Source organism: Mirounga angustirostris, unplaced genomic scaffold (genome assembly GCF_029215605.1).
Source record: "Mirounga angustirostris isolate CCGP_5_RB_7025 unplaced genomic scaffold, mMirAng1.0.hap1 SCAF_9, whole genome shotgun sequence".
NCBI classification, from domain to species: domain Eukaryota; kingdom Metazoa; phylum Chordata; class Mammalia; order Carnivora; family Phocidae; genus Mirounga; species Mirounga angustirostris.
In genome coordinates, this window is record NW_026991717.1 from 4,316,228 (window position 1) to 4,438,123 (window position 121,896).

Below are 121,896 nucleotides of genomic sequence, written 5' to 3' on the forward strand. Positions count from 1 at the left end.
GCCCAGACAAGAATTAAAATACAGCAGCCTAAAATTAACAAGCCAGGAAACGACAGATGTTGGCGGGGATGCAGAGAAAGGGGAACCCTCCTACACTGTTGGTGGGAATGCAAGCTGGTGCAGCCACTCTGGAAAACAGTATGGAGGTTCCTTAAAAAGTTGAAAATAGAGCTACCATATGATCCAGCAACTGCACTACTGGGTATTTACCCCAAAGATACAAATGTAGGGATCCGAAGGGGTACGTGCACCCTGATGTTTATAGCAGCAATGTCCACAATAGCCAAACTGTGGAAAGAGCCAAGATGTCCATCGACAGATGAATGGATAAAGAAGAGGTGGTATATGTATACAATGGAATATTATGCAGCCATCAAAAGGAATGCGATCTTGCCATTTGCAACGACGTGGATGGAACTGGAGGGTATTATGTTGAGCGAAATAAGTCAAACAGAGAAAGGCATGTATCATATGACCTCACTGATATGAGGAATTCTTAATCTCAGGAAACAAACTGAGGGTTGCTGGGTAGGGGGTGGGTGGGAGGGATGGGGTGACTGGGCGATAGACACTGGGGAGGGTATGTGCTCTGGTAAGCGCTGTGAATTGTGCAAGACTGTTGAATCTCAGATCTGTACCTCTGAAACGAATAATGCAATATATGTTAAGAAAAAAAAAGAAGAAGATAGCAGGAGGGAAAGAATGAAGGGGGGGAATCGGAGGGGGAGACGAACCATGAGAGACGATGGACTCTGAAAAACAAACTGAGGGTTCTAGAGGGGATGGGCGTGGGAGGATGGGTTAGCTTGGTGATGGGTATTGAGGAGGGCACGTTCTGCATGGAGCACTGGGTGTTATGCACAAACAATGAATCATGGAACACTACATCTAAACCTAATGATGTAATGTATGGTGTAATATATGGTGATTAACATAACAATTAAAAAATACAGCAGCCTTCCACTCACTTTTTCTGACCTGGGCAAATGTCAACATGTTTCCCTGCCCTAATTTTATCTTCTGCAAAATGGGAATAATAATTCTCGCTACTTCTCTGCCTCATAAGGTTATTGTGAGAATTAATTATTGCGTATATAAAGTGCTTTATGCTCAAGTGAGGAAAGATGTTATGCAGATGCTAATGATAATTAGTTATTATATGTTAAATATTTAAGTGGCGTGAAAACACGTCAGGTTATATGAGGCATCGGTTTAGAGAATTTTCTTTTTTAAAGATTTATTTATGTATTTATTTTGGAGAGAGAGAGAGAGCATGCGTGTGCATGCACCACTGAGGGGAGGGGCAAAGGGAGAGAGAATCTCAAGCATACTCCCTGCTGAGCAGGGAGCCCAGTGTGGGGCTTGATCTCTAGACCCTGAGATCGTGACCTGAGCCAAAGTCAGAGGCTCAACCAACTGAGCCACCCAGGTGCCCCGAGGCATCGGTTTAGATTCACATCTGTACTCCTGTGACTTTTAATTACAAAGAATAGTTTTAATCAGAGATTTCAAGATCCTAATCCAGTTCCACCCCTCAGTGTCATTCTCCCACATGAGGAGTCCTTTGTGTAGGGGGCTTTTTCCAGGACAGGGTAGGAAGCAAGCCAGCTAGTTAGTTTGTTTGCTACCCGAGTTTTACTATTTACCGTAGAAGCCAGTTGGTGTCATTGAAGAAATCACAGAAGGAAAGAAGAGCAATTTGGGGGAAGAAAAAGCTATGAATTGGGCTTAGTGGGTTGGCACTAAAGTCTCTTCCCATTCTAAAATCCATGATTGTGATATGAAAGATTTTACTCTCCTCTTCCTAATGTTTGTTATGTAAATAATGGCAAGTCTATGTTTTCTTTTTTTTTTAAAGATTTTATTTATTTATTTGAGAGAGAGAGAGAGCATGAGAGGGGGGAGGGTCAGAGGGAGAAGGAGACTCCCTGCCAAGCAGGGAGCCCGATGCGGGACTCGATCCTGGGACTCCAGGATCATGACCTGAGCCGAAGGCAGTCGCTTAGCCAACTGAGCCACCCAAGCGCCCAAGTCTATGTTTTCTAAGTGGAGGTGATTTGGATTCAAGTTGTGCTGTATCTGCCTGATTCTGCTCCATTTGGCAGGGCCCACTCAAGGCACCGTGATGGCTCTTGTCTTTAGTGTCCTTCCTTCACTTTTTGTGGCTGCTTTCTCTGCATGCTCCGATGGCCAGCTCTCATAATCTACTTCCAATGTCTTGCTCCCATCCCCCTCTTCATTAAATATGCCTGTTTCTCTTAGAGGGGACCTCGGAAACGTGCAGAGAGGCCAAGAGACTTGTCCAGAATTTACTCTCAACCACTCCTTCCTCCATGCCACCATATTCTGTCCTCCAGGTAATTTTCCAGAATCTCTTTCACTGAGGTCATCATCACAGTTTAAATGTTATAAGCATTTTATAAGCACTTGGAAGTGGCATGAGTAAGTCAGGATCCTTATCTGAGGGTGAACTTCTGCTAACTGCCCCATTTTAAGAAGGTCTCAATCCAGGCTCTTGGCAAGCTTCCTGTCTTTGATGACAAAGTGGTCTGTTCTGCCCTTGTGTGAAGTGCCTTATCTACCGATCTTTCAAAAGAAAGGTACAAAAGGCCCCCTCTTAACAGGGGGGCTTTATGTGATCAAGTGTCTTCAACCTAAGTGAGTGTAACATAGGAAATAGAGGACCAGGTGAGGAGTCAAGACCCTTGAGTTAAAATCTTGCTCCCTGTGCCTTACTGTTGCAGGAGGTCATAGAGAGGGTGAGACCACCAGTTGACGCTTGAGGTGGACCGGAGCAATCAGGCTCCTCACCTCTCCCTCAGCCTTGTAGTGTTCGTCCTGCCCACCATTCCCACAGCCAGAGTTGTTTTCAAGGATGCAGCCTTGAGAGAGAAGGTGTTGAGACCTAATCCAGTGGAGGCCTCTAGTAAACGTCTAAGAGTCTGGCAGGCAGTGTGGAAATCTACTTGTCTTGTGACTGCCCAAGACAAGCCTCAAATGTAAGTTCCCTTGTTTATTAAGGCCGCCACCCACCGATCTGGAGTGGCCCGCCCCTTTCGTACATCTCTCCCTGTCTTCAGTGTCGGGGGGCAGTTTGCAAACCAGCAGTCGTCCTGCAAGTCACCGCATCCCTGGGCCTTACCTTCCTCACCTTGCTCCCTGTTTCACAGATAGAGTTGAGGCTTCGGGTTCAATTCCCTCGACTTCCCAATCCCAGACCTACAGTGTGCCCGCGTCCCGCCCCTTCCCCCCATTTGTCTTCCAGGGTCTTGGGGCTGCTGTGTCTTGGGTCAGTGCGCACCCTGCTATTCTGGTCTGTGCTCCTGCAGTCATTCCTTCTGTCTCCTCTGTTTTCAGCTCCTCCCACCCCCACACCCCCACCACGCAAACTGGCTCAAGTTTCTCAGTCTCAGACAAGACTGATACGCTGCCCTCAGTCCTGTGTCCTCCTCTGAACACCTCGGGTCTGCTTTCCCCACACAGGGAGCCCCTCACAAAGAGCCATGCACCACTGCACTGACCCCTCTTCTGCCCCCAGACAGGCTGCCGAAATCACTCCAGCAGACTTCGCCAGGACAGCGTTGACCTGGGGCCAGATGCAACGACTGGGTGTCTAAGGCCTTCAGCTTCTTTTTTATCTGTGCAGCATTTTTTTTTTTTTAAGATTTTATTTATTTATCTGAGAGAGAGAATGGGAGACAGAGAGCATGAGAGGGGGAGGATCAGAGGGAGAAGCAGACTCCCCGCCGAGCAGGGAGCCCGATGCGGGACTCGATCCCGGGACTCCAGGATCATGACCTGAGCCGAAGGCAGTCGCTCAACCGACTGAGCCACCCAGGCGCCCCGTATCTGTGCAGCATTTGACACTGTCCTCTCCTTGCTCCCTTACACCTTGCTGTCCCCTAGTTTCCAAGTTTCTCGTGATCCTCCTTGGCCCCAGGTCACTGTCACGTCTCTACCTTGATCGCCTTGGCCGACTCCTCAGTCCCCTGCTCGTCCCTAAATGTTGGTGTCCCATGACCCCATCTGTACTCTCCTAGTGTCACCTCTGTGCTCTCAGTTTCTCCTGTGGCTCCAGCTCCCAGCCCTGTGCTGATGACTCAGCGGTGGATATCTCCAGCAGCCTTCATATCTGAGCTCTAGACTCATAAATACTGCCCACTAGAAATTTCTCTCTGCAGGTCTGGCCAACATCTCCAGCCCATGTCCACGGGTGAGTTCATCTTCCTTTCTGGACCCGTTCTGTCTTCGTTTTCAGGGAATGTGTCCTCCCAGTTACCCACACCAGAAGCTGGCACTCATCCTGGACCTCTCCCCCTCTCTTATCCCACACACCCAGTCCCTCCCCGTGTCCTGTGGACCTCAACTCCTGACCATCTCTTCAAACAGAGAGCCTACTCTTTTTTTTTTTTTTTAAGGTTTTATTTATTTGACAGAGAGAGACACAGCGAGAGAGGGAACACAAGCAGGGGAAGTGGGAGAGGGAGAAGCAGACCTCCCGTGGAGCTGGGAGCCCGATGCGGGGCTCGATCCCAGGACCCTGGGATCATGACCTGAGCCGAAGGCAGGCGCTTAACGACTGAGCCACCCAGGTGCCCCCAGAGAGCCTACTCTTTCCTGCTGCCATAGTTCGACCCTCATCCCTTCTCATGCAGACCAGGTGACGGCCTCTAACTGGTCCCTGTACCTCGCTTTGCTCCCCTCCAGACACTTCTCCACCCTGCTAATAGGTGCCCCTGTCCTATCCAGCTTCATCTGTCACTCTCCCCAAGTGAACTAAATGCACAGCCATCGCAAACCATTCCAAGTTCCTGCAAGACTCTGTGTTGTGGGGGCGCCTGGGTGGCTCAGTCGTTAAGCGTCTGCTTTCGGCTCGGGTCGTGATCCCGGGGTCCTGGGATCGAGCCCCGCATCGGGCTCCCTGCTCGGCGGGAAGCCTGCTTCTCCCTCTCCCACTCCCCCTGCTTGTGTTCCCTCTCTCGCTGTATCTCTTTCTGTCAAATAAATAAAATCTTAAAAAAAAAAAAAAAAGACTGTGTTGTGTTGTATACATGCTGTTCCTTCTGTTTGCGATGCCCCTCCCACTCTGGTCTACTTGGTAAACCTTAGCCTATTATGTCACCTTCGGTGGCCTTCAGTGACACCCCCTCTCTGTCCTCTGTCCTCTCCAAGGAGAACCGATGATTCCTTCCTGTATATCTTTAACATATATAGCCACATCTGCCTAAATTACGGATTCCTTGAGGGCAAAGCTGTATCTCACATCTTTGGCAGTTAGCATAGAGTCTGGTGACCTGATACATAGCTGGTGCTCAGGAAATGCTCACTGATCCGGCACCTACCTTCCTCTCCTATTTTATATTTGAGTAATCTTTCCCCATGTACTTTCTCCCCAACCATGTAGAAAGACTCTGCCCCCCTCCTGTGCACAGCATATGTGTCCCCTGGACGCCCCTTTACCTGGGCACCCACGTCGCCTTGTGACAGCTCTCTGTGGTCCCTGCTGGAGCCCCGGGACCCCATGTGCTGACTGTGCCCTCCCTAGGCACCTGAGCACCGGGGCCAACACTCCAGGCAGGGAAGCGTTTGTGAGTCTACAAATGAAGGAGTTAGGCTTGCTGATTTCTGAGTCCTCCAACTCCAAAACTATGATTCAAGGTTCTGAAAACTGTGTCATAATCTGCAAGTTTTCTCCCAGCAGATGGTCAAAACAGTTGAAACACCGATCCAAACAGTTGGCAGCTACAAAGGTAAACAGTGAAGACAGTGAGTCAGAACGAAGGTGAATCCTCCAACGGGATGGAGAGCACTGGCAAAACATGTCTCCACGTGGTCACAGGCGGCCCTTTGCACCCGGTGGTGGGTTCCATATGTTCCCTCCGGTGATCCGTGGGCCTCGAGAGCTTCTCAGAAAGGTGTTTGACAGCTTTCCTCTGACTAAACCCCACTGGCTAGGAATGAGCTGAAAGCACATTATTTCTCTGCAGCAGAAATTACTTTTTCTTTTCCTTTAGCATTTTGCTTTAATTTGCTCATTTTTGTAAACTCCAACACAAAGTTTAGTAATTAATATTTCATTTCTGTTCAGATAGAACTCAGAGAAAACCCTAATCTAAAGACTTTTTGGGGCTTGTGACCTTGCTTATTTTTTCCCCCTCCATAAGCATGTATCCATATCCAGCATATTTCCAGGCTGAATGTTGGGGGGAATGGACAGGAGTGAGAAAATGTGGAACACAAATCTTAAATCTAAGCAAAGAGTCAAGCAGATGATCGTCATGATGTAGCGCATGCATTACATAGAACGGCACAAGGTGACCCCGTTGAGTGCAGGGAAAGGTGATTCCAGCGAGGTACCTAAGTGTAGACAGACTCGAGGCTGAGGAAAAACTCAGAGCAAAGTGAACTTAAGCAGAAGGAATTTAGGGCAGGTGGTGCATTCACACACATACACGCGTGTGCACACCCCAAGTACAGATTGCCAGAAGTAAGCCCCTGTGAGGGATCTGGGTTTGCGGTGTGGTGGACGGACACTGGCCACTCTTTGTGGAATACTCTTCGGAGAAAGATTCCAAGACTGCTGCGCTTCAGGCCGACTCAGCCAGCTCCCTACTGCTCTCTCTCCCCAGACACCCCCCCACCCCGACCTGCTGCATAACATGCCCCCTGTCCTCTTTGGAATGTGAGCTGTGACCTCCGCTGACACGGGGCAGTGCATGTCTCTCCTTGACTTCGGCATGTCCGCCTCCCTCCGGGCAGGTGAGAGCCTGCCCCCTCCCACAGGTGGGTGGAGAGCTTTTGCTGCCAAGGGATCCTTAGCATTTTTAGGTGGTGCAAGCCAGCCTGGGCAACTTTAGCCAAGAATGAGGCTCGGTTTCCTTATTTCTAAAATGAGATGATCATGATTACTATTTTCCACTGCCGAGATTAGGATTATAAGGCTTACGAAATGTTGGTTGGTCACCCCTGTCTCCTTGCTCACCGTTTTCCAAACCAACGCACAACACTCTGACTTGGCCGGTCTGAGCAGGGGGAGGTTCTGATGCAAACCTTTTGCAGTAAGTAGCCCTGTGAAAACAGTCACGTCCAAACACCACCAGTGCTGTCTGCTGGGCTCTGACTGTACGCCAGGCTGGGCAATGCTTTACAGCCGCATTCTCTCCTTTGCGCTCGTAACAACCACCTCGGTCCGTGTCTGTCTTGGACAAATAGGGCTTGCAGATGAGGGGTAACTTGCCCAGGGTTACACAGGCAAGCAGAAGTGAGATCTGAATCTACTCTCACCAGAGAACCTAAAGAACAACACATCCGAGCTGGAGGTTTGAGAACTAGGCTAGTCAGGGTTGCCCTCTGTGGCTGAGAAGTGAGAACGCGGATGTTCGTGGCGTCGGGGAGGTAGACGAGCCGGGACGTGGAGTCTGCCAGGTTTCGAGGCAGCTGCGACTCAGTCCATGGTTACTTTGACTTTGGTTGTCTCTGAAGCAGGGGAAAGGCGACACCAGGGACGTGAATGGGACAAGGAGCGCGGGGGACTCTCTGACGCCTGCCACTTCTGGATCCCAGGCAGGCGTGCGCACGCTAGTGTGTCTAGAGCGAGCCCACGCGAAGTGAGATGCCCGCCAGGTCCGAAGTGTATGGAACTGTGTGTGCTGCTTGTCCTGAGTAACGACGTGGACCTCCACGGAGAGCCATCAGTCGGCCGCTCAGAAGGCCACGTCACCTGGGCCTGAGAGCCACATCCTAGGCCTTGACCGTCCTGTCGTGTGTGCTAGAAGGCGCAGCAGCCTCCCTTTCCCTGCACGTACGCGGCCAGGCCTAACAATTATCCATTTGTGTCCACTTGTGTCCACCGGGGTGCTTTCCGTGGGCGGGCCTGGCCACGGCCTGTGGCAGACACCCAAGCACGGAGTCGCGTTCTGCTCTAGAAACTGAAGAATGCAGTTTGTATCCTTACCCAGAGGGCCACCCCATCCTCAGGCAGAGGGGCAAGAGTTTATGGACGGCTGCAGCCAAAATTGTGTCCAAAAAAGAGGCTCTGATGGAGACAGAGAACTAATCAGTGATTGCCGGGGTTTGGGTGGGAGAGAAGGACAGACTACAAATGACAGTGCGGAGTCGCGGAAGCCGGATAGTGGTGATGGCTGCACGACTCCGTAACTTTGCTACAAATCTCGAACCATACGTGGACAACGGTGCATTTTGTGCTGTGTAAATTATACGAGAGAGAGAGAGAGGGAGGGAGGGAGGGAGGGAGAGAGAAGAGCAGCACTGGATCTGCTTGAATAGATGGAAGCACTTTGGTGAAACCCCAGCGTAGCAGACACAGACCATAGAAGAGAAGATTTGGGCCTAGAAAGTGTTAAGAGCAGGAGCAAATCATTAGAATCTTAGTGTCCAGCATCCAACCTTGAGTAGTCTGCCTCCTTGGAAAGATGACACTTGTAATATATTTTTTTAAAGATTTATTTATTTTAGGGGGATGCCTGGGTGGCTCAGTGGGTTGAGCGTCTGCCTTCGGCTCAGGTCATGATCCCAGGGTCCTGGGATCGAGCCCCACATCGGGCTCCCTGCTCAGCGGGAAGCCTGCTTCTCCCTCTGCCTGCCGCTCCCCCTGCTTGTGTGTTCTCTCTCTCTCTGTCGAATAAATAAAATATTTTATTTATTTATTTTATTTTTTAAAAGATTTTATTTATTTATTTGACAGAGAGAGACACAGCGAGAGAGGGAACACAAGCAGGGGGAGTGGGAGAGGGAGAAGCAGGCTCCCCACAGAGCAGGGAGCCTGATGCGGGGCTCGATCCCAGGACCCCGGGATCATGACCTGAGCTGAAGGCAGATGCTTAATGACTGAGCCACCCAGGCGACCCTAAATAAAATCTTTTTAAAAAAAGATTTATTTATTTTAGAGAGAGAGCGGGAGAGCGTGCGAGTAGGGGAGGGAAAGGAAGAGGGAGAGTCTCAAGCAGGCTCCCCGCTGAGCGCAGAGCCCACCTCGGGGCTCAATCCCACAACCCTGAGATCATGACCTGAGCCAAGACAAGAGTCAGAGGCTTAACTGACTGAGCCGCCCAGGCGTCCCAACCATCATAATATTAATAATGCTTCTGACAGAAGGCATAGTTTCTTGCTTCCAGGAATCCTTTAAAATCTGTTTGAGTTTTTAAAAGAATTCTCCATGGTAAGAGTTGTTGCATCTGAAGAGAAATGTCAGGGTGAGACATTCTCAGTGCCACAATCACTAAAATTTGAAAAGGGTGTCAAAGCAAAAAAAAAAAAAAAAAAAAAAATTATACCCTTAGTGGCTCTTCCTCCGCATCAGCATTTGTCCATCTCCCTGTATGTGTGTGTGTCTGTCTCCCTCCATCCCCTGCTTTTGACCACCACCTGTTCCCCCACCTGGTGCCCATCTGAGAGAAGAACCAGAGTCTCCAGGGTTAGGAAGAAGCACCATGAACTAGCGCACGCCAGGGAGCTGGGCGGCAGGAAGGGGCACGTGAGCCTCCTCTAACCCCCCAGATGATCTTAATTACCTGCACCTGTGGTGCGATCCAGAGCCCAGGCCTCCACTGAAAACATCCAGAAATCAGAGTTGCTTGCTCTTGGCTTGTGTAACCACGCTGGCATATCGGTGTCTCCGTAAACCAGATGTCAGTTTATTAATTTACAATGAGAAATACACCTTCTTTCTGATGGACTACTTCCTTCCCGTCGATGACTTAGGGTGCCTCTTTCCTGGCGTCCGAGCATCTGGCAGCTGCTAGGGGCCACGGACCATGGCTTTCCACCTCTGCGTCCTTGGAACACAGACGGTGCTCGGTAAATATTGGCCAAACTGAGCTGAAATTTTGCTAGGGATAAGAGTTGTTTATCTTTCGCCATTTTTGGTCAAACAGGAGCTAGAGATGTTTTCCTCAATGTGTTTTCTGAGTCAAACGCTGTTTCTAACCCACAAGGATCCATGCAAACACTGTATGGCAAGATTTACCAAGTTGGCCATTGGTCTGGATTTTCTCCCCCGACACGGCTGACTTCATTATAAAGCAAACTCCTCCCAGAGGATTTACCTAGCAAGAGAGCAGTCTACTTCACTCTGTGTTCTCTCTTGTCCTTTATGTTTGAAATGAATGCTGTAAAAGATACAGGTAATAATAGCACACACAGCTATGGGCCGTCCGCTGCCCATCCCTGAACTAGATTCTTGAGTAGAACAACGGCGTCGTCATTTACCGAGTTGTATGGGAAGCAGGGATCGGAACTGAAGACATAAAAAGGCTTATGAGTCAGTGGAGTCCAATTTAGCCTTGGTAGTAGTGTGAGGCCTATTATTAGGTCCATTTTCAGGGAAACTCTATTGTTAGGGAAGGAAGAGTCCTGTCCCTTTGTCAGAGCCCTGGTGATGAAGTCCCTGGTGGTAGGGAGCTCTTTTTCAGGCCCTCAGTCTTCCCCTTCTACCCTCCTCTTCCCTCTCCAATCCCCTGCTGATCCAGACACCTGTAAAGGTGCCCAACCCCCCCTGACAAACTCTGGCCACCTCCCAGGTCAGGCAGGAAGGGTTCTGGGGTGGGGTTGTTGAGGAGGTCTTGCCCAGAGCTCTCGGCAGCTTCGACACTTACTCTCCCTGGGGTCTCCATGCCCGGGGCTCTACCCCTGACCTCTTCTCATCCTCCACGCTCTTCACGGGAACTGCGTCTGTTCCTGTGGCTTCCACCACCCCCAGATGCTGGAGCTTCTGCAGCTCAGCCATGGTGTTGGGCCGACCCGTGTGCTGTCCACGAATGCTCTTCCCTCCGTCCTGCGGCCTGCTCCGTCCAGCCCGACAAACACGTGTCGCAGGGTCCTAGTCTATTGAAATAAATGCTCCTCTGCTTAATTTGCAGGACTTTTCTTATAATTTTACTATCCAGTAACTGTTGGAATCCCTGAAGTCTTAGCCATCTGCTACTCTCCTCTTCCTAGCCCTGCATCCTCCCTGAGATTATTCATTAATAGTTTCTGTTTCACAGAGATAATGTTCATAGATACATATTTGGTTCCAACTGTCTTACCTGTCTTATTTGGTGTATGAATTTAGATGTTTCTCTATCTCCTTAAAATAAACATCTGTTGTGGCTTCGGTTCCTGGATCTCTAAGATGCAGGAGTGAACACAGATAATTTAGTAGGTTACAGTGTATCCATGTAATGCAGTTTTTTAAAAAGACTTAAGTCATTTATTATTTGAGAGAGAGAGAGTGTGTGTGCATGAGAGCAGGCTGGGGGGGATGGAGAGGGAGAATCTCAAGCAGCCTCCATGCCTGACAGGCTCGATCCCATGACCCTGAGATCATGACCTGAGCCGAAATCAAGAGTCGAACACTTAACTGACTGAGCCACCCAGGGGCCCCTCAATGCAATGTAGTTTTAAGCAGCTATTAAAAATGCTTACAAACAACTTTGGGTAAATCCTGTCTCTCTATGCACTTGTAAATTTCCCCGAGAATTCCTTTCTTTCCTTTTTTTTTTTTTTTTTTTTTTTTTTTTTTTTAATTTTTTTATTCTTATGTTAATCCCCTTACATTACAACATTAGTTTTAGATGAAGTGTTCCATGATTCATTGTTTGTGCACAACACCCAGTGCTCCATGCAGAATGTGCCCTCCTAAATACCCACCACCAGGCTAACCCATCCTCCCACCCCCCTCCCCTCTAGAACCCTGTTTGTTTTTCAGAGTCCATCGTCTCTCATGGTTCGTCTACCCCTCCGATTTCCCCCGCTTCATTCTTCCCCTCCCGCTACCTTCTTCTTCTTCTTCTTTTTTTTTTTTTTTCTTAACATATATTGCATTATTTGTTTCAGAGGTACAGATCTGAGATTCAACAGTCTTGCACAATTCACAGCGCTTACCAGAGCACATACACTCCCCAGTGTCTATCACCCAGTCCCCCCATCCCTCCCACCCCACCCCCCACTCCAACAACACTCAGTTTGTTTCCTGCGATTAAGAATTCCTCATATCAGTGAGATCATATGATACATGTCTTTCTCTGTTTGACTTATTTCACTCAACATAATACCCTCCAGTTCCATCCACGTCGTTGCAAATGGCAAGATCTCATTCCTTTTGATGGCTGCATAATATTCCATTGTATATATATACCACATCTTCTTTATCCATTCATCTGTCGATGGACATCTTGGCTCTTTCCACAGTTTGGCTATTGTGGACATTGCTGCTATAAACATCGGGGTGCACGTAGCCCTTCGGATCCCTACTTTTGTATCTTTGGGGTAAATACCCAGTAGTGCAATTGCTGGATCATATGGTAGCTCTATTTTCAACTTTTTGAGGAACCTCCATACAGTTTTCCAGAGTGGCTGCACCAGCTTGCATTCCCACCAACAGTGTAGGAGGGTTCCCCTTTCTCCGCATCCCCGCCAACATCTGTCGTTTCCTGACTTGTTAATTTTAGCCATTCTGACTGGTGTGAGGTGATATCTCATTGAGGTTTTGATTTGGATTTCCCTGATGCCGAGCGATATTGAGCACTTTTTCATGTGTCTGTTGGCCATTTGGATGTCTTCTTTGGAAAAGTGTCTGTTCATGTCTTCTGCCCATTTCTTAATTGGATTCTTTGTTCTTTGGGTGTTGAGTTTGATGAGTTCTTTATAGATTTTGGATACTAGCCCTTTATCTGATATGTCATTTGCAAATATCTTCTCCCATTCTGTCGGTTGTCTTTTGGTTTTGTTAACTGTTTCCTTTGCTTTGCAAAAGCTTCTTATCTTGATGAAGTCCCAATAGTTCATTTTTGCCCTTGCTTCCCTTGCCTTTGGCGATGTTTCTAGGAAGAAGTTGCTTCGGCTGAGGTCAAAGAGGTTGTTGCCTGTGTTCTCCTTTAGGATTTTGATGGACTCCTGTCTCACATTGAGGTCTTTCAACCATTTGGAGTCTATTTTTGTGTGTGGTGTAAGGAAGTGGTCCAGTTTCATTCTTCTGCATGTGTCTATCCAATTTTCCCAACACCATTTGTTGAAGAGACTGTCTTTGTTCCATTGGACATTCTTTCCTGCTTTGTCGAAGATTAGTTGACCATAGAGTTGAGGGTCCATTTCTGGGCTCTCTATTCTGTTCCATTGATCGATGTGTCTGTTTTTGTGCCAGTACCATGCTGTCTTGATGATGACAGCTTTGTAATAGAGCTTGAAGTCCGGAATTGTGATGCCACCGGCTTTGCTTTTCTTTTTCAATATTCCTCTGGCTATGCGGGGTCTTTTCTGGTTCCATACAAATTTTAGGATTATTTGTTCCATTTCTTTGAAAAAAGTGGATGGTATTTTGATGGGGATTGCATTGAATGTGTAGATTGCTCTAGGTAGCATTGACATCTTCACAATATTTGTTCTTCCAATCCATGAGCATGGAACGTTTTTCCATTTCTTTGTGTCTTCCTCAATTTCTTTCATGAGTATTTTATAGTTTTCTGAGTACAGATCCTTTGTCTCTTTGGTTAGATTTATTCCTAGGTATCTTATGGTTTTGGGTGCAATTGTAAATGGGATCGACTCCTTAATTTCTCTTTCTTCTGTCTTGTTGTTGGTGTATAGGAATGCCACTGACTTCTGTGCATTGATTTTATATCCTGCCACTTTACTGAATTCCTGTATGAGTTCTAGCAGTTTTGGGGTGGAGTCTTTTGGGTTTTCCACATAAAGTATCATATCATCTGCAAAGAGTGAGAGTTTGACTTCTTCTTTGCCAATTTGGATGCCTTTGATTTCTTTTTGTTGTCTGATTGCTGTGGCTAGGACTTCCAATACTATGTTGAATAGCAGTGGTGATAGTGGACATCCCTGCCGCGTTCCTGACCTTAGGGGGAAAGCTCTCAGTTTTTCCCCATTGAGAATAATATTTGCTGTAGGTTTTTCATAGATGGCTTTTATGATATTGAGGTATGTACCCTCTATCCCTATACTCTGAAGAGTTTTGATCAAGAAAGGATGCTGTACTTTGTCAAAAGCTTTTTCGGCATCTATCGAGAGGATCATATGATTCTTGTTCTTTCCTTTGTTAATGTACTGTATCACATTGATTGATTTGCGGATGTTGAACCAACCTTGCAGCCCAGGGATAAATCCCACTTGGTCATGGTGAATAATCCTTTTAATGTACTGTTGGATCCTATTGGCTAGTATTTTGGTGAGAATTTTTGCATCCATGTTCATCAGGGATATTGGTCTGTAATTCTCCTTTTTGATGGGGTCTTTGTCTGGTTTGGGGATCAAGGTAATGCTGGCCTCATAAAATGAGTTTGGAAGTTTTCCTTCCGTTTCAATTTTTTGGAACAGTTTCAGAAGAATAGGTATTAATTCTTCTTGAAATGTTTGGTAGAATTCCCCTGGGAAGCCATCTGGCCCTGGGCTTTTGTTTTTTGGGAGATTTTTGATGACTGCTTCAATTTCCTTAGTGGTTATAGGTCTGTTCAGGTTTTCTATTTCCTCCTGGTTCAGTTTTGGTAGTTGATACATCTCTAGGAATGCATCCATCTCTTCCAGGTTATCTAATTTGCTGGCATAGAGTTGCTCATAATATGTTCTTATAATTGTTTGTATTTCTTTGGTGTTGGTTGTGATCTCTCCTCTTTCATTCATGATTTTGTTGATTTGGGTCATTTCTCTTCTCTTTTTGATAAGTCTGGCCAGGGGTTTATCAATCTTGTTAATTCTTTCAAAGAACCAGCTCCTAGTTTCGTTGATCTGTTCTACTGTTCTTTTAGTTTCTATTTCATTGATTTCTGCTCTGATCTTTATGATTTCTCTTCTCCTGCTGGGTTTAGGCTTTATTTGCTGTTCTTTCTCCAGCTCCTTTAGGTGTAGGGTTAGGTTGTGTACTTGAGACCTTTCTTGTTTCTTGAGAAAGGCTTGTATTGCTATATACTTTCCTCTTAGGACTGCCTTTGCTGCATCCCAAAGATTTTGAACAGTTGTGTTTTCATTTTCATTAGTTTCCATGTATTTTTTTAATTCTTCTTTAATTTCCTGGTTGACCCATTCATTCTTCAGTAGGATGCTCTTTAGCCTCCATGTATTTGAGTTCTTTCCGACTTTCCTCTTGGGATTGAGTTCTAGTTTCAAAGCATTGTGGTCTGAAAATAGGCAGGGAATGATCCCAATCTTTTGGTACCGGTTGAGACCTGATTTATGACCTAGGATGTGGTCGATTCTGGAGAATGTTCCATGGGCAGTAGAGAAGAATGTGTATTCCGTTGCTTTGGGGTGGAATGTTCTGAATATGTCTGTGAAGTCCATTTGGTCCAGTGTGTCATTTAAAGTCTTTATTTCCTTGTTGATCTTTTGCTTAGATGATCTGTCCATTTCAGTGAGGGGGATGTTAAAGTCCCCCACTATTATTGTATTGTTGTTGATGTGTTTCTTTGCTTTTGTTATTAATTGCCTTATATAATTGGCTGCTCCCATGTTAGGGGCATAGATATTTACAATTGTTAGATCTTCTTGTTGGATAGATCCTTTAAGTATGATATAGTGTCCTTCCTCATCTCTTATTACAGTCTTTGGTTTAAAATCTAATTTGTCTGATATAAGGATTGCCACCCCAGCTTTCTTTTGGTGTCCATTAGCATGGTAAATGATTTTCCACCCCCTCACTTTCAATCTGGGGGTGTCTTTGGGTCTAAAATGAGTCTCTTGCAGACAGCATATCGATGGATCTTGTTTTTTAATCCAGTCTGTTAGCCTGTGTCTTTTGATTGGGGCATTTAGCCCATTTACATTCAAGGTAACTATTGAAAGATAGGAATTTAGTGCCATTGTATTGCCTGTAAGGTGACTGTTACCATATATTGTCTGTGTTCCTTTCTGGTCTATGTTGCTTTTAGGGTCTCTCTTTGCTTAGAGGACCCCTTTCAAGATTTCCTGTAGGGCTGGTTTTGTGTTTGCAAATTCCTTTAGTTTTTTTTTGTCCTGGAAACTTTTTATCTCTCCTTCAATTTTCAATGACAGCCTAGCTGGATAGAGTATTCTTGGCTGCATATTTTTCTCATTTAGTGCTCTGAATATATCCTGCCAGTCCTTTCTGGCCTGCCAGGTCTCTGTGGATAGGTCTGTTGCCAATCTAATGTTTCTACCATTGTAGGTTACATATCTCTTCTCCCGAGCTGCTTTCAGGATTTTCTCTTTGTCTGTGAGACTTGTAAGTTTTACTATTAGATGTCGGGGAGTTGACCTATTTTTATTGATTTTGAGAGGGGTTCTCTGTGCTTCCTGGATTTTCATGCCTGTTTCTTTCCCCAAATTAGGGAAGTTCTCTGCTATAATTTGCTCCATTATACCTTCTGCCCCCCTCTCTCTTTCTTCTTCTTCTGGGATCCCAATTATTCTAATGTTGTTTCGTCTTATGGTATCACTTATCTCTCGAATTCTGCCCTCATGATCCAGTAGTTGTTTATCTCTCTTTTTCTCAGCTTCTTTATTTTCCAGCATTTCATCTTCTATATTACTGATTCTCTCTTCTGCCTCATTTATTCTAGCAGTTAGTGCCCCCATTTTTGATTGCACCTCATTAATAGCCTTTTTGATTTCTACTTGGTTGGATTTTAGCTCTTTTACTTCTCCAGAAAGAGTTTCTCTAATAACTTCCATATTTTTTTCAAGCCCAGCTAGTATCTTTAAAGTGATGATTCTGAACTCTAGATCTGACATCGTACTAATGTCCGTATTGAGTAGGTCCCTGGCAGTCGGTACTGCCTCTTGTTCTTTTTGTTGAGGTGATTTTTTCCGTCTCGTCATTTTGTGCAGAGGAGAATAGATTAATGAGAGAACAAAATGCTAGCAGAGTAACCACGTCCCCAGAAAATATACTCTAAACAAATCAGAAAAGACCTGAAGCAGTGGGATAAGAAGGGGAAAGAGAGAAAAAAAAAAAAAAAAGAAAAAGATAAAGATAAAAACAACAACAAACAAAAGAACAACAACAAAAGAAAAACCAGAATGTGATCAAATATGATCTATATGGTATATAGATCAGTGCCACACACTAGATTTGGGGTGTGTTTTGGTCTTTTAGAAGAAAGTGTCTCCCAAAATTTTAAAGAAAGAAAAACTTATATATGTACAAAAATAAGGGTTGATATGATGAAGGGATGGAAAATGACTGTAAAAATGGAAATTATAAAAAATTTTATAAAAGGAATTGATAAGAAGTTGTTTGAAAAAAGAAAGAGGATTTAAAAAAAGAAAAAAGAAAAAGAAAAAAAAAGGGAGAGGATGTGATCAGGCAGGGGAATAGAGAACACCATATACTAGAGATTTAGGGTATATTTTAATCTGTTAGAAGAAACTATCTCAAAATTTTAAAGAGAGAACAACTTATATATATAAGCCAAAAATATGGGTAACTACTATGAAGGGATAGAATATGACTCTAAAAATGAAAAATAAAAATGTTTTTTTTTAAAAAAGGGATTGATAAGATGTTGTTTGAAAAAGGGAAAAAGAAAAATTCAAAAAGAAATAAAAAGACAAAAAGACAGTTAAAAAAAAAATTAACTTTAAAAGACTAAGGAATCATGGTAAAAAAGCCGTGAATTCTATGTGCAGTAGTCCCTTAGCGCTGGAGTTCTGCCATTCTCATTGATCGGTAAACTTGGTCTTGGCTGGCTGTTCTCGCTGATCTTCTGGGGAGGGGCCTGTTGCCGTGGTTTCCAAATGTCTCTGCCGGAGGCGGAATTGCCCGCCCTTGCCCCCTCCCGGCTAAGTAACTGCTCGGGTTTGCTCTCCGGGGCTTTTGTTCCCTGCGAGCTTTCCGTACAGCTTTGGAGGCGGAGAGTGAAAATGGCGGCCTCCCAATCTCCGCCCCGGAGGAGCCGAGAACTCGGGCCCGCTCCTCAGTGAGCCCCCAGAGAAAAGCCGTCAGCCACTCCCGTCTTCCCGGTCTCCGGCCGCTCTCCGTGCTCACCCGGCCTGTGACCGCGCGCCTCTATCTCCAGCACCCGACCCCGGGTGGAGTCTCCAAACCCAGCAGATCCCTGCGGTGCGCTCCCGCGCAGCTCCGCCTGGGGGAGGAAGGTGAGTCTCCCCGGATCTGCCGCTTGTGGGGTCCCTGCTGGAGGAGCAGGGGCCCGACTGGGCCGCGGATCACGGTCTATGGCCACCCCGAGCTGAGAGCCCGCGCCTGGGCTCCGTCTCTGCAGCCGGCTTCCCTGCTCCAATACCTGGGAGCTCTGCCACACTCAGGCACCCCTGGTCTTTCTGTGACCCCGAGGGTCCTGAGACCACACTGTCCCGGAGGGTTCCACCGCCCGCTTAGCCACCAGAGTGACGTCCCTCGGCGGAGCAGACTTTTAAAAGTTCCGATTTTGTGCTCCGCGGCTCTATCACTTGCCAGAAGCGGCCGACGGAGGCCCCTCCCCCGCCGTCTATCCTCCCGAATATCGCCTCGGATTCACTTCTCCGCACGTCCTACCTTCCAGAAAGTGGTCGCTTTTCTGCTGAGACAGTTGTTGCTCTTCTTTTCTTCGATCTCCTGTTGAGTTTGTAGGTGTTCAGAATGGTTTGATCCCTATCCAGCTGAATTCCTGAGAGGAGACGAAATCCAGGTCTCCTACTCCTCCGCCATCTTGCTCCGCCCCCCGAATTCCTTTCTTTCCTAATCAGGAAAGAAGGAAGGACACAGGTGACATGATCGCTTACGTTGTAGAGGAGAAGGTGGAAGGTGCAACCCCTGGCAGGTCCCTGGAGATTCCCCAGAACCCTCCAGATTAGCTGTCTTCTCCCTTCCAAGTTCCTGGCTGTGAAGATAGATGAGATGATGAGTGGCCTTGAAGCAGAAGCCTCTAGTTTGTCTCTATTTCCCTTTTCTCAAAAGAAAGTACTTTTTAGACTCGGAGCTGCTCGGGAAAGGACCTCATTTTATTAATTTCCGTAACCGAAAACACTTATCACAGGGTATGAATTCCAGCCTGGCATCACGGAATACTAGGCAGGTGGGAAAAGGAGTTCTTTTTGTTCTGTCATTGAATGAACCCCAAGGTAAGTTAAGTGGGGAAAGGCCAACTGCAAAGCAGTGTGTATAGGATGGTACCATTCGCGCAAGCCAGGGGGAAGGGAAGTTTTAATCTCTGGAAGGGTGGGTAAGAAACAGGATGCCTCTGGAAAGGGAACTGTGTGCTGGGGGCAGAGAGGTCGGAGGGAAGCTTTGCGCTGCAAACCCTTCACTACTTTTTCAATTTTAAACCCTGTTGAATGTTTTAGTAATAAAAAAGAAATAAATTTAAATTTAAAAATACACACCAAATTTATTTAAAATATGCAGAATAGGTAAATCTGTAGAAACAGAAAGCAGATTAGTGGTAGCCAGGGGCTAAGAGTAAGAGGGAATGGGGAGTGACTGCTGAACGGGGTACGGGGTGTCCTTTTGGGATGAGAGAAATATCCTGAAGCCAGATGGTGGTGATGGTCGCACGACATTGTGAATGTACAAAATGCCACTGAGTTGTGCACTTTGTCTTTTATTGAGGTATAATTGACATAATGCTCACTTGAAAATGGTTAAGACGGTGAATTTCATGTTATGTGAATTCTGCCATAATTATACATATATAATTTTACATATTATATGTAATTATATTTTTGAATGAGTGAATGAATGAATAAAATTACAGACTTACATTAGATGGCCTCTTTATGTAATGAGATGTCCCTGCTTTGTAGTTTTTTTTTTTATTTATTAAAAATTTTTTTTTAACTAATCACCCATTGTAGGGCTCAAACTCATGGCCCCAAGATCAGGAGTCTCAAGCTCTACCAACTGAGCCAGCCAGGTGCCCCTGCTTTGTAGAGGTTTTAATGGGAGATTCCAAGCACACACAAAAGTAGGACAGTATAGTGGGCCCCACTTACTTACCCCCCCCCGTTTCAACAATTAGCAATTTGTGGCCAATCCAACTCCATTGATACACTGACCGTCTTCTTCTCTACACCTCCTAGATTATTTTGAAGCAAATTATAGCTATTGCAGTGTGGATCTCTGATAAGGACTCTTTTTAAAAAACTTATTTACAATGCATTATCATCTCTAAAAAATTAGGTTGTTCCTTAATATCATCAAAGGGCAGTGTTTAAATTTCAAAATTAAATTTGCCTCGCAGATATCCTTTTTAGAGTTGATTCATTGCTTTGTGGTTTTAAAGAGACCAAACGGCCTTCCCCAGAACTGACCTGGTAAGTTCATTCTCAGCTACAATGAGATCTTAAAGAAGTTAAAGTTTCTTCATCTGAGAATGACTGAAATCGGGCAGGTTGCTCTTAAAGTTCCATTCCTGCTCGGATATTTTCTGGAGGGTTTCTGAGGAACCCCCTTGCCTTCTGTGACCCCCGTCGCTGTGTGGTGATGAATGTCAGTCCTGAAATGCCAGTGAGCTGACTGAAATCCTAATTTGAGAGGCTCCACTTCAGCGCTGGAACTCACCAACAAGAGCGTCTCCGTTCTCCCTCTTGGTTATTGGAATAGCAGCCATGCTTCCTTGTCCGAGGGGGGCGCGTTCCAAGCCCCCCAGCGGATGCCTGGATCCACAGAGAGTACCCACCCCATGCAGACGATGTGTTTTCCTGCACATGCACACCTAGGATCATGCACACCTATGTATAAGTTAAACACAGCAGGAGGTGAAAACATGATAACTCGTCCTAAAATAGAACAATTATAACAATGCACTGTAACAAAAGTTATGTCAATGTGGCCTCTCTGTCAAAATACCTTATTGTGATATTTCTTCTTCTTCTCGTGAGGATGTGAGATGATGAGAAAGCGCCTACAGGAGGAGAGGACATGAGGTGGGGGACGAGCGCATGTGTCTGCGACATCGCATTAGGCTGCTGGTGACCTGGGGATGCGTCAGGACCAGGATCATCTGCTTGCAGACCTCGGCTTGACTGCAGGTAAGCAAAACCCCAGAAAGTGAATAGTGGGTGCGTGGGTGGGGGGGGACTACTGTATCTTAACTTCTCCCCATCTTTGCTGAATGTAGTTCTGGATGACCGTCTTCCTCCCTCTGGGGACTCCTCCGCAGCACTCACCTCGCCACATCGCCCAGACTGCCCTCATCAGTCGTCAGCCACCTAAGACAGGGGCGATGGGCACTCGAGTCATCGCAAGTTACAACTGAGGCCGTCTAAAAAGAAATTTGGAGGTTTGACTCTTTCCTTTTCTTACCTCTACTCTCCCTCCTTCTTTTTTGTGTTTATAACGCATTGGTGGGCCCACGTAAGTACATATTTCTATGTGACTCATCTCAAGGTTGACTTGATTCTTTTCTGTTCCTCTTTCTGCACGTTTTAGTGACATTTCCCTTCATCCCGCACCTCCGCATTGCCGCCCAGATGCTCTGAGTTTTAGCATGACGGCCGTCTCCGGTTAATTCTTATCCCCTTCCTTCACCCCTCAATTGTACTCTCCTCCCAATGTGCTGTGCCTTGCAGAGTGACCACTGGCTTATCTGCAGGATCGTCAAGCCCAGAAGTGGGCAAGAGGACCCCCTCCTTCAGGAGACCATGCCTCTGTGGCAGGACAGAACTAGCTTAGATGCCAATGCTGCCCATTCTACAGATGACAAACTTGAGGCCTACGGAGGTTAGAGAACACGCCTGAGCCTAATAAGGGGAGGGGGGGGTGGGGAGGGGGCCAGGTCAGAATCCAGACAGCCTGCTCACCTAACTACCGTGCTCTGTTGCTTAACCCTAAGGAGTGATTTTTGTGGTTACAGAGGAGGGCACATGAGAGGGAGTTGGTTTTCACCCGAGAGCAAGCACAGTAGCAACTGCTTATTTCTTATAAGTCAGGTTGGCTCTGGGTGATAGTATCCTTTGTTTCAGCATTTCCCAAAACATGTCCCCTCTGGAAAACTTAAGGTTTTGTTGTCAATAAGTTGATTTAATTTAGAAGAGATAGTATATTGCTTTCACTTGGAGTTTCCTTTCTATACGGACACAGGTTCTAAAGAGAGAGAGAGAGACCAGTAAAGAAACCTATTTCAGTTTCGTCCAGACCTATGGAGGATGGAAACTTTCCCAGCTGCATAACACCTATTGACATCCCACGGAAACACTGCTTTATGTAAACTCTCTGGAGTGAAGATCAACACGGAGCTGTTTCAGAAGTTTTGTTGTCCTTTCTCTAATTTGTTTTCATGAAAACAAAGCCTTCGTGGCTTTATTAAAAGGAAGACACTTCTGAATTTCTAACCTGTTTTGCCATAACCCGCTCTGACCCATTGTACCCTGGAGTGGTTGTTGGGGAGGGGGGGTCCCGTTTCTGCAGCACTCATAGGCCCGGGGGCCCCTGCTAGAGCAACCTGAACGTGAGTCAGCCCCCCTCCCGGGCTTCGGGCTTCCTTTGGCTGGCTTGCATCAGAAGGGCCCCCAGGTGAAATTTCAGCTGTGATGATATGGTTGGTGTCCAGTGTCTCTCTCTGTAAACACTGACCTCAGGATTTGGTAGATATAAGCTTCCAGACTTATTTCCATGTAATGACCCAGCTGCCTCTAAAGGTAGAGCATGATGTCACCCGTTATCTGTAGTCATTCCCTAATTAATACCTGGCCATGACTACCTGGCTCTTTTGTTCTAAATTAGGACTATATCTCATTGTCATCCCTCAACTATGGGGAACCAAGCCAGGGGGATGGGCTGCCAGAGCTTGGGATCATCCAAGGCCTTCGGCACAGAGGAAGAAAGGAGAGGCAATATATGGGCCCTGCGTTCAGGGTGTTGGAAGAGGAAGGGCCAAGTGTGCAGAGACAGCAGGCCCAAGGGAGTCTTGGGGCCCAGGAGGCCGGGGAGGGCTTGGGAAAGCAGCTCACTGGTCTGAGTAGCTCTTGGGAGCATAAAGTGAGTCTGGCTGGGAGCCTTTATCTTCACAGCCCCAGGTGGTTAGGTTGGCCCCACCTTGCTGGTGGAACATTCTAGTTCATTATTTCCCAAATTTGTCTTTCATAAGAATCACTGCAGGTACTTATTAAATATGCAGATTCCCATACCCCACCCCCAGGATGTACTGATTCGATCTGTTTAATGAATGTTCTGAGAGATCTGTGTGATGAGGCAAGTTTGGGGAAATATTTCTCTAGTTGTTCAACGGATCCTACTCAGGAGTAATGGGCTTGGTCCATGACTCCAAGTGATTTTGTTTGCCGTCGGTTCATCTTTTGGCCACAAGGGTCTCACATTCTCTCAGAAGAGAGGACAGGGCCTCCTCGTCCTCCTCATCCTCATCTTCTTCGGGGGTCTTGGACACCCAGCCCCTCTGGCCGGGGCCAGCGCATGGCCTGATGTCAGGCCCCATCTAGAATAAGTTTCTAGATTTTCTCCCTCTCTGGGGGTCAGTCTTCCCCCGCTTGCTTTAGTAAGAAGTAATTTTGGAAGATGTGGTTTGATGAGCTCTTGGTGCCTGTTTGCTGTCTTTTATATTAAACCTCTTGTCTGCGTTAGTTAGCCAAGAGTATTTATAGAGCACATATTATGTGTAGAACAGGGAATAAAAACTAAATTAAGCATGTCCCTACCCTCTGGGCATTGAAAAACTGTTTGGATTTCGAATAATGAAAAAGTTCTGGAGACGGATAGTGGTGATAGTTTCTCGTGACACTGTGAATGTGCTTAATTTCACTGAAACTGTACACTTAGAAATGATTAAAATGGTAAATTTTATGTGACATATATTTTGCCACAATTAGGAAAAAAAAAAAAAAAACCAACTTGCTCAGGAGACGATATACCCAAGAAACAACCGGAGAGGACGTTTCCAAAGTGATAAACCAGCAAAGTAAAGAAGCACGTGAATTTAAAGGGATACTTCAGTAAAGAAAACCACTCAGGCAGCTTTTGTGTTGGTTTTGAAGGAGGTTAGGAATCCCGAGACTGGGGAACAGTTGCAAGTGAAAGAGTTCGCGCAGAATAGAAATGGAATTTCTAAAGGGGAGGCTCTGTCGCGGAGGCAGCCCGCATACCACCCACCAGCCTGGGTCCGGGAAGTGTTTGCTGGGCAATGAAAGGGAACGATGATGGGGAAGTCTCCTCTGCCGGATGGCCTCTTGCTTCAACGGAGTAGAGAGGTATTGTCTTGATTTGAAGGGATTTTCTTATATCTGGCATTACAACGCTGACATTAGGGGAAGGAAACTCTGGAACCCCCCCCCCCCGGGGGGGCAAGCTGTTGGAGAGATGGTTAGAGATTTCCAGAAAAGCTGTACTCCTTTCTGGACCAACTGCGGGATCGTGCATCTCTGCCCTGCACAGCGTGGGAAAGAGCTGGAGGTGGGTCTCGGAGTGGAAGCCAACTCATACTGGAGCCCAGCACAGGCAAGGGCTTTGTGGAACTCAGAGCCCAAACCCACTGGGCAGCCATGGGAAACAGGAGGCTTTCAGGAAAGGTGTTACTTACCACGAGGACCCCAGATTTGCAGGGGGGCCCTCACTGAGGACGACTGGTGGATGAGCTAAGCTTTATGGGAGGCGGAGATGCTAGGAACTAGAGCCACTGCGGCCTCGCAGATGGCGCTGGGGAAGGGACGAGCAGTGGGGCTGTGTGTCTGACCGGCTCCCCAGGCCAGCCGAGCCATCTGTGGCTGGTGTGGCACGTAGTAGGTGTTTGGTGACTGTTTGCTACATTGAAATGAATTGAAAACCCCCTCGTTTCTATTTTGTAGGATTTGCTTTTTGTTTGTTTTCGTTTAGTTCTTCCTTTTTCTAGTAAAGAGTTGCTTCTGGTTTTTTTAAATTTAAGGGGTTTGATGCAGCTAAATTAAGCTGAAGGGGGTTGATCCGCATCTAGAACAGGGGCCCCCTGGGTGCCGAGGGCCACTCTTCCGTCCTCCAGGCTCCCCTCCCTCCCTTGGTGATTCAGCCTATGCCTTCCCCAGCCCCACCTCTGCTCCATCAGCCTATGTGTGCTCCTCTTAGAGTCCTGTCTTGGGGATGGCCCTGAGTCCCCCTTCCACACTTCATACCTGCCGTCTCGGACTGCCCACTGAACATCTCCTCTTGCTCGTCCCTCGGTATCCTGCATCTCAGCAGGTCCAAAATTGCACCCACCACCTCTCCTCTCTGTTCTGTGGTTGCCCGCCTCCCTCCGGGCTTCCCTGTACCCCGGAGAGGCATCACCATCTACAGGGTGTCTCCAGCTAGAAACCTTCTTAACTCATCCTCAGTGCTGTTGAGCCCGCCTCAGACGTGGCTCTGGAGTCCCGCCTCAACCTGTGTGAATCTGCCCCATCCGAGCTGTTCTAGATGCGCAAACAGGCGCCTCTCTGTTCCGGGACTGCTGCCCTCCGAGACAGCGAGCAGGCTTTAGGATTAATTCCTTCTGCCCTGTGCTCAGAGGAGGCCCTGCACTTCCTTGGCCCCACAGTTTTTCTTGGGTTTCTTAGTTCCCCTCTGGAGCCCTAAGTCTCAAGAAAGCCCAGCCAATGAGCTAGGATATGTCCTTTTCCTCCCTCCCAGTTCCAGAACTCCTGGGTCTCTGCGTGTACCGCTCTTTGGGCATCACGAGGCTTAGACAGTGGTTCGCACCCCTGGCTGCACAGTGGGATCGCTTGGGGAGTTTATGGGATGACGGAGGCCTGGGCACCACCCAGGCCAATTAAGTCATCCTCTCTGGAGGTAGGGCGCCGGCGTTGGCATTTTGTCAAGGCTCTCTAGGTGATTTCAATCTTCAGCCAAGGTTGAGAACCGCTGGTTTACAGCATGTCTTTCCACTCTTTCTGTCTTGGGGGGGGTCTCAGAACTGTGCATTCTCCAGCTCCCCAGACTGGGTCTTTCAAGTTCTTCTCCAGGAATAGCTTAACTTGGAATGATTCTATCATATCTTTGACTTTCATCTATCAATTCATCCATCTACTCTGTGCGTGGCACTGGGAAACAAATATAACTGTGTGTTCATGAAGGGCATCTATTATCTTTGGCTGATCCCCCACATCTGTTTACTTTGATTGTCCCAACCCTTGATTTTCCTCTGGGTTGTCTGCTCCAGTCCTGACCCCACTCCACGGTCCTCTGTGAGAAGCTGCCTCCGCACCTCACTCGGGGCTGCCTGTGACCCCGACTAAGCCCATCAGGGATGGGCTCAGGGACGGGCCCAAGCCCCCAGGCACTCCAGTCAGACACCGTGCAGCTCAATTGTAGGACTACGGTTTGAATCATTAGGGAATTTACTCTTTTCTTGCTACATGTGAATGTGGGACCAGTGCTGGGAAGAAAGCCTATCTAAGAACAGAGCCCAGCAAGGAAGACCAAGGGAGGGACCCTGCCCTCAAAGATCACTGTCTTATGGGGAGACTCACCTGCTGAATCATCCCAAAGGCGCAATAAAGGTGATAGGGTGCTAGCTCAGGGCAGCGCAACAGCAGAACCCAGACAGCCCCGGGGTGCCCGCAGTTGGCTGGGCTGCTCATCTGCTCATTTCCAGTTTTGCCTGTCATAGCTGACCTCTGCTGGGAGACAGCCAGGGAGGTCCGGCCTCTCCTCGAGCTTGTTGGACTGCTGGATGACTGGACTCCTCCGCCCAGAAGCTGTAGCTTTCCAGTGCCACAAGAACTCCCTGGTCCCCCCTCTTATTTCAGGCTCCCATCCCTTACTGGAGGCTGATCAAGACGCCTCTTCTCCCTTCCCAGCCTTGGCTGAAACCTGTCCTAACAAAATTCTGCCCTCTCTAGGCCATTCTCCCTCTGGCTGCCAGAGGATCTAAGATGCAAATCTGATCATGCTTCAAAACTTGTACTCACTCCCTGTGGCCCTCAGAATCAAGCCCAAACTCCTTCATGTGTCCCCAGGATGGTTCGGTGCAGTCCCACCTTACCTCTCATGCCTGGCCACTTCCTACCACACCTTACTGAGCCAACCACGTGCACATTGCTATCGTTCCCCGTGTGAGGCACGCCCTGGTGCTGGTCTATTCGCAGGAATCCGCTTTCTCGCCCATCCATCCTTCACGATCCAGCTGGGATGTCCCCCTTTTGAAGGCTCAGCCAGGCAAAGTCAGGATCTCATGGAACTTTGTTCGTGCCTCAGTTACACTTTGCGTATTAGGTTGTTTGGAAAAGGTGCTCAGTTAAGGTTAAATGAATTAATGAATGCTTTCAGAATCGCCACAGCAGCAGAGGACAGACAGACTTAGGAGAGCCCTCTGGTGTCATCTTAAAGAGCCGGTCCCTCATCTTCTCGGACCCTCGGGTGTCCTGCAGAGGAATCTTGACACCACGGAGAGTTTGGGACATAGGTTTGCAAAGCGTTCCCAGGCGGGAAGTGTGTGAGCAGTTTCGTACATTCTCCGAATCCTCAAGCCGACTCTACTAAATTGTAATATGCTGGCTATATAAATAGCATTAGATCAGTATTCATTCAGTTACAATAAAGAATGAAAATTTCACCCTGGTTCCACCATGAAAGCCAGTAATAATGACGGTACTTATAATGTATTAAGAAGGTACTGCTCCAGGGACTGAGCTAAGCATTTTCCATGTATTATCTCATTTAAGCTTTCGAAAGACTTTCTTGGGAGGACCACAGGGAGCAAGCTAACGGTCCAGTGAGGTCTTCCTGCCTTGCAGGTGAGTGAACAGAGAGGTTGGAAAGCTTGCTCACTGTCATCGAGATGGTCCACGGCACAGCCAGCGCGAGGCCCAGCTCTGTCTGACTCTGGTGTTGGTGCTTTTCCCCCATATTCCTTCTGCTGTCCCGTGAGCCAGACTTTTCATGTTCTGTACGTCCAGGCCTTGGCCACACACACTAATAGTTCTTACCTAACCAGAGTCCCGACACAGTGAGAATGGAAACCTAGATTGCTGTCCGGACTAAACTTCATATCAAAACACACCCTCGGTCCCTTACCTGGTCCTGTGGAGTCTACCCCCAGATACATGTCTGATCAGTAATCCACCTTCCTTCAGCTCCGCCCTTATCTTTTGTCTGGGCTTCAGCTGAGCTTCTTAACCAGTCTCCATGTCTTTACTCCTGCCCCCTTCTTAACCTCTCCTCCCGATAACCAGACTGATCTTTGAAAAAGGTAAATGATCTCCCCCCCACCCCACCCCACCAGTGCACTTGGACAAATCCCAGATCCTGAGCCAGGCCTCAGGCCCCTGGATCCCTCTCCCACCTCGTTTTGTGCCTCATGAAACTTACCACATTCGAACCATCCTGACTTTCCATCTCCTCCGAACTTCCCACCTCTGCCCCAGCTCAGGCCTCGTCATCCCCTCCGCCCGGGAGGGACCTCTGGCTCCACACCATCCCCAGTCGGCCCCTCTTCAGAGGCCGTTCCTGCCCACCCTTCTCGAATTAGAACTCTTCTATTCACACAGATCACAGTTTATATATTGTGTGATTATTTGACTCATATTTTTCACCCAATTTTATAATTCTGGGATGGAAGGATTGTGTCTCTTTGGCTGAGCACTTTATCCCTCATGCCCAGCACAACATCAGACAGCCAGTAGGTGATCAATATTTGCTGAAAGAATAAGTATTCTTCTATGTTACTATATGGTCTTCACAGATACCATCTAGTAGCTGCATAGCACCTGATAGTTCTCCGTTTAATTAAGGGCTTTCATGAAACATTTGTTGCCTTTGTCAAGAACTGACCTTGTAGGGTCAGAAGAAAAAATGTTTTTGTTTTTTTTTTTTAAGATTTATTTATTTATTTGACAGAGAGAGACATAGCAAGAGAGGGAACACAAGCAGCGGGAGTGGGAGAGGGAGAAGCAGGCTCCCCGCTGAGCAGGGAGCCCGATGCGGGGCTCGATCCCAGGACCCTGGGATATGACCTGAGCCAAAGGCAGACGCTTAACGACTGAGCCACCCAGGCGCCCCCTTCTTCTTTTTATTTAAAGATTTTATTTATTTGACAGAGACACAGCGAGAGAGGGAACACAAGCAGGGAGAGTGGGAGAGGGAGAAGCAGGCTTCCCGCAGAGCAGGGAGCCGGATGCGGGGCTTGATCCCAGGACCCTGGGATATGACCTGAGCCGAAGGCAGACACTTAACGACTGAGCCACCCAGGCGCCCCAGAAAAAATGTTTAAAGTCCCTGGATCAACAGTATCAAAAATCTGAACCCACTAATAATAACACCATCCATGTACACGGTAAGCCTAATCTTGCTGTTGAGAGAAAAATATATATAGATTACAGGTTTCAGAATCAATGGAGTGGGTTTTGGGCAGTACTGCTTTTAAAAATAGAACAGAAGGGGCAACGTTAAATGCTTTGCGGGTGAGAGCACAAGAATTGTTCTGTATAACTTTCATATATATATATATATAAAACTTTTGTTTCCATTTTATAAGATGGGTATCCATGGAGAATGTTGAAGCGGGCCTGGGTTGCGGTGTCAGATGTATTTCTCACTGTGAGTTGCATGGAAAAGCATGGAGACAGGTGGCTGGCTTTGGAAGTCTTGCACCCATGTCAAGCCCCCGGTATCACCAGATAGAGTACCAGCTCAGAGCCCCGCACATGCACCTTCCCGCCGTGGCCAATGGCGAGAGGGCGTGCAGGATTTGGCATACAGGAGACCCCCAGGGCTGCTTTCTTTTTCAATAAACTTTTTATTTTGGACCAATTTTCAATTTACAGAGAATTTACCTAGAGCTCTTGCACACCCCTCACCGGGGTCCCCCTACCATCACAGGACGTGCGGCCCAGGGAACCCTCGCTAGTGCGTTGCTAGTCACTGAACTCCAGACTTTCTTCGGATCTCACCAGGTTTCCTTCCTTCTCTTCCAGGACCGAGTCCAGGATCTTGGATGCATTCAGTCATCGCGTCTCCTGGGTCTCCTCCGGTCTGTGACGGTTTCTTGGTCTTTCCTTCTTTTTCGTGACCTTGACAGAGGAGTCCTAGTTAGGTATTTTGTAGAATGTTCCTGAATGTGGATTTGTCTCGTGTGTTTCTCATGATTCGACGGGGGTTATGGGTTTAGGGGAAAAAAAACGTCACGCAGGTGAAGTGCACGTCTTGTCACACCCTATCAGAGGGCACAAGATATCAACATGGCTCATCACTGGTGATGTCAAACTTGATCACTTGGTCAAGATAGGGTCTGCTGGGTTCCTCCCCTGTGAAGTTACCATTTTTCCCTGTCTGTACTCTGTTCTTTCGAGGCAAATCACTAAGACACTAAGACCTACTCTCAAGAGAGTGGGGGGTGGGGCGTGTCACACTCTACCTCCTGGAGTGCGGAGTATCTACACATCTCATTTGGAAATCTTCTGTAGGGAAGATTTGCCTCTTCTCCACTTACTTAATTTATTATTTTAAAGATTTTATTTATTTATTTGAAAGAGAGAGAGCACAGAAGGAGAGGGAGAGGGAGAAGCAGACTCCTCGCTGAGCAGGGAGCCTGACTTGGGGCTCAATCCCAGGACCCCGGAATCATGACCTGAGCTGAAGGCAGATGCTTACCCAACTGAGCCACCCTGGTGCCCCCTTAATAATTTATTTAAGTATGGGCTGATGTATATTTGTTTCTTATTTTGCATCATAATCCTAATCAGTGTCATTTCTCTTAATGCTCAAAGTGTTCCAGCTTTGGCCATTGGGAGCTCTTTCAGTGGCTCCTGTGTCCCCATCCTTGTGTTTTTTTCTAGCACTTTCCTTAGCCAAGGCAGCTGCGGGGGTGCGGGGTTCGCAGGCCATGCAGAGGAGGGGGTTCACGGGAAGCTCGGTTCCTCAGCTCTCTGCACCTGCAGCTCTCTGGTGAGCCCCCCAGCGTTGACTGATCTGCCCTGGTCAGAGTGCAAAACGTTCCTCGGCTGATTGTCCGTTCCTGGCGATCCAGTTCTGGAAGGCTCTCCTACCCACACAGAATGGCAGGAATTCCAAGTGCCTGAGTTTGTGCCAGTCAAGGTCTGACTTCCCAGAATTCTGGGGGTATCTCTGCCCCACCCGCTTCCAACTCTGGATCTAGCCAAACATCCCCTTTGACCTTCCCGAGGCTGATGTTTCAGAGTTGGCTTTCGCCGCACCTGCTCTCGCTGGAGCACGTCCAGTAGGTGCCCTTGCTTCCTGGAGGAGAATGTAACCCCACCCTCTCTGTCAGGTTTCTCCTCCCCGAGGCTCACGCCTCTGCCTGGGGCTGGACCCTGTGCTCTCCCCACCTCCATCTTTGGTCTGGTGCCCCCCACTGGCCCCTGTTGCTCGGCCTACAAGGATCCTCGAGTCTCCTGTCCCTGCGCCAGCCTCCGGCCAGCACAGCATCTCTCTCCCCTCCCCTCAGGCCTCTTGAAAGAGGACACTCGGCCCATCCTTTTCCTTGACAACTGGGCCACACAGAGCAAGTCGCTGGGAGATCTTTCACACAAAAGGGGTGACGACTGGTTTTGATGCAGTGGGAGGCACGGAGAGGGACGTTGAGTGGCCCCACTCTCAGGCAGATCCCATTGTGACGAAGGCTGCCGCAGGCTCTGGCTTGTCTGGGAAGGCTCCCGAGATGCAGCACCCCATCTGGGCCTGGAGTTGGGGTTGAAGGAGAGGAGGGAAGCCACTCCCCACAGGTCCTCCAAAGTTGGTGCAAACGAGGGGCATCTGTTTCCAAATCTTGTCTGGTCCATGCTTTTCCTTTTTACCCTCACCCTGTAGGGAGGGCCTTTGTCCAGGGGGACAGCCACTTTAACCATGGAACGTCAAGCCTTCCGTGGGCTCACACCTCCAGCACCGCCCTGCTTCCCACATTCAGTGATTCACGAGTTCCTTCTGTTTCCCCTCACTGCATCCTCCCAAGGTAAGTGGGTGTGCCCTTCCCATCAGTGGAACAAAAAGATATTCTTGTTCACAATTTGGGAGATGGCTCAGCCTGCTGCATCATAAATCTGTGTTCTGATACCCCCACTCCAGCTGAGCTGGCCTCTGTCATTATTCCCCAACGCTGACTTCTGCCTTCGACACTGCTGAGGACAGCCCTCACCCCCACCCCTAGTCTTTGGAACCCAGCTGGTGATAGTTATGTCTCCTCCAGGACCAAATACCAGTCCTGGCTCTGAACAGACTCACTTGTGCTTACAGACCCTGGCGAATTTTGTGTGTGTGTGGCCTGGCCTATGCTAATTCATTCATTCAACAGGTATTTATGGAGGACTTTCAGGCACAGCTTTAGGCACTGGAGATACAATGATGAACAGAAAGACATGGCTTCACAGAGTTTCCAAATGTGCCTGGGAGACAGATATTAAACTAGTAATTTCACAAATTTATACTGCAAATAATAAGTGCAATATGGGAGTATGGGAGTTCACAGTTTGTCTAGGGCATTAATAAAGGTTCCACAAGGAAGTGACAGTTTAACTGAGATATGAAGAATGAGTAGGAATTGACTAGGGGTGACACAGACAGGAGAGGAGAAAATCTTCCCAGAGGGAGAGAGTAGCATGTGCAAAGGTCCTGGGGCTGAAAGGGGCATGGTCAGTTAGCTAAGGGCAGGAAGAGGAGAAGGAGAAAGAAAAAGCTGGAGAGGGCAGTGGAGGCGCCATGGGGTAGGGGCTTGAGACATGTTTAGTATCTTGGTCTTTATCCTAAGGACAGTGAGAAGGAAGCCACTGAAGGATTTTAAGAAGAGTGACATGATCAGATTTGTAACTGAGAAAATTACTGACCACAGTGTGAAGTACAGGGGATGGGTGCCCCCTGAGAAGACCTTGGTGGTTAGCCGGTAAACTTGTGGTCCCAGAAGAGATGAGGGTAGGTTTGAGATGGTGGCCCTACTTCATATGCTTGTTCCTTTACTTTTTTTTTTTTTTTTTAAGCTGTCCTGAAATGGCAGGTTTATGTGGGCAGTGTGTTCTCAGCAGAAGATGATCTGGTGGGAGGCCCTCAGGGGCAGAAGGTTAGCTTAGTCTTAGTGCCAGCCTTTGGTAGGGAATCAGAACATGATGTGTGGACAGGGGACTCAGGGACTGCTCTTCTTTAAGTTCCTCTTTTTGCCATCTCAATTTCCCTTGCTCTAAGAATAAAAGCAAGCTTAATTAAGCCTCCTTAAAAGCTCTTACGCTAATTGGGAGCCCAGCCCCATCTTTACCCCGGGAAGAGCCCAGAACACCTGCTGCAGGTGCAGGATCCTTCCCGGAATTTCATGGCGGCGGCTGCCCTGAGCCACCAAGCCCGGCAATGGACAAGAAATGACGGTGGGCTTCAAGGAGGGGCACGACCGTGCCCATCTCAGAGTCCGGAGACCTGAGCTCCGGGCTGCAAACGTGACCTCGGGCAGCTCCCTTCCCCCGCGGGGGCCTCAGTTCCCTCCTCCGCAATCGAAGGGTGGCCCCAAAGTCCCTCCAGCTGCGAGCGCGACTCTCGGCCCAGCAGGCGGGATGCTCGCCCGGAGGCACTGCGCCGAGGCCCCCGGCGGCCTGGGGGGGCGGTGCGCACCCACGCCGCCCGCCGCGGGAAGGGGGCCCCGAGGTTACGTAAGGAGCCGGCGCGGGGAGCGGGGCGGGGCCGGAGCGCGGCCGGCCCCGCCCCCGCCGGCCCCGCCCCCGCCGGCCCCGCCCCCGCCGGCCCCGCCCCCGCCGGCCCCGCCCCCGCCGGCCCCGCCCCCGCCGGCCCCGCCCCCGCCGGCCCCGCCCCCGCCCGCCCGCGCCTGGCGGCGGCGGCGGCAGCACCACCAGCAGCGGCCGCCGCGCAGCCCCGCGGAATGGAGCGGCGCCGGGGCTGAGCCGGGCGCGCACGGGCCGCCGCATGTGCCGCGCGGGGAGCGGCTGCGGAGCGCGCGGGGAGCGAGCGCCACAGGGCCCGTCGGAGCGGCCGCCGGAGCAGCGCCGGAGATGGGGTGAGTGAGCCGGCGCCCGCCGGCGGGGCCGCGACGCGTCCCGGGCTCGGAGCCCCCGGGGGGCCGGCGCCCTCGGCCCCTCGCTGCCTCTCCCCGCACCGGCGGCCGGGGGCCGGGGGCCGGAGGCGAGCGCGCGGCCGGCGGCTGCAGCCCGGGGGCCGCCGAGCCCGCGCCCTCCGCCCCGGCGCGCGCCCTCCCCCGCTCCCCGGCAGGGCCAGCCCGGCCTGGGGCCCCGCGCCGTGGCCCTCCGCCTCCGAGCCGGGCCGGGCGCGCGGCAGCCGCGGGGACGGCGGTCCCGGGCGCGATCAGCTCCCGGGCCTGTGTCCGTGAGTGTGAGAAGCGGTTTGTCGTCCTCCACGACTGGGTTTATCACCAGCAGAATGGAAACAGAAGTTTTCCCGTAAAGGAACAGACGAAATAATCGTGACCCCCCCCTTCCCCCCCCCCCCCCCCCCGGCCCGAGGTAGCAATAGTGGACTTTGACTGCTTTGAGACGGAGGAGGGTGATGAAGCCTGGAAGGAGCCGGGCTGAGGCTCCAGTCTTGGATACAACGGAGTAAGATGCTCGGGGGAAAAGTTGAACTACTCTGTCCAAGTGACTAATGCTTGCGAGTGTAGAAAGTAATTTAAAAAGCAGGATTGATTTCTCCTTGGCGTCTCTGTGAGCAGTAGGCGCCGTGAGTCAGTGAGCCGCTGTGCTAACACGATTAACTCCTTACATCTGCTCACCCGGGAGCACATGGTGAGGTGCGTCCTCCTTATTCCGGGAACAGTTATTATGCCCATTTTACGGATGAGGAAACTGGTGCCTTAAGTGGTTCGGTGACTGTCCCCAGGTTGGGCAGCTGATGAGTGTTTGTAGAAGGACATTTCGTGCATCCGCGGAGGGGAAGCCACAGCCTGACAGCGACCACGGGGGTGTGGGGGTGTGGGTCAGCGAACCAGAGTTCCTGAATCTCTGTGTCCCCTGCTGTTGTGCTTAGCGCCCTTCAAACAGCCCTTCTTATGACCCTAAGACTTCTGCTGGCTGGGTTTAGAGATGGCGCTTTTCTGTATGGGGTTGGGGAGGAGTGGAAAGGGGCGACACTGTCCTGGTGGCCTGATCAGCTCCCACTGGTCAGCGGCTCTATGGCACCTCACTCCAGGTAAGTTTCTGGAGTCCTCTTACCCAGTGAACGTTATCTGTGGGGTCTGCAAGGTGTTGGGAGGAACCAGAGGCAGGAGGAGAGGAATTTCAGTGAAGGGAAGTGGGAGGGCTCCAGAACTCCATGAACAGGACAGAGGGGAGAGAAAGGGGCCAAGAGAATTGCTCAAGACATCGGTGCCAATCCAGATTCCACACATGGAGAAGCTGGGGGTGATTATGCCAGAGGGGCACTGGTGGGGAAGCAGGTTTTCTGTAACATTTCCAGTGATCTCTTGGTAGACTATGAAAGGGCTGCTCTTTGTGCAGCGGGAATCTTTGAGGTTCTCAGATTTCATACTTTAAAAAAAAAAAGATGTACAGTGGGGAAAAGGAGTTGGCAAATGTAGGTCTCAAGATGGAAGATAAAAGGGATCTGGTAATTTTAACTCTCTCTGTCCCTCCCCCCCTCAGGCAGCACGCACAAAACCGACTCAACACACTTGCGTGATCAGAAACAAATATTGAAACTCTGGTTGAGATCAAATAGTTCTGTGGAAATGAAAATGTTTACTCATGAAAGCTTAAAGAAAATGTCAGGAGGTAATTTTTGTTTGTGGAGCAACAGGGAGGAGTATCTTGGGGATCGTGTTGAAGTGGAACATGGCTTTCCTGGACTTTGCACATCATTCAGTACATGTCTTAACTCACTTCTTGCAGGTGAGGGCTGGTTTGTAACTCCTGCCTACTTCTGTCAGTTTCGATCTATCCACTTCTTCTGTAATGTATGTGAGCCTGCAAACCATGGCTGTAAATTGAGATGGAGCTAAGGCTGGATAAGCAGTTCAGACAGAGGAGGGTGGAGGGAGCCATTTTCACCGAAAATAGAACCAATGTCATCCTTTCCGAGAGTTGAGTAGGATGGGGTGGGGGTGGGGGGGACAAAAGGGCAGTCAGTAGAGAACCTCCCTGTGGTCCTATGGCCCTGCTACGGCTCGACTGTGCAGATGTGACCAAGAATTATGGGGGGAAAAAAATCTGAGTTTACTTCTTCCTCACTTAAGATGCTTTTCCTCTTTCAGACATTTACTGTTTCTGCTTCTCTTCTGTGAAGTGTTTTGCATTTAAGTGTGTGGTTTCCCCAGTAAGTTTGTGTTTTCTCTGTCCGAGGCCTCTGTTTCCTACCTTCTCTCCTCAGCCCTGTCTCCTTTCCCCGCGCACACATCTTCACTGACAAGTGAAGCCAGGAGCTGCAGACCAAGGAAAGCCTCATGTCCCTGCCGCCTGCAGTCCTGCGGGCGGCTGCCCTGGTGGCTTCCTTGCCACCTGTCTCAGCGGCTGGCCAGGCCCTTCTCTGGTCCCCCACCCAGGACTGTCCATCCCGTCCCCTCTCGCCTCGTCAGGCCACCTCCCTCCAGGGTCTATCTTATCCGTATACACGCAGGCTTTGGTTCAGTGCTGTCCAGTAGACCTTTTCACACTGATGGCAGTGTGCTGTGTCTGCGTGGCCCAGGACAGCTGCCCCCAGCTGCATGTGTCTAGTGTGACCGAGGACCTGAATTTTTAATTTAATTGAAATTGAAATAGCCACATGTGGGCAGTGGCTGCCATATTGGAGAGCGTAGCTTTCGCTTCTGTCATCTTCTCTCTCTTGCTTCTTTGCTCCCCTTCACCTGAAAACATCTCAGAAGATATGTCCCAAACCCAGTCTCTCCATTGGCTTTCTTCTCCTACCAGTCCTTACCCTCCACGCTCTGCAGACCCACCCCAACTGCGGGGTCCCTGGTAACCAGAGTGCTGCCAGATCTCTGTCCTTGTGTTAGCCCCTTGGCCGTGTTCCTCACCAGTGGCCACACCCTCCTCCCTGGAACAACTCCCTCCCCCCCCATGCTCCCACCGCCCTCCAGCTTCTGGCCACCACACACAGAAAACCGAAACCCCTGGTTTTCTGCTCCCCTTCCTGATGGTTCCTCTTCAGTCTCCCCACTCTTGCTCCTCTGACCTCTGGATGATGGGGCTACGTAGGGACTGGACCAGCTTCCTTTGTGCCCTCAACACTCTCTTCCTATAATGTTATCCACCCCCCGACCCCATCCCTGCTGGTGACTCCCATGTTTTTATTTCCAACACAGCCCTTCTGGGGGCATCCAACTCTAGTCCCTGAATGGAGCTCTTGATACCCCTTCCAGCTCTCTCCTTCCTTCATCTTAGCCATCCCAGTCCGTGGCCCCACCGTCCACCCACTTGCCAAGAGTGGTCCTTGCTTCTCTCCCTCGCCCTCCACATCCACGCTATCAGTGGGTCTCATGGTTCCACCTCCAGAATATTATCTGGTGTCCACCTGTCCTCACGATCATAGCTCCCACTCTGGTCCTGGCCACCGCCGCCTCCTTCCTGGACCAACGTCCTAACAGGTCCCCCAGCTTCCACCCTGGGTATCCAGTCCGTTCTCCACACAGGAGCCCAGGTGACTGGCTTTTAAAATCGCAGATCAGATCACATCACCCTCTTCCTTGAACACCCTTCAGCCACAGGGGGCTGGCCTGTGCCTCATCCCCAGCTTCCCTGTCACTCTGGCCATCCCTCACTGCCTTCTGCTAACGCGAGCCTCATTTCTGTTCTTGCTCTGCCTGGGGATCTTTGAACTTGCTCTTCCCTCTGCTTGGGGTGCTCTTGCAGATACTCTGCAGATACCTTCATCCTTCTCATGCTTCCAATTCCGACATCAGGGTCACCTGCAGAATCTTTCCTGAGCACCGCCATGGCTTGCTAACATAGCCACGCCTTTCTGTCTGCACGTGCTCACCACGGCGCACCGGTCATCTGGGCTTTGTTTACCTATTTATAATCTGTCTTCGCCAGTAGCATCCCCCCAAGGTTAGAGCCTTAGCTTTTTCACCAGCGTCTCTCAACACCTGTCAGAGTGACCGGCACCTAGTAGGCCCCCAGGATTTTTTGATTGAGTCAATGCTTGACTGTGGTGGGTGGCCTTGCTTGGATGCTGACCTAGAAGTTGTGATAATTTTTGGATTACCTTTTATATGGCTTGCTTAATTGAGGGATGCAAGGGCCAAGAGAGAAAGAAGTCACATTTGGATGCAATTTTCTTTTAATGCTAAAGCGAGCCATTTAGCTTTTATTATGACTTGGGTTAATTTTCGGGCTGTCAGCTGTCATCCGAGCATTGGGGTTATAAATTATCTTTTTACCCGCCCGCCAAAGGTAACAGAGAAGCCGGCTTGCCTGCTGTTGTGACTTTTAGCCGATTTTGCCAGTGTTTACAAACAAGATCTGCTGTGGTTCTGTTTGGCTTCAGTTTACACTCATTTATTTTGTCCAGCCAAAGATTACGTTGCAGTGTGAGGCGGGCACGATCGTGGTTATCTGACACCTTGGGCCTTCTTTCGGTAATCTATACTGGATAGCTTTCTGGTGCTGTTCATTCCTTCCCCTCGAAGTTTCCATTCCTCCTGCAAGGTATGGGCTTTGCTCTGGGGTTCGTGTTGACTAAAACAGATGTTGTCTCTCACATACATTGAGGGAACGTGTCTTTCTTGGTCCTGTGCTGGGTTTTTGAAACTTCACTTCCTAAGGTTTGTTCTGTCTGTTCATCTGTAAGGCATTTGGAGGGTCACTTGGGGGTGCGGGATGAGCACACCTACTAGGTCATTCCTGCCCTTATGGAGTTTGTATTTTCAAAGCGGAGATAAGCCACATAGAGAAGTACCAGCTTTGTGTGTGAGTTCAAACAAAATGTTGTCATCCAAAGGGGGTCAGAGACAGTGCCAGCCTATTTGGGGCACGTAGGACAGATGCCCCAGTATGCTATAGGGAGCGCCAGGAGGGTGTTAGCATTAAGGATCACCCTCATTATGTAGGCAGCCCTTAGTGTTCACCTTCTGCGAGGGAGTTGGAAAAAAACAGTGTTTGGAATGTGGGGAGGGGCACTAATAGGTATGTATGGCATGAATGAATGAATGAATAGAAATGAGTGAATACTCTTTGGGTTGACTTTTACTTTGGGGAGGTGCCATCATTCTTGTTGGAAACAGCCCTGAAACCCCTTACCCTTGAGGGTTTGACGATCGAGTCAAGGGCACATTGACTGCTCCCACACAGTCCCTTGAAGGAGGACTCAGAGCTGAGCAGGTGGTTTGTTTTTGTCAGGCGGACGTTGTGATGTGTGTAAAATCATTAACTTTCTTTTCTGTAGTGGCTTCTGGGGAACTTAGAGTTAAATGTGTGGTCACGCGTAGCAAATTTTCAGACCTCATCCATCACCTTTATTCCTTGCTCCATCTTACGTGCCTGCCCTTGTTTGCCTTCACTCTTGCTCATCTACCACTTCTTTTTTTTTCTTTTTAACAAAATGAAAATAGCTTTGCTTTTTTCTAATTATAAAAATGCTACATGTTCATACTAAAACATAATAGCATAAAGAAGGAAGTGAAAATTACTTGTCATCCCACGTCTCAGGGATGACCTCCGTCAGCAATCAGATGTCTGTCTTTGCATCTCTGTGTCTAGATGTAGGTCTACCTGGAACAAATGTATTTTTAACAAAATGGAATCACATCCTACATCTGTTTTGTAACATAAGTTTTGCGACTTAAAATACCTTGAGTGGACATCTTTTCATGCCAGTAACTCTAAATATACGTCAGCCTTTAAATCCACACCTACTTCTAAGTTGTCGTTTTGCTACATTTTATACATCTTTGTAAACTTGTTTGAATGCTCTCTAGAACAAGGCAGGGTTTTTTGAAAAAAAAGACATTTTGACAATTCCTTAAAGCAATCGGTTGCTCTAAATGAATTACCAGGGGAAAGAAACGGTAGAGAAAGCAGCATCACAATTAACATTGGGTAATTTGCGGCGACTGTGTAATTTTGGGTGAGTCACTGCTCCTTAGTGAATCTTGGTAAGAACATCAAGGATTCATCGTTGTTGCTAAGGGTGGTTGGTGGACTGGGACCCAGCTGCTCAAATTGTTTCTGCTTGTTTGGAAATATCAGGGCAGAGTGATTCTTCTTTCAGACCTGGACGAGAAGGTTCTCTGCAAGCAGAAAGAGGCCGTGCCCACTCCTGAGCGCCTCTTCTGCTTCAAAGCCCTTTGACTGCTGGGTACCACAGCCCCTCCTTCGGAGAATTCCCTTGGCAGTGGGGTTGGCAGGGACATACATATGGGAAGGACATTACATTCCCTGCTTTCGTTGTCAGGCAATTAAAACACACACACACACACACACACACACAGACAAAACCTGGATAAATCCTGTGATGTGTCACCCTAGCCAGCATAGGCATCTAAAACCTTTGGAAAAAGACTTCTTCCCTTTGGTCCATGGAGTGGGGATAGGAAGCACTGGAAAAGAAAAACTTTACTCCACCTTTCTCAGAAAAGCAGTGAACACAAAACTCCTATGACACTGTATGTCGATTAGGCTTCGATAATTTTTTTTAACAATATTAAAAAAAACCAAACAAACGTGAACAGCAGTCCAAAAACAGATTTACAATAGAGAAAAAGCATTTTTCAGAATATTAGAAATCTCAGGCGCCAAGTCCTGCTCTTCTAGATCTTGAGAGTTAGACTTTGTTTCCCCAGTGTGTCTGCATTTCTAGATATGGTGCAGCGTTTCTGGGTTTGGAGGTGAGCACCGGCATCCTGGGCCCGTTTCTGAGCGGCGTGTGCTCGCTCGCGTGGGAAGTGGCAGGTTGGGAGCCTCCGCTAAACCGACACGAAGTTTCCAGCAGTTCTGCCGCCGGGCGCTATTCGTCATATGGTATCGTTCGGGGAGAATTTATTTAAATTATATTTCAAATTAGCTTGTTAGAATAAAAATATGCTTATGGGGAACGCATTTAGACATTTGTCAACGACTAGAGAGATTTAAGGGAAAAAAACCCATTTTTATTCACAAGTCCGGTTGATAGTCCTGTTATTATTGTTCTGGGGACTTGGGGACCATGGCATTGCTACCAGCCAAGGTGGTTAGCCTGAGAGGTGTGCATTAAGAAACTCTCGGTAAAAAGGTGTCTCCCAGCCAAATCGAAGCCAGCTCCCAGCTGAGGAAGGGGCTCCGGCAGGCCCCTTTCTTTCTGCCTTGCCCTGGGGAGGTCACAAGTTAGGACGGCTGAGGTTCTTTGTCCCCTGGCTCTAGGGGGTACTCTCGTCTGTGGATTATTGGGTCGGGGGTATCCACAGGGACCCAATTAGTGAGGAATATCACAGACCCTGCTGTCCGGGCACAGGACTCCTTCTGGGATCTTTAATTGGGAAAGCTTTTAATGCAGTTGTTCGAGTACATGGAGGGAAGGAGAATTGCTTTGACTTCTGCTGCCCTGGGGAAGGAGGGGACTGGGAAGGTCCTCATGGGGAAGAGGAATGGAGCCTGTTCTGGGAGACTCCAAAGGGCTGGAAGAGGAGCTCCCATAGAGCTGGCTTGGAGGCTGATCTCAGCTTCTGCGGTTTGAGGAAGAACTCTCTGACGCCTCCTAGTGACTGAAGGGAGAACTGGCCGTCTCACCCAGTGGCTCCTGTCCTGGTCACGGAGGGCCACTCATCAGAGGGGCCAGGAGGATGGTTAAGTAAAGTACAAACCCAGCCCCGCGGCTGTGTGTGCTTGAACCAGTCATTTTCTCTCTCTGACATCACTTTCTTCATCTGTTAAACGCACAACGAGGTGACTGAGCAAGGGGAGGTGTGTATAAAGCATTTAGCACCGTGCCCCGCACATAAGTACTCAGTACATGGTGGCCAGGTTTATCATCCTTGTCATTGTTATCGCCATTGTTTCTGCGTTGGGTGGAGTTTGGCCGGTGAGCCCTGAGGAACCTTTTGGAATATGTGGTCAGGGATGTCCCTTCCCTCATCTTGGATCCTCTTGGGCATCCCCCCACCCCCACCTCGGTCCTTAGCTCCTTGCTCCCAGTCCCGAGGAGTGCCAGAGTTGGCTCCCTGTCATCGGGCGGCCCTGACAACATGAAGTTTGCCCTCTGCAGCCTTGCTCATAGCACGAAGCCTCTCCGGTGGTCTGGGTGCAGGGCGGTCACTGGCCGGTGGATGGGGAAGGTCAGGAGAGCCCGCCCACGTCTGCCGACCAGTGATTTTCATGGGGAGGCGTAAGTGTGGATGACAAAATGAGAGGTTTCTCCCCGTTCTGGGCATCAGACTAAGGATTTATGGTGCTGGTCAGAGAACCTTTCATTTGATTATTCATATATTCATTCACTCATTCAAGAAATTCAAGAGACCGGGGCACCTGGGTGGCTCAGTCGTTAAGCGTCTGCCTTCGGCTCAGGTCATGATCCCGGGGTCCTGGGATCGAGCCCCGCATCGGGCTCCCTGCTCGGCGGGAAGCCTGCTTCTCCCTCTCCCACTCCCCCTGCTTGTGTACCTGTTCTCGCTGTGTCTCTCTCTGTCCAATAAATAAATAAAATATTAAAAAAAATTTCAAGAGACCATCTGTGTCTGTGGCCCCCTGAGGCTTACAGTCCAGTGGGGAAGGTGGACTCCAAACAGACATTATCTCATGGATCAGCCCCGGGGAATATGGGGCCAGGGGCCGTGTGGACTGTGTACCAGTAGGTTTCAGGGCCTTGCATTTCATGGCCCTCACCCGCTCCTAGGGGTCCGAACTCCTTTCTCATCACGCCTCATCTCTTCCTCAGCTCCTGTGCCTCTCTTGAGCCTCTGACCAATGACCACCACCTGGCCGTTGAGCGCCATCTCTGGGCCAGGCACCAGGAGGACAGAGGCTGTAGAACAGGGTCCCTGCCCTCCTGAGGGAGAAGGATGGTGAGCAGGTCATGAGGGCAGTGGGACAGACCCTGTTGTTGAAATAGGAACAAGGCTAAAGTGCTTTCTTCTGTAAGAGGTGTGAGAAGGCTTCTTGAAGGAGGTGACCTTCAAACTGGGTCTTGAAGGATGCGTAGGAGTTTCCCAGGCAGATGCGGAGTTTGGGCGGGGTGGGAGGGAGACATTTAGACACAGAGCCCAGGCCCATGGGAAGTGAAGCATGGAGCTTGAGCACAGAGACCCCGGACTTAGTCCTGGCTTCCCGTCCACCTGGCTGCGCGACCTGGAGCAAAACATTGACCTCCTCTGAACTTCAATGTCCTCATCTGTGAAATGGGAACAATAATAGTGCTGATGTCATAGGGTTGTTGTGAGGAGTCGAGGAAACGCACATTTTTTTTTAGAGATTTTATTTATTTTTTGACAGACAGCAAGAGAGGGAACACAAGCAGGGGGAGTGGGAGAGGGAGAAGCAGGCTTCCCGCGGAGCAGGGAGCCTGATGTGGGGCTCGATCCCAGGACCCTGGGAGCATGACCTGAGCCGAAGGCAGATGCGTAATGACTGAGCCACCCAGGCGCCCCAAGGAAACACACATTTTGATGTGCCTTAGCTGTGAGTAGTGGGCAGGGAGGTGAGGGAGGTGCACGGCCGGCTCAGGAGTGCAGAAGGTCGGGAATGTATAGGCCTCTGCACCACGGTGCTGGGACTGAGTCCTGTGGGTGCAGGCAGCCCCCCCGAGGTGAGGCTGCAGGGTGGGGAGCAGGCGGTCCTGGGACCGAAGAGTGAGGCCTGGCTGGGGCAGCAGCAGGCGGTGAACTCGGGGAGCAGGAAAAGACAGGGTGGGAGGCGGACGCGTGCTGTCTACCCGGGAGTTTGGACTTCAGTCTGCAGGCCGGGAGAGAACATTTTTGGGCTTGAAGACGAGAGTAATACTGGGAGCAAGAAAGTTCTTCCAGAGGCAGTTGTGGGGGGAGGGCAGCGTGGAGAGTTAGTGGACCATGCCGGGGCAGAGGGGAGACAGAAGACATGGCAGAGGTGTATATGGTGTAAACCTCGCCCTGTTCAGTGAGGGAGCCGAGGCAGCCTCCGGGAATACTGGAACTACAAGAAAACAGACGATACATGTCCAGCACCTCACTGGAGCCTCCTACCCCGCTGGGAGGGCTGGCGAGTCTGTCCTATAATGTCACTAAATTGGGACACAGATGAAGCCATCAATTCACGAGACATTAGCAGATTGGGGTTACTGTGTCTGTTCAGCATCTCACTTAACTCTCACAGCCCCCACTTTTGTGGTTGGGGAAACTGGCCTGGAGAGACTCGGTGATCTGCGCAGGTTCCCACAGGAAGGGGCAGAGTTTGGGAACCCAGCCTGAGTCTGGGAGCAAAACCCATGTTCTTCAGATGTACTTCCCGGGCCACATCCCCTGTGCAAGACATGTGGCCAGTGGACCCACAGCTCTTTCTTGCTGGGATAAGGGAAAGGAAGAGGCTGGGTTGCCAACCACTTCAGATGTTTCTCGACTGTGTGGTTGGTACCATTGGCTGAGGTTGGGATCATAAGGGGAGGTGCAGTTTTTTTGGGGGGGCGCAGTTAGGAGAGCTTAGTTTTGGGTGGATCTGATGAATTTCCTTCTGTGGTGGATCTTCCATGGGGTGGCCTCTGTAAGTGGAAATTCGGCTCTGGCACTCCGCAGTCAGAATAGAGCCAGAGGTATGGATCTCGGAGCCATCACCTCTGGATTCGGTCTCCCAAGGAGAGGACAGGTCAGGAAGATGACAGTGCAGCTCTGGGTAGGGGTGACAGTTGAGGGGTTGAAAAGAAGCCAGTGGATGAGACAGAGGCCAGAAGAGTCTGAGAAAAGCAGAGGTGAGAGATGTCATGGGAGCCAAAGGAGAGGAGGCAGAGCGGGTGGCTGCACTTGGGGCCAAGGCCTCAGAAAGCTTGGAGAAAGGTGGGGACCCAAGGTGCACCCCAAATACCGCAGTGTGGGGCAGATGTTAGGGCATGGATGGATTTTAAGGGGAGCTCTAGCCCAGTGTAAAGCTCCAACCCATTTAAGGCCTGTCAGGGAGTGGGTATGTGGTGAGGAGTAGACAGTCTCGCTAAAGATGAAGGTGAACTGGCAGGTGAGTCAGGGTGGAAGGAGGGTTGACCTTGTCTCATAAATTGAGCATGTTGGGAGCTGAGGGCAAAGAAAAGAAGGAGACTGATGATACTAGAGAAAGTGAGAGGCCAGAGCCTCAGGGGAGGAATGGGCCTCCAGGGTGCCCAGAGGGTCGTCTTCCGAGGCCAGGCAAGGTGCCAGAATGGAGGTGTTCTGAGGCTGTGGGGGAAGGGGAATGAGGAGCTGGCTGGGCTGGCTCTTCCTTCTCAGCGTGAGCTAAAGAACTGATCTGAGGACCGGGGGTAGGTCAGGAAGAAATGAATGGTTTGGTGCATCTGGTGGTGGAGGTTGGGGCAGGGAGTTAGCAGGGAGTTACGCACTGGCGAGTAACCTCGAGGGCTCAGTTGGAGGTCCAAGAGCAGGAGTTTGTGGAGGTGCCAGTCACCAGAGCTAGAAAGCTCAGCAGCATGCCAAGGGACCTGGGAGCGGGAGCAGAGGCAAGTGGTCCCAGACCCCGACGGTGGGCATACAGAGATGGGGTGGGCTGGACCCCGAGTGCTGTGCCATCCACAGCTGGGGGATGCCGTGCAGGAGGAGGAGGGGAGCCTGCTCCATCCCCATCAGTCCCCATTCTGCCCTCACTCCTCCGAGGGGCCAGTCATGGTTCTGTTTTAATAATTCTTTCAGACGCTTTCTCAAAAATGCATTAAAATTCTTGCCAGCATGACCTCTTTGAGTAATGAGATCTGTAAGTTTATTAACCTCTGTGAGAAGTGGGTTTCCTTGCTCTATGGGAGCAGATAATCTCTTGGAGGGATGAACGTTTCTGCGCTGACCTGAGGGCGGAGGCAGCGTGGCAGCAGCCCGTCGGCAGCCCAGAGTCAAGCTGACCAGAGAGACCAAGTCGCAACAAAGCCCTCTCTAGATGAGCCTAATTCTTTAAGAAGGGGAGGGGAGGGGATGGGGGACATTGAGTCGTGTGCAGACAAGAATATCTAGACTGTGTGTTCCTTCACAGGGGCCTGGGAAGCTGCTAGGGTTGGCGTGGGCGTTAGGATCCTTGCTCCCCGACCGTGTTGAAACACATCCTCTGTCTTCCCGGTGTTGGTCTTCACGTGTGCACACGTGTTGGACAGTAGACAGAAGCTACTTGCAGGCATCTGGCTCAGTAGCAATGATCTGTGACTTCAGCCTCATTCGTTTGGCATTTCAAGCGTGTGTAACCTAGCCTGAGCGGCCTGTCTTCTGGGTACCCTGAGCATGTGGCCCATGCCCCTGTGTGTTGCTCATCACCTCAGACATTTCATTCTAATGCAGTGTTGTGTCAACCTATCATCCTCCGCCTCTCCCCGATCCTTGCCAACCAGACCAGCCAGCCCAATGGAACTGTCAGCGGCACGTGTGGAATTTTTCATGTTCTCATGTCCACATTAAAAAGGCAAAAAGAGGGGCGCCTGGGTGGCTCAGTTGGTTAAGCGACTGCCTTCGGCTCAGGTCATGATTCTGGAGTCCCGGGATCGAGTCCCGCATCGGGCTCCTTGCTCAGCAGGGAGTCTGCTTCTCCCTCTCCTGCTCCCCCCTCTTGTGCGCTTTCTCTCTCTCACTCTCTCTCTCAAATAAATAAATAAAATCTTTAAAAAAAAAAAAAGGCAAAAAGAAACAGGTGAAATAAGTTTTAATGTGTTTGAAGCTAGTATGTCCGAAATACCATGGTTTCAACGTGTAATCAATAATGAGTAAGTCAGACACGGCCCCTCTTCCCACGGAATTTACATTTTAGGGAAGGAGACAGATTCCACTTGTCTCCCCCCTACACCTGACTGTAAATGGAGTCACAAACGGAATGACCTGCGGGTTGGGCTCCGTGCCCTGAGGGAACAAAGCAAGGGCTGAGGCGGACTTCAGAACGTGCGGCTCGGAGACGTTGAAGCTGCTGCCTCGTGTGAAGAATGGGAACGGAACATTCCAGATGGAGGGAGGAGCATCTGTACAGCCAAGAGTGGGAAGGAGCTGCCTGGAGTGTTTGAGAAATTGAGATCAGTAGGATTGAAGGGTTTCACCAGGGATGTGACACGCTCCTCCTCAAGTTTTAGGAGGATGACCCCTGTGCTCTGTCTGTGGAGCTGGAGAGAAAGGGGACAAGAACTGGAGCAGGGGCAAGGTGCCTGGGTCCGGGCGACCGTCCGAGGTGCTGTCCGAGGCTAAGAAGGCGCGGAGGAGAGGGAGCGGAGTGGGTGGATTCCATGGGGCCGGAGATGGGTTCGCCAGGACTTCACGGGGACTAGATGTGGGCTAAGGGGCGGGGGGGGGGGGGGGATTGGAGCACTGCTTTGGTCTCTGGCGTAAGCACCCAGTAGATGTGGGGAAAACTGGGGGCGGAGCAGGTCAGGAGCGGGGCTGGGGCGTCAAGGTCAAGAATCCACATGTCAAGCTTGAGGTGGTGAGTGGAGCGGGGAGAAGGCAGTTAAGTATATGCGTGTGGGGCTCAGCAGAAGTCGGATTGGAGATAGGGCAAGGTCAGGATGGAGAGACGGGGGGGCAGAGGAGGAGAGGGCTGGGGGACGTCCACGGCGGTACAGGACGAGGAGCCAGCCAAGAAGAGGGGGGCGGAGTGGCAGGGAGGAAGGAGGAGCTCGGCTGATGGCACTGGCGTGGCCGACGGAGAAGCGTCTCAGGAGGAGGGCTTGGGCAGCGTGTTGCCCTGCTGAGGAGTGGCCTCTGACCAGGCGGCAGTGGCACCCCCCGGTGGCCCTCCCGTGAGCTGGGTCAGTGGTGGGGTGGGACCACGGGCCACGTGGCTGACAATGAGGGGAGGCTGGGAAGCAGAGAGGGAGCGGAGAGTAGGACGAGAACACGAGAAGCAGCTGGCGAAGGGAAGATGTGCTTAAGATAGGAAGACCCCAGCACCTATGGATGCAGACGGGGAAGCTGCTGAGAAAAGGTGGATGACGGAGGAGCCAAGACCCACAGGGGGTGACAGAGGTGGGGTTCAGCACCAGGGGAAGGGCTGTCCCTTGGAGGGGGCAGGGAGGCACCCTGTCGTGCGAGGGAGGCCCCAGGAGGGGCAGATACAGGCAGGTCTGGGTGTGGTGGAAGGTGCATGAGATCTGGTCGTGGCTCCTGTTTTCTCCAAGAAGTATGGGGCAGGGTCACAAGCTGAGAGCCAGGGTGGAGGGCAGGATGTGGGAAGTTTGAGCAGAAGAAGGTGTGGGTTGTCTGGGAGTGGGTGGCAAGCCTGCTAGGGAACCCCAAGCCTATGGGCCACTGCAGAGTGACGGTTTGAGGTCAGAGAACGTGAATTTAGAGTGAAACTTGTCCACCCAGTTTTGTGATGTTGCCCAGTGGCTTGGGTGTGGGCCTGGGGGTGGGGGGGAAGGATGCCAGGGTGCACCCAGCTAGAGTTTCGCCAGGCTGGGGAGGTCGGGTATTCACAAGAGATCGGCAGCAGTGATGGACCCATGGGCTGCGTAGGGGCCACGGAGGACAAGAGGGAAGCCAGGAGGTAGCTGGTGGAGAGCAAGTAGGTTAGTGGATTGGAGGTGTCTGTGAGGTGGGAAATACATCAGCAAGCGGGCTAGAAGGATGGACCATGTGGGCAGGAAGCCAGGGACCCGAAAGTCACATTCTGAGGGGTGCTTTCCTGGAGACGAGGGGTCTCGCGCATGGCTGTGGGAGAGCACCACTGAAGGGGTGCAGGGAAGAAGGCATTGCAGCAGAGGACAAGGAGCGGAGTCCAGGGCATTGGGGGGTATCCAGGTGCTTGGTGACCGTGACAGGAGGTAGGTAGAGAGCGAACCTGGGCCCAGAACTGAAGCCCCTGATCGGTGGCAGGAGATGCCTTGGAGGCTGGTGAGCTCGGGCGGAAGGCAGACGGCTGGGATGGCCTCGCCTCCGCGGGCGTGGTGAGAGCCACCTGCTGGGGCCACGAGGACACCATCGTCTGTCTCCCCTGCTGTTCTGCCTGCATGCGAGGGGAGAGGAGCAGAGCTGTGTGCAGTCCTCAGGGACCGGCCTGGTTTCGGGAAGGCGTGAAGGTGAAGGGAACACCCCGGCTGGGCTGCTGGTGTCTGCGGATCCCAGGACAGGTGTCAGCGAGACCCTGGAGGAGTGGACAGCCAGGGAAGAGCCTGGAGCCTGAGCGGAGCCGAAGACCAGGAAGGTGTGGTCTCTCGGCTCTCCCAAGAAGGGGTGGGAAGTGTTCATGTCTTGGGGTGTGGTGATGGGGCAGCTCTTCCCGAGCGTGTGAGAGACTCGGGGCCTCCTAGTTGAAGGTGAGCTCCGTGTGAGTCAGCCCTGGCTATGTGTCCGTCCCAGACGCCAACGGAAAGGTCGAAGACCTTCGTCGAAGCATGTAATAGCTGTAATGAAGGAGATGATGGGTCTGCTTCCCTCTGCAGCTAGAACATTTGATTCTGGCCCAGAGTTCATCCAAATTTAGATGTGTGGAAGGCTGTCTGGAGGAGGGCAGCAGAGCGGGAGGGGTCTGGACACGTTCTGTGAGGGTGGCCTTTTTCCTGGTCTTGTTTTTGTTTTTGTAATATTTAATTAATCTCTACCTCCAACGTGCGGCTCGAACTCACAACCCTGAGCTCAAGAGTCACAGGCTGCGCCGACTGAGCCAGTCAGGCACCTCCCCCCCAACTCTGTGAGGGTGGTTTGAAGGAGGGTGTCTTAAAGAGTGGTTTCTCTTTGCAGTTCAGGGGTCTGTGAACACCGCTCCCCCAAACTGCGTGGTGCATCCTATGCATGTGCTTTTCTGGGGAGATACCCATAGTTTTTTGTTTTTTGGCTTTAAAGTTTATTGATTTGTCAGAGAGAGTGAGCATAAGCAGGAGGAGTGGCAGGCAGAGAGAGAGGGAGACTTCCTGCTGAGCAGGGAGCCCGACGTGGGGCTCGATCCCAGGACCCCGGGATCATGACCTGAGCCGACGACAGACACTTAACCCACTGAGCCACCCAGGCGTCTCAAGATACCCATAGTTTTTATCAGGTTTTCAAAGGAGTCTCTGACCCAAATGAGATGAGAACCGCTGTTCAGACCTGGGGGTGCATTTAGCTGGAAAGGGAGAGCGGGGGTCGGGAGGTGCGGGTGGGGGAGGGGAGAGTGGGTTCCATGCAGGTGACCAGCTGTCATTTGGTGTTGGGGGGCTCGCTCTGTGTGGACTCAACTGCTAGAACCTGAGGGAGAAGGAGGCACAAGGAGCCTGGGTTTGACTCTGTGGGCGTCTGAGGGAACCTGCGAGCACCTGTCACAGGTGGGGTGTGCACAGGGCAGGTGACAGAACCGGGGGGCCTGTGATGCCAGCAGGAACTTTGTCCCGATGTTCTTGTTCTGAGGAGTAACCAACTTGGGGTGTTGCCGGGCTTTCTCGGTCCTCAGGGAGAGTGTCTCTGAGGCGAGGCCCCCGCGGGTCCTCAGGGGCGAAGCTCTGGGCTACAGGGGCCCTGGGAAACCTGCCTGCCTTTCTGGAGACCCAGGACTAAATACCGACTTGGGGAGTGGGCCCTCTGCCTGTCTGGGGGCCTCAGTTGATTCCTCTGTGATGGTGGAAGTAGGTTCCTCATGTCATGGCCTTAGCTCCTCCCGACGTCTCATTCAGGGTAGTGAGCCCGCCTCATGGGCCCTCCATCGCCCACTATGTGGTCTGTGGCCCTGGGTTCCCTTCCACCCTGTGGAGTTGGGTGAGGCTCCTGGGCCAGGGTTGAGCACAACTTTCTCTCTTAGGGGGGCCCCCGGATGCCCCCGCACCCAGTGTGTTCGAGGGATGGTTGGGCTTCTACCTAACTTTGGCACCAACAGAATCAGATCCGCTAAATTTAAAGTGACTCCCATGAAACAAAAGTGATGATTAATCGAGTTTGGCTCTGTCAGAACTTCCTCTTTTTTTTTTTAATGTTTTGTTTTCTCTCAATCTTTTTTCTAAAAGCAGGCACGCCTCACCAAGGTTGGAATATTCTGGAAGACTGGAATTGGAATCCCACAGTCTGATTGAAAGCCATATCACTTGCTTTAAGGGAGGGAGCTAAAAAAAGCCACTCCTTGGCTTCTCCCATGAATTTTAAATATTCTGAAATTGTTGCCCACAAAGGAAACAATGTCTCATTCCTTAAATAATTAAGTAGAGTAGACTGAGAGCTGGGTATCACCCAAGTCTGGTCACACTGTGGCCTCTGGAGGCCTCTTCCTCAAGGGGAGCGCTTGGGTGGGTGCCCGAGGAGGTTATCCTCAGGAAAATTGATGCGCCTCCAGACAAGCATTTGTGAAATTGGCGCAACCCTGGAAATGTCATGAAAGAGGAGGAAGGTGGAATGTGCTAGAATGCAGGCCTTCCTCCGGGAGGCCGCATCCATCACTTGTTTGCATTAGCCCCGCGAACTCGGAGTTGGTCTTATTTGTCCCCTCACTGCCACGTGACTGCCCACGAGTGATGACAGTGGCCTCAGGCCAAGTCCGTATCCTTGCAACACTATAGTATTTCCACTGATTTCTGTATGTACTTGGTAGAAATTTCTGGAGAATGTGTGTAGGGGAGGGAAGGCTATTTTGTCTTCTGGCAGGAAACCCTCCCGCCAGGAGCCCTGGTGGTATCTCAGACCAGGCCGATCGTTTCCCAGCCACCTGCCCGCCTGCCCGTTCTGTGATTACACAGGATCCTCATCCCCGAGGCCGCAGCGTGCAGGTGCTGGACAGACATGGGGTCATGCCAGACGGTCATTATGCTGTCTTCCTGTGTTTCTCTAGAAATGTGAGTTGAGCCGGGGGAAAGAGAACTACTGTGTATCGATTACTGATATGTATCATTTCATTGGAACTTTATGATTTACGGATGAGGAAACGGGCGTTCAGAGAGGGTGAGTTACTTGGGTAGGGTGACGCCTCCAGGACACAGAGGGGCTGGCGGCCATCACCCGAGGTTCACGCTCTGCAAGACTTCTACAATCCCATGAGAAAAACGGCGTTTGTTTCAAAAGTACAACTTGTGATCTAAACTGTCGCTGAGAAAGACGTGCCTCAGGGAAGTTCTGTCAGTCCACCTTTAAAAGGGAGGGGTTCAAAGCAGGGATTTGCTCTGATGTGTGTGTGCATGGCTGTTCACACATCTGTCTGGGCGGTCCACAGATTTCTTCCGCCCAGAATCTCCCGAGCCGTTCTGTTGTCTTTCCTTCCTCATCCTTTGTCTCTCTCTCAGGTTTCAGTAGAGGTTCTCGGGATGACTTAATTCTTCAGTCTCGTTGAACTGCACATTGCGATCACATCTACTGGGACATTATTCAGATCACGCAATAGAAATCTAAATCTCCGATAAGTAAAGCTGTTAGTTTGGGTCTACATCTGATCAGTGATAGCAATATTAATCTTGATGGGAGCAGGGCTGTGAGCTCTCCAAAGCCCAGGTTGCTCACCCTCTTCTTGGCAATGACTCAGAATCCCTCATATTTTTCAGTCATTCGTACTTTAGGGGGTTGCTTGCGTTGTTTGCCTCGAAGATGCATGAGAGCTCTTTTTCTTTTTTCCCTCCCCTCCCGTCCCCTCCCGTCCCCTCCCCTTCTCTTCCCATCAAGTGTTCTGGCTCCATTGTTGTGGTGGGGGCTCTCCTGCCTGTAACGGGACTTGCCCATTAGGAACCTAAGTGGAAAAGGGGCAGGCACCTTAGTGATGTGGTTTTCAGGAGTGCTTTGCAAATCAAGCCGCATTTTATCTCCATAGAAGTTGAGGGTTTCAAGCCCTTTCATCCTAGGTAAGGGGTCAGACCGAGTCTGAAGTAGTGAAATTTGGTGCTCTCCATGCATCTTATAAAAATTGTTTGGTTTATTTTGATGTCCCTTTCCCTGGAGCAAATCTCTTACCCCCTAATGGTTAAATTAGCCTGGTGAATGATGAGTGCAGCTTGAAGAGGAAGTCACAGGCTGGAATGATGATCAGAAACCTGGATGGGACCTTGTTGCGTGTTTTTCGCTGGAAGAAGTTCATGGTTGAGGGTCTTCTAGGTCATGTGCTTTTGGAATGAAAATTTTCAAGTGGTTGGTGACAGGTAACATCAGTCTCTGCTCATCCGTAGGATCACATGTTTGCACAGCAGAAGCAGGAGCCCCTGTGTGTCTGTGTCCAAGGGCTTCTGGTGGTGTGTGCTTGGGCTTATCAGAGTCAATGCCTGTGCTGTGCCCAGGTGGCAGCCAGCGGGGGTGGGGTGGGGGGGTTGGGGGGGAGGTGAATTCCAGGTGGAGGTTACCTTGCCCGCAGCAGAGTCCGCCCAGTGGTGCATGTCTTACACCCTACCTCTGCTCCCCCACTCACTCACTTAAGCCACATTTACTGAGTACCTCCCAGGATGACTAAGACAGATTTGGCCCTGTCCTTGTAGAGCTTGTGGTACAGCAGGGAAGATGGATGTTGATTATAATTCACTCATTCATTCAGCAAGTATTTGCTTAGCGTCTGTATTTGCACCCGGAGCCGTTCAGGTATTGGGGATATCAGTAACCAGACGGACAGGAATCCCTGCCTTCATGATGCTTATATTCAAATGACACACACAACAAATTAAAATATAACAAATATAACAAATAAGTAAAGTGTAGGGGAGGAGAACTTTTCCTTTCTTCCCTTTTTGGTTCTTTGGCTGGTCTAATAATTAAATGTACACAGAACAGATGAACGAGAGTTAATCCTCTTCCGTATAGGAGCCCCAAAGATAGGAGGCTCAAGGAAGTGACCGAAGCAGGCAGCTTTTTCACTTTTAGACAAAGAAACAATAAACTTGTGCAGAAGTGGAGAGACAGGTTTGGGCTTGGTATGCTCAACCAAGCCAGGGTTTGGTTATACAACTTTCTCAGCCTTGAATTTCCTGTCTCTGATGATAAGGATGCCTTCTGCCCTCCTGGTCCAGGAAGGATACCTTCTCAGGGGATGATTTATTTACCTCCTGCTTTCAGGGGGACAGAGGAGAGTCAGATTATCGTTCTTGCAGCTGCTGTTTCTAAAGTAACTTTAATTCAAGATAATCGGTATGTCAAAGTGTTATATTTTGGGGTGGCAAATTGTGCTCTCCCTCCGTGGCAAGCCAGAAGGTGGTAAGTGCTGTGGGAAACAGGCAGGTAGAGGTGATTGGAAGTATGGGGGGGTCAGTTGCAGAGGGGGACGCATGACATGAAGATTACGGATAGGTTGGAGTTACAAATCAATGACAGGTTATGACAGAGGGTTGGAGGGCTGAGGGGAGAGAGAAGAGAAGGCTGAGCACCTGGGGGTGGGGGGAGGATCATCCCTGTTGTGTATTGAAACGATTGAGAATCAAGACAGGAGTCGTGTAGGAGGGAGGGACCGTGGCCCGGGAGCTAAAATCATCGAGAAATGAGGGGGAGTGACACGGGGGTTGCTGGTTGATGGCAGCAGCTAGGGGTAGTGGATGACGGTCTGATGACAAGTGATTGAAAGCTGGGGAGTTTTCGGGGGGAGGGAAGAGAGTTGTCTGGAGGGGCAGTGAGGAACCCGTGGTCCAGCGGTGCGAAGCGCTCGGAAGCGGAGTTACAGGGCGCGTAGTGGGGGTATCGGCCTGGGATGGACGGCTGGAGTTGGCTGCTGGGATACTGTATTTTATAATCCATATGTATTTGGTCTTCATCCCATTCTTGGCACAGAGCTCTTAAAACCTTTGGAATTTCCTGAGAACCAGAAAGGTGTCTTTTGTTATGTTAATGAGGTGGCTTTTGGAAGGCACCAGAGGAAGGGGGCTGGTTGCCTGGGATGCCAGCTCTGTGATTAGAGGGTTGGAACTTTCAGTCCCAGCCTCCACCATGGAGGGGAGAAGGGCTGGAGTTTGAACCAGTTGCCAGTAGCCAGCGATTTAATCCATTATGCCTACATAATGAAGCCTCCATAAAACTCCAAAAGGACAGTTCGGAGAGCTTCTAGGTCGGTGAACATGTGGAGATTTGGGGAGAGTGACGCACTCAGAGGGCGTGGAAGCTCCACACCCCATCCCCACACCTCGCCCTGTGCATCTCTTCCATCGGCTGTTCCTGAGTTACGTCCTTTTAATAATAAACTGGGGATCTAGTAAGTACAGTGTTTCTCTGAGTTCTGTGAGCCGCTCTGGTAGATTAACCGAACCCAAGGGGGGAACCTGGGATGTCTAGCTGGGAGCCAAAGCACAGGGGACCTGGACTTGCAGCTGGTGTCAGAAGTAGGAGCGAGGGGGCCGTCTTGTGGGATGGAGCCCTTAACCTGCGGGACCTGATGCTGGCTCCAGGTAGGCGGTGTGAGGGCTGAGTTGAATTGGAGGACATCCACCTGGTTGTCTCAAGAGAATCGCTTGGTGGCATGAGGGGGAAACCACACATTAGAATGGGGTGCAACATCTTAGCTTCCCTGAAGAGGTGCCATTTGAGGGGTTGGCAGGTCCAAAGGCGGTCAGGGGGGAACAGGAACTTTCTAGGGCTACATGCAGGAGGAGGCCTGCTTCCCATGGGTGGGGGGCAGTGGGGGCATGGAGCAGGGAGAAGAGGGGGTTTCCCAAGGTATTTGTTTAGTGCTACAGGAGGAAGAGACCTGTTTTGGTAGCTGGAGGCTGCAGAGAGGTCCTTGGGGGGCCAGAGGGAGGTTTTCTGTGGCCACCCAGGAAGTGGGCCAGGCAGAAATGCCAGGGAAGCCCCATCTTACTGATCTAGTGGTTGATCAACATGGTACAAACAGGCCTGAGAAGTACCATTCGGGGCCGTGAGTCCTTGGACAGGATCTTGAAGGTCTGGGGAACTCAGAATTTTCTGGACTCTCCGCTAACTGTTGGGAGTTTGGGAAGAGCTTTGGGGATGCTGCAGGAAGACAGCCTCCGTGGGAGATGGGTTAGGGTTGAGCCGGTTTGCCCGGAGACCTGCCAAGCTCCTCAGGAGAGCCTCGGCCTGACCGTGGTGATCGGAGCGGGGAGAGGTGTGTAGGGAGGGGGTCGGTAGAGCATGGGTGTGGGACATCCCTGGGGGCCCGCGGAATGGACCAGCGTGAAGGCACCTGAAGCACTATGTTTTGGGCTCAGGCGGCTTAGGTGACTGTCACTTAATGGCCCTGACCTTGGGCACTTCACTTTATCTCTTTTCCCCTTTCTGTTTTCCCCTGTGAAACGGAGACACAGATGCTGCTTTCTCAAGGTTGGTGGGAAAATCAGGTGAGAGACGGATGTCAGTACCCAGCAGGATGGCAGCATGCAGCTGCGGACCCACACATGCTAAAACCTCCAGGAGGGACCTTTTCTGAGGGACTGCTGAGACGGGGGGCGGGGGGCGCTGGCACGGAACGACCACGGAAAGGAATTTCCTATTGAGAAAACAGATACAGGAGGGGAGTGTGAATGTCACTCGCGATGGCAATGTGCACAGAAACCCGCAAATCTTGGAGAAGATAAAAATGAAGTGGGGAGAAGTCTGCACACGGCCATCTGGCCCCTTGGAGGAGACGGGCGATGTGTCCTTGGCGCCGGAGAGCAAGCTGGGGCCGTTCTGGGGCCAGACTCCGGGCCGCACACACGGGCCCCAGCTGTCTGGCACCTGCCGGCTGCCTCGTTCTGTGCAAAGCCCAGCGTCGGACCTTTTCTGAAAGAGAGAAGAAATCACGGAGGAGCCAGTCGCACGTTTGCTGCGTTATAACCCGCAGACCACACAGCCGCCAGAGCCTTCCACGGAGTGACGGGAGAACACGGCCGTCTGCCCCAAGGCTTTTTTTTTTATAATATTTTCTTTTTTCTTTCTTTCTTTCTTTCTTTCTTTCTTTCTTTCTTTCTTTCTTTCTTTCTTTTTCTTTCTTTCTTTCTTTCTTTCTTTTCTCTTTCTTTCTTTCTTTTCTCTTTCTTTCTTTCTTTCTTTCTTTCTTTCTTTCTCTTTCTTTCTTTCTTTCTTTCTTTCTTTCTTTCTCTTTCTTTCTTTCTTTCTTTCTTTCTTTCTTTCTTTCTTTCTTTCTTTCTCTTTCTTTCTTTCTTTCTTTCTTTCTTTCTTTCTTTCTTTCTTTCTTTCTTTCTTCTCTTTCTTTCTTTCCTTTCTTGACAGAGAGAGAGACACAGCGAGAGAGGGAACACAAGCAGGGGGAGTGGGAGAGGGAGAAGCAGGCTTCCCGCGGAGCAGGGAGCCCGATGCGGGGCTCCATCCCAGGACCTGGGATCATGACCTGAGCCGAAGGCAGTCGCTCAACCGACTGAGCCACCCAGGCGCCCTGCCCCAAGGCTTTTATTTCTCTCCGAGGCAGCCCTGCTGGTACCCTGTACGTTGTCCTCCCAGGCCCGAGGACGGTGTTTGCGCTCATCCCCTGTCACCACCTCTCTGTGCACCGCGCCCTCTCACTCCTTAGTGGAGACCCGTTCCCGGCCCAGGCTCTGGCTCACGGTGGCTGAGTCGTGCTTTCAGGCCAGGCAGGGCACGTGGGGAGAGGTCTTTCGGGCAGCGCAGCGGTGTAGAGGGAGGAGGAGGCTGTGGGGAAGCCGTAAGCCGAGGCTCCGGGGCTGTCCCACTGCGGCCTGGTGCTGGGAGGTGCGCACGTCCCCGCGGGCCCGAGCACGAGTGCGCCCCGAAAGAGAGCATCACCGGCCGCTCTGCGGCAGAGAGGCTCCACTCCGACGAGGGTCTGCTCGCTCGCCCTGTGGGACTGCGAGGATCCCACCAGCTGGCGGCTTGTCACCCCGGGCTCTCTGCCACTCGAGTTCACGCAAAGCTTCTGGCTTCAGCTTGGAGCACGTCCTCCACCAAGGGCCCGGGGGGGGCTCTGGAGATGAAGACTGATCCCTGCCCCAGGGGGCTTATTCCCCACTTTGGGGGGTACAGCACACCCATAGGTACCCAAAGACAAGGCAGAAGAGGAGGAGGGCCACAAAGGAGGGACGGAGAGCTGGGCTCCAGGGAGAGAATGCCGTCTGGTGGTGGAACCAGGTGCCTCCGACGGAAGAGCCGACTGGCCTGCCCTTTGCCTTGAAGGACGTAGGATTCTGCCCGGTGGGGGCTGGGCCTGAGCAAGAGGCATTCCAGGCAGAGGGCACAGACTTCCTGAGAGCACAGGTGTGCGGCGAGCAGGGGCTTCTGTGAAGCCTGGAGGTTGGGTACAGGGATTGATGGGGAGGAGACCACACAGGTGGAGACAAAGCCTGGGTGAGGGACTCGAGTTTCGGCTCCGGGGGCTGCCCTCAGAGCCCGTCGGTGAATAGCCGGGCAGGGTGGACGCCTGTGGTCGGTTTGAATGGGGTGTGGCTGACGCAGTGTAGTACAAGGGCATCAGGCACAAGAAAGCCTCCCTTCAATTTGCGCCACCTGTTTGAGGTCTCCAAGGGGCCTGTGGCCTCTCGCTCCTCCCGAGCCAGCACAGGCCCCGTGTCGTAAGGCCCTGTGGCGCTGTGGGAGCAGACTATATTTGTGCATCTTCAAATGCCTCTGTTCATTTTTAAACCAGAGCCTTTGTGAAGCAGGGATGTATCACGCAGGCTTTGCTTTTGAGTAAAAAGGTTCTCTCGGACTAATGGGACCAGCAAAAGATGTTCTCGATATAAAGCTGTCCCTGCTTTTCATCGAATGCCTCAGCGCAGGTATTCGGCGTTCCGGGGAAGGCCACAGAAGTCCTTTGCTTTTTAAACAAAATCCTGGAAAGAGGAAACCCACATGCAGTTTGCCACTTCCTTAGCATGTGTGGGCAGATCTGTGTCCTGAACAGCCGTGCTCAGACAAGGGGGGGTCCGCATGTGTCCTAGGTGGGACAAGGTGGGCTGTAAGTCTGAGCCCTGCCAATCTACCCACCCCAACTCGCACCAAGAGGAACCTTGGACAGGGGGCTTAGAAGAGAATGTCTGCTGTCTCTTCAGCATATGCAAGTTGTAACTGAAAAATTAATGTGAGAGTAACGGAGAGTCCAAGATGGAAGATTCAGCACATATGCTTATTTATGCCTTCCCTCCCCAGAACCCATCAAAATGATAATAATGCGATTACTAAGGGCATAATTCTATGACAGCAAGGTAAACGGTGAATGGGAGGGAACTATCAGCAGCTGAGAGATGACAGCAAATTTCCAGATGATAGAAAGCAGGCAGGGAAATGGTGAAGCCAACAATGTGTCAGACGAGCCCAGAGTGCGGCGGAGGGGCTGGGGGTGGGGAGGCAGTGGGGGCCAGTCTGCCCTGCGGCCCTCCGGAGAGCCTCCTGATCCAGCCCACAGGTCCAGCCCAGGGCAGGCCTGAGAAGTGGGGCTAAAAGCTGGAACTTTACTTGAACTAGGAATACTGTGTTTATTAGGAGAAACTGAGGGCATGTGAACTTAACTGGCAGGGGCGAGGCTGGGATTGTGGGGTGGTGGCCAGCATCGTAGAATGAAGTCTGTGCTGGTCTGGCAGGGACCCGGCATGGGTGGAAGGTGTTTGAAGCCGGGGTACTAGGTGTGATCAGCCGGGGCAAAAATATGGAGTGCTCAGAGCATCGAGGAGTCAGGAAGAAGAAGAACCAGCAAAATGAGCCTCCCATCAGATAAAACGGATGCAGGACAGTAGTAAAGCAAGGCTTGGAGAGAAAATCGTTTGTTAACCATTGAAAAACAAATTTCATATCCAGTGTGGTCACCTGAAAAATGCCCCCCTTAGATATTCGGTCCCAAATCTCTGCAACCTGCAAATGTGACCGTGTATGGTAAAAGGGTATTTGTGATGCGATTAAAGTAAGGGTCTTGAGATGGGGAGATTCTCCTGAATGATCCCCGTGGGGCCTACATGCAATTACAGATGTCCTGATGGGGCAGAGGCAGAAGACAGAAGGAGATGTCGGGACCTCAGAAAGAGTGATTTGAAGATGCTGAGCTGCTGGCTTTGAAGTCCAGGAGGCCAGGGGTGGATTCTTCCCCAGAGCCTCTGGAGGGAGCGCAGGACTCCTGGCCCCGGGGTTTCAGCCCAGTGGCACTGACGTCGCGCTTCCGGCCTCTGCAGCGTGAGAGAGCACCGTCCTGTTGTTTAAAGCCACCAAGTCCGCGCGGATTTGTCGCAGTAGCCCTAGGAAACATGCACCTCGCCAAACCAATCCAGCGAAAAGGCAGTTACAGATAGACAGGTCCTTAAGGGTTACCTCCCACTCATTTTGAGGGTCCACACCAGTAAGACAAGGGTGAAAACTCTGAAGGAGACAGCTGGGGGCAGAGAGAGAAGTGGTGTTTTCCAGGAGTCCAAAGAAAAGAACTCCCAGACAGATGGCCGTGAGCGGGCACCCAGTGCCAATTAGAACTGAGAGTCACTGGTTCCAAGAATAATATCTTCAGGACAGAAGCTGGAATGGATTCCAGACGATGGACAGAACGAACAAGAAGCTGGAAGACGCTAGGGGGGTGGGGGGGATGGGCTGTGTTTCCTTTTCTCAGTTGGCAAAAGAAGGCAACAGAAAAACTCCACAAAAAAATAAAAACAATCACAAGCACATCATATTCCAAATATGAGACACACTAAGATACCACCTGCTTTTATTTTTTTTTAATTTTTTTAAAGTAAACTCTGTGTCCAACGTGGGGCTCGAACTCATGTCTCCAAGATCAAGAGTCACATGCTCTACCCACTGGGCCAGCCAGGCGTCCCTATACTCCCTGCTTTTTGAACAGTTGGAGAGCACTAACCAGAAGCTTCTCTCTGACCTCGATGCCATGAGCTTTTTTCTTTGAGGAGCACTTGGCTCTGGACATTGGAAAGATCCAGAAAGAAATAGGATCCCGGCACATTTTCCTGGCTCTGCAGGGAACAATATTTGTATAGTCATAATAATGTTCTCTTTCTTAGGTGGTTACACAGTACTCTTGTGTTAACTTACTTAACTCTTCCTGGTGCTGGACATTCCATTTAATTTCTGGTTGACCTTTTTGTAAGTCACGCTGGAATCTGAGGTCCATCTGATCCGTGAAGCCTCTTCGTTGGAAGGGCTGGAGAAGTGAATCGTTACCCTGGTGATGTATAGTTATGTTTGGAGGGGCCAGAGGCAGGAGTGGTGACCCAGTTCTGAAGGGAGGTGGCTCATCTAGACCAACCCCATTATGGTGCCGGGCACCAGGCCAGCCTGCCCCGTGGGCCTCCCAGCTCCTGTGCCGCCGAGCAGCCTGGGGCTGCTTCCCTGAGCAGGTGCCTGTAGGCAGGAGGGCATGTTGGGGGGGCGTGCAGACTGACTCACAGGTCAGGTACAAACGGGAGAAACCCAAGCTTGTGTATGTACTGACAGGAAGGATCCAGACGCAGAGAGAGGCTATTATAATCAAGTTCGGCGGTTCCCAGTCGGGAAGAGACAGACACAGAGCACATTTTTGTATGGCACCCGGGTAAACGGACGAGACCACTCATGGTCAGAAGTGACCCGCCGGGCGCTCCAGTTGCCCCAGCTTCGGCTCTGCACCCAGAAGCTCGACGAGATCCTCTTGTCAACAGGCTATTTGCTGCCAGCCCAAAGACATCTGTGCAATTGAGAAAAAGAGACTCCTTTCTCCAGACACCTTCCAGATACCTGCCACGAGCCAGATACTGGACAGAAGTCTGCGGATCTTCTGTGAGCACCCGGAGATGGACATCCTCCGACTGCGTGTTGTGCACCATTTGCAGGTCGACTCAGCACGCCAGTGGCCTGTTTGAGGACACTGCATGCAAGGAGACTGAGGGCCTGGGCGGCGAGGGAGCTCCCCGGGTTTCTGGCTCACTGATGAGCCGATGGTGGGAGTCGCTGAGCTAGGGCTGCAGGGAGAGCCTGCGGGGAGGTGAGGTGCAGGTGCTGAGTTCAGCGCAAGCACCTCGGCTGCAGGTACACATTGGGGGTCCCCAGGGAGAGATGGTTCTTGACACTGTGGAAGTGAGTGCGTAGAAAGACTGCCTGGAGAAGAACTGCGAACAAGGGAGCCCCTGCTAAGGTGGGGCCGGGTACTCGAGTCGGGTGGAAACAAGGCCCCGTTGGAGGGGACTCAGCGCACTGTGGTGTCCTGTCCCCGCAGGATCGCACTGCCCTGGAGCATCCCTGGCAGAGACCTGTTGGCTGCCTTACCTGAGCCCCGGACCTGCACCCTCAGGTGCCCCCTCTCTGCTCAGCGCTCGCCGGGTTCCTGCCAGTGAGTGCAGTTGGGGAGGGTGGTACCGTATCCATCTCTCTGCCGCTGGGGCCAAGTGTCGGACTTTTGAAGGGCTCTGATGAGTGCAGACAGAGGGCCAGAGTTGGATGTGTGGATGACGCGGGGCTCTGGCAGCCCTACCAGCTCCCGGCCCCTGGTTTCCTGTGGGGGCTGAGCTGCCCCACAGAGTGTGACCAGGCTGGCCCCATCCTGCAGGACTCAGGCCTCAGCAGCTGTCCCAGGGGTACCCCCAGGGACTGATGGAGACCTGTTTGGGGGCCCCACCCCTGTCCTTTTGAACCAGACGAGCTGGTTTACACTTTTGCCCTTGACAACTGTGGGAAGTGACAGTTGTTTTGCCTTGCTGGGCACAAGTGATAGAATTTCCACATTACATCAAAGCCAAATAATTTAGTTTAGCAACTATTTTGGACCTACTGTGTGCATGGGCCTACAGCAAACAAAGGGCTGGTGAGAGGAGCACTGTTTCCATGTGTCGGGGTAAACTCAGGTGGCTCTGGAGCAGTGGGCTTATTTTTATTTACTAGGTTTCCTTCCCTCAAGAGATCCAGTGCTTTGGCCTCATAACGTTAAATTCTGAACGCGTCACTTCTCCCTTCTGCGTGCGCCAGGCTTCGTAGCTGCCCCCGCGGGGCAGATCCCCCGGTGCTCGCACCTCCTGCATCGGCCTTTGGTGTCATGTGAGGTGTCCTTGGGCGCAAAGGGAAATGCTGTCTGGCTATCCCCACCCAGGGGCCTGGGAGAGCAGGGACAAGTGTCCACGCTATTTCATTCTTTCCCCGAGACAAAGGGCGGCTGTTCGGCTCTTAGACGGCTTGAACTGGCAACTAATGTACCTTCGTTTTTGGCTGCAATCCTATCAGTTCTTGAGGCCTCCTTGGTGAAATCCTGCTGATTAGAAAGCTATTTGGCAGGTCTATGTGACTTTGATCAATAAAGAAAAGAGAAAACAAATTATTCTTTCATAAATACCGCCCGGAAGGCCAAAATCTTTCAATAAATGGGGTCCGCAGGGAAGACACAAATAATAAATTACTTCCTGGTCACGAGGTTGGAAACCAGTGGGTTAACTGTGAGGTAGAATCAAACCCAAATAATAACTCAAAGTGAGGGCTCTGGCTTTTTCTAGAGCAGCCCCTGGTTTGGAGATCCAGCCAAGCGCCTGGGCGCTCAGAGGGCACCTTGTGGGCTCAGGTCCTTCGGTGCCAAATCCCCATCCAGCTTCTGTCATCTCTGTCCCCTGGCTATCTAAACTTTTTTTTTTCTTAAATCACTTTATTGAGGTATAATTGACCTACAAGAAACTGCCCATATTTAATGAGTTTGGAGATACGTACACACCCAGGAATCCGTCACCACCATCTATGCCATAAACATTTCCCTTCTCCCTAAAAGCTTCTTTTTTTTTTCTTTTTAAAGATTTTTAAAATTTATTTATTTGACAGAGAGAGACACAGCGAGAGAGGGAACACAAGCAGGGGGAGTGGGAGAGGGAGAAGCAGGCTCCCCGCAGAGCAGGGAGCCCGATGCGGGACTCGATCCCAGGACCCTGGGATCATGACCTGAGCTGAAGGCAGTCGCTTAACCAACTGAGCCACCCAGGCTAAAAGCTTCTTCCTGCCCTCTTCATCATCATTATGTGTGTGCGTGCTAAGCACACTTACTGTAAGATTTACCTCTTGCAAGTTTCTAAGTCAACAGTGCCATATTGTTAACCAGAGGAACCAAGCTATAGAAGGTTCTTGAGAGCACCGGCCTCTCCCTCTGTCTGCTGTGGTGTTGGGGCCCTCTCACACCTGTCTGGTTTGGTCCATGTGGTTGTGCATTTGACCTTCAGCTTGGGAAGCAAGAGACAGGGGCCTCTCCCTTGCCCAGAGAGCACTCCACATTGCACGCATTTGATAAGCCTGTTCTCTCTCTTGCCAGAGAAAAGCCCGGCTGCACGGTCACCATTCCACACTCGGTCCCCTGTGCACACACACATGCCCCAACACAGACGGGGAGGGAGCTCCCTGGATCCTGGGGCAAGTGGCTATGGCTTATTTCCTGGGGTGTTTTTAGTGCCCAGTTCAGCCCTCTCATGTAGCTGCTAGTAAATGTTTGTTAAGTATGTATGGGAACATAGCATGATGCTATTTTGTAACCTTATCTTTTCTCTCTCTCTTTTTTTTTAAGATTTTATGTATTTATTCATAAGAGACAGAGAGAGAGAGAGAGAGAGGCAGGCTCCCAGCTGAGTGGGAAGCCCGATGCGGGACTTGATCCCAGGATCCTGGGATCATGACCTGAGCCGAAGGCAGACGCTTAACCATCTGAGCCACCCAGGCGCCCATCCTTATCTTTTCTCTTAATGCCATGTCCTTAACGTCCGCAGCCCTAGTATTGGCTAGGTTTTGTGGGAATTCTGGAACCTATAGGTTTCCCCCACTTTCCTTTCTTTCTTTCTTTTTTTTTTTTTTTGTTGTTTGTTTTGTTTTCTCTGAAGCAAGAGATTTTGAGTGACATTCAAGTTCTCCAGCCACTCTGCTGTTGGGCAAAATATTCGCAACATAAAGTTCTCCATTTTAATGATTTCTAAATGTATTCACAATCCACTGGCATCGAGAACTTTCATAGTGCTATGCACCTGTCACCACCATCCACCTCCAGATCCTCTTCGTCTTCCCAAATAGAAACTCTGTCCCCACTAAGCAGTACCACCCCATTCCCCACTCCCCCCAGCCCTGGATAATCACCCTTCTACTTTCTGTCTCTATGAATTTGACTGTTTGATTCACGAAAGTGGAATCATACAGTTTTTATCCTTTTGTGTCTCGCTTAGCATAATATTTTCAGGGTTCCCCTATGTTGTAATGTGTATCCAAATCTCATCCCTTTTATGTCTCAATACTGTTCCATTATATGTCTACCCACTCATCTGTCGGTGGACACTTGGGCTGGGTCAGCCTTCTGGCTCTTGTGACCCATGCTGCTGTGAACATGGGTGTACAAGTCTCTGAAGGTAGCCCCACATGCTCCTTGTTGGGATGAGATACCAGCAGTGAGGACAGTGGCTGAGATCTGGGGGCAGGAGGGCTGTGTGCTCTGGGCTGGGGCATACCAGGTCAGACTGTGGGGCCCCTGCTGGCAGGCACCACTGGCCGGGAGCGGCCAGGAGCAGCCGGGGCGTTTCCAGCTACACAAAGAGATTCTAGAAGCATCTGGAGCTCTCCTCTCCTTGCAGTTCAAGCCTCTGCAGGATGGTCAAAGTAACTTAGAGGCAAAATAAGGAAAGTGGAGGTGCTCCCTGGGCACTGGGGGCTTCTATAAGCCTCCCCCCGCTGTCGCCCCAGGGCACAGGGATGCAGAGCTGTAACTGTCCAGGTCACTCTAGACAAACAGAGGAGGGCAGAAGGACATCATCCTAGCCTTGAAATGTGGCCCACCCATAGTCTACAGGTTTGCTTGCCTCTTCCAAGGTTGCCTTACATAAAAACCATTGGCTGCACTGTTTACCGAATTCCTTTTTTGCCTCTCTCTAAACCCCACCTCTCTGTGTTTTCTGTATTTCTAAAAGCATGAAAAAAAATTCACGTGTTAATAAAAGATTTTGAAATAAGCGGTCTCGTTCCTTCCTTCGGCAGCAGCTACCAAGGAAGGTAGTGGAAACTCAGAGGAGGCACACATTTTGTCTACTTGGGGTGTGGGTCACCTTCAGTTAGGTCCACGAGCATCCCTCTAGAGTGTGCTAAGTATCTGTTAGCATCCACGTCACACCCACAAGGATGGCTATAATCAGAAAGGAAATAACAGGTGTTGGGGTGGAGGTGGCCAAGTCAGAACCCTCCAGAACTGGCTGGTGGGAACGCAGAGTGGTGCAGCCTCTTGGAAATCAGCCTGGCAGCCCCTCAACAGAGCTACCCTGTGACCCAGCAATTCCACTCCTACGTATGTACCCAAGAGCCAAGAAAACACATGTCCACGTAAAGGTAGGACACAAATAATTCATAGCAGCATTCTTTATCATAGCCAAAATGTGGAAACCATACAGATGTCCACCTCCTGATGGATGGAGAGACAAAATGTAGTGTATCCATACAGTGGACTGATGTTCAGCCACAAAGCGCCGTGAACTACTGAGACACGCCACAACATGGATGACCCTTGACAATGCCGCGCTCGGTCAAAACAGCCAGGCACGGAACGGAGCGTGCTGTATGATTGCATTTATGTGCAGTGTCCAGAGCAGACAGATTCAGGGAGACAGAACGTCCATCAGTGGTTACCTGGGCAGGCAGAGGGGAAGTGGGAGTGAGCACTATGAGTATGGGATTTGGGGGGTGATGAAAATGCTCTGAGATTAGCTAATAGTGATGTTGCACTTCTGGGACTCATGGAATCGTGTACTTCGCAAGGGGGGGTTTTGTGGTGGCTGAATTATAACTCAATAATGTAGAAACTATCCATGGTTTATATGAAATTTAAGTTTAGCCAGAAATCCCATATAGTGTGTGTGTGTATGTGTTCCAAGTCTGGCAACTCTATAATCACCACCTACTTTTGTAAATAAAGTTTTTTTGTAATACATAAAAAATCAAATAGCCCAAGAGACCAGTTGATAACATCAGTGAGAACATCACAGGCACTCTTTGGAGGTATGTCTGCCTCTTTGGTTTTGTGTTTTACGCCTTTTGCAATTGACTTGGCAAGTTACCAGACTCTTCACACCGCACATTTTTCATTTTGAACAAGAGTAAATCCTAGGGAAACAAAAACAGCTTTTCTTCTCCAAAACCCCAATTCAGAGCGGTATAGCCATGCACTTAACGAGGGCTGGCTTCTCGAATTGGTACTAGAATCCACCGGCGGCCGCCCAGGAACCTAAAAGGGAAGAACGAACCACGAAACCAATTGGCCACGACTAGTACTAACTGGGTGAAGGAGGAAACAAGTCTCAAGACGACTGAATCTTTTAAACTTTGAAAAAAAAATTTTTTTAAATTATGAACACACACAGTTACTCTTTTTTTTTTTTTTAAGATTTTATTTATTTGAGAGAGAGAGAGAATGAGAGACAGAGAGCATGAGAGGGAGGAGGGTCAGAGGGAGAAGCAGACCCCTTGCCGAGCAGGGAGCCCGATGCGGGACTCGATCCCGGGACTCCAGGATCATGACCTGAGCCAAAGGCAGTCGCTTAACCAACTGAGCCACCCAGGCGCCCCACACAGTTACTCTTTTTGAAGATTTTTTTGTTTAAGTTGATGATCATAGGAGAGACAGCTCGATTCCGTCTGGGCGAGTTGAGCGTCTAAAGTGGAAAAGGGATGGTCTTTCCTGCAGTGGCATCTCTGCCTGTAATTAGCATATTATAACGTTCCTTTAACAGGTTGCTGTTAATAACAAGCATTTTGCACACAGTCGCTTGGGCTGGTGATACTCAGAGTGAGGGACTTGCCCCAGGTCACACAGGCAGGGCGAGCTTCCTCTACTCCAGAGCCCTGACCCTGTTCCTCCCTGACCCTTCAGAAGTCCCTCCACTTCTTCATGTCTCTGACACAAAGGAGGACTGTTAAATCTTGTTAGTCTATCATTCTGCTATCTTGTCACTTTGTTTTCCCTTCCCAGAAAAGGTAGAGCAACATGGGAGCCTTCCAGTAGGATCTGAAACCACCTGGTTTTCAGCCTGAGCGACCCTGAGGACTTCCTTGAGTTTCAGGACTGTTCCTTGCTCCTCTTCCCGCCCTGTGCTGGGCGCCTCCCTGGCTCCGTTGTCTGTCTCCTCCTTGCTCCCTGGGGGCTCTCTGAGTGGTGTCATCGACCCAGTGGGCTCCCCAAGGTAGTCACCCCAAGAAAGGGATCCCGTCTGCCTTCCAGCATCTCTGCTAGATGGTCCGTAGACAAAGCGCGCTCAGCACGATGCAGACTTCCTCTCAACTGCCCCAGCCCGAAAACCCAGCCACTGTGTCTTTTTTCTCCCTATTCTTATCCACATTTGATCTTTGAACAAAACAAAGCAAAACAAACACCAAAGTCGTTCATTGCGATTTAACTCAGGTACAGTACAACTCAGTTTTTGTTTTTGTTTTTGTTTTTGTTTTAAGATTTTTTATTTATTTATTTGACAGAGAGACACAGCGAGAGAGGGAACACAAGCAGGGGGAGTGGGAGAGGGGGAAGCAGGCTTCTCGCGGAGCAGGGAGCCCGATGCGGGGCTTGATTCCAGGACCCTGGGATCCTGACCTGAGCCGAAGGCAGACGCTTAACGACTGAGCCACCCAGATGCCCCCGGTACAACTCAGTTTTATAAAATATGCAATTCATTGATTTTTTTTTAATATTCAGAACTTGTGCAACCATCAACACAATCTAATTTTAGAACATTTTGATCCCTCCTCCAAGAAACCCGGAACCCATTAGCAGTCACTGTGCATTCTCCCCATTTTTACTATAGACGAATACAAAAGCCCTCAGCATTTAAAATTGAGAGCGTCATTTTTCCAGTCCTTTAAGAACATCACGTCTGCGGGGCAGATGTTGCCAAGTCATATTCTCATCTCAGGTGTGGTATACAATCTTCTATATTTTGTTTTCACTAAAGTGTAATATGAAACCCTGTGCACAGATGTGTTATGGCAAAAGGAAGAGCACAAACCGCTCCTCCAGCAATATTTTGTGTTCTCCTGAATTAGCTGTCCCGGGACTCATTAATCGTTATGACTTGGGCAGCCCGCCACCTGGCTTTTTAGAAGCCATCACTTGGATGTATTCTGATTCTTGGCTTGGTGTTCACGGTGCATGAATCATAAAACTCTGCTTTTTTGTTTAAAACTCCCTTGTTTTTCACCATAGATTTGGATGGAATGAGTTTTGATGGCATAAATGCTCAATATGCCACATACGGAATAAAATCATGAATAAATGTTAAAATCCTAAGACCGTATACCTTCCACAGACGAACTGTGAGCAGAAGGTGCCCATCGAGGTGATGGCCAGTTTGCATGTGGAGATCATACACTGGTGGGTGGCTCCCGACAGCTCCCAGGTGACTTCCAGCAGTCTTGGGTAGAGAATACCATTTGTTTTTCTTTTCTTTTCTTTTTAAGATTTTATTTATTTATTTGAGAGAGAGAGTGAGCACAAGCAGAGGGAGGGGGCAGAGGAAGAGGGAGAAGCAGGCTCCCCACAGAGCACAGAGCCTGACATGGGCTCGATCCCAGGACCCCGAGATCATGACCGGAGCTGAAGTCAGGTGTTTAACCGACTGAGCCACCCAGGTGCCCCGAGAATGCCATTTCTTAAAGGTGATACCACATGATGAAGAAAACAACTGTGCGGATGCGTTTAACATTTTTCCTACATATGTGTTTCGTGGAATGTATTTAAAGAGAAAATAGCTTTGACTTAAACTTTCCATGGAGCCCAGTTGGGAGATGGTAGTTTCCAAGGTAGAGACTGATTTCCTTAGTGTGGCATTCAGAGTCCATGGGTATCCGGCGTGGGCCCACCTTCCGCCTCATCTCTTGTCCCCTCTCTGGTGCTGGCTTGTCTCCAAACACACCTGCTGCATCTGGAGAGTCACATCACCCTCACCTGCCAAACCCAGAAGAGTGGTGGGGGCGGAGGAGGATGTGTGTGTAGAGGAGGGAGAGAGGCTCTGGACAGGGATAGAGGGGGGCCATATCAAGATGGGGTGACATTGCAATATTGCTGGTGAGGTGGCTTTTTTTAAAAGTTTTTATTTAAATTCCAGTTAACATACAGTGTAATATTAGCTTCAGGTGTACAATATAGTGATTCAGCACTTCCATCCATCACCCGGTGCTCATCAGGACAGGTGCCCTCCTGCATCCCCATCACCTGTTTCCCCCATCCCCCGCCCACCTCCCCTCTGGTCACCATCAGTGTGTTCTCTAGAGTTAAGAGTCTGTTTCTTGGTTCATCTCTTTTTTTTTCTTTGTTAGTTTTCTTAAATTCCATATATGAGTGAAATCATATGGTATTTGTCTATTTCCGACTGACTTATTTCACTTAGCATAATACTGTCTAGCTCCATCCTTGTCATTGCAAATGGCAAGATTTCATTCTTTTTTTTTTTTTACAACTTCCATAAAAATGCTGGTGGTATTCTGATAGGGATTGCATTAAATGTATACATTGCTTTAGATAATATAGACATTTACACAATTCCATTGTGTATATATACCACATCTCCATCCATTTATCAATCAGTGGACACTTGGGCTGTTTCCATAATTTGGCTATTGTAAATAATGCTGCTATAAACATGGGAGTGCATGTATCCCTTTGAATTAGTGTTTTTGTGATCTTTGAGTAAATACCCAGTAGAGTGATTGCTGGGTCATAGGATAGTTCTATTTTTAATTTTTTGAGGAACCTATACTGTTTTCCAGAGCGGCTGCACCAGTTTGCATTCCCACCAACAGTACACGAGGGTTTCCCCTTTTCCACATCCTCACCAATGCCTTTTGTTTCTTGTGTTGTTGATTTTAGCCATTTTGACAGGTGCGAGGTAGTATCTCATTGTTATTTGATTTACATTTTCCTGATGAGTGATGTTGAGTCTGTTGGCCATCTGGATGTCATCTTGGAAGAAATGTCTGCTCATGTCTTCTGCCTGTTTGTTGATTGGATTATTCATTTTGGGGGTAGTGAGTTTTTATAAGTTCTTCATAGAGTTTGGATACTAACCCTTTATCAGATATGCCATGGGCAAATATCTTCTCCCATTCAGTAGGTTGCCTTTTAGTTTTGTTGAATATTTCCTTTGCTGTGCAGAAGCTTTATATTTTGATGTCGTCCCAGTAGTTTATTTTTGCTTTTGTTTCCCTTGCCTCAGGAGACAGATCTAGAGAAATGTTGCTACAGCTGATGTCAGAGAAGTTACTGCCTGTGCTCCCTTCTAGAATTTTTATGGTTTCGGGTCTCACATTTAGGTCTTTAATCCATTTTCAGTTTATTTTTGTGTGTGGCAAAAGAGAACAATGGTCCAGTTTCATTCTTTTGCATGTTGTTGTCCAGTTTTCCCAACACTATTTGTTGAAGAGACTGTCTTTTTTCTATTGGACATTCTTTCCTGCTTGTCAAAGATTAGTTGACCATAGAGTTGAGGGTCCATTTCTGGGCTCTCTGTTCTGTTCCATTGATCCACGTGCCTGTTTTTGTGCCAGTACATACTGTCTTGATGATGACAGCTTTGTAATAGAGCTTGAAGTCAGGAATTGTGATGCCTCCAGCTTTGCTTTTCTTTTTCAAGATTGCTTTGGCTATTCGGGGTCTTTTGTGGTTCCATACAGATTTTAGGATTATTTGTTCTAGCTCTGTGAAAAATGCTGATGGTATTCTGATAGGGATTGCATTAAATGTATACATTGCTTTAGATAATATAGACATTTTAACAATATTTGTTCTTCCAATCCATTAGCATGGAATGTCTTTCCGTTTCTTTGTGATAATTTCAATTTCTTTCATCAGTGTTTTACGGTTTTCAGAGAGGTGGGTTTTTTTTTTTTTAAACAGTTCTTTGACCAGATTTATTTCTGGTGTATCGTCATTTTTGTCGGTTTTGCATAAGATATATCTTTAAAGGAAATTTTTTCAGTTATAACACATATACAGATAAGTGCATACATAAATTATATGTGTACAGCTCAGTGAGTTTTCGCAAAGTGAACACAACCATGTAAGCATCACCCAGATGAAAATATTAGAACATCACTGGTACTCCAGAAGCTTCCCTCATGTCCTTTTAAGTTGTCACCCTGGTGAGTTTTGTTTTATTTTCTCTCTTGATTCTGCCCTTTGTCTTTTCCTCCCATAATCTGTTTTCTTATCTTTCGTCCTCAGAGGAGCCCCCCACCTGACCCCATGCAAGTATTTGCCTTCCATATCAGCTTTGCTTTTCTGGAACTCTGTCTTCCCCTCCTCACTGTCACGATCCCCACCCACTGCTGGGGACCACCACCCCTCTTAGAGACTCCTGACCCTTTCCCAAAGCACAAGGAAGTGGATCTGATGGTCCTTCTGGGGCAGCCCTGCAGCCTGTGACCCATTCCCAGAACTTGGTCAACCCCACATCACAGGAGGACCCACAGAGAATGTGGGCAGAGAGCTCCTGAAAAACTGTCAAGCCTTCTGGGATCTAAGGCAGTGTCATTAAGCCCATCAGCATTCATCAGGGTCACTTGCCTCATTCCATTTTCTGATGTAAATGTGACCCGAAAAGGGAATCCCCAGTCCATGGAGGGTTTGTGACAGATGTGACTTACACGAGATCTCCCGTTTATTGGTTGTGTTAATCTGGGAAGTTTGGGGGCAGGCAGAAATAACTTTAATAGAATGGGTCTGCCGTGACCCACTTGGCAGCGCTCAGACCAGGCAAGGAGACAGACTTCTGGCTAGGGTCCAGTAAGTGTAGGCTTTCCCCGGAGAGTTGCTAACCCTTTGTTTTAACATGGTATGTGGGGCGACTCCTGTGCCCCCCCGTGGATGAGCAGTACCACCTACATCATGGGCTTAATTCCTCGGGCTTCTGTTTCTAACTCTGTTCCATTAATTTACTTCTTTGCTCAATATCTCCTTGTTTCATGTGTTGTAATTCTACAATTAAGTATTTCATTATTTAACAGGGCTAAATCTCATTGCTCTTCATTTTCAGAATTTTCTTGGCTGTCTTCGTAGGATGAGTTTCCCACACGAATAGCCCTATCTAGTTCTAAAGATATTCCTGTTGATATTGTGACAAATGTATGTATTAATTTAGGGGTACTCGACATCTTTTTTTTTAAATACTGTAATTATTTATTTGAAAGAAAGAGAGAGCACACACAGAGAGAAAGTGAGAGGGAGAGAGAGAGCAGACTTCCCGCTGAGAGGGAGCCTGATGCGGGGCTCGATCCCAGGATCCTGAGATCATGACCTGAACCAAAGGCAGACGCTTAACCGACTGAGCCACCAGGCACCCCAAGGGTATTCAATATCTTTATATTGACTTTTCTTAAATATAAGAACAGAATGTGTCTTATTAAAGCTTGCTTTTCTGTGCCTTTAGAAATTCTTTTTTTTTTCTTTAGACATTCTTAATGTTTTTTTTTCTTTTTAAAGATTTTATTTATTTCTTTGAGAGAGAGAGTGAGAGAGAGAGCGCAAGAGGGGGGAGGGTCAGAGGGAGAAGCAGACTCCTTGCTGAACAGGGAGCCCGATGCGGGACTCGATCCCGGGACTCCAGGATCATGACCTGAGCCGAAGGCAGATGCTTAACCATCTGAGCCACCCAGGCGCCCAAGACATTCTTAATGTTTTTAATGCAGATCTTGCACACTTCTTCAATAGATTTCTAGAAATGGCATCTTTTTGGTTGCTGCTATCAATGGGATCTTTAAAAATCCATTATGTCACCTGTGAGGTTGTTTGCGTATATAGGAAGGCTGTTGATTTTATTTTTTGTTAATTTTGTAACTAGTCATCTTACTGAATTTTATTACTCATGTTCACTTTTTCCGTTGATTCTCTTGGGCGTTGTAGGTGTGCAATCATGTTATCTGCAAGCAACAATAACTTTACTATGTTATATTTATTATGGGGATTAGTATGAAAGGAGAGCCCCAGTACAGCCATGAGTTAGATTCTTTGCATGGAGAATGTACCAGAGGGACCTTTTTTTGTCCATTATCTCCTTCTTTACCCTCTCTGTGTCCTAGGCTTTGGAGATTTGACCCTGCCAGCTGAGGGCCTTATTAACCATCCAGAGGAAGGGCTCGGAGCCAGGTGAGCCCACATTGCTGGTCCCTGTGACAATCCAGGGCCTGTGTCCTCGAGGGCGCAGATTAGACATCTCAGGATGCTGTGACAACACTTGAAGGATGAACAGGAGGTCTTCCAGCGAGCGAAGGGGGAGGATGTTTAGGCTCAAGGCAGGGCACGCCCCATGGGCATGTGGACCTGCAGGTGATTTGGAAGTGCTGACGGGAATACAGCAGGGCACCCTCTGGTGAGGAGCAGGGCCAGGTGGTCCGGGCTGGTGGAACATTCTAACACACCTGGAGTGCGTTTGATGGGGGACGGAGCCAGGGAAGGTCTTTGCGATGGGTGGATCCTGCCTTACCATCTACCGAGCTTGGGGCCAAGCATTTCTCTTGGCTCTGTGTGATCGATGTTTGGAGGGGTTCAAGACCCAAGGTAGATAAACTAGTTAGGGCATCCTGTGAGACTCTGAAATACTGTTTAAATAGCTATAAAATAAAGTCTGGATGGTTTGTTTTCATTCAAGTCAAACAGAAGTCGGAATAATAAGAATTGTGAGGTTTCACCAGATTCATAGCAGAACAAGCCTGGAGCTGAGCATTGCCATTGCAAGTGAAGGATTATGATAAATTAAAACATCATTTTTCTTTTTTTCCTTGCAAAAAGTTATCATGCTAGTTCTTTGCAGAATTCTCTTACACGGAGCCAGAAATTGTTCCGAGCAGGAGTAGTGTCTCTGCTGAGTGGGTTTCATATTCCAAACATACATATGTTGCACAGTGTCTAATTATTCTCGGGGACAATTACTGTCAGGTTCCAAAATGTGTTCAATGAGCAGCAATTGGTGTTTATTCAGCTCTAAAAAGACTATGCGAGGGAACAGTAGGCTATATTGTCTGCCTAAAGAAACGTTTTGCCATCTGGAAACATCTGCTTTCTATTTAAAGCACTGGAGAAGGAATGGGAGTATTTTTGAAATACACTCCCTAAGCATCGAACACCAAAGAAAGGAGAATAAAATTGGGTATGAAGGTAGTTTCTGTTCTCTGATACACACTCTCTTCAGCTTTTCCCTGCTGGGAGGGAAAGGCGGCTTCCTGGGTTGGAAAGTTCTGCTTCTCTTGAATTTTTCTATTTATACTGATTTGTACACTTACAGGAACTGACTCCTGTGTCCTAGTTCCAGCATTTTTGCTTTTTCAGGTGAGGCAAGATGATCTCTCAGAGCTGGGGTCTGCATTTCTGAATTTTGTGTGAGGTTTATAGACTTCTCTGATTTGTTCATCACGATGTAAGGATTTGTGGTATATAGTAAACTTTCTATGAAGGTCAAGGTATTAGTTCTCTTTTGCTGGGTAATAAATCGCCACAAACTTAACAGCTTAAAACAAAACACTTTCTCTGGATCAAGAGTCTGGGCATGGCTTAGCTGGATCCTCTGCTTCTGGGTCTCTTATGAGGCATCATTAAGGTGTCAACGAGGGCTGGGATCTCATCTGAGGTCTCAACCGTGGAGAGATCTGACCCCCAAGTTTCCAAGTGGTTGTTGGGAGAATTTCAGTTCCCCAGGGGGTGTTGGGCGGAGGGCCTCAGTTTCCCTCTGGCTCTTGGCTAGAGGCCACTCTCAGTTCCTGCAAGTGTGGGTCTCCCCAGCATGGCAACATGCCCCATCAAAGCCATCAAGAGAGTCCAGAGAATCTGCTAGCAAGGCAGACATTATAGTCCTGTGTAACTTACTTGCACAATGACATCCCATCACCTTTGCCATGTTCTTTTGGTTAAAGCAAGTCACAGGTCCCTCCACCACCACCACCATGCTCAAGGGGAGAGGATTGCATGCAAAGGGCATAATTACCAGGAGGTGGGGGTCATTGGGAACAACATCAAAAGCTGCCTCTTATAGCTATTATTTCAGAAAGAGAGTGTAGCATAATGATTAAGAGGGAGGGTGACCATGTCACTTGGAACTGCTTTCACATCCCGGATCTGCCACTTACTATGTAACCCAAGGCAGGTCCTTGGCCTCTCTGAGCCCCCATTTCCCCACCTGTACACCTCCCCCAAAGGATCTTTCTGATCCTAAAGGAGAGGTCATGTGTAAAACCTGGCAGATGGTAAGTAGTCAGTAAATATTAACTACTGCCCTTTTTTTTTTTTTTATCATTTCCCCCCCCTTTTCTTTAAATACCATTAGATTTTTTAATTTTAGAAGAATTAATTAGAACTCCCCACTGGCCTCAGATGTGGTTATTCATGTGGAAATCTCAGTATTATGAGCAGTTTCCTGGGCACAAAGCTGCAATCAAACTGGCCCTGGCTTGCCCAGGACTGAGGAATGCAGGTCTTTGGTCTCCCTTGGTACTCGTCCTCAGAAGGGGTAACGGGGCCTGACCCTGGCGACCCGGGCTGCAGCCCCTGAAGGTGTGGCCAGCTGGGCTCACGGTGCTCTAAGGACATCCTTGCATTCGGGCTGGGGTCCCCAGGGTGATCCATGTAGCTTTGGTCCATCCCCAGAGCCGAGCAGGCAGATTTGGAGATGGAGTGTCCTCATGTCTCTATGTTCACCTTGACCTGAGTCATGCCACGCAGATGACTCTTGGCCTTTGCTTATCCCTGGTCAGGAAGCTCTACCATCTCTCGTCTCCCTGTCCTTCCTGCCCTATCTCTGGTCCCTCCGCTTCCCTCACTTCCTCTCTCCTGCAAGGCTCAGGGACACAGAGTGCTTGAAGTCTGTGCTTGGCCACACAGGCTTCCCGCCCCCAGTCTCTACCCAGAGCACTTCGCCTCCCCACTCTTTGCACCCCCAAATCCTGTTCTTGGTTTCACCGTAGTCCCCTTCAGGCTGTGGGAGGAAGTTCTGGAGTCATTCAAAGTTAGCTGTGTCTTTCTGGAGGAGAGATGCTGGCTGTAGGCTCACTTCTTCCATCTTTTTTCTAGATCATCTGATAATGTCTCATGGGGGTATCTCCCCAGCTTCTTTGAGGATCAAAATCACCTGGAGCTTTTGTTAAAAACGGAGGTCCCCAGGCCCCTCCGTAGAGAGCCAAGTTCCTAGGTGGGGGGAGTAGGTTGGGGCCCAGAAACTTGTATTTTTATGAAGTGCCCCAGCTAATTTCCATCAGAGGTTTAGGAAACACTGGTCTAAGGGCGCTAAACCCCAGGCCCAATCCCTCTTGCTCAGTGTGGAGGACGTGAGGGCAGGTGTGAAAGCCAGGCCCCTTCCCCAGTGAGGGCTCCTGCCTGACCCGTGGGCCCCACCTGTTAGTGCTCTGTAGGAGAGAGGCAGAGAGACTTCAGCACAATGCAATAATTTTTTTTTTTTATCGAGGTATAATTGGCATATAACATCATGTTAGTTTTAGGTACACAGCATGATTCGATATTTGTATACATTGCAGAATTTCTCTCAAAATCTTTTCTGTAGTTACTGTCCTTTCAATCAGTGCCTTCTCTTGCATCAGCAGGAGACTTCCATGTGAGCAAGTGTTTTCCTTTATGGTGCTGTACTTAGATGATTAGCAAACTGTGGTGCCTGGGCTCGTGGTAGCACAGCTGGGGGATCCAGATGCCAGACGTCCCCACGTGGATTTGATTAGGAGAGCTTGCAGTCACGTGCACACACGCTCCCCCACAGGCTGGCCCCTGGTGACAGCAGATGCTGGAAATCGCAGTGAGAATGTTCCTTTTGTTTCTACACCCTGTCACCCTGTGGCTGGAAGGGTGTCAGTTTAGGATCGGGCGGGTGGGTGAACCTAATCACGTTCAAGGGAAGACAGTCGTCCTAGTAATCCACATCCCCAGAGACCCTTGTCCTGTTCTGGGACCTAGGAGGGAAGTTTCGGGGGTGGGGGGGAGCGGGGGCAAGGAATGCTTCTGTTGGTTCTTCTGGAAGGCTGGCCTCTTGAACCTGCTTCATTGAGTTAGCGCGAATAGCATGCCCTTGGCTTTTCGTCTCCTGGAAGAGTAGTTATGAAAGGGTTTCTGCACTTGTCTGCAGCCACAATTGCTGCTTGATGCTGATATTCATTGCGATACTCAGTATTCTTTGCATGAGGCTCAAATAGTAAATTGCTTTTCTAGGAAGAAGTTTCTCTCCTAAGAAAGAGTTTTCTTTCCAGTAATGAGCCTTCTCTAGGCAGAACAGGTTCATAGACTGCTTTGCCTAAAACCACTCCATCTAGAGACCAGACACTTAAAATTCACTTTCTCCCTTTGATTTTTTTTTTTTTTCTATCCACATGGGTGTCCTCTTCTTTTATGTCACCCCTTTGGACATCGTAAGGATTTTAAAACTTTTAATTTGTCTGAGTTACCTTTTGGTTTTGTTTTTATCTCTAGTAAATGCTTATTAAATCTGTAGCATTTCGTGAACGATGGGGCCACTTTTACATCCTGGGGGCTTCCCCCCCCACCATGTTATCGTATTTGGAACAGTTGAAGGATTTTTGAGCCAGTTTGCCTGAAGACCCTTTCTTTAAAATTAAGTCTTATTTTGTAACAGCTTTGTGTTTCATTTTATGTTCCTTTGTGAGGTAGATACCTTAGAGTGTGAAATGCACTGTAATCCGTTTCAGTTTTTTATCCACCTGCCTTATTTCTTGATGCTTATTGTCAAGATAGAAATAATTCTCCGCTTTCCAGAAGAAACCTGGATAGTGTGCCCATTTGGTTCACAATCACATTAAGAAATTTACAGGCGTGTGGAGCAAAAGAGCAACAACCATACAGAGGCAAGAATAGCTAAAAGAGATGGATTTCCCGAATTAAACTCCTAAACCTCAAAAGGTTTATAAGTTGGAAACATAAAACTTTAAGGCTCGGTCAATGACAAATGAATGCGTCCTGGGTAAAATGCTGTGAATTTGAGAAGTACTTACTAGACATATAATTATGAAGTTGCAAATGGATTGCAAAATCCTAAAATTGTGGCAGAATCCTCCAAAATAAATGCATCGCAAAATCCTGAGAATGCCAGCAGGATGTCAGAACAGGACCAGGATGCTCGACAGGACGCGAGGACACTGGACGAAGGGCAGCATTTAGAGCAAATTGCTCATTATGCCGGTTGCCTCTAGCCCGGGTGGATTGGGTGTCCGTAACTCCTGTTCTGGAGTCTCTTCTTCCCCTTTTTCTTATTTTAATTGTCCTCATGCATATGTATCTCTCCCAATAAGCTATTAAGATCTTTGGGGACAGCAGGGGGTGGGGCGAGAAGTCATAAATGATACATGAAGTCCTGTTCTTTCGGCTCATGCACCCTTCTCTCCTCCCGCAGAGAACAGCCCATCTTCACTACGCGGGCGCACGTCTTCCAGATCGACCCCAGCACCAAGAAGAACTGGGTGCCTGCGAGCAAGCAGGCAGTCACCGTTTCCTACTTCTACGATGTCACCAGGAATAGCTATCGCATCATCAGCGTGGATGGAGCCAAGGTACCACCCCAGAGGCTGAGGTTAACATTCCCAGGCACCGCCTTCTCATCAAGAGCCGTATGATACAGGGGCGCCCGGGTGGCTCAGTCCGTTAAGCGTCTGACTCTTGGTTTCAGCTCAGGTCATGATCTCAGGGTCCTGGGATCGAGCCCCGTGTCGGGCTCTGTGCTCGGTGCAGAGTCTGCTTCAGATTCTCTGGCCCTCTCCCTCCCGCTCACTCTCTCTCTCTCTCAAATAAAATCTTCGAAAAAAAATCAGTACGATAGGTTTCAAAGTGGAGGGGAAAGGATGTACCCAAATCCTGCTGCTTTAACACAAATGTTACTCTTATAATCATGACGTTGGTTGGTATGATCACACACCCTGCTTTTTTTTTTTTTTCATTTAAAATTACGGCAAATGGGAAAAAAAAAGATTTCCCTGTTACCACGTTGTCTTCGTAACTAGTATTTTAATGCCTGTGTAACTGTTCCACTGAGGGCCTGTAATGTCCTTAATCTCTCCCCTCATGGTTGCATTTGTCAGTGGCTTCCAGTTTTTTCCTGTTCTAGGTAATGAGCATCTTTATACAACAAATACTCCCATTCATTCATCACATACCTATTGCTTTCTTTTGGGTATTTCCTTAGGATCGATTCCTGGAAGGAACACTGTAGGCCGAGATAGTAACTGTTTATTCATGGCATGTGATGGATGTGACCCAGTTGCTCCCTGAAGAGTCCGTTTATCCAGCATGCATGAGAATGCCGGCGTATTATACTCCTCCCAGCACTGGGTATTATATCTAGTCTGGTTTTGATGTTATTATTCCTGGAAATCAAATTTGATTAAGAGATTTTGGAGAATTTGTTGAAATACATTTTTTCCCAGGTACTTGTATTATTCTGCTGTCTTCCTTGATATTTTTTTTTTTTTAAAGATTTTACTTATTTATTTGACAGAGGGAGCGAGAGAGGGAACACGAGCAGGGGGAGTGGGAGAGGGAGAAGCAGGCTTCCCGCCGAGCAGGGAGCCCGATGTGGGGCTCGATTCCAGGACCCCAGGATCATGACCTGAGCCAAAGGCAGACGCTTAACGACTGAGCCACCCAGGCGCCCCTTACCTTGATATTTTTGTCACATTGCTCTGGGGGCAGAATAAAGAAGGGATATCAACAGAAGGATCACCAAGTTAACAACAAACAAAGAGAAAGTAGATTTGATGCTGTATAATTTATTTTCTGTCTTTAATTGGTGTTCATCCAGCTGGAGAATTTTACAATTGACATTATCTGCCGTCACCTGAAATTCAGTGTATCTGGGGTGCCTGGCCCCACAGTTGGTGGAGTGTGTGACTCCTAATCTTGGGATCGTGAGTTCAAGCCCCATTTTGGAGGTAGTTTACTTAAAATAGATAAATAAACAAAGTCACTTATAAAAAAAGAAAATGAACTTCAGGGTATCTGAAGCTAAATTCCCCTATTTGCACCCCAAACCACCTCCCCATTTTCATTCCGTATCAATTTGGGCTTAAAAAAGAGAAGGAGGGCGCCTGGGTGGCTCAGATGGTTAAGCGTCTGCCTTCGGCTCAGGTCATGATCCTGGAGTCCCGGGATCGAGTCCCACATCGGGCTCCCTGCTCAGTGGGGGGCCTGCTTCTCCCTCTGACCCTCTTCCCTCTTGTGCTGTCTCTCATTCTCTCTCTCAAATAAATAAATAAAATCTTTAAAAAAAAAAAAAGAAAAGGAAAAGCACAAATTCATTCCCTTTCTAGCTGGTCAGTGAGCCTGCTTTTGAAGTACCTCACATTTATGCCTAATGTTTTGTTTTAAGACCATAACTTGTCCTGAAAGTCTTTTTTTTTAATTGAAGTATAATTAAGATGCAGTGTTATATTAGCTTCAGGTGCAGTGTATTCAGCAATTCTCTACCTCACCCAGTGCTCATCGTAAGCGTAGTCACCATCTGTCACCAAACATTTTTACACTATTATTGACTATATTCCCTATGCTGTACTTTTCATACCCGTGACTTATTTATTATTTTATAACTGTAAGTTTGTACCTCCTAATGGCCCTTATATATTTCAGCCATCCCTCCCACCTGCCTCCCCTCCGACAGCCATCAGTTTGTTCTCTGTTTTTTGTTCGTCTTTCAGATTCCACATATGAGTGAAATCATATGGTATTTGCCTTTGTCTGACTTGTTCTACTTAGATAATACCCTCTAGGTCCGTCCATGTTGTCGCAGATGGTGAGGTCTCATTCTTCTTTATGCCTGAGTGATATTCCATTATGCATTTATGCACATGCACTTTATCCATTCATCTGTGGGTGGATGCGCACTTGGGTTGCTTCCCATACATACATACTTTGGCTACTGTAAATAATGCTCAATAAACATAGGGGTGCATCTCTTTTTGAATTAGTGTTTTTGTTTTCTTTGGGTAAAGACCTAGTAGTGGATTACCGGATCATAGGGTAGTTCTAGTTTTAATTTTTTGAGGAAACTCCATACTGTTTTCCACAGTAGCTGCACCAATTTACCTTCCCACCAACAGTGCACGAGGGTCCCCTTTTCTCCATATCCTCGCCAACACCTGTTATTTCCCATCTTTTTTTTTTCTTAAGATTTATTTATTAGAGCAAGTGCATGAGCGGGGTGGGGGTGGGGGCAGAGGAGGAGAATCCCAAGCAGACTCCCCACTGAGCACGGAGCCCAACATGGGGCTCCATCCCACGACCCTGAGATCATGACCTGAGCCGAAACTAAGAGTCAGGTGCTTAACGGACTGAGCCACCCAGGTGCCCCTCTTGTCTTTTTAGTAGTGGCCCTTCTGACAGGTGTGAGGTGCGCTACCTCATTGTGCTTTCAATTTGCATTTTGCTGATGAGGAGGGATGTTGAGCACTTTTTCATTTGCTCAAAGCTTTTAGTTACTTTCTGACCGGCTCCCCCCTCCTGCCTGTAGGCCAGCATCCCTAGGCGGTCAGAAGCAGGGGAGTGGGGCATTGCGCAGTAGAATGGGGCCTGGTTGGAGGCTTCTTGCTTCTCTCGAGCCACAGAGCAGAAGGCACAGAGAAGGCGTCCCTTGCAGTGTCCTCTGGGGAAGCTCCGAGAGCCTACTGGTGCCTCCTGATCTCTTGACGAGGCTCCTTGTCTTAAAACAAAATTCCCCCTTTCGGCCGTGTTCTCTCAGCATAGTGAAAACTGCAGATAAAGTTGGCTGGGCCCCTCGATCCTCTGTCTCTTGCTTCCAGTTGCCACAACCCTTCCTCCTACGCAGAAAGGGAGCCCAGAAGTCCTCACTTCACAGTTGAGGTCAAGGATAGGCAGTCACCCGGGCAAATTCACACTGCCGACGAGGCTTGGCAGGCCGGTTCCTGTGGCCGGTCCCTAGGACAGCAGCTTGCTGGCGCTTGGGTTGGACCTGGCTGCCTCCGGCTGGTAGAGGAGCTGTCCTGACCTGACGTCTCACAAGCAGTGTGATCTTCTTCCGTGTTCAGATAGCAATAGCTGGTCTGGCAAATACGTCTAAAGAGAGGCAGGGGCTGGTTTTCTCTTCTAAGCAAGCAGGATGAGACGTGGCAGGGTTCTGGTGCGTGCGGAGCAAGTGTGAAAGTGCCTGGCGCCTAGTAGGTAGGCAGCTCGGGTTTGATGAGTGAATATCTGCAAGGTGGCCATCATCATCATCATCATCATTATCATTATTATTATTATTTTTTTAAAGATTTTATTTATTTATTCATGAGAGACAGAGAGAGAGAGAGAGGCAGAGGGAGAAGCAGGCTCCCAAGGAGCAGGGAGCCCGATGCGGGACTCGATCCCAGGACCCTGGAATCATGACCTGAGCCGAAGGCAGACGCTTAACCATCTGAGCCACCCAGGCGCCCATTATTATTATTATTATTACTGTTATTATCTTCTGGGAGACATGGTGATACCACAGTTCAATTACCTCTTCCCTTCTCTGTGCTTCTGAGCTGGAATCGCCTTGCCTCTTGCCAGGATGTTCTGATAGGGGTGGTACATCAAGCTGACCTGCTTTCTTTTATCTTCAGATGCTGTCATTTCATCTGCTGTCCTTGAGCTGGGTTTGCACTTCCGTCAGTTGCGTTATCCAAGGATATATTGGGCTTAAATATAGATAAAATGATTTTCTTCGAGAAAGTGCCTTGGTCCTGTTAGCTGGGCTTTTAGTAATGTGTCGAAGTGCCAGCCGCTGTATTGTCCAGCTCTGCAGTTTCTGAAGGCTGTGTTGGGGTGTGAGCCAAATGAGCCAGCTAAGAGACATCAGATGGATGTGTGTGTAGGCAGGGGCTGACCCCAGAGCTGCAGAACAGAGCCAATTCAGGGTCGGTGTGGGGGACCTGTCGAGTTATAGAGTCGCTTACTTAGAGTGGGAACCTCAGCATGGGAGCCACTGGAATTCAGAGATGGAGCCCGAGGATCTTGTCCACCCCTCCTGGCATTCCTGGAGCCCACCCAGGGTTCCCACCTTACTGCTATGGTAGAGGGGCTGTGACAGGGCCTAGTTCTGCAAAAGGAGGTGCCTGTGAGGGAGCAGGAGGTCCAGCGTGGTGGGGATGTCGGGACCTTCGTCACTGAAGTACTGTGACTGACACTCAGGGCAGGGGTGGGTGGGCAAGTTTCTTGCTGGGAGAACCAGAGCACAGAACACCAGATGGCGGTCACCGCTTTGTCCTAGGCCTTCGATCCCAAATGTTGATCCGGACTGAGGTGGCCGAGGGTCAGATGTCTTCAGCCTTTGGAGCTGTCTTGGCACAGGACTTGTACCTCTGACCTTGGGCAGGTCTCGGGCCTGGGTCCTGCCTCTCTCCATTGGCCTGGCCAAATCAAGTCCATGGCCTTGAGCCTCTTCTTTTTTTTTTTTTTTTTCCCGTATGCAACAGATTTATTGGACCTCAACAAATGTTCTTTTAACAAAAATTATAATTTTAAATACACCTCCAAAAGGGGCCTCATTAAATCTTATGCCAGTCCAAGTATTTAAACAAAATTCGAGTTAAGTGAGTCTGTTGTCTTCCGTTTTCTTATATAATTAATCAGGTGAAAGCTCATCTTTAAAATGGAGTTAGCAGTTGTCTCAAGAAATACTTATTCTTCATTCTTATTTTTCTTTTTTTTAATTTGATTTTATTATGTTAGTCACCATACATTACATCATTAGTTTTTGATGTAGTGTTCCACGATTCATTGTTTGTGCATAACACCCAGTGCTCCATGCAGAATGTGCCCTCCTCAATACCCACCACCAGGCTAAGCCATCCTCCCACCCCCCTCCCCTCTAGAACCCTCAGTTTGTTTTTCAGAGTCCATAGTCTCTCATGGTTTGCCTACCCCTCTGATTTCCCCCCCTTCATTTTTCCCTTCCTACTATCTTCTTTTTTTTTTTTAAACATATAATGTATTATTTGTCTCGGGGTATAGGTCTGTGATTCATCAGTCTTGCACAATTCACAGCACTCACTATAATATTTACCCTCCCCAATGTCCATCACCCAGCCCCCCCCATCCCTCCCACCCCCCCTTCACTCCAGCAACCCTCAGTTTGTTTCCTGAGATTAAGAGTCTCTTACGGTTTGTCTCCCTGTCTGGTTTCATTTTGTTTCATTTTTCCCTCCCTCCCCCTATGGTCCTCTGTCTTGTTTCTCAAATTCCTCATATCAGTGAGATCTTTTGTTACTTGTCTTTCTCTGTTTGACTTACTTCGCTCAACATAATACCCTCCAGTTCCATCCACGTCGTTGCAAATGGCAAGATCTCATTCCTTTTGATGGCTGCATAATATTCCATTGTATACATATACCACCTCTTCTTTATCCATTCATCTGTCGATGGACATCTTGGCTCTTTCCACCGTTTGGCTATTGTAGACATTGCTGCTATAGACATTGGGGTGCACATACCCCTTCAGATCACTACATCTGTGTCTTTGGGGTAAATACCCAGTAGTGCAATTGCTGGGTCGTAGGGTATAGCCCTATTTTCAACTTTTTGAGGAACCTCCACACTGTTTTCCAGAGTGGCTGCCCCAGCTTGCATTCCCACCAACAGTGTAGGAGGGTTCCCCTTTCAGCCTTGAGCCTCTTCTCAGTGCCCCTCAGCCAGCTGCCCCTCCCACACGAAGAAGGGGATGTGCTCAGTCATAAGCTGCTGGTGTGCAGGGGTCTTGGAGGTCACCGGGAGCAGCGACCACAGCAGCCTCAGCCGCTGAGTCAGCCGCGGGCCGCCCGCGGCACACGGGCTCCCCATCCAGGGAGCAGGCGAGCCAGCAGCCCCGGCAGCTGTCGCTCCACTCCAGGGCACAGCAAGTTCCCAGGCCCCATCCAAGCATTTGTCACGCTCTGCTTGCGGAAGGATGCAGAAGGCCTGGCCTTCCCCTAAGAGCAGTCAGTGCTGTTCGTTAGAGGAGAAGCCTGTACGCAGACCCGTTCGCCATTCTTCTTGAAATGCGAGGCATTTTCTTCTTCTCAGGGAAAAGACTTCGGTGTCCGTCCACCTGCTGCTGAAGGCACGGCTGGGCGGGAGTCACATGGTGCATCGTCGCAGCATCGCTCCGACTCGGGGGCGTTATGTGGATCCGTTTCTGCGCATGAGGCGCCAGGGCCCTGCACGGTCTGAGGACTGGGGCCCAGGCCCGGCTCATCGCTGGAATGGCAGCCCCACGCCAGACTGGGCCGCGTCGCAGAAGGGGAAGGGATAGGCACTGGGCGACCAGGCCAGACCCGGGCACGCCCTCCCCAGCCCTGCGGCAGCTGTGCCGTGGCCCCAGGATGCTGGGCACGGGTCGAGTCCACGCCACGAGGGACCCGGGACCCAAACCTCAGAACGTGCCCCGTGCGTGGCCAGATGGGAGCCACACGAGGCCACCTCGCAGCGCCCAGCTTCCCAGAGCAGCGGTGTGAGCCGTGCCATCTCCACCAGCCGGATGATTTGTGGCGTCTTGGGGCAGAACAGCCAACCCCACCGTGAAGGCACCCTGCCTTCCCAGAGCATTTGTTGATTGAGCCGCCGGGGCCCTGGGTTGCATTGCGCTGTTGGCGTCTGCAGACCGAGCTCAGCGCGGCCCTCCTCGGGTGAGAGTGCCTCGCCTGCGGTCGTCCCTCCCCCAGAGCAGGTGTTTCTCCCCGGGGCTCTGGATGGCTCTGCTGCCCTTGCGTCTGTTATTTATAGGATCACAGAAACCTCTGTGGGAAGAGCCCTCCGAGGTCATCCATTCTGCACATACTTAGCCGCCGAATCGGGACTGTTTGCAGGATGGAAGCATCTGAAACCCTGACTCGGTGTTTTCTTCTGGGAACATGCAGTTGCTTTCAAGAGCACAGCCAGGCCCCCTCCTCCGCCTCGTCCTTATGGTTTCCTCTTTCGGATCAAGCAGAGCACCTTCTGTTAAGGGAGCCAACATATGGAAGGGTCTCGCACACAGTAGGTTTTCAGTGGATGTTGGTTTCTTTTCTTCCCTGAGTGTGGTGTAAAAGAAAAGAAGAAAAAAAGCACCCATGAGTCGCTACTCTGGAAGCAGGCGACATGTCTGTCCCTCAGTCCCAGCGTCTTGTAGAAAATTTTAGGGTTTTCCCCCTTGCATCCCTCCGGTTTGGGAACGACTTTCCTTGGAGAGGAATGCAGGGATGTCTCCCATCTTGTGCCGAGCGGCTTCCTCTGAGTCCAGAGCCGGGGCTGGAGACTGGAGGGGCCGGGCTCTGACTTCTTCCACGAAGCTCTTGCTGACACACGTGTGCATTTTCTGAGAACTTAGTCCCAGCGGCCTGTGGGAGCTGGGGCTTCGACTAGGGAGTCTTTTTCTTTTCCTCTGTGCAAGTTCCCGAGATCACTCACAAAAGAGGCAGGGGGTGTGTATAGGAGACAGGAGCTCCCACTGACGCCTGTTCCCCAGGATGTTTACATGCAGCATCCTTCTGGGCTTCACCCTCCCCCCGAGACTCGCCATCACCCCTCCCCCACCACGCTGACTCATTCTGTGGGATTTGCCGCCCACAGAGCACCCTCCTTCTCATCACCCAGGACCCCATTAGTCTTGTTCCCTCTGGATCATCCCCACTGCCTCCTGAACTCCTTCCCCTGCTCTTCCTTGGTGCTGCCTTCTGCCCAGGCCTCTCCTCTTGTTCCTCTGTCCCCTCCCGCTGGAGAGACCCACCACTCCTGGAACCTCCTTTGTCCCGAACACAATTCCCCAGTGTCCTGAGTGCAGGGCTCCCCACCTCCTCTTTTCAGAAACCTTTGCTCAACCGTGAAGATTGGCCTCCCTGACAACTTTGTCAGACTTATTACTGTCTATCTTACTGTTTAATGCCTGATAATAAAGAACACGCTCCTCTACCCGCCTGCCCCATGGAGCGTCAGACCTTTACGACTCCTTCCGAAGTCCCTTTATGGGCCTGTCCCTAATTATATGCCTCTCAAGAGGGTCCCACTCTCTTGAAATTTGTATTAAGTGGTCCTTTCATTTTCTTTACGGTTTTGCTGCCTGTGTGTGTCCTTAAACCAGAGGTTGGCAACATTTTTCTCTAAAGGGCCTTAGAGTAATTTTTTTTAGTGAACTGCACAGTCTCTGTCTAGCTATTCAGCTTTTCTCTCGTGGCAAGAAAACAGCCGTAGACCAATATGGAAATGAATGGGTGTGGCTGTGTGCCAATAAAACTTTATTTACAAAAATAGAACACAGGCTGGCTTTGGCCTGTGGGCTGGAGTTTGTTGACTCTTGCCCTAAATAATATATTATTTAGTTTTGCCTGTTTTTGACCTTTATATAAATACAATCCCGCTGGTGACCCATACTGTTTATCTCCTTTTGTGACTTCCTTTTTAATTTTTTTGCTTAATGTTGCTGTTTTTTTCCCCCAGTGTTTTTGAGAAGTCATTGATCTACATCACTAAGCTTAAGGCGTATGGCATGACGGTTTGATTTTCATATATTGTGAAATGGGTTCCTCAGTGGGCTCAGCCACCATCCATCATTTCATAGAGATACAACAAAAAGGAAGAGTTTCTCCTTGTGGTGAGCATTGTTAGGGTCTACCCTGGACACCTGTCCCATCTAGCACACGTCGGTGTTAGCTGTAGTCCTCACGTTGTACATTCCATCCCTAGTATTTTACCGCAGGACGTTTGTACCTTCGACCACCTGCCAACACTGTTTTTGTGATTCGTGCATGTTGGTGGCTGCAGCCTTGGTCCGTTTTCGCTGCAGGATAGTATTTCGTTGTATGAATATACCAGTTTACCCATTCCGCTGGTGGGGAACATTTGTTTTTGCAAACACCGCCGCTGAGAACATTCTGGTTTATTTCTCCTGATACACCTCTGCAAAGATTTCTCTTACGTGTGTACTTAGTGGTGGAATTGCTGGGTGGTAGGGAATGTGCATCTCTAAGTTTATCAGAGAAAGCCACATTGTTTTTCAAAGTGACTTTACCAATCTCTGAGAGCTCCCGTTGTCCCATGCCCTTGCCCCAGCCTTGGTGTCATCAGACCGACCGTGAGTTTGGTGAGTATAGAATGCTAACGGCAGTGACTCACCCTACCTCATTCTCTCCAGGCTCACAAGAGAGGGCTCCGTTCATCAGCCCAGAGCTGAGCTGAGCCTCCCTCGGGAGCCATGTCCTCCCTGCACCCCAGGATGTCCCTCCCGCACAGCTGCACCAGGCACTCCCCTGAGCAGACAGAAGAGCTTTTCACGGGGTTCTGCCTTCTTTCGCTCCCTCATGCAGGCAGGGGAGAATGAAAGAGTCTCAAGAGAAACAGAAGCATTAGGTGGGTTCCAGGTACAAGAGCAGGTAGCCAGAAAGGATCTGGGCGCCTGGGAGAAACATACCCAGAAGGAGCATATCCTTGGAAGCCTCCGTCTGCCCAGGAGACTGGTCAGCACAGGATGAGGTTCCCGTGTTGGTGGGAAATGAAGGCAGGAGGCTCTGGGCTTGAGCATGTTTGACAGCTTGATTGCTCCCGCTGTCAGTCTTGCTGCTTTTGAGAAGGTCAGCGCACCAGATGTCGTGGCATGATAAGTGGCCCGTTGTATCTCTGATTATAGACATGGGCTCGCCAGTGTGGCCTCGAGATGGTTTAGACCAGCTACCTCTGGTGAGCCGTGGCAACATAATGGGTAACGTAGACGTGCATGATGGCTTTCCTTGCCCTTTCTTCCTCTGTTCTGAATCTAGAAAGTTCTAGAAGCCCCAGAGCCTTTGCTAAGCTGTCAGGAGACAGCCAAGGTGTTTCATGGTGCAGGGAACCAGCCTGAGGGATTGCAAGAGCAGCACGGTGAGGGGGGTGGGCTTGACCCCCAGCTTGGGGGATGCTGTAGGCTGTGTTCGGTAAATGCCCAGACCCCCTGATGCTGGTGAAAGAGGGAGGGTAACCGTGCTGGACCAGAGTCAAAGCAATCCTACAGCAGAGCGGGCCTGTCAGTAGGCAATGAGGGGACATTGTGCTCCCCCTCTGCAATATTCTGATGAAGAGTTCCTGGAGGAATGGAAATTTGTGTTCTAAGAGTGAATAGACCTTCTGTCTGCCCTTGGTCTGTGGTAGTGAGTGCCCAATGCAGGTGTGTGGGTAGGAGGAGCCCGTGGAGGTGGGGGTGAGGAAGGCACTGGGGTGGCTGAATTCTGGACCCTTCTCTTATGAGACAAGAGAGTAAGGTTGGGGGGAGTATCAGGAACTAAATCACAGGCTGGGTGTTCTGACACCTCCCCACTGACACACTTGTGCATGGGTGACAGAAGGGGAGGACTGAGCTGGGCGGTTGGTTAGGGGTCTGGGATCTTTGCTCAGAGTGGGCACTGGGGGTTCTGAGGAATGTCTGCAGCTGATCGGAGCCACCCACTGGAAGTCATACTAACGAGCCAGATTGGTGCCTCGCAGTACAGTTTTGCTTCTTGTTATAAATAGCAATCTGTGCGAGGTTGCATTCTTCCCACAGCAGAAAATGTCACCTGAGACACATAGTAAATTGCATCTCTTCAAATTTTCCCAGAGTCAGCACTTCCGCTTTTGAGTAAATTATATACATTCCAGCACGCAGCGGTCCTTCTGGCGGCTGAGAGCAGAACCCAGACAATGACAGTCGAAAGGTGTTGGAGAGGGGCGCCTGGGGGGCTCAGTCGGTGAAGCATCTGCCTTCAGCTCAGGTCATGATCCCGGGCTCCTGGGATCAAGTCCCCAGGTCAGGCTCCCTGCTCAGTGGGGAGTCTGCTTCTCCCTCTGCCCTCTGTCCCCATCACTCGTGCTCTTTTTCTCTCTCTCTCAAATAAATAAAATCTTAAAAGAAGAAAGGAAGGCATTAAGAAAACCATAGAAACACCATGGACACAAGGGACTAAAATTCCAGAGCAGTGAGGACTGCCAGAGATGATTAGAGCACAACAGGCTGAATGTTTCTGAAAGGTCGAGTAAAATTGCCCTCATGTTTACAGTGCTTAGAAAGCGAAGACCTTGCCAAGGGGTCTGGAAAAGAACAGCAAAGGCATGAAAGCCCCAGAGAGAGTGGGGAATCAATGCTGGGCCTCTCTCTGCCCCCTCCCCTGGGGAGGGCACTCGCCGATGCGGGAGGAGCTGAAGGCTGAAAATCCATGCTTGGCCCCTGGGAAAATACAGATCAGCAAGGATTTTGGAGCTTGAGTGACAGAATTGTGGATGAGCGGCCCCAGACACATGGGCAGTTTCTCCTTCGAAGGTTTGCCGAATTTGGTGGTTAAAATTTGGGAGGCTACAGAGCAAAGCTGAGGACCTCTGACGAACAGAATGGAATCCCCTAAAGTCTTTCCTGGAAGAAGAGATAAAGACCTGCCAGGGTCCCAACTGAAAGCCCTAGTGGGCCTGCTCTAAAAACAGAGGTGAGGCAGAGGCAGAGCGAGCCTCACCAGAACAGAAACCGGGCCCTGACCCAGCTCCGTCCCTGAGCGAAATAGGGATTTCCTATATTCCCTACTTCCCTGCGGACAAAAGGGGGAAACTTTCTCTTGTAGGCAATAATGTCACATGGAATCCTAACAAGTTCTTTCATACCCATTTCCCACCGTACAGTGAAAAAGGACTGGACCCCTAGAAAGGCAAGACCATATGCCTAGAATCAAGAGAAGCAAAACCCAGATTAGTAGGAGCAGGTTCCAAAATAATCCAGACATTAATAGAGTCAAAGAAATGGAGGGGAAAATGGACAAAGTAGGTGACAGGAAGGAGGATATCCCCTCAAGACTTCGAATGTTTTTTTTTTTTTTTAAAGAATCAAATGGACATTCTAGAACTAAAAAAATGCAAAGTCTAAAATTAAGAGTTCAGTGACTCGGTTTAGCAGCAGATGGGCTATATCAGTAGCCAGGATTGGTGCGCTGGAGGACAGACCAATAGAACATACCCAGATTGAAACAGAGAGGACCAAGAATCAGGGTGAAAAACTGGTAAGAACATAAACCGTGTTGGATGCGCTCAGGAGGTCTAGCATTTGTGTACTTGGGAGTCCCAGAGGAGAGGAGAGAAGACGGAGCAGAAGCGATATTCGTAGAATGGTTGAGAATTTTCCGAAAAAAAAGAAAATCGAGTCTACAGATTTGAGAAGTTGAATGAACCCCCAAGCAGGATACAGATTTAGCTCTTGAAACCAGTTAATCATTGCTTTGTAAGTAGTACATACATTATTTTCCTTTTAACCACTTACAAGTTGTGTGACCTTGAACATGTTATTTGACTTTGTTGAGCCTCAGTTTTCCCATCCGTGAAAATGGGGATGAGATAGAAGACTGTATGAAAAAGTGCCTTAGGAAGTATTCATTGCAAAGAAATACCAAGGGCCCTTGCCTTTATTATTCCAGCCTGACTGACCCGGGACAGCGTGTTTGGGGCGAGCTTCAGAGTTGTGTCCTATACTCTGCTCCGCCTCTGTCCTCTGCCTTTCAAGAGGGCTTTGGGGAGGGGATGTGGAGGCTGCCCTCGAGGCACAAGTGCACAAAGATCTAGAACGAATCCAGGTTTCTGAATGAGTCTGGTGATTGCTTTGCCCTCCCAGGATTCTGGTAATTCGGAGCTGACGGGGGTTGGCTTTCTGGGATCGCCTGATCCACTCTGATCCAGCGCCCCGCCACACGCCTGCCCTAGGCCTGCTTTGATTCCACCGTTTCAGTCCCGCCCGGGGGGCTGAGTCAGACCCCAGCCAACCTCGTGGTCCCAGAAGCATTCCTTTATGCTTGCCCCCGGTTTAGGTCGCATTTTCCACGCCCCACTCCCCTGCCCCCATCTCTGATAGTGTCAGGTGAGGCGGGCAGAGCTCTGGACCCGCCCTGCTTGCATCCAGTTATCTGAAAAATGCTTGATCACGTGTCTTCACTCACGTGGACTTTGGTCTTCTAGGAGTTACCACGGTCAGAGGGAAAGAACCCGGAGTGCGGTGGAGGCATCGGGATCTCGCGGGTGGGGACAAAGGGAGGTCGTCTGGTACAGAACGAGAAGCATGTTGTATAGAGGTTCCGAGTTTTATCTCTAGGCTCTGCTCCTTACCAGGTCCTTTTCTCCTTCGGTGACACGGAGGGGACGGTCCCCCCTCACAGGCTCACTTGGGCTGATACAAGTAAAGCACTCAAGACGTGCTCGATGAATAGTAATTGCTGCTCTTAGTATTAACTTCCAGAAGTTAGTTTGCCACATAAACAAGGTTTATACTTGAGCTAATGCCTTCTTAGAAAACTCAGTAGGGGGGCGCCCGGGTGGCTTAGTCAGTGAAGCGTCTGCCTTTGGCTCAGGTCATGATCCCGGGGTCCTGGGATCGAGTCCCGCATCCGGCTCCCTGCTCCGTGGGGAGTCTGCTTCTCCCTCTCCATCTGCCTCTTCCCCTGCTCGTGCTCTCTCTCTCTTTCACTGTCTCTCTCAAATAAATAAAATCTTAAAAAAAAAAAAGAGAACTCGGGCATTTTCATATACACATAGCTTTGATACCTCTGTTTCTAGAGGTGACTCTAACTCCCTGCCTGGCTCTCTTTATTAGTTAAGGTAAGAATCTGTGTCCAGAAGTTCTGTCCTTCAGCAAAATAATTGAAGTTCCTACCATGGAAAGCCAGGCCATGCTAGTCAGCGTCTTCTCTTCCCTGTTTTATCAGTTGTAAGTGTTCAGAGTTGACTGTTGAGAACGCACATTTCCTTAATAAGTAAAACTGCTAGTAGGTTCACCCTTTAGAATATTTACAGGCACACCTCAGAGATACTGTGGCTTTGGGTCCAGACCACTGCAGTAAAGTAAATGTCACAATAAAGCGCGTCCAGTGAGTGCTGTGGTTTCCCGAGGAAGTATAATCGTGGGGCGCCTGGGTGGCTCAGTCGTTAAGCGTCTGCCTTCGGCTCAGGTCATGATCCCAGGTCTTGGGATCTAGTCCCGCGTCGGGTTCTTCGCTTGGCGGGAAGCCTGCTTCTCCTTCTCCCACTCCCCCTGCTTGTGTTCCCTCTCTCGCTGTGTTTCTCTCTGTCAAATAAATAAATAAAATCTTAAAAAAAAAAAAAAAAAAGAAAGAAAAGAAATGCTTTATTGCAAAAAAATGCTAACTGTCCCCGGAGCTTTTGGTGAGTTGCAGTTAGCAATCACAGATCACCATCACAAGTACACTAATGGAAAATGTTTGAAATATGACAAGAATAATCCAAATGTGACGCCAAGACACGAACTGAGCGAATGCTGTTGGGACCATGGCGCCAACAGACTTGCTTGACGCGGAGTTGCCACAGACCTTCAGTGTGTAAAAAGTGGAATTATCAGTGGCGCTTCGAAGGGTTTCTGCCAGAGTGAGCCTATCGTTGATTATTTACTAGCACTTACCAGTCGTTCGGGGATTATTTATTGACACGTCTCTCCCCTCTTCCTGACTTCCTGCAACGGGAGGATCGGGAACCCTGACTCATCCATCTCTTGTCTTTGGTGTTTGGTGTTTGCCTGACAGGTAGATGCTCAGTAGATATTGAGGCGTGAACATGCCATGTGCTGGATATCCTCCTTTTACCCCTGCAGCTTCATTCTGCGCCCTTGCTGCCCTGCTCTGGTCTCCGAGAGGCTGATCTGCAGACTCCAGCCCTGGGTCCACGGGGCCTCTGGCTTCTGGTTGGGGCTGGCTGGTGGCAGGAGACCACGGGGGAGAAGCGAGGGTATTTGTTCCGCCGGCTCCCCACCGGTGGGACGCTGTGCGTAGACGGGTATGTCAAGACAGCCTGCTCTCCGTGACTCTGGCCTTCCAGCCTGTAACCTCTTCCTCCTCTCATCCTTTTAGGCCAAGGAGGGGGCAACATTTAGCGCCCAGTCCCTGCACCACGGCCGGCAGCTTCTCTGTACCCAGCTCGTACCTCTACTGTTCCTTTCTTTGTCAATTAACCGTCCCCAGATTATCCCGATTGGAGCATACCTTCTTCTTGTCAGGAAACCGCGAGCCCCCATCGCTGACGGAGATTCTGAGTTGTTCAGGCTGCACACGGAGGCTCCAGGTGCTTAAAAAAGTGCACAGCGCAGTCCCTCCAGGGTGTGTGGCCAGTAGCCATTAAGGGCCATTGATGTGCGGGAGCTTTGAGGAAATCAACAGCAGTTTGGGATACTGTTCTCTCCTTAGGGCAGACTTTCTCCCGCGGACTGTGAGATCTTATTTCAGGGCGACTGTCTGCTCTCGAGTCCCTGAAGTTACCCCTCGCCGTGCTTGTGTGTCCGAGTCGGCATGGCCTGTGCCGGGAGGACCCAGGGGCAGGTGCGGCGGAGGGGGGCGCGCACGTTAGGCACCAGCTGCACCAGCCCGGGGCTTTGTAAGGCGCTCCGTCCACGTCAGGTCCAGTGTTCACCTCCTGGTCTTCTGGCTCTTCCCTGCAGGTGATTATAAACAGCACCATCACACCCAATATGACCTTCACCAAGACGTCGCAGAAGTTCGGGCAGTGGGCTGACAGCAGAGCCAACACGGTGTTTGGCCTGGGGTTCTCTTCGGAACAGCAGCTAACAAAGGTAACGCGGTCGGTCCCGGGATGCCGGGGGTCTGAGCGGCGCCGCTGCCGAGCAGGATTCCTCTCCAGTCTTTGGTTTTAGCCCTTCTGGCGCCGCAGGGCTGCCCTTTGGGAGACCCCCGGTGCCTCGAAGTGGAGGCGTCGTTGGGGAAGGAAAGCTCACGTGACATGTGTCCCTGCAGAGCCCGAGGTCGCAGCCCCAGCAAACCGCTCTGCCGGTGGGTCCTTTCCCGCGTGGGGCCCCCCGATCCCTGTGCCCCGCGTGTGCCCCGTAGCAGAGGGAGGTGCTGCTGAATGCTGACGGCGAGCAGCTCCCGCCCTGGAGTCCCTGCAGCCCTGACGACGTCACAGTGTTTGGAGTGCGGGTCGCTTTTTTTTTCTGGGGAAAGGATTCAGAGCTTTGATTCGATTCTCTGAGTGGCTTGGGACACACTCTGTGGACCGTCAGAAAGGTGTTGAGGAGCGGATCGAGAACCCCAAGGTCTGCGGGAACAGACTGAGCGCCTCTGACTGGCGGGGCCGGCGCTTGTCTGAGCGAGTGGGTTCCTTGTAGGCTGCTGGAAGAGCCTGTGTGGGTGCGGACAAGGCATTGCTCGAAAGCAACATTGGCTGCTTTCCAGGACCCAGGAACTTACGGGAAGGACGTCACAGGGTCTCAGAGAATCCGAGGCAGAGTGGGAAGGGAAGGGCTGGAGCCGGGCCGCCTTCAGGAAGCTTGGCTTCAGGACTTGTTTCTCTCTAGACGGTTGCCGTGAACATATTTACCGAACTCTGGCTGGGCCAACATGGTGCTAGGTGCCGAGGATGCAGACCGTGGTCCGTCCCCTGAGGCGTTTACAAAATTCCAGATTCCAGGGGACTCGACCGGGTCACTTAGTATGGACCTGGCTGCTTGGGTTCCCTGTGTATACTGAAGACAGCTTTCAGAGAAGGGGGATGAAGACAGGTCAGGAAGCCACCGTGCAGGGGCCCTCGGATTTGCGCCTCGCATCTGTCCAGCACGTGGGCATGTGCTAAGGAGGCCCCAGCCCGCAGATGCAGCCATCCTCCCTCCAGCCGGAAATGAGCCCCTGATGGAGGACACCCACAGACGGTCCTCTTCTGCATCTCCACATACTTCCATGGGGATGCCACTCCCTAAGGAGCCCCAGAGACCCAAAATGGCCTGGTGGCACCCTGAGCATCCCTCTCGTGCCCACCTGCTCACAGAAGCCTTCTTTCCTGGGTACCAAAACCTCCCCTCCAGGGGCGCCTGGGTGGCTCAGTCGGTTAAGCGTCTGCCTTTGGCCCAGGTCATGATCCCGGGGTCCTGGGATCGAGCCCTGAGTCCGGCTCGCTGCTCAGCAGGGAGTCTGCTTCTCGCTCTGCCGCTCCCCCTGCTTGTGCTCTCTCACTGTCTCTCAAATAAATAAAATCTTTAAAAACTAATAATAAATAAAACCTCCTCTCCAGTTCGCCAGGGCCCTGACACACGGGGAAGGAAGCAGACTTCTTGAGTCTAGGTCATTGGGTATAATTGTGGGTATAGTTCTCCTCTGAGGAGAAGCACCACGTCCCACGACTCTGGAAAGTGTGTGTTCCAGCAGACGGCCCAGCAGAGTTCTCTGAGGTGGGAGGGCCAAGAATGCTTGGCTTCATTTCGTTTGCAGAGCCGTGAGTTTGCTGGTCTGAGGCAGCACTATGTGGTATAGACGACCTTAAGCAGGTCTCCGAGCAGCGGGGCCAGCATGGCCGTGACCGACCGTAGTGTCCGTCACGTGAGGACGAGTCACTGTTTGCCCTGGATGAGGGGGCCCAATGCAGTCGGCTTTTCACTAAGCAGCTGGCTGGTCACTTAGGGGTGCGACGCAGAACTCGGGGCTCAGGCTGGATCACTGTGGTTGGCAGTGGGCCCTCCGCAGGTCAGGGGTTGGGGTGGCCTGGAGAGCAGGAGCAGTCAAGGTCACATGGGCCCCCAGGCCCTAGGCTGCCTGCAGGAGGAGAAGGCCTGGGTGTCCCTAGATTGGCCCTTCCTGCCCCTGGTTTTAAGGATTCCCTTTGGTGCGGAGGTGGGCAGGTCGGGAGAGCATTGTCTTAGTCCGTTCGGGCTGTTACAACAAAACGCCTCACGCTGGATAACTTTTACACACCAGGAGCTGGTTTCTCAGAGCTCTGGGGGCTGGAAGGCTGAGGTCAGGGTGTTGGCGCGTCAGCTTCCGGGGAAGGCCCGCAACTTCTCACGGTGCCCTCACATGCTGGCAAGAGAGCAAGTGAGCTCTATGGGGTCTCTTATAAGGGTGCCAGTCCCATTTATGAGGGCTCCCCCCTCGTGACCTCATCACCCCTCAGCGGCTCCACCTCCTAATCCATCACATTGGGGGTTAGGATTTCAACGTGAGAATTTGAAGGGGACACAGACTTTCAGCCAGTTGCAAGCATTCACGTGGAATGTGGGTATTTTCAGTTCCATTGGGCCCCCGGGTTCCACCGATGTTACTATTCCCAAATCTGTTTGTCACTAACCTTCCAGCTTGCTTTCTTCCCAGTCCCTGCCCAGGCAGTGAGGCCCCTGGCCATTTCCCCAGAGTTCAGTGCCGATCCTGACCCCAGGCCACCTGCCTCGAGCACGCTGGACAAGGAGCCGGTCCAAGTCATGCCCCCAGGGGAGGATTTATTTCCCTTCTCCGTCATCCCCCACATAACAGCAGCGGCATGAGCAAAGCCAGGAGGGGGGCTCCCCAGGAGGGGGGCTGTGAATAGGGTGTACGGGTTTTGGGGTGGGCAAGGCTGTGGCCAGAGGCCGGCTCTGGACTTGAGACTGTGGCCTGTGAAGGATTTCAAGCCAAGAAGGAAAATGATCAGGTTGATCACCTTGGCATTGTAGGTAGATTTTCCCGGCAGACCAGGCTGTTCTGGTCCAGATCACGGATGACGAGGGCCTGAGTAGGAGCTAGAGAGACTTGGGAACTACCGAAGAGCTGAACTGGTGGGACTTGGTGAGTGGACGGTGGGCGGCAGGGGCTCTGGGATGAGGACAAACTGACGGATGGACGGATGGAACTGCCATTTTCTGAAACGAGGAAGAGCAAGGGCTGTGAGAATCAGAGAATTTATGTGACGTGGAAGCAAGTATGATGGTGAGATTTGTTGAACGGCTGATGTCAACACCCTGAAGTGGGCAGCAGGGATTGGGTGCCTTTTCCCTCTGAAGGAGTGCCTGGCGGGGACAGGGGTGGGGGGACCCCCTCCCCACACCGGCTGGTGGCCTCACAGCTCTGGGGAAGCCTGTGGAGACGCAGAGGCTCCCGTGGGAGGCAGGGCCCCAGCGGGCTGTGAGGTCGCGTGCCCCTGACCCCGCCTGAGGCTCCAGGCCTTCCAGAAGCCCAGTCTGACTGAATCACTCTCCACTGCCTGGAAGAACTTCTTCAGTCTTTGGAGGAATCAGAAGAGCTAGGAAACGTAAACGGGGACCATTTTTAATGAAAAGAATCGAAAGCAGGAAGAACTCAAAACAAAAATCAGAACAAATTGTTAAAGTTCGCTTCCTTGTGCCCCTGAGACCTGGGGAGACCTCAGGCCATGCCGGCCTCCCCGAGCGGCCACTCCTCGTTTTTCCCAGGCAGAGGGAAATGTGCTGTCATTAAGGAGGAGGGCCCTGTCCTCCCGAGCCACTCTGGCTTCTCTGGCGCTCCTGGAGTGTCCGTGTGCCCCGCGACCTGCCGTTGTCACCAAGGCTCAGCCCACGTCTCCTTTGTTCAAGATGTTTCGAGTCAACTTCTTCCCCCTCTCTGTGAAGGGAACGGTTAGCCTCACTCCGGTAAATTACCATCAAGTGAGGCTGGCAGTTAGCTGGCAGAGAGGGACTCGGGCCTGAGGGCCCCCGAGGCGTGTGGCTGAGGGGACAGCTGTGGCTGCCTGTTCCTGACTCCCCAGAGCAGCCACCCGCCTCCTAGGGGAGGGTTGGTAATCATACCCAGTAACGAGGCTAGACGAAGGAACGAAGGAACGCCGGTGTGGCTACTTCCATTTAAGCACACTTTATACACACCCCTCTCCCCCACCGAAGGAAAATAGATACCCTGGTCTTCGCTGCTCCCACCCTAAGGACCCCTTCACACCACAGTCCCAGAAGTGTGACAGGGACGCTTTCTGCTCTTGAGACAGGCTCTCCAAAAAGAACAGCTGCTGCACATTCCCAGAGGTAAACCGGGGCTCGTCTGTCCACCCACCGGAGGGGACGTGGTACCTCGGCCTCCTGAAGACCGTTGGAAGGGGCTTGCACGTGCTGATGAAAGGAAGAGCTGCCGAATAGAGACAAAAGGAAGGAGATCCAGATGTGGGAGTGAGCCAGTGGTTAAAGTGAAGGTGCTTTCTGGCAGCTGACCTTGAGACGTCATTGTCCTAAGTTTGGTTCCGGGTCACTTATCACAGACAGAAGGAAGCACATCTTGCCACAAAGGAGGTGATCCAGGGTGGGGTTGCTAGTGCTCTGTGATTGATTCATACACACACACACACGGCGTTTGCTGTTGACCCATTTTAATGATTTCTTTTTTTTTTTTTTTTTTTTAAAGATTTTATTTATTTATTTGAGACAGAGAGAATGAGAGACAGAGAGCATGAGAGGGAGGAGGGTCAGAGGGAGAAGCAGACTCCCTGCCGAGCAGGGAGCCCGATGCGGGACTCGATCCAGGGACTCCAGGATCATGACCTGAGCCGAAGGCAGTCGCTTAACCAACTGAGCCACCCAGGCACCCCCCATTTTAATGATTTCATCTGTAATTCAAATTTGTATCCTTAGGTTCACCTCACCAAGTCCGTGTAGTTGGAAGAACATTGCTCTATCTTCTCCCTTTCCGATTTAAGGGTTGTTGTTTTAAAGCGGGGGATATTAATCATTCTTTTGATATGTTGTAGTGAGAATGCTTTGGGCTGCAAGTAACAGGGCTGAAACAAATAGAGCTATTCTTTTCATACAAAACAGAAGTCCTGAGGCAGGCCATTGCCAGCAGTGATACGGTGGCCCCAGAATGTTGGGTGTGAGGGCTCTGCACGATTGTTTCTTTTATTGGCCTTTTCCTCATGATGCTAAGATGGCTTCTCAAGCTCTGTCCATCACATCTGCATTCATGGCAACAGGGAGAAGGCAGAAGGGTGGCACCACAGCAGCTTCCCCGTGAGCTCCCTTGGCAGACTTCTCCTTGGGTCCAACAGTCAGTCTTGGGTCCCTAGGCCACCTTCCCATGGGGGGATGAGGGGTGGAGGAGGGGAAGAGAGTGAGAATTAAGTTGCCATGACCAGCTTAGACTGGTTCTCATTCTCTCCCACCTAGGAAATTTCCTGCTCCAGTCAAATTTGAGATTTTGTTAAGCCAAGAGAAAACAAGAAATGGTTTCTGAATAAGCAAATCGTGTCTGCCACAGGGTCTTCGATGGCCAAGGCCAAAAATAAAACAATAGTCTTTCATTTTTCTAGCAAACAACGGTCTTTCATTTTCTAGCATGATAATGATAAAAAAGATGATGATTTTAATTTTTTTTTTACAGATTATTACTACAAGTTTAATAATTGCAGAAAATGATCCTAATAAGTAAAGACATGAAAATTTGGCATACATTTCAGAAACCAGTATGCTTTGAATATCCTTTGATCTGTTGGTTCCATTTATTGGCATCTATTCTAAGGAAATAATTTTAACTGAGCACAGATTTAGCTGTAAGAATTTTCCTTGCAGCATCATCTGTAACAGCAAAAGCAAAAAAAACCTCCAAAAAAACCCCCCAAACACCATCCAAATGTCCAGCAGTAAGAATTCTGGTGAAATAGGGGCGCCTGGGTGGCTCAGTCGTTAAGCATTGTCTTCGGCTTGGGTCATGATCCCAGGGTCCTGGGATCGAGCCCCACATCGGGCTCCCTGCTCCGCGGGAAGCCTGCTTCTCCCTCTCCCACTCCCCCTGCTTGTGTTCCCTCTCTCGCTGTCTTTCTCTCTGTCAAATAAGTAGATAAAGTCTTTAAAAAAAAAAACAAAAACAAGAATTCAGGTGAAATAAACTCCAGTATATCCTTTAGGGTCGTATGATGCATGGCAATTCAGATGCTATAATAGCAAGTCATGTAATTGCATGGAAGTATTAATGTCATACTGTTAATTGCAAAAGTGGCTCTAAAATGAGGTATATCATTCTATTTTTGAAATATGTGTCATGGGGCCCCTGGGTGGCTCAGTCCATTGAGTGTCTGACCCTGGATTTCAGCTCAGGTCATGATCTCCGGGTCGTGAGATCAAGCCCCATGTTGGGCTCCGCATTCAGCGCAGAGTCTGCTTGGGATTCTCTCTCTCCCTCTGCCCCTCCCCCCCCCACTCGCGTTCTCTCTTTCTCTGAATAAATAAAATCTTTTTAAAAATATGTGTAATGGGTGCATATACACAGATAGGAAGCTGTTGGAAGTGTATGTGGTCAGTGCGTATCACTGGGTGATAGGACTATAGGTTTAAAAGATATTTTTTTCTAAGCTGCCCTTTCTAAATTCACAAGCATATGTGCTTTTTTAGAATAAGGGGGAAGATTAGAAAACTGAAGACTTGGAGTCAGGGGATTTTTCACCTAAGGACAATCCTCTGCTGCTCCTTCGTTACTGCTAGGTTTCCATTACCGTAGATAATGCTAGGATTAGCATCTTTGTATGGAAGCCTTTTTTTTTTTTTTAATGTTCTCAATTTTTTTCATGGACTCTTTCCCAGAAGTGATATCACTAGGTCAGTGGGTATGAATGCTTTTTTCACTGATGATCCACATTTCCAAATTGCTTCTCGGTGGGGCTTGGGCCACCGCACAATGGCCTGGAAATATCTTGCCCACACTGGGTATTCTAATTGTATTTAATGTTTGCTAATTTAGCAAGCAAAGAATAGTACGTCATTATTTTGATTTGCATTTCCAGTGGGACTAAACAATCGTTTTTAATCAGTTGCTTTCTGTGTTTTTCTTATTTGTGAATTTTGCCATTTATCTGTTGGGTTTTTCGTATTTTCCTTTTCGTTGTGCACAAACTCTCTCTGCTAAAGATAATGACCCTTCCTCTGTGGTACGAGCCTAGCTATGGTGTCCAGATAAGAAAGTGCAGCCTTAGAGAGGTGGGTCAAGCCCACGGTCACACAGCTAATAAATGGTAAACCTGAACTTGGGCCCAGATCCGTCTTCCACATATCTGGTTACCATCTTCTGCCAACGAGGATACCAAGAGTATCCCGCGCCCCCAGTGGTTGTTTCTCTTCTGATTTCATGTTTTTTCCCTTTTCTGTTCAAAAGCTCTACAAGGTTGTGTATTCAGGTCTGTCACTCCTGTGATTTTTCTTTTATTTCTTCCAAATTTAGATATTTACCCTCTCACCTCAAGCAGAAGTTTGATAAATGTTCAATTCCATTTGCATCCAGATTTTTGGTTTTTATTTATTTTTTAATAGATTTCATTTATTTTATTTAATTAATTAATTAATTTTTTATTTTTAAAGATTTTATTTATTTATTTGACAGAGAGAGACATAGCGAGAGCAGGAACACAAGCAGGGGGAGTGGGAGAGGGAGAAGCAGGCTTCCCGCAGAGCAGGGAGCCCGATGTGGGGCTCGATCCCAGGACCCTGGGATCATGACCTGAGCCGAAGGCAGACGCCCAACGACTGAGCCACCCAGGCGCCCCTAGATTTCATTTATTTATTTGATAGAAAGCACGCGCAAGCAGGGGGAGCAGCAGGCAGAGGGAGAAGCAGACTCCTCGTGGAGCAAGGAGCCCGATGCGGGGCTCGATCCCAGGACTCTGGGATCATGACCTGAGCTGAAGGCAGACGCTTAACCGACTGAGCCACCCGGGCGCACCATGCATCCAGATTTTTAAAAAACATACGTACCCCTTTACCTCATTGAAAGTGCATCATGCTACTCATTTGTAGTAAGGATTGAAACTCATTTCCCCCTGTTTACTAAAGTTGTATCACTCGTGTGTTGAATCATCTTTCCCATCCGTGTAAGGTTCCTCCTCTGTCCCCAGCTAATGTTGATATAAATGGCAGGGCCTGTTGCCATTGTGCATCTACTGATACAGCACATCTTCTAGAATGATTATTTAAAATGTATCTGATAAGGTTTATCCTACTTCATTGCATTTTAAGCTTATTTTTTGAAATTTTCTTTCTGATTCTCACCCATTGGAATGTAAAGCCAAATCCTCTACAAACTCAGAGTTTCTCTGGGGACAGAAACCAAATCTTAAGTCTTTCGGTGTCCCCAGCACAGCCCCTGGCACGTAGCCATAACTGGTTCCTATTTCTGAGTGAATGAATCCACCCTCTTAGGGTGCTCTCTTACTAAAGGTTGTGGTTAGGGTCGTATGATGCATGGCAATTCAGATGCTATAATAGAAAGTCATGTAATTGCTTTCTATTATTATATTGCTTTCGCTTTTATTTTACTTGACGAAACTGATCAAATGAAGGCCAGAGACACCAGCGTTCCCTTTGTTGAACACCTGCCACACACCCAGCAAAGCCCCATCTCTTTTCCTCCAGTGATCCACGGAGGTACATTATTGCCCCCATCGTATAGATGAGGAGGCCGGGGCTCCGCGTGGTTCAGTGGCCTGCATTTGGAAGGCTGATAAGGGTCAGAGTGGAGCAGCTTACCTAAGCTAGCTGTTAAGCAGGTAGGTCGCAGGACACTGTGGTGTCTGGTGTTGGTGTTGATGGCCTGTGTGACGTTGGCGGTTAGGGGACCCACCTGTCCCCATCTGTATCCCGAGCACCCGAGGGTGGCTGGGAGTGCATGGTGAGACCGGACCCTCCAGCTGCTCTTCTCTTCTTGTCCCTGTGAGCCAAGAACATGTGTCCTTTTCCCTTTGCTGAGATGTTCTAGGCTGGTGTTACTGATACCAACACCATCACTTTGCGGTCCTGTAGGGATGTGTGTTTAGGTATACATGTGACAGTTGTTTGCAATCTCCCTTTATAACCGAGAAGGACAGTTACTTGATGGAGCTGGGGAGAGGAATCAGAACTAGTCGGGTCCCCAATCCATACCTGGTATTCTGTGCCTCGGGCCTTGTCTTGGCCGTAAAGTTCCCCGTGGCCTGTTTTGAGTTGAAGCCTTGATGAGTAATTTTCTTTTAAAGAGGGAGCGAGTACAATTCTATTTTACATTGTAAAGTTATGCGGCTTCTCTTTGCAAATGGAAAATCAAATCCGTGAATACTTAGCAACTGCCATGGGCAAGACTCTTGGTATCATCATTGGCAGAAGATGGTAACCAGATATGTGGAAGATGGATCTGGGCCCAAGTTCAGGTTTGCCATTTATTAGCTGTGTGACCGTGGGCTTGACCCACCTCTCTAAGGCTGCATTTTCTTATCTGGACACCATAGATGAGAATCCCTGTCCTACAGAATGGTGGTGAGGAGCCAAAGAGAGAACATGTGTTAAGAAGCCATTAAACTTGTTAACATATAGGTATGGTTGTCCTGAGGGTCCAGGGGAGCAGTGTAGGGCCATGAAGGGGTCCGGGGACAAAGAAGGAAGAAGCCATTGGAGCTGAAGGTTTATATCCTAGGCTGAGAGTCTCCAAGAGTAGAACTAAGATCTTCACCAGGTAGGGATGTTCAGGGTTGAAGTAGGAGTCAGAGGGGATGGAGGCCCCAAGCTCCGTCCAGAAGTGACTTGCTCTGTAAAAGCCTGGCAGAATTTTTTTTTTTTTTTAAGATTTTATTTATTTATTTGACAGAGAGAGACACAGCGAGAGAGGGAACACAAGCAGGGGGAGTGGGAGAGGGAGAAGCAGGCTTCCCACCGAACAGGGAGCCCGATGCGGGGCTCGATCCCAGGACCCTGGGACCATGACCTGAGCCGAAGGCAGACGCTTAATGACTGAGCCACCCAGGCGCCCAGCCTGGCAGAATTTTATGTACTGACCTGGTTGCTGGTGTCGTCTTCTACTCAACTCTTGGCCTCCTGGGAGACAGAACCGTATCTGATAGTTGCATGGTATACTCGCCCCCGCAACCCAGCTTTGTGCACGGCCCGGCTCAGGGACAGTGGAAACACTTGTTCACTGAAGGAGTGAGTGGTGCTTGGACCATGTTTGTTGACTGAATGAGCGTGACACTGGTTAATGACATTTCCAACCTAGTTTAAAAGCAACTTCAAATAAGACCCATGAGAGAAAGGGACGCTGACAGGGACAAGAAGGACCTGTGAAAAAGAGAGCCCTTTTGGTTGGGTAGCCTGGCAAAACATGAAGATGCTTGCAGGGAGAGAGGCATCCCTCCCCTTACTGAGTACAGCATGGCTGAGACTCAGTTAGTAAGGGTGTCTGTTACAGTTTTCTTCAAATCACGTTTGACTTTTAATTGATACTGGGCACAAAAACATTGAAAATAAGACCTTTAAAAATCCGATCTTTCATTTTTATTTTTTTTTTAAGATTTTATTTATTTATTTGACAGAGAGAGACAGTGAGAGAGAGAACACAAGCAGGGGAAGTGAGACAGGGAGAAGCGGCTCCCCGCAGAGCAGGGAGCCCGATGTGGGTTTGATCCCAGGACCCTGGGATCATGACCTGAGCCGAAGGCAGACGCTTAACGACTGAGCCACCCAGGAGCCCCAAATCCAATCTTTTAATGTCTTAATAAGATTGAAAGGTCTTTATGGTGGCTGCACAAAACCTCTTCTGGGATAGTGTTCATGTTCCAAGGGATGCCCTGCCTTATTCCTGGGTGGATCTGGTCAGGTAAGCTCAGGAAGCAGAAGGAGGGAGCGGAATCCTCCCAGACCCCGAACCACAGTTCCTCACTGAGCACTTTCTCATTTGTCCAGCAAAAGAAGAGCTGCACCATTCTTAGACTAGACCTGAGCCTTTGATGTGAGTTGTCTCTCAAGTGGCCGGGGTGGGAGGTGTGGGTCTAGAACCCAGAGTTCCTTCATTCACCGAACACACTGATTTGTGCCTGCTTCCTGCAGGTGTTGGCAAGGATGCTGAGAGAAAAGGCACGGAGCCTGCCATCAAGGAGTTTCTGACACAATGTGTTCCCTTTAAGGGCCCCCTAAAAGGAAGCAGGGTGGGGAGGGGCCCTGTCCCTCCCTGCTGGACCTCACGTGTGTTAAACAAGTAACGTGATTTTCCTTTGGCAGCTGTGGGATTAGGTTAAATACGAAGCCCCGTGGCTCTGGCTTTATTTATGGTCGTGCAGGAGCAACTCGGGCCGGAGCGGAAGGGCTGGCCTTCTCTGCTCCAGCCAGGGCGCCTCGTTCACCGGTGTCTGTCATCTGGTGTGGTTTCCCAAAGCAAACCACTGTCGCCTGCGTCGTGAAGGTACTGAGAGGGTAGCCCGCACTCCGAAATTAATGCGTTCTCAGCAAAAGCCGTAGAATTGTGGGTAGCCTTGCACCTTGCCAGCTCTTTGTGTTCCTCAGCAACCGCATGTAGCTCTCTCTTGCTTTGTAATGCCAGCATCATCCATCACAGAATGTTCTCAGCTCCAACAATGTATTTGCTAATTAAAATCAGTTGTCTTGTCAAGGTCTGTAAGCCCGTGATTGATTTGATTGCTCTGGCATTTGAAGATTTTTTTTTTATTATGAAAATATTAGAAACATTTTTTTTAAGTAGAGAGCATCGTATGATAAACACCCATATACATATCACTAGACTTAACCCTTGTTAGCGTTCGCCACATTTCTTCATTTATTTTATTGTTGTTGGAGTATTTTCAAGTACATCGCAGACATCAAGACATTTCAGTATCTATCTCTAAAAAAAATAATGACATTTTCCCTCATGACCATAACATCATTGGCATTTCTTTTTTTTTTTTTTTTAAGATTTTATTTATTGATTTTAGAGAGTGAGCATGTGTAGGGAGGGGCAGAGGGAGAGAGAATCTGAAGGAGACTCCGCACTGAACAAAGAGCCGGAAGTGGGGCTTGATCCCACGACCCTGAGATTTCGACCTGAGCTGAAACCAAGAGCCAGACGCTCAACCAACTGAGCCACCCAGGTGCCCCAATTGCCCCCCAATGACAGGTGGTCTGTTCAGCACAGGATACGGTCATAGGCTGCATGTTGCCTTTTGCTGTTTTGCATTTTGCTATTTTATATCTTAAGCTTTTAAAATCTAGAACAGTTTCTTCTCCCTAACTCTTGGGATCTTGTTGGTTTCTGTCATATTGTAGAAGTTCTTGGATCTTTCCATAGAGATGACGAAGTTTTTCGTGGATCCCTTCTGTGCTACAGCTATAGTTATGTTCCTGCATTTCTATGAGTTACTGTTCACTGGAGGTGTTTGTTTTTAGTACTTCATTATTAAACTAGCTTCAGCAGCTTAGAAATGATTCAGATCAAAGGCGCCTGGGTGGCTCAGTTAAGCAGCTCACTCTTGGTTTCAGCTCAGGTCAAGATCTCAGGGGTCCTGGGATCGAGCCCCGTGTTAGTCTCTGTGCTCAGCGGGGAGCTGACTTGAGATTCTCTCTCCTTCTGCCTCTCCCCCATGCGCATGCACTCTCTCTCTCTCTCTCAAATAAATAAATTTTACAAAAAAAAAAGATTCAGATCTGACCTGGGCTGGTAGTTTACTGGAAGAAGCATTCCTTATGTTCATTTCTTTTTAATCTCAAAATTATTTTTCTGTATTTATACAGAGTTTTTTGACTTAAAATGAATGCAAAGCAACAAAGGTGGGTCCTGAAGACCAGCCATGTGTGAGGTTGAGAACAACCTCAGTAACTCTTGTTCATGTTCAGTTTGCAGAGAAATTTCAGGAGGTGAAAGAAGCTGCCAAACTAGCCAGAGACAAGTCCCAGGAGAAAATCGAGACCTCGAGCAGTCATTCCCAGGTAAGTAATGTGTGTACAAAATAAATCTGAGTGTGATCAGTAATTGGGACTCTTTGTTCCTTGTCACTTTTGACAAGAAATAGGGACTTCTAGCAGGAGGGCATTTTGAAGGCTTTTTTTGACTGTTCGCCTGCTCCCACTGAGGTGATATGACATGTTTGTATGAGACTCTTGAATTTTCCATATGTGCTGATGTACTTTTGACAGAAAGCAGTTCATGAGATTAGAACTGCTGCGTGCCCCTGGCTGCTAAGAGACATTCTTTGTCACTATGTTTCAATACCAGAGACGAGGCAGTGAGTCTACACAAAGGATGTGCATTGACGAATACAGGTACCTTGTGCCCTCGAGACAGAAAACTTGGCTGATGCTAGAGAACCCCTGTCTCTATCTCCATGTTTTAACAAAGTCGGATGGGAGATGGTATTCTGACAGCTCTGGATTAGCAAAGGAGGTACCTCTTTGCCAGAAATTGAGTATTCATTCTGTCTACTTAAAAGTGTGATGATTGAAAGGAATCTATTTTAGCCCGAAGTAAAAATACCTACATTCTTTATGTCTGGTTTGGTGTATGTAGTGGTGGGCAGAAGGCTTGACCAAGTGGTAAGGTTCTGTGCATAGAGACAGGGAAGAGGAGACATCGGGGGAGGGGGGGAAGGTTCAGGGTTAGGAATAAGCATGGTGCAGCAGACTCCCGGCCAAGAGAGAGGTGCGCTGTGGGAGGAATTAGAGATGCACTTGGAGATTCTGCAGAAGACCTGGAATTCTTCATTACTAGTTTATTAATTATTATTTACTTAATTGTTATTGGGGAGTTTGGGCGGAACTTGGAGGTGTTGCATGACTTCTTCTCTGGAATTGACATGAGGGTTGCTCACAGGTGGTGAGGAAGTCAGGGAACCACAGACAGCAGGAAGGTTGGCAAGGACGCAGCCACAGGGGTAAAGAGGAAGGGACGGATGTTGGGGACAGCCAGTGGGAAGAGAACCAGGAGACTGGGCATCTTGAGCTGTCAAGATTGACATTTTCGACTTGACTGTCTGCTTTGAAAAAATAATAGCTCAAGTCTTGTGTGTACCGAGAAGCAGTGGGGAGGGGGGTGTACCTCGGTGGCTCAGTCGGTGAAGCGTCTGCCTTCAGCTCAGGTCACGATCCCAGGGTCCTGGGATCGAGTCCCACATCAGGCTTTCTGCTCAATGGGGAGCCTGCTTCTCCCTCTCCCTGCTGCTCCCCCTGCTTGTGCTCTCTCTCTCTGGCAAATAAATAAATAAAATCTTAAAAAAAAAAAAAAGAAGAAGAAGAAGAAGCAGTGGGGAGAAGAGGGTAAAGCTAGAGCCTGGGGAAATGCACCCAGTTGTGGGAAGAGAGCAAGTGAAGACCGCCAAGAAGGAGAGCTCTCCCCATCACTGAACCCGAGGCAGGAACACACTCAGCCTATCCGTGCTGCAGAGCAGAGGGCTCTCGGTTTGTCCACTGCTGGGGCTGGCCCTGAGGACCCAGGGTTTCCCAGCGCCTGTCCTGGCTCAGCATATAAAAGATGCCCTGTGTGAATTTATGGAATGTGTATTAGGCTTCAGGTGGACAGGAACTTTCCTGAATCTTTCCAAAGAATCTTTAATATAATCTGAGTGATACTGTTAATTTCATATACTAATTACCGTACTGAGTAATCGCTGAGGACCTTTAAAGTTGGACACCGGAAATGGTCCGTAATCTAGAGTTTCTAATACAGTCTTTTTCTGAATACCGCATATTATAGCAGTATCTTTAAACTTCAATAATCAGAAGTTCTTTATATAAGGTTTCTGTTTCAATGTTTGTTTTTCCAAAAAAAGGTATTTTATTTTATTTTATTTTTTAAAGATTTATTTGAGAGAAAGAGCATGGGCATGGGGGGAGGAGCAGAGGGAGAGGGAGAATCTCAAGCAGGTTCCCTGCTGAGCATGGAGCCCAACGTGGGGCTCTGTCTCATGACCCTGAGATCATGACCTGAGCTGAAACCAAGAGTCGGATGCTTAATTGACTGAGCCACCCAGGCAACCCCTGCCCCCCCAAAAGTATTTTAAACCTTAAAAAAATCAACTATACCCATAAAGTGCTATTTATATATATGTGTTAATTGTATATCAATTTTTTGTCTCCAAGCTTCAGTTTTTATTTATCTTCCTGATGTTTCCCCAGATGTAGAGATCATTGTACATTTTTCTTTGCATTTTTATTAGAAATCATACAATCGCTTGCTTTCCTGAATCTCTTAGGGAATGAACACTTTGGCCAAGTTTTCCAAATATTTGAAGATCTTAAACATTTTATATGGGTCTTATGTATGTAATGTAATGTAAAAGCAATAGGTATTTACCGCAGAAATCAAAACTATGCTATACTCTAAAGAAGAGAATAAGAACGACCTGCTTTCTCACCACACAAAGATATTGTTAATGTTTTGGTGTGTATCATCTTCCTGATATACTTTTCTAGTATATTTTTCTATTGTTCTTTTTAACCTTTTTAATTTATTTTTTTTCCTAAAGATTTTATGTATTTATTTGACAGAGAGAGATAGTGAGAGAGGGAACACAAGCAAGGGGAGTGGGAGAGGGAAAAGCAGACTCCCTGCTGAGCAGGGACCCCAATGCAGGGCTCGATCCTAGGACCCTGGGATCATGACCTGAGCCGAAGGCAGATGCTTAACAACTGAGCCACCCAGGCGCCCCTAACCTTTTTACTTTATATTTCATGATCATTCCCCTGTGTTTTCAAATATCCCTTTTCAAAACTGTCTTAATGACTAGTATTTGTCTGTATTGCAACTTATTCCATTAACCTACACTTTGAGATATCGATGTGGTTTCTAATTTTCATTAATATAAATGACACTGTGATCAACATCCTTGCACATCTCTGTGCATTTGGTAATTTCTGCAGGATAAATTCTCGAAGTGCAAGTATTGGATTAAAAGACAGGGACATTTTAAAAGCTTTGGTAAATACCGCCGACTTAACCTACAGAAATGTATGATTCTAACTCCCACCAGCAGTGACTGAGAGCGATTTTTTTTCCTCCCACACTCTCACCAACAAAGCTTTGTTGACTTGACAGAAGAAAAATGTGTTCTGTTGGCTTTTTTCATTTTGCATTTCTTTACCAGTGAGATTAAATATTTTTTGTGTCTATTGATTCTATCCATTTCTTCTTCTGTAAATGTCAGTTGTGTATTTTTTTCCTTTTTAAAAAAGATTAAAATGTTCATCTTTTTTTGTTGATTTCTTTTTTTTTAAGATTTTATTTATTTGAAAGAGAGCGTGAACACAAGCGAGCGGAGATAGGATTGGGGGGAGGGGCAGAGAGCGAGGGAGAAGCAGACTCCCTGCTAAGCAGGGAGCCTGACACGGGGCTCAATCCCAGGACCCCGGGATCATGACCTGAGCTGAAGGCAGACGCTTAACCGACTGAGCCACCCAGGCACCCCCTTTGTGTTGATTTCTAAGAATTTTATTTTTACATGGGTATTTTTGAACATATTCAAAGCTAGGCAGAATTATATAATGAACCTCCATGGGACACACAGATCAGCTTTAACAATTAGGAATTTATGATCAATTGTTTCGTCGTGCCCCCACCCCCCTCCCCCTAAAATTTAAGCAAATCTTAAACATCTTATTTCATCCATAAATATGTCAGCGTGTGGGTCTAAAAGACAAGGCCTCTTAAGAGTTTTTCAATATAGGAAAGGTATTAACATCTTATTTTTCATATATGCAAATGCTCAGCAGCAGATATTTTCCCCAGGTTTTTGTGCATTTTTTATTTTGTTTATGACATTTTTTTTTTTTTACGGTGCAGAAATTTAGCGTTAGTCAAATGTATGCATCATTCCCTTCATGGTTCCTTCCTTTGCCTTTATGCTCAGTGGAGGCTAAATAAGATCTAAGATCTTATCCAAGATCAGATGAGATTTTACCTCCCTGTGGTATGACTTATTACAGAAACTATTTCAGAATATTCATAATAATGCTAACGAGCCGTGGGGGCCGTGCGCACATCCATATCTGATCCCTGGTTGTTTTGTGCATCTTGCTCTCTCTCTCTGGCCCCAGGGGCTGTAAGTTGTCCTCGCTTTGAAAATACTTTTTCTTTTTTCCTCATTCACTGTTCTTGTTCCCTGTTGTAAACCCCTGCTCCCCCTCTCATCCGTGGCTTCTGTGTTAAATAAGGGAGACCAGGTATGCAAGCTTGTCGAGTGTATCTATAAAGCTGAGTAACAAGATGGCCCCAGGGCCCCAGGTGCACTCTGGTCAATAAAGTTCACAGACTTTCTCAGATTCCCCTGGACTCCTCCGGGCCTTTTCCATGGTTCTTTTTTTTTTTTTTTTTTAATTAAGTTTCAGAGGTAGAATTTAGTGACTAATAGCCTCTCGGGCTGGTCTTTGCCGCGTTCTGATGAGTTGGTTCTCCCCGGCTCACGAACACACTTTCTCATTATGCCTGATTTGCTGCTACTGTGAGCAGTAGTGTGTGAAGGTAACTCACTTTGGCCAGGAATCTGGGTGTGAAACCCCGTCTTCTCCTCAGGTGTCCAGCGTCAACGGGACAGACGATGAAAAGGCCTCTCATGTGGGTCCTGCTGACACACACCTCAAGTCTGAGAACGACAAGCTGAAGATCGCCTTGACCCAGAGGTAGGGGTATTTAAATCCAGATGGCATTTTCTCCAAGGTCAGTGCCTCCCCGCAGCCTTTCCTGCCAGGCGGGGTTTCACAAGGAGACTGGGTCCTGCTCAGAGTGTCTGGTCTTGTCTATGGACCAAAGGAAGGCCAGCTGGCTTCATGGCTGTTCTCTGTCTGGCCGACTAGACCAGGAGTGTGTGTGTGTGTGTGTGTCTGCCTGAGTGTGTGGGAGAGTACACAGCATGTGGAAGACTGTGTGTGTGTGTGTGTAAGTGTGAGAGAGACGTGTCCCTGTTCTTGTGTTTTGTTTTGGCTTTTTGAGGAGCCAAATGTATCATTTATTTGTATAGCGTAAGACTGAATCTCCAACATCCAAGAAAAACCTATAAAAACCTGTTAAAAATAATACAACCTTGCACAAAAATCAATAGCTTTTCTATGTACAAACATCACATAGAATATGTATTTGAGGAAGAGATTTCCTTTATAATACAAACTAGAACCATCAATTACATGAACTAGAAACATAAAATACAGAAAGCTTAAGGGCACAGTATCTCTGTGAAGAAAGTTGTAAAATGATTTTGAGGACCATAAATGAATAATTAAACAAATAGAAAGATACATTCTATTGGGAGGTGGTAGAAATGCCTTCATATTTTAAAAAGAATCCATTCCCCCTAAATTGATGTATAAATTTAACACAGTCCCCATAATAATATCAATATGATTTTAATTTTGGTTTTTTGTTTTATTTTATTTTATTAGTTAATCACCATATGTTACATCATTAGTTTTAGATGTAGTGTTCCATGATTCATTGTTTGTGCATAACACCCAGTGCTCCATGCAGAACGTGCCCTCCTCAATACCCATCACCAGGCTAACCCATCCTCCCACCCCCCTCCCCTCTAGAACCCTCAATTTGTTTTTCAGAGTCCATCGTCTCTCATGGTTCGTCTCCCCCTCTGATTTCCCCCTCTTCATTTTTCCCTTCCTACTATCTTTTTTTTTAACATATGATGTATTATTTGTTTCAGAGGTACAGATCTGTGATTCATCAGTCTTACACAATTCACAGCGCTCACCATAGCACATACCCTCCCCAAAGTCTATCACCCAGCCACCCCATCCCTCCCACCCCACCCCCCACTCCAGCAACCCTCAGTTTGTTTCCTGATATTAAGAACTCCTCATATCAGTGAGATCATATGATACATAACACGATTTTAATTTTTAATGACTACACAGGCCGCACTTACAGTTTTCCTACCTTGAGAATGTGGCCCATTTCCTGACGGCTGGCCTGGCCCCATGAGCACGCTCAGAGCTGCGGTCCTTGGGAATCATCCTGTCCCCGCCCCGGGCAGGGGCTTGGCCAGCTTCTCCCAGCCCTTCTGTGGCTGAGAAGCTGCTCTCCCCAGACTAGAACCATTGAAAAGCTGGATCATACTAATATCTCCATTTTGCAGATGAGGAAACTGAGTCCCAGGGGTAAAGTGAGTCCTTGCCTAAGGTCACATGGCTAGTCAATTTCTCCACCGTCCTGCCTGCTCTTCACTCTTTTGTTGTTTAAGACACAAGATACTTCTTGGATGAAAACGTTTCACCCCTAAAAACAAAGGTTTTTAAATCCCAACTTAATGAACAAGAGCATTATAGGAATGGGTGTGAAGCCATTTCCCTAAATCAGCTTAAATTCTCAATCACCAACTCTGAAATTAATCAGATTTCATTTTACTTTTTTTTTTTTTTTTTGCCTGTGGTGCTTGAAACTGAAAGCTTGAATTTCTAGTCACGTCCCTCCGTCCTTGAAGCTGTGGGATGGAAGATAACCAGATTATTGAGATACAGTCCTATTTACTTACCCCCCACCCAGCCCCCAAAAAGGCCTTTCGAGACAGAAGTGACTTCAGCCAGCAGGGTGGATTAGAAGCCGGACACTTTGAGCAGGGCACGCCCGGCGTGTCCCGTGGGTCCTGTGCGTCCTGAGCAGCTCTGGCCTTGGGTGGGCGGCAAAGCCAGGAGACAGAAGGAACAGGAAAGCCAACAGCCCCTGAGGGGAGCCTGATTGCAGTTGGATGAAAGACAAACAGGAGGTTGTTTTGGTCCCGTGGAGGTGTCCTGCAGACCTGTGGTCCTCCCCCGCCCCTGAGGGGGACACACGCTATCACTGTCCCCTCTGCCCTCTGGTCATCGGCTCTGGATTCCCCAGCAGGCTTGGAGGGGGTACAGGTTATCATCTGGAGCCGGGCTGCCTGTCACACCCGGGGTCCTGGGGTGTCGGGGACTCGTGAGACTCTCGGAGACCCGCTTCAGAGCCTGTGGCTTTGGGGCTCGCTTGAGGAAGGGACGAGACAGAGGGTTCTGGGGCAGGGGCTCAGTAGGGAGTGGAGTGAGGGGGTCCTCCCTACACCCTGGGGCTTCCTTCTTAGCTTCGGCTCCTCCTTCTCCAAGAGTTTTGTTCTTTCCTAAAGCGACAGCCCGGCAAGGTGACCTGTTGGCACTGGAGAGGCGCCAGCCCTTCCTGGCACCTGATCCTCCTGGCCGGCCCGCCGGGGGGCCAGGGTGTGGCCCCCAGAGGCAGGAGGGGGGTGGCAGGTGGGGTAGAGCGGGGTGGATGGCACCCGGCGTCCGGGTCACCACCTGGGCCCGCCCGCAGTGCCGCCAACGTGAAGAAATGGGAGATGGAGCTGCAGACCCTGCGGGAGAGCAACGCCCGGCTGACCACAGCGCTGCAGGAGTCGGCCGCCAGCGTGGAGCAGTGGAAGCGGCAGTTCTCCATCTGCCGCGACGAGAACGACCGGCTCCGGAACAAGGTGGGTGCCGGGGGCGCCCCGGGGATGGGGGTCCCCGTTCCGCTTCTCCCTCCCCACCGCCCTCACTCGCCGCCCCCCCCCCCGCCCCCGCCATGGCGGCAGGAAGACTCGCTGTCGCTCCCCTTGGAACCCCCCCCACCTCCCCACTTTCCCGAGGAGGAACACGAGGGAGTGAGCCAGGTTTCACTGCTGCTATTGCAAAGGAGAAGACGAACCCACAGCAGACTCCAGCCTTGTCCCTCTGATGCTAGCTGGGGACGGCCCTCCCTTGGCATGTTCTGCGGTGCGTTGATCTTCGGTAGAGAAAAGGGATCCAGAGGGTGAACGAAGAAAATAGATTCGGGAAACTGCGAGGAGCGTTCACTCAGCAACCCTACTTCCGTGCAGATCGCTGTGACTAAGAATATGGACTGGGAAGTGGGCAAAGGAATATGGCGCCTGAAGTGTGAGCCGAGTGATCCGAGCATGCCTCCGATCGTCTGCAGCCTTCCCTGTAATTAGTCGCTCACGCTCTTCGTGGTGGGGCTGAGTCGATGAGGTAGTTGTGGGGCGGCCAGAAAATCCCCACTTGAGACCCCAAGGGTCTCCGTGTGGCCGTGTTTTGATGCTCAGCCCATTTATCAGGCAGGCCGTGGACAGCGGCTGCCATGTAAGTGTGGGATTTCAGGGGGACACATCACCCTGAGACGGGTCTTCACCCCCCTGCCCCCCGTTTGTAACCTGCCCACCGGCCTGAATGGAGCCACCAGAGGCCGCTTCCCTGCTTGCCCATCTCCCTTTGCTACAGATGGCACATAAAACTGCCTCGTGTCATTTTTTCATGTCAGTGCCTCAATGCTGACCGTGAGGGCACCAGGCCAGGTGCTGGACTGCGTGCGTTCCCTCCCGGGCCTGGCCGGTCTGTCTGCCCGCGGCCCCGATTGCCCATCCTTCTCTTCCCAAGCAGAGAGCTGGCTCTCGCCCTTCGCGCGAGTGTAACGGGGGGAGGAGAGGAAGGTCACCCCTTAGAGTTGGCTCCCTCGACAGGAAGCACTGGGAACTTGATTTCTCGGGCACCAGGTGGAAGTTGGTGGAGTCCCCGGAGGCTCCTGGGGCTGGGGGTTCAGACTCCGGGGGCTGGCGTGCAGCCGCCTCTGAAAGTGTCGTCATCTTGACTGCCCGGCGCCCTTCCCCTCGAGGGCTGCCGTCTGCTTGTGGGACCCCATCAGCGTGGTGCTTTGTGTTACCGTTGGCTCCCTTCCATCATGCTCTCTGCACACATGCTCTGGCTGCGGGGAAGCACTCGGCGTCGGACGGCCAGGCCAAGGCTGTGAGGCCTTTGAACCCCGTCTGAGGGGTCAGGCCAGGGAAGGGGAGAAGAATGCGCTCTGGAGACTTGCCGGTCCAGTCTGCCCCTCTCAGTTCTCCCAGAGGAGGCTCGCTCACAGGCCAGGCCCTTCCGGTGTGCGTCAGGAAGGAAAGGTCACCCTGGTTTAAGATGTTTGAAATGTCATTGCATCTCATTTGGGGGCCACTGTCCCACAGCGTTAATTGATTCTCTTCCCTGCTGTCTTAAACCTTTGAGATGAAATAGAATAATTCAGGACACGATCAAATGGTGTAAAAAATCATTATGGGGAGAAGCAGATAGATTCGTGGGACATCTGGCCCCTACTCGGGACGAATCCTTTAAAGCAAACCTGCCGTTCCTGGCCTGGGGCGGTGAGAGCAAACCGGACGCCCGGCGGGTCCTGTGGCCGGGTCCCGTGGCCCAGCCGGCATTAGGCAGGGCGTCTCGGGCACGCAGGGCAGGGCGGACAGCCCTGTGGGGAGCCACACGGGGTCTGTCGGCAAGCACAGGAACAGCGTGTAAGTGGGTTCGTACACGGTTCATTGTAAGACAGCCTCAACGGCCGCGGTGATATTTTGCTCCGTGACCCAAGTAAACGAGCCTCCCTGCTCCAGCCTGCGGTGTTTGTTACAGATTGACGAGCTGGAGGAGCAGTGCGGCGAGATAACCAGAGAGAAGGAGAGGAACACGCAGCTCAAGAGGAGAATCGAGGAGCTGGAGTCGGAACTGCGGGAGAAGGAGACGGTGAGTAGAGGCGCCCGTGGGTGCTGTGCACCCAGGACACGGCAGGTGTCGGGGGTGGGGGGACGTGACCGGCCCTGGGGGGCAGCTGCCTGGACGTCAGCCCCGGGGGCCAGCCGAGAGCTTCACCGAGGCTCGGGCCCGAGGGGGAGCCGCACGTTGACGAAACAGTCGGGAATGTTGATAGGTGAGCTGCCATCAGAGGTAGAGTTGTGCTGTCTGGCTAACGCAGCGAGAGCCCCCGCCGTGCAGGCGTTTGTTTTTTTGGGGGGGGGCAGGACCACTAAGTGCACAGATGCTGGAGACCGTGGGCAAGGCGCCAAACCTCCCAGCCTCCGTTTCCCTATCTAGAAGATGGGGATGCTAAGAATCCACACTTTGTGGCGATGTGCAGACGTCCGGCTACGATAATGCACGTAACAGGATTGCCCGTGTGCTGAGTATTAACTCCACCGTCTTTGTTACTATCGAGGACGTCAGGAGCTGTTTCCGCTAATGTGCACACGGACCGTGGGCTTTCAAGGAGGCGTTTTACCTGACTTTCCCATCCTTTTCCAAACTTCTGTCCCCTTAGGAGTTGAAAGACCTCCGCAAACAAAGTGAAATCATACCTCAGCTCGTGTCAGAGTGTGAATACGTCTCTGAGAAGTTAGAGGTAAGGGTGGTGGGGGCGCATCCGTCTTGGCTCCGACCAGAAGGAATGCGGGGTGCGACGCGTTTCTCTGGGGCGCCCCCTCTCCCAGCTCCCCTGGTAAAGCAGAGTGACGTTCTCGTCATGAGAAGCCGGCACCACCTGCATGCCAGTTGCCGTCTCTGCTGCCGGCTGGACTCAGCAGTGTTTCTGCTGTCTCCACGTCTGCCAAGGTGTCCTGTGCGTAGCCGTAGCGCAGGGGCTGTGTCCCGCCCACAGAGGTCTCCACAGAGCCTTAGGGCGGTGAGGAGCTGGCCCAAGGGGGGGCGGAGAGCGTAAGACCCGGAGTGAGGCCACCTTGCCGCTCCCCAGCCAGTGACCTTGAACACGACCTTGGGCAGCGCCCCCTCACTGGCCTCAGATTCCTGATCACAGCCTCTTTCACCTCCCCCTACTTCAGGAGTGCTCTATTCAGGTGTGCGACCCCACTATTAGTCACTGGTTCCCGTATACCCAGAAAGTCAGGTGCTCACTGGATGTGGGGAGCACAGGCCTGCCCCTCGTTTAGGGACTCACAGCCACCCTGCGCTTAGGAGGAGCTCGACCGGCTCCCTGGCCACAACACCTGATCCCGGAGCCCCTCCTGCCTCACTGAAGCCAGGGAGGCCGAGGCCTCTCCGTGGAACCGGGGAAATAAGTCACTGCCCCGTTTGTCCCATTTCTCTCTCCCGGAATGGAACTCACATGTGGCCTCTGCAGACCCTCCTGGGACCAGGGCCGAAGATCCCTTGTGCTGGGCCTGCAGACTTTCTCTGCCGGGCGCTTCGTGAAAGGGCCCACTTGCCTCCGGCTCCCCCAGGCAGGACCCGAGCTCTGCATTCCGTGTAGGGCCGTCCTTTAATCAGGCCCGAGGTGGGTCATGCACTCTGCCTGTTAGCACCTCGGCCAGGGAACAGGCCGGAGAGCGGGGCGCCCCGGCACGCCCCACATCCTGCGCTGACGTCCCCGGTCGCGGACTTGCGGGGACTTGCGTGCTGGGGGCTTCGCAGGCCGGGGAGAGGGGACAGCTGGGCTGTTGTGGGTCTCGGCGGACGGCCCCCTCGGCTCTGCTCCAGGCCCTCCTCCCGCTTGTCTTGCTTCAGGCGGCAGAGAGAGACAATCAGAACCTGGAGGACAAGGTGCGTTCCCTCAAGACGGACATTGAGGAGAGTAAGTACCGTCAACGCCACCTGAAGGTGGAGGTGAAGAGCTTCCTAGAGGTGCTGGACGGCAAGATTGACGACCTGCACGACTTCCGCCGCGGCCTCTCCAAGCTGGCGGCTGACAACTAGGGGCCGCGGGGGGCGGGGGGGGGGGGCCGCAGGGGGGACGGAGTGGGGGCGGCCTCCCCTCGGCGTGGGTGCGGTCTCGCGCGTTTGCGCACCGGGGGCGCCGTCCAGCCTCGCCCCCCCACCCCCGGCCCGGCCAGGCTGCGGACCCCGGGACGCCGCTGACTCAGGAACCCCGCGCCAGGTACCCCTTACGCGTTTACGCAGTCAGGGCAGGGATGTTTGTATCTTTCTCAAGGGCTGTGGCAACCACACCAACCGAACAAAGCGTTTTCTGATCCAAATACGAACACCCTTTACACCTCCTTTTTCGGAAGAGCGGTCGGAGTATTTGAGCGCCCGCCAGGCACCAGTGTGGGGGTCCCGGGGCGGGGGGACAGCTTCCCTCGCTGTCAGAACCAAGATGCTTTCAAGCGGTCTGAGTGAGACTGGTCCAGAGAAAGAGACCAGGTCTCTGGTGGGTGCCCGGGGGTGGCCTGCATCCGCTCCGCCCGCCTCCCCGCACCTCCAGTTTGCAGGGTTGCCACAACGTCCCTTTCCCGGGCTTTCATTTCTGAGCAGATTGCGTGCTGTGGGGGCAGAGCGCAGCGGGGGCGCCTGGCACAGTGCCTGGCACGAAGTAGGTGCTTAATAAATCTTTGTTCAATTCAACTTACAAACATCACTTAGTGTTTTAATCAACCCCCCCAGCAGAGTCCATCGGACCCTGTTGGACGGCCCGTCCTCTTGCTGTGCTGGACAGGAATTCGACTGACTGTGTGTGGTCAAGCTCTGGGTGGGCTCTGGGGGCCCCGGGGCAGGGCTGGTGCTGGAGGCAGCAGGAGCTGGTCTGAGGCCGCTCGTGGCCCATCCACGGCGCTCGGCCCCTGAGTGCCTTTGAACTGGGACCCCCCTTCTTCTTTAGGGTGGGGATCTAGGAGAGGACCCTATGTTGGGACTGGACAACTAAGAAAGAAATCACACAGGCCCACGAGGAGAGTCCACTCAAACTGGCTGAGCCATGGCCTTAGCACCTCCGCCCTCTCTCCGTGCCTGCTAAGGAAAGGACCAGAGCCATGAAGCTCTCCTCTCTCACTGAGTTTCTCAGCCGGGCCAGGGAAGGTCTGGGCGCCCTGCACGTGGCAAGATGGTTTGAATCCCTGGCTACGGGCATTTCTAAATGCCTTTCGGGGTGGTGGGGAGGCTTTGGTGCCTCCTTACCCCCCTTGCCTGCTTTGGGAACCACCAAGAGAACATCTCCTTCTAGAAAGAGTTTCTAGAATTTCTCTCTGGGGAATTTGGATGAATAATAAAACAGCCTGAGGAGGCAGGTGGGACACACACAGATGTGACCCGGGCCCTGGGATGAATCCTGCTTTTGGGACCATGTCTCTGAGCAGAGAGCTCTTATTGGGATGAGGGAGGGAAGACCAGTCGTCTGGAGCACCAAGGCACCTCGGGGTGGGGGGCGGGGGGTCCTGCAGGCTGAGGGGGGCAGCTCTGCTTGAGCATACTGGGCTCGTGGCAGACAAAGTGGAAAGCATGGTCAGCCCTCTTGGTGACTTGAGATAGGGTGCTGTTGGCCCGCCCTTTCCCCAGAACCCCCCCAGATAGCTCTCAGGGCAATCGGGAGACCAGAGAGCTGGGCAGGCCACGATTCAGCCCCGTGGCCCAGCAGTGGCTCAAGGGGGTTCTTCTCAGGCCAGGTGAGACCACCTGTCCGCAGGCGGGGCCTGGGGCTGCCTGGGAGCAGTGCCCACTGGGATTCCAAAACCTCCGCTTGGGTCTTCTGATGCCTGCCGCCCCTGTGTGTTGGGTGACTTACGGATCTGGAAGGAGCCGTCTTGACTGACTGCAGCATGCTCAGGCAGCATATGCATAGGAAGAGAGTGTTGCCAAAGCCTTTTGCGCGTTCCGCAGCTGGGGCGGTGGGGAACATTGCAGAGGTGGTGCCGTGACTGGTAGGCTGCCGTGTCCCTCTGTGGCCAGGACCCGTGATCCCTGCTCTCCCGTCCCTGCGGGGTTTGGCCAGCACCTTGCCAGGGGGTAGGATCCGCGGTGTGGCCTCGGGTGTTGCAGCCCGGGAGCCAAGAGCAGCAGGGGCGCCTCTAAGGGAGGATGGGTTCAGCGGGGAAAGCACCACAGCTGTAGGAAAGCACGGGCCTTTCACTTCCTTCCGCTTTTCTCTGAAGATCTTAGTGCTTCTTCATTGACTTTATTTAAAAAAAAAAAAAAAAGATGGCCCAGGGCCAACCTGGAGGGTCTGTGGAGAGACTGCCCCATCTGACAGCCCCTGGCACCGTGAGGGTGGGCTCCGCGGAATGAAAAGGACCCACTGCATTCATCGCACTTTCCGCCTGAGCCAGTTTCATGCCCTCGCTTATGGGCACAGCTAGCTGCACCGATGTCCTTCGGTTGTCCTCACTGACGCCGAGCGTGGGCAGCACGTCCGCCTCGCACTCGTGCATCCG

General features: G+C 49.9%; 1 protein-coding gene across 3 annotated transcripts; it reads left to right on the top strand.

The window, feature by feature from the left end:
* Positions 1-31,645: 31,645 nt before the first annotated feature.
* Positions 31,646-120,105, top strand: HOMER2 (homer scaffold protein 2). Of its 3 annotated transcripts, none has more exons than XM_054513278.2 (10): positions 31,646-31,766; positions 73,629-73,695; positions 78,947-79,103; positions 94,946-95,077; positions 107,837-107,929; positions 112,503-112,609; positions 115,260-115,416; positions 117,380-117,490; positions 118,062-118,142; positions 119,261-120,105. In XM_054513278.2, the coding sequence occupies exons 1-10, from the start codon at positions 31,661-31,663 to the stop codon at positions 119,447-119,449; spliced, it is 1,200 nt and encodes a 399-aa protein (XP_054369253.2). In that variant the 5' UTR covers positions 31,646-31,660; the 3' UTR covers positions 119,450-120,105. The 3 variants fall into 3 exon arrangements, with proteins under 3 accessions (XP_054369253.2, XP_045755273.2, XP_054369252.2); XM_054513277.2 differs by lacking the exons at positions 31,646-31,766; positions 73,629-73,695 and adding exons at positions 33,615-33,803; positions 94,362-94,572; XM_045899317.3 differs by lacking the exons at positions 31,646-31,766; positions 73,629-73,695 and adding an exon at positions 33,613-33,803.
* The last annotated feature ends 1,791 nt before the right edge of the window (positions 120,106-121,896 follow it).

What these genes read in the sequence shown, in the direction of transcription:
- HOMER2 (XM_054513277.2), top strand. Translation starts at nt 33,713, where the DNA reads ATGTGCCGCGCGGGGAGCGGCTGCGGAGCGCGCGGGGAGCGAGCGCCA. An exon ending in ACGACCGGCTCCGGAACAAG is followed by an intron (nt 115,417 to 117,379) that starts GTGGGTGCCGGG and finishes TGTTTGTTACAG; the next exon opens with ATTGACGAGCTGGAGGAGCA. An exon ending in ACGTCTCTGAGAAGTTAGAG is followed by an intron (nt 118,143 to 119,260) that starts GTAAGGGTGGTG and finishes GTCTTGCTTCAG; the next exon opens with GCGGCAGAGAGAGACAATCA.